General features: G+C 62.5%; 7 protein-coding genes, 1 non-coding gene and 1 pseudogene across 15 annotated transcripts; 6 read left to right on the top strand and 3 right to left on the bottom strand.

Annotated features, from left to right (window-relative positions):
• Window positions 1-19893: 19893 nt before the first annotated feature.
• Window positions 19894-37287, top strand: STK11 (serine/threonine kinase 11). Of its 2 annotated transcripts, XM_057541415.1 has the most exons (10): window positions 19894-20198; window positions 28448-28531; window positions 29352-29441; window positions 30168-30300; window positions 30401-30537; window positions 31292-31419; window positions 33656-33713; window positions 33936-34129; window positions 36109-36327; window positions 37149-37287. In XM_057541415.1, exons 1-9 carry the CDS (start codon window positions 19909-19911, stop codon window positions 36309-36311), a joined length of 1317 nt encoding a protein of 438 aa, XP_057397398.1. In that variant the 5' UTR covers window positions 19894-19908; the 3' UTR covers window positions 36312-36327; window positions 37149-37287. The 2 variants fall into 2 exon arrangements, with proteins under 2 accessions (XP_057397398.1, XP_057397399.1); XM_057541416.1 differs by lacking the exons at window positions 36109-36327; window positions 37149-37287 and adding an exon at window positions 34240-36057.
• A 774-nt stretch (window positions 37288-38061) lies between these two features.
• Window positions 38062-48550, bottom strand: CBARP (CACN subunit beta associated regulatory protein). Of its 3 annotated transcripts, none has more exons than XM_057541409.1 (10): window positions 46771-48550; window positions 44915-45028; window positions 44684-44823; window positions 44389-44453; window positions 43906-44050; window positions 43530-43625; window positions 43175-43271; window positions 42544-42754; window positions 41070-41253; window positions 38062-40080 (listed from the first exon to the last, which is right to left on the bottom strand). In XM_057541409.1, exons 2-10 carry the CDS (start codon window positions 45005-45007, stop codon window positions 39030-39032), a joined length of 2082 nt encoding a protein of 693 aa, XP_057397392.1. In that variant the 5' UTR covers window positions 45008-45028; window positions 46771-48550; the 3' UTR covers window positions 38062-39029. The 3 variants fall into 3 exon arrangements, with proteins under 3 accessions (XP_057397392.1, XP_057397390.1, XP_057397393.1); XM_057541407.1 differs by having other exon boundaries at window positions 43175-43312; window positions 43530-43701; window positions 46771-48548; XM_057541410.1 differs by lacking the exons at window positions 44684-44823; window positions 44915-45028; window positions 46771-48550 and adding an exon at window positions 44580-44678 and having other exon boundaries at window positions 43175-43312; window positions 43530-43701.
• Window positions 48551-49515: 965 nt separating this feature from the next.
• Window positions 49516-51711, top strand: ATP5F1D (ATP synthase F1 subunit delta). Its single transcript, XM_007176678.3, has 4 exons — window positions 49516-49778; window positions 50274-50427; window positions 50921-51009; window positions 51129-51711. The coding sequence occupies exons 1-4, from the start codon at window positions 49638-49640 to the stop codon at window positions 51249-51251; spliced, it is 507 nt and encodes a 168-aa protein (XP_007176740.3). The 5' UTR covers window positions 49516-49637; the 3' UTR covers window positions 51252-51711.
• A 3140-nt stretch (window positions 51712-54851) lies between these two features.
• Window positions 54852-64341, top strand: MIDN (midnolin). Of its 4 annotated transcripts, none has more exons than XM_057541412.1 (9): window positions 54852-54973; window positions 56177-56819; window positions 57879-57966; window positions 58153-58215; window positions 60231-60359; window positions 60443-60748; window positions 60905-61049; window positions 61285-61530; window positions 62267-64341. In XM_057541412.1, the coding sequence occupies exons 2-9, from the start codon at window positions 56587-56589 to the stop codon at window positions 62542-62544; spliced, it is 1488 nt and encodes a 495-aa protein (XP_057397395.1). In that variant the 5' UTR covers window positions 54852-54973; window positions 56177-56586; the 3' UTR covers window positions 62545-64341. The 4 variants fall into 4 exon arrangements, with proteins under 4 accessions (XP_057397395.1, XP_057397394.1, XP_057397397.1 ...); XM_057541411.1 differs by having other exon boundaries at window positions 54853-54973; window positions 60902-61049; XM_057541414.1 differs by lacking the exon at window positions 60231-60359 and having other exon boundaries at window positions 54854-54973.
• A 9158-nt stretch (window positions 64342-73499) lies between these two features.
• CIRBP (cold inducible RNA binding protein) lies at window positions 73500-78274 on the top strand. 2 transcript variants are annotated; one of them, XM_057541227.1, is made up of 7 exons: window positions 73500-73593; window positions 74645-74753; window positions 74838-74944; window positions 75038-75176; window positions 75254-75335; window positions 75452-75522; window positions 77846-78274. In XM_057541227.1, exons 2-7 carry the CDS (start codon window positions 74651-74653, stop codon window positions 77848-77850), a joined length of 507 nt encoding a protein of 168 aa, XP_057397210.1. In that variant the 5' UTR covers window positions 73500-73593; window positions 74645-74650; the 3' UTR covers window positions 77851-78274. The 2 variants fall into 2 exon arrangements, with proteins under 2 accessions (XP_057397210.1, XP_057397209.1); XM_057541226.1 differs by lacking the exon at window positions 77846-78274 and adding an exon at window positions 75899-76672.
• A 790-nt stretch (window positions 78275-79064) lies between these two features.
• Window positions 79065-81882, top strand: FAM174C (family with sequence similarity 174 member C). The gene is made up of 3 exons (XM_007176628.2): window positions 79065-79491; window positions 80581-80697; window positions 81502-81882. Coding segments are annotated over exons 1-3 (402 nt in total). The 5' UTR covers window positions 79065-79207; the 3' UTR covers window positions 81503-81882.
• A 6735-nt stretch (window positions 81883-88617) lies between these two features.
• Window positions 88618-103691, top strand: EFNA2 (ephrin A2). The gene is made up of 4 exons (XM_057541074.1): window positions 88618-88951; window positions 99261-99574; window positions 101630-101695; window positions 102368-103691. Exons 1-4 carry the CDS (start codon window positions 88809-88811, stop codon window positions 102487-102489), a joined length of 645 nt encoding a protein of 214 aa, XP_057397057.1. The 5' UTR covers window positions 88618-88808; the 3' UTR covers window positions 102490-103691.
• Window positions 98465-98598, bottom strand: LOC114236994 (small nucleolar RNA U3; annotated as a pseudogene).
• A 2509-nt stretch (window positions 103692-106200) lies between the features above and the next one.
• LOC114236996 (U6atac minor spliceosomal RNA) lies at window positions 106201-106326 on the bottom strand. Its single transcript, XR_003622819.2, has one exon. It is a non-coding gene; the product is annotated as a U6atac minor spliceosomal RNA (small nuclear RNA).
• Between the last annotated feature and the right edge of the window lie 12531 nt (window positions 106327-118857).

Below are 118857 nucleotides of genomic sequence, written 5' to 3'. Positions count from 1 at the left end.
CATGGCTGTGCCCTCCCCTGGTGCACTCCGACCCTGACCTGTCAGCCACTGGGGCTCTTGGACAACCCAGATCTTGGCCTCGAAACCATCTGCAAGGGCCCTGGGTCCCCCAGTCATGCTCCCTCCCTCTATTGCCTCCCCACCGAAAGTAGTCTGCTCACGAATCTGTCTCCACCCCAGAATAGGAGTCCTGGGACCACCCCCCACCCCAACGGGGAGCCTGACACAAGGGTTCTGATAAGCCCCAGGGGCCACCAGGAGAAAAAGCAGGATCCTCTCAGGCAGGACCACGGGGTCTGGGTGGCTCCCCTCCCTCCCCGTTAGGGCTTCTAGGGGCCTGATGCAGATGATGCTGGCATTTGCCTTACTGCCAGGAACAGGGTGGGACTCAGCCCTGGCACAGACAAGCTGTGTTCCTGCGACTAGAGCCCACTGGGCCCACCACAGGGTGGGCCTGGCGGTTCAGGCAGAGCCAGGGCAGGAGGCACCACTCCCTCCCCAACAGGGTGTGCAGGAATGAAGATGCCACCATATCCCTGGACCCACCTCACCACCAGCCAGAGGCCTCCTGTACCCCTTGAATTTAGAGATCACCTCTCCACTTGCTTGTCTATTCAGTGAATTCTTATGGATGCTGCTACGTGCCTGGAGACAAATCCGGGGCTCCAAAGAGGACTCAGTTCTCATCCCTGCCCTCAGGAAGCCCCCAGTCTAGGGGAAATAGGGCCAGGACCAGACACTTCCATCTGCAAGGTCAGGCCTAGAGCCCAGGGAGGAGTACAGTGTCTGCCTAGGGCATCATGGAAGGAGGGGTTGAGGGGGTGTTGAAGCTGGGGCTTTGAAGTTCAAGTAGGAGTTTGCCAGGCAGCTAAACTTAGGAAATTATTATTATTATTATTATTATTTTGGCCGCACCGTGCAGCATGTGGGATCTTAGTTCCCCAACCAGGGATCAAACCCGCACCCGCCATATTGGAAGGACGAGTCTTAACCACTGGACCACCAGGGAAGTCCCAAGAAGGGCAAATTATAAGCTGTTCAAAGGCCTGGTCTGTTTAAAATCTGTTTGCCCTAAAAAATTCAGGCCAAGGACCCCCTATACCCAAACCCACAAGCACAAGGGAGGAGATGGGGAAACTGAGACCCAGAGAGAAGTGATTTATCCAGAGCGAGCTTCACTTTGACATGCGTAGTTTTTGGCAATTGGGTTATAACCTTGACTTTGGAACTATTTTTTACAGCTAATGAGAAGAAATCAAATTGAGCAACAGACACTTAAGCTTCGAAAGGGTGAATAAACTAATTTACAGAGTATCTGGTGGCATTTTCCCGTTTCCGCTCACACAGCACCAGCCACACCATTTGCGGGTCCCAGTGAAACGTGAAACGCAGGACCCCTTGTTCAAAAAGCATTAAGAACTTCAAGTCGGAGACCACAGGGCATTCAACTGAGCACAGCGCCACCCCCACCGCCCCAGCGCCAGGCCTGGGCGAGGTCCTGAGTCACACGCCCCCGAAGCTGGCCCTGTTCCCACTGCGGCCCTCTGGGGTCAGGACCGGTGTTACCTACGTTTTGCTGGTGGGGAAACCGAGGCACAGAACTGTTTCGCAGCTGGCCCAGGTCAGGGAGCGAGCTGCGGGGAGGCGTGGACTTGACCTCCGCCACGTCCACCTCAGGTAAACACAGGGTCTCTATGGGTAACTCTGCCTGAAATGGGGGCAGTTTGCTCAGGCCGTGGTGGGTCCAGCTGTCTCAGCATGAAGGAAACTGCCAAGTCTGGGGATGTCTAGGGAATTAGTCAGATTTGGGGATTTCCAGGGAATCGCAAGAGGAGGCCTGGGAGAGCAGAAGGGATGCAGCTCTGGAGCTCGAGGCATGGCTTTGGGCTGGGTGCTGTGTGACCCCTGAAAAGTGAGTTAACCTCTCTGTGTCTCCGTTTCCCACAGATAATAGTATCTATCTCCAAGGCTGTTCAGACAGCTAAATGAACAGTGCCTAGTGTTAAGCCATTATGAATATTTCCAGGTGAGCATCTGGATCATAGGGTCACCTAAGTGAACATTCAATAGTCAGAAATGCCCAAGGCTCCTCGTCCGGTGAGGACAGGGCTCACAGAAGGCCACAGGTCTGTCTGGTGAAGCTCTGTTTGAGGTCAAAGAGCCTCCTCTTCAAGCCCTTCTTCTGCCCCCGCCCCACGCAGGGGCCCCCTAACTGTCCCCCAGGCACCTTGACCAGGCTCGAGGAAGTAGGGTCGCCACATAAAATGCAGGACACCCACTTAAATGTGAATTTCAGGTACACGGAGAATAATTTTTTAGTGCAAGTATATCCCAGGCGATATTTGGGATATACTTATACTAAAGAAGTAGCCTCCGTGTATCTGAAATTCACATCTAACTGGTTTGGGAGTCCTGTGTTTTCATTGGTGAAATTAAGGGACCCGACATGGGGAGACCACAGAGAGAAATGGGGCCCAAGAGCCAAGCCAGGAGGGGTCCGGGCGAGCAGCTCCCTCTCTCCGAGCCTTGGTGTTCCCACCTGCTACATGGGCGAGATGCTAGCATCAACATACAGACAAGCTCACTGTGCGGGTCATTATTTTAAAGAGCAGAAAACTTCAGATTGACAGAGGTCAGATCCCTGGGGGCTTCCTTGTGAGTCAGGAGATTCTTGGACTAACCCTCAGTTAGGAGAAATCCCCCCACCCACCCGCCAGCCTCTGTTTCCCCCCTGGGAAAGACTCCTGGGCTAGGCCCATCCAGGGAGGAGGAGCCCGGGTGATCGGGCAGGTGAGGCGGGGCAGGTGGGCCCAGCCTGGCCCGTCCAGCCAGCGGGGGCAGAGACTAGCCACTTCCTGTTTCTCCACGCTCTGGAAAGCCCCGGCGTTCCCGGGCCACGGAGCACCTCCTCCCTCCCTGCTCCTCAGGGCCTGGGTCCCTCACCACTTCTCCTTTCCACACCCACTTCCCCCCTGCCCAGCGGGTTGGGTTCCCACCTACCCCACCCCTCCCCTCTCCCCCTCCTCCCCCTCTTTTCCCATCTCTTCTCCCACTCCCCTCTTTTCTCTCCTTCTCAAGTCCCAATCAGGCCCCCCCAGGGTGCGGAAGAGGAAACTGAGGCAGAGGCAGCAAGGTCCCACAAGCCACGTCTGTGCCCCCCACCCCCCGGCCTCTGTCTCTGGTCACTTTCCTTCTTTTCTGCCCCCTCTCTCTCTTTCCGTCTGTCTCCGTTGCTGTCCCCACCTCTGTCTCCGGCTCTCACTAGCCCTCCCGCCTGGAGCCTACTCCGTCCAGCCCAGCCGCCTCCCTGTACCCGGCCCACCTGCCACTTGCCCCGAGGTGTCCTCAGGTGCCGCTGGCTGGCGGGTTCCAGGGCCCTACGGCTCTCTCCTGCCTGGCCTGAGCCCAGAGCGGGATCCTCAGGCCCAGGCAGGGCTGCCTCTGAGCCAGAGCCACTTCAGGGAACAGCAAACCTGTCTAACGGGTTTGAGATCCGCCCCAGACAGGCCTTCCCGCCTCTGCACGGAGCCTGGGACACAAGGGCGGCAGGGGTTAAATGTGACACCTGACTAGGAACGCCACCCCCAGGCTGGGTCAGGGCTGGGCCCTGAGGTTGGGGAGCAGGTGGGAGGGGAAGGAAGATCAGCAGTCCACCCACCAAGCCCAGAGGGGTAGAGGGAGGGCCCGGCACGTGCAAAGGCCCAGAGGAACATGTGTGTGTGGGGGGGAGGGACACACACACAGGCAGTGAGGCTGGGAAGGGAGAGGTGGCATGGTGGGGGGCGTGGAAAGCTAGGGCGAGGCCTTTATCCTGGGGACACTAGGGAGCTATTGAAGGTTATGGAGCAATGGCGTGGTATGGTCAGGGCGGGGCTGGAGGTCACTCCATCTGCCACATATGTTGGAGAGGGGGGCACAGAGGGGCCACCTCTCCAAAGCTCATCTGGTGGAAACATGGAGGCTGGAGGAGGTGGAGCTGCTGTCCCAAAGCCGGAGGAGCCAAACTTTGAATTTCTTTTTATCAAAGGCCAGCAGTGAGCCAGGCCTGAGCTGGAGAGGGGTTTGGGGGGAGGGGGGAGGACCCTCAGGTTGTGCCCTCACCCCCAACCCCACTTCAGAGGGGAACTCGGCTTGGCTTTATCCCCAGGGCCGTAGGAAGATAGGGAGGATTTAGAGCACCAGCAGAGAGGCAGCTAGGGCAAGGGTGGGCCTAGGAGGGGGAGAGGGCCCCGGGAGGGAGGTGGGTGGGCTGCCTCAGGGGACAGAGACGAGGCTGACCGCAAGTTTGTGGCCACACGTTCATCCATTAAACATTTATCATCCTGGGCCAGGCACAAGGGATAGAACAGAGAGCAGGGCACACCCGTTATGCTCCTGGGTCACAAGGGAACAGGACACCCCTGCAGCACAGGGCACGGCCATGCTGGCCTTTCCCGGCAAGTCCCTGCAACACAAGGGCCAGAGGAGGGTCTGAGCAGGTGGACCAAGCCTCTCCTTGCCCCGGCCCGTCCTCTCGGGTGTAGACTACAGCCAGCCCTGCACACTGATGTCACCTGCGCTGGAACTTCCTGAACCTTCACCTTGGATCTGCCCAGACCCACGGGAAATTCCAAACCAGCTGGGGCCAAGCTGACTCACGTCCAGGCCCCAGTGGCACGTGAGCGGCCAGGCTCCTGAGGGGCATTGGGGGCACTTGTAAAACCTTGTGGAATCCCACCCCCCTGCATACCCCAAGTTGAGGGAGAGGCCAGACTCCCCAGCCCTGGGTCAGGTGTCCCCATCAGAATCTGCAGGGTGAGGCCAGGAATCTAGTTCCAGTGGGTGAGAATTTGGGGGTGGCTATTGGAGCTGGTCTGGGGTGTTTGTCCTCCCCTGATGGTTGTCTCATGTCCCCAGGGCTGCAAAAATGACCAGCAGAATGGAGTGGAGGTCCAGCAGCAGACCATGAGGTTAACACTTCCTGGGTTCAAATCCAGCTCTGCCAGTGGCTGGGTCACCCCAGGCAGGTTACTTAATCTCTACGTGCTTCGGTTTCCCCATCTATAAAATGGGAAAAATCATGGTACCTCCCTTGGAGGGTTTTTGTGAGAATTTGTCATGAACCAGTATGAGCTTGGAGACTTTATGGTAAAAATTGTTTAAAAAAACAAATTCAGGGCTTCCCTGGTGGCGCAGTGGTTGAGAATCTGCCTGCCGATGCAGAGGACACGGGTTCGAGCCCTGGTCTGGGAAGATCCCACATGCCGCGGAGCAACTAGGCCCGTGAGCCACAATTGCTGAGCCTGCGCGTCTGGAGCCTGTGCTCCGCAACAAGAGAGGCCCGCGCACCGCGATGAAGAGTGGCCCCCGCTTGCCGCAACTAGAGAAAGCCCTCGCACAGAAACGAAGACCTAACACAGCCATAAATTAATTAATTAATTAAAAAAAAAAAAACAAATTCACAGCAACACGATTCATAACAGCCAACAAGTGGAAACAAACCCAATGTACTTCAGCTGATGAATGGATACACATGATGTGTCCCTCCACACACGGGAACATCACTCAGCCCTGAAAAGGGGTGAAGCACTGACACTCACTACGGTGCGGATGGATCTTGAGAACACGATGCTCAGTGAGAGAAGCCAGACACAGAAGGACACACAGTGTGTGATTCCATTGATGGGAAACGTCCAGAACAGGCAAATCCACAGACACAGAGAGTGGGTTTATGGTTTTCGGGGCTGGGAAGGGGGGTGAGGGTGAGTGCTATTGGGCACTTGATGTTTTTAGGGGGTGATGACAATGTTTTGAAACTAGAGAGAGATGATGGTTGTACAAGGTGAATGTGCTAAAAGCCACTGTCCTGTACACTTTATTTTTTATTTATTTATTTTAAAAATTTTATTTATTTATTTTTGGCTGTGTTGGGTTTTCATCGCTGCGTGCGGGCTTTCCTCTAGTTGGGGCGAGCAGGGGCTACTCTTCGTTGCAGTGCGCAGGTTTCTCATTGCGGTGGCTTCTCTTGTTTCGGAGCACGGGCTCTAGGTATGCGGGCTTCAGTAGTTGTGGCACAAGGGCTCAGTAGTTGTGATTCGTGGGCTGTAGAGTGCAGGCTCAGTAGTTGCGGTGCACGGGCTTAGTTGCTCCGTGGCATGTGGGATCTTCCCAGACCAGGGCTCGAACCCATGTCCATGGGGCTTTCCTGGTGGCGCAGTGGTTAAGAATCCGCCTGCCAATGCAGGGGACACGGGTTTGAGCCCTGGTCCGGGAAGATCCCACATGCTACAGAGCAACTAAACCCATGTGCTGCAACTACTGAGCCTGTACCCTAGAGCCTACGAGCCACAACTACTGAGCCCGCGTGCCACAACTACTGAAGGCCAGGCGCCTAGAGCCTGTGCTCCGCAGCAAGAGAAGCCACTGCAATGAGAAGCCCGCGCACTGCAAAGAAGAGTAGCCCCTGCTCACCGCAACTAGAGAAAGCCCGTGCCCATCAATGAGGACTCAATGCAACTAAAAATAAATAAATAAAATAAATAAATAAAAAACATTTTTAAAAAATCGTTCATTGTATGTCATGCGAATTTCACCAAAATAAAAAAAAAGAAGAAGCAAAAGGCAATCAACCCTGGCAATCAAAGGGGTGATAGATGTCACAGCCAGGTCATCATCAAATCCTAAACTAAAGTTGCATTCAAATCCCAGTAAGCCTCCAAAAAAAAAAAAAAACCAGTTGCAAACACACTCAAGAAGTTCCGTGGCCCCTGACTGTGATCATCGGTGTGGACAGCATGGACCCTTGAAGTGATGGGATCAGAAGCCCCCTCCCCTCTATGGTCTTCCTCCCCAAGCCCATCACCCCGGTCGAACCCTGAGAACAATACCAGACAAACCCCTTCCAAAGCTGTCCAGTCATCAAAAACAAGGAGAGTCTGAGAAACTGTCACAGCCCAGAGGGACCTAAGGAGATGTGACAACTAAATGTCATGTGGGATCCTGATGGAGTCTTGGGGGCAGAAAAGGGACATTAGGGAAAAACTAAAGAAATCTGAAAAAAAAAAAATGAGGACTTTAGTTGATAACAATGTATCAATGACAAATGTCATTGTCACTCATGGAAGATGTTAACGGCAGGACAAAGTGGGTGCCAGGATACAGGAACTCCCTGTACCATCTTTGCAACTTTTCTATAAATCTAAAATAAGCCTATTAAAAATAATGAAAGTGTAAGGACTGACCTGTCCTCCCACCCCACCCTGTGGAACGAAGCCCACCCAGGCTGGCCACCCGTAGCTTCCATATCCAAAACCCCCTACATGAGTCTTAACTCCAGTTTGATTAGAATCTTTTGGTTGCAAGTGACAGAAACTGCAACTGAAACTGGCACTTTTTTCTTTTAAATGGGAAATTTTGCTCATGGAACTGAAAGGTCCAGGGATAGATTTAACTCAGAGTTCCCCCCCTCAGTACTGCTGACATTTGGGATCAGATGGTTCTTTGTGTTTCGCAGTTATCCTGGGCACTGTGGGGTGTGGAGCAGCCTCCTTCTCCCCCACCCACTTGATGCCAGGAGCCCCACAGTCTTGACAACCACAGACGCCCCAGGTGTTGCTCAGTGTCCCCTGGGGGCAGGACCGTCCCTGGTCCAGCTAGTTTCAGGCTCAGCTGGATCCAGGACCCTCAAACAGTGTCACAAAGATTTGTCCACCTCTTCATCTCTCAGTTCTGCCATCCTGTTTCTTGGCTTTTTTCCTCAACAGTCTCCCCATTTGAGGGGACAAAGATGGTGCTGGCAGCCCCAGACCAAATCCCCCCATCAGCCTAACAGCCCCAGCAGAAGGTCAGCACTTCTTCCTCAAGAAAAGCAGCAAAAAAAAAAAAAAAAGAAAGAAAAGCAGCAAAAGTCACAGGGAAGGCTTTGATTGGCCCAACTTTAGTCACATGTCCTTGTTGAACCAATCTCTGTGGCCAGGTAAGGGAAAGCCCTGATTGGCCGAGCTGGGATCACATGGTTGTATGGAGTCAGCCAATGGGGTAAGAACCCCATGATGTCAGCTAATGGGGTGTATAAAGTCAGCCAGTGGGGTAAGGACCCTCTGGACTGGATTGGAAGCAGGAGGAGTAGCCCTGGGCAGTAGAGACCCCTGCTGGGTGAGGTTGGCCAGTCATCCCACTCTGGGCTTTTGGGGGGCAGCATCAATAAATGAATGAGTGGTATACAGTAGTGCTCAATAAATACATGCTGGATGTAAAGTAGTGAATGGACCAACAAGTGGTGGAAGCTGGGATGGTCCCCACATATAGCTTGTATTAGTTAGCTGCTGCTGCATAACAGATTTCTCCAAACACAGAGGCTTAGCACAACACACGCATTGATTATCTCACAGTTTCCAAGGCTGGTGGAGCTGGGTCCTCTGCTCAGGGTGCATCACTGGTGTTGGCCAGGGCTGGGGGCTGATCGGGAGACTCCACCATGGAGGGGGCTGCTTTCCAACCCCCTCACGTTGTTGCAGGATTTATTTCCTTGCTGTTGGAAGACTGAGGGTCCTGTTTCTTGCTAGCTGTTGGCTGGAGGCCGACCTCGGATGCACGTGGGCTTCTCCAACTCAGCTTCTCACTTTGTCAAACCCACAGGGAGGGGATGTAGGTCTGGTCGTGTATGATGTCACCTCGGCCACAGCCTGTTTGTCCCGCCCGTCTCAAGGGGAGTGGACGACACCAAGGCATGACCAGCAGGAGGTGGAATCACAGGTCACTTAAGAGTCTGTCCTACACACAGCCTCCAGCCTCAGCAAAGAAGGACCACCGTCTTGCAGCTCAGTGCTTGAATGCAATAGAGTGAGGTTGCCTGAAGGAGTCTGCAGACTCTGGTCCGCAGGCCCGGTCCAGCCACCATCCGTCTGTATGAGGACTCTATCACCCTAAGAGTGATGTTTACATTTTGAAACGGGTGAAAAAAATCAGAAGAAGACTTCTCTTGTGACACATGAAAATGACATGAAATGCACATTTTACTGTCCGTGAACAAAGTTTCACTGGCATGGACACATACCTTCCATTAAGCATCATCTGTGGCCACTTTGATGACACAACGGACCGAGCTGAGCAGTTACGAGAGTCCATCCAGCCGCAAAGCTGAAAATGTTTGTTTTCTGGCCCTTGACACAAAGGATTGGCTGAGCCCTGCTCTACATAGATGTACGTCCCTGGGCAAGGATGCAGGGACCTCTCTGAGCCCAGGAGTCCCCTCTGTCAAAAGGGGTTGGTGAGAGGGAGGAAGGACCTTGGCCTCCAAGCCAGCAAGAGGTGAACTCCGGGTCAGCACTATGATGAGAACCGTCACTCTTTAGGTGGCCTGGGGCATGGGGCCTCCAGCTTTCCCAGGCAGCAGGTGGGAGAAGAAGCCACACCTGAATCCTGTGCACCTACACATGCTTGTGCCTTAGAACCACAGCACAACCTTGTGAGATCAAGGGCAACGAATAGGGCAACAGGATCCTGCAGCCTGGGTTGATGGGGGCAGCGTGTGTGTGTGTGTGTGTGTGTGTGTGTGTGTGTGTGTGTGTGTGTGTGTCAGGGTGGGGGCTTAGCCAGGAGGGTCAAGGGACCTGAAGCCACAACCTGAATGAGTGAAGGAGGGAGTTCTGTGGACACTTTGGGGAAAAGCAATTGCAAAGGCCCTGGGGTAAGACAGAAGCTGCTCTGGTGACTGGAGATGACAGGACAACGTGACTGGAACAAAATGACCCTTAGCCAAAGCCACACACCCCAGACCACCAGGCACACTGGGCTGGCGGGTCCCTCATCCACCCCCAATCCAGCCTTCCCCTCCCGAGCCTCATTTTCCCCAACTGTAGAACGGGGACTAGTACCCAGTGATGTCCCGGAATTTCAGGTCTGTGCTGGCCTGGCTGTGTGTCAAGCTGGCCACCACATCTCTGGCTCCCAAAGCCCAACAATGGGCTAATGGGCTAATGGTCCCGGGGGTGAGGATAATACTGACAGGTGTCTCCCCTACCCCACAGGTTTCCGATTCTAGTAAGTGCTTCCCCAAAGCCCCAACCCTGCCATTAAGGCCAAGAAGGATCAATGTGAGGGTGCGGGTGTCAGGGAGAGCAGAGCCCTGGGCACAGTGGGGACAGATACCCCAGGGACCCTCATCTGCCAGGACCCTGCTCCCACAGGGCTGGCCGTCGGCCTTGCCCCTTCCTTGGCGTTTCCCTGGCCACCCAGGGACCCTGGATCCGAATGAGTAGCTCATCTCAGAGGTGGGCCCACAGAGGCTCAAGGAAGTAGGTCTGGAACCCCAGAGCTGGGGCTGGGAACCCGGGGTCCTAAGCAAGCTGGAGTGGTCATGGGCAGCACTGGGCAGGCTTTCTCCTCCTTCATCACCCCACTTGCTCACTCATTCATTCATTCACTCACTCACTCAATTATTCGCTCACTCCTCATTCATTCATTCACTCACTCCTTCCTTCCTTCCTTCAGTCATTCACTCACTCATTCACTCACTCACTCATTTATTCACTCACTCATTCACTCATTCATTCATTCACTCACTCATTCTTTCACTCAAGGTTTTTGGTGCCCACAGCATCCCAGCAGATGCTGGCCCTGGTGACCCAGTCCAACCTGGTCACTTCATGCCCATCGATGGATAAACGAATAAACAAAATGTAGCTGATGCTGCTCACGTCTTAATTTATAGCTTCACCTCCTCCCTCATTATTTTTTTTTTCTGTGGTTTGGTGGGTTTTTTTGTTCTTTGTGTTTCTATGCATGAAACCCGGTTGTTTTTCCTGTTAAGTTTCCCACAGTCTAGAACTTGCTGATTTGTTTCCCTGTGATGATTTAAGTTTTCGAATAGGTAGTTCATTCCCTTGTTTCGAAACTCAAGAGTCAAAAGGACATCCAGAGGGCAGCTGCTGTGGGAGAGTCTGTGGCTCCTCAAAAAGGTGAACAGAATTGCCACCTGACCCACCAGCTCTTCTACCAGGTGCGAACTAGAAGACCTGCAGGCAGAGACCCAGACAGGCACCTGCCTGTGTGTGAGTGTTCACAGCAGCGGATTCACAACGGCCAAAAGTGCAAGCGACCCAAGTGTCTGTCGACGGATGAGGGATAAACAAACATGGTCCATCCACACAGTGGAATATTGCTCAGCCTTAAAAAGGAAGATTTCCTGCTTGACCGTGGATGAACCTTGAGGACATGATGCTCAGTGAAATATGTCAGACACAGAAGGACAAATACTGTTTAATTCCACTCACAGAAGGTCCTAGAGGAGTCACAGCCACAGGGACAGGAAGTAGATGGTGGGGGCCAGGGGTTGGGGGAGGGACTGGGGAGTCAGGGTTTCATGGGGACAGAGTTTCAGTTTGGGGAGATGAGAAAGTTCTGGAGACGGATGGTGGGGATGGTGGCCCAACAATGTGAAGGTGCTCAATGCCACTGAGCTGTCAGCTTAAAAATGGGGAAGATGGTTAACTTTATGTTGTGTGTATTTTACCGCAAAAAGGTGTGCCCAGATGAACATCCCCCTCCCACGGTGCCCTGGGTGTCCTTCCAGAGGAATCTCAGCCAGACAATACCCTGGCCTAGCCCCCTGGGGTTGCCAGGGGCAGCCACGTGGTCCCAGCTCCTCCACGTGGGCAAGTGAACCAGGGAGCAAGCCCTGGCAGCTGTCTGTCATTTCAGAAGATGTGGCCTCACTGCCCTTGGGGGGACCATTTGGTCCCACCAGCGAAGACCAGAGACTGTTTCCTGGACCTCCTAATTTTTAGAGAACGTAACGTAACGTACGTTTTAGGGGTAACGTAACATAAAATAGCATAACACATAACACAAATTTCAGCATCTTAACCATAAGGACCTCCTATGAGTGGAATCACACACTGTGTGTCCTTCTATGCCTTGCTTCTCTTACTCAGCATTTGTGTTCTCAAGGTCCATCCACGTGGTAACGAGTGTCAGTGCTTCTCTCCTTTTCATGGCTGAGGATGACCATGGATGGACCACGTGGTGTGGATGGACCACACTGTGTTTATCCATCATATGTTGATGGACACCAGGATTGCTTTCACCTTTCGGCTGTTGTGAATCATGCCGCTGTGAACACGGGTGTGCAAATATCTCTTCGAGCCCCTGCTTTAAATTCTTTTGGGTATGTACGCTGGAGTGGGATTGCTGGGTCATATGGTGATTCTATGTTTAATTTTTTGAGCAACCTCCAGGCTGTTTTCCATGGCAGCTGCACCCTCTTACATTCCCTCCAGCTGTCCACAAGGCTTCCAAAAATTTCTCTACATCCTCACCAAAGCCTGTCATTTCTGTTTTTTTTCCTTCATAGCCATCCTAAGGGGCATGAGGTATGAGCCCCCGATCTCTTTGTTATGGAGTATTTCAAACACACAGGAGAGGAGAAAGTAGATGGACCCCCCCCTGCCCCCCACATCCAGCCTCAACCAGTATCCACCCCTGGCCGGTCTTGTTTTTTCTCCAGTCTACCTTTGGATGATTATTATTTCTTTTATAAATTTATTTATTTATTTATTTATTTATGGCTGCGTTGGGTCTTCATCGCTGCGCGTGGGCTTTTCTCTAGTTGTGGCGAGCGGGGGCTACTCTTCGTTACGGTGCGCGGGCTTCTCACTGAGGTGGCTTCTCTTGCTGCAGAGCACAGGCTCTAGGCGCGCGGGCTTCAGTAGTTGTGGCACGCGGGCTCAGTAGTTGTGGCACGTGGGCTCTAGAGCGCAGGCTCAGTAGTTGTGGCACACGGGCTTAGTTGCTCCGCGGCATGTGGGATCTTCCGGGACCAGGGCTCGAACCCGTGTCCCCTGCATTGGCAGGCAGACTCTCAACCACTGCGCCACCAGGGAAGTCCCTTGGATTATTTCTTCCAACTTTTTATTATGAATATTTTCAAGTGTGGAGAAGAGTTGAAAGGATTTTGTGGTTAAAAACTCAAAACCTAGCCCCTACGATTAACATTCTACTATATTTATTTAGCACATAACTGAACATCCATCCTTTCCTCTATGTGGCCTCATTTTTGTGCATGCCTGTGTGTTAACGTGCCACCTATTTGAATGGCAAAACCAAAACCAAAAAAATTTGGACAAAACGAAGTGCTGGCAAGGATGCAGAACCACCGGAACCCTCAGATGTTGCCAGCGGGGATGCAGCCACTTTGGAAGACAGCTCAGTGGTTCCTCAAAATGTGAAATGCAGAATTGCCAGATGATCTAGCTGTTCCACTCCTGGGTGTTAACCCAAGAGAAATGAAGTCTTCTGTCCACAGAAAAAGCTGCACACACGTGTTCATAGTAGCATGACTTGTAATCACCAAAAACTGAAGACAACCCGAATGGTTCTCAACTGGTCAAAGGATGAAAAATACCCTACAGAATGTCCGTGTGAAGCAACATCATCCAGACCGAACAAGGAGTCAGTACTCTCAAGAACGCTGATGAATCGCAGATGAATTATGCGAGGTGAAGGAGACCAGGCTCCTACTGTCTGATTCCACTGCATGACATCCCAGAGAAGATCAAACTAAGAGGTCAAAATTTGATCCGCGCTTGGGAAGGGCTGGGGGACGGAGGTAACTACAAGGGGGAACCGGGGGCCTTTTTTTTTCTTTTTTTGATAAACTTATTTATTTAATTTTGGCTGCGTTGGGTCTTCATTGCTGCACAGGGGCTTTCTCTAGTTGCAGTGATCGGGGGCTACTCTTCGTTGCGGTGTGCAGGCTTCTCACTGAGGTGGCTTCTCTTGTTGGCAACACACACACACACACACACACACACACTCACGCACACATGCACATGCTCACGCCCGTACCCGGCTAACCTCGGCCACGATCCCCACCCGCCCCCTGGCGGCCACGCTGGCCCACACAGACCCAGCCCCTAACCTAACCACGGTTGGATTCCTGGCAGAGGCTGACCCCGTTTTTGAAAGGACACCTCTGGCTCCTGGGGGCCCCACTCCGCAGGTGGGGGGCTTAGCTGGGCCCCTGGAGAGGGGTGATCCTGGGGCCAAGAGCCCAACATTTAAGAGACCCGCCAAGTGGAAGGAGACCCAGGGTGGGGCAGCTGGCCAGGAGAGGGTCCAGGAGGACCTTTGCCTCTTCGGTCCTCCCGGAAGGGGTGAAGGGGGTCTTGCTATCAGAGCTGAGGGAAGCAAGGGGGTCAGCGAGGGGGCTGCGAGGGAGCGAGCAAGTCTGGGGCCCGGCTGAGCATGCATGTCTGTGTGTGACAGTTGTGCGGGATTGGGAGAAGTGAGAGGTGAGAGGGATGGGGTACACAGGAGGAGACGGGGGCAGAGGAAAGCCCTGGGCCCTAGAGGGCTCCATGTATAACCTGGGGCCCCCTGCTGTGACCTGGGGCCCCACCATGTAACCAGGAGTCCCCTACCTGTCATCTGGGGCTCCCACCTGTAACCTGGGCCCCTGCTATTACCTGGTGCTCCTACTTATAACCTGGGGTCCCCATCTCAAACCTGAGGCCCCTCACTTGTAACATGAGCCCCCCTACCTATACCCTTGGGTCCCCCACTACAACCTGGGGCCCCCGTCTATAACCTGAGGCCTCCCAGTGTCACCTGGGGCCCCTTACCTGTCATCTGGGGCTCCCATCTGTAATGTAACCTGGGCCCCCCACCTAAACCTAGAGCCTCCACGTAGAACCTGGGGACCCCCACCTAGAAACTGGAGCCCCTCAATGGTAACCTGAGACCCCATCCTGGGGCCCCCCCCCACCTATATAACCTGGGCCCCACCTGTAACCCAGGGTCCTTAACAGAACCCGCAGGATGGTGACAGTGAGAGCATGCTGGCTAAGCATTTTTCCCAGGGCTCCCGTAAATATTTGTAACTATGGCTTAGGCCTATTACTAATCCCATTTGTCACAGTTTACTGTCCCAGAGGTCACGCTGCCTCTCTAGGTCCAAAGTGTCATCCCTGGCTGCTAAGTCTTTTCTTTTTATGGTGATTCATAAAGTAATAGTACATCTCACTTCCCATGGCCTCTTATATTTGATGACATACGGTATTGTTACTCCCCCACTCAGAGAAATAGTACAGGAGAAGCCACGAACACCCCCCCCCCCGCCGCCCCCCCCCCCCAGCTCTGCAGCTGAGGCTCTCTGCTGGGCAAAGGGCTGGGGCCTGTGAGAGGGTCCCTGGAGAGCCTTAGAGCAGCCCTCACAGGGGTCTCAACCTCATCGTGCTTGGGAAGCCCCCAAACCGGCTTTGTGCTGGCCCGGCTTGGGTTTGATGCTTGCTATGAACCTTACATAAGCACAACAGCTGGGCAGCCCCAAGGCCTGCATCACCCGGAGAGGATGATGCTAGAATTCTTACTGGGCTCCTGGGGGCTCCCAGGCTGGGCACTGAGATGTGAGTGCCCACTCCACCAGGCACCTGGTCAGGGGGCTTCGCCTCTGCAAACCTCAGTCACCTGTAAGGAGGGTGGAAGGAGGATTGTAGAACATTCCATCACCTGGAAAGGAAACCCCGTCCTCATCAGCAGTCACACCCCCCCAGCCCCTGACAACCATGAATCCACTCTCTGTCTCTGCGGATTTGCCTGTTTTGGATGTTTCCCATCAACAGAATCACACTGGGTGGCCTTCTGTGTCTGGCTTCTCTCACTGAGCATCGTGTTTTCAAGTTCATCCATGTGTGTCAATGACTCATTCCTTTTCATGGCTGAATATTATTCCAGTGTGTGGATATGTCATATTCTGTCCATCCGTCATCTGTTGATGGACATTTGAGTTGTTTCCACTTTTTGACTACTGTGAATCATGCTCCTGCAAATATCCGTGTACAAGTTTTTGTGTGGACGCATGCTTCCATTTCTCTTGGGCAGACACCTAGGAGTGCAATTACTGGGCCATGTGGTAACTCAATGTTAAACTTTCAACTTTTTTTCCAAAGTGGCTGCACCAACTATATGAAAGTTCCAGTTTGTCCACAGCCTTGCCAATACTTGTTATCATCCTTTTTTTTTTTGATCATAGTCATCCTAGTGGGTATGAAGTGGTTAATCTAATTGAATTTAATTAATTTATTTTTTTGCTGTGCCGCACAGCTTGTGGGATCTTAGTTCCCTGACCAGGGATCGAACCTGGGCTCCCAGCAGTGGAAGTGTGGAGTCCTAACCACTGTACTGCCAGGGAATTCCCTGAAGTGGTTAATTTTAATAACATTTATTTTAACCTAACATATCCAAAATTTATCATTTCAACATGTGATCAGTGTAAGTTATTGGGTGTTTTCACAATTATTAAGATATACATATATACACATATATATATGTATATACGCATATATTATGTTAACATGTTTTCACGTTAAGGCTTCAAAATCCAGTGTGCGGTTACACCCACAGCACATCTCAATTCCAGCAGCCACATTACAGGAGCTTATCAGACACATGTGGCCAGTGGCTGCCGTACTGGACAGCACAGCTCAAACTGCCGAGGATGCAGCAGTGGCCAAGACATACCCAGCCTCTGCCTCAGAGAGCTCCCAGTGTAGTTCCAGACACCGAAGAAAAACAGGTAACGGAACGTATAAATGAGACAATTTCTGCTGGTGATAAGTGTTAAGAAGAAAATCAAGCTGGAAAGGGGTTACATTCAAGGGAATGATCAGGAGGACTTCTCAGAAAAGGTGGCATCTGAGCTGAGATTCACTTTCATGGACTCTTTCTGCAATGGTCACCAAACATTTCCCGAGTCCCTTCCATGTGTCCTGCACATCAGGAGAGGGGTGGAGTGAAGGAGAGTGAGGCCTACAGATGCCAAAATTATCAAATACCCCCAGATTCCAAGAAATTTGGGCATAAGCCAGCAGTCAAAAACATAGAAAATACCAAAAGGAACTTGAGTTGGGCAATGTTCCTTCTTCTTCGGTTTTCTGGAAGAGATTGTTTGAAACCAATGTTATTTCCTCCCAAAATGTTTGATGGACATTCACGAATGAAACCATCTGGGCCTTAATTGCCTTTGTTGAAAGGTTTTTCCCAGGAATTCCCTGGCAGTCCAGTGGTTAGGACTCTGTGCTTTCACTGCTATGGGCCTGGGTTCAATCCCTGATGGGGGAACTAAGATCCTGCAAGCCATGCAGCCAAAAAAAGAAAGGTTTTTCCCTACAGATTTAATTTCTCTAATAGATATAAAACGATGTAAATTATCTATTTCTTCTTGAGTAAGCTCTCATTTTAGTGCCTTTTCAGGTGTCGGTCCATTTCATGTTGACTTTATGGGCATAGAGTTGTTCCGATATCTAATCCTTGTAATATCTGTAGGGTCTGTAGTGATATCCCTTCTTTAATTCCTGATACTGGTCATTCTTTTTTCTTGGTCAGTCTGGCTAGAGTTTTATCAAATTTTTTTTTAATTTATTTATTATTTTTGGCTGTGTTGGGTCTTTGTTGCTGTGTGTGGGCTTTCTCTAGTTGTGGCGAGCGGGGGCTACTATTTGTTGCGGTGCACGGGCTTCTCATTGCGGTGGCTTCTCTTGTTGCAGAGCACAGGCTCTAGGTGTGCAGGCTTCAGTAGCTGCGTCTTGAGAGCTCTAGAGCACAGGCTCAGTAGTTGTGGTGCACAGGCTTAGTTGCTCCACGGCATGTGGGATCTTCCCAGACCAGGGCTCGAACCGGTGTCCCCTGCATTGGCAGGCGGATTCTTAACCACTGAGCCACCAGGGAAGCTCTTATCAATTGTTTTGATCTTTTCAAAGGCCAATCTTTTGGTTTCATCAATTTTCGCTATTCTTTTTCTATTCTGTTTCAGTGGTTTCTGCTCTGATCTTTATGATCTAGAAATCTCGGGCTAATCCACATGTTCTGATTAGGACTTGCTGGTATGTTGGTGTGACTTGTGGCCCCCATCCCCAAAGCCACAGCAATCCCTCTTCTGTGGGTCATTTGAGAATCTGATGAAACTCACGAATGTCCCCAAGAACAAGCACATGGGCACACTCAATTTTGCACATAGGTTTAGGTAGTTCACAGGTGTCAGGCTCAGAACCCCCAACCTGGAGCTCAAATCCGATGGTGTCAGCTCCCAACTTTTCCACTCAAGACAAGCAGTTTGTTCCGGCAAAGTAAGAATCTAGTGATAAAAAACAGAAAGGTTAAAAAAAAACCCAACAACACAGGCCTGGAGGTATTTTCAGCTTCATTAAGCCGTAGTGTTTTGCCAACTCTGTTTTTCATCCAAAGCACTTTGCTGGCACAATCCCAGCTGGGTTCTGAGTTTTAGCCCGTGAGTTTCTTTGGGCCGACTCCGCCCTGCGCACTTCTCTCCCCATCTGGGCCGAGAGATCCTTAATAAAGGCTTTTTGCCTCGAATTGGCCACTTTCGGCTACTTTTTGACCCTTGACCTCGCCTCAAACGGGGTTTCGGGGGAGAGGCCCTGACAGGCACCCACCAGGGTCCCCGAGCCACGTCCCGGCCGCGAGGGCTGCGCTCTGACCACCCCGCGGGTTCCGAGGACGCCGTTGGCACTCGCGACCTCCGACCCCCGCCCCTCCCAGGTCAGCGCCGAGGCCTCGCCTCCCCGCGCCTGTTTCCCGCCCCCTCCCCTTGACGGGCGCCCCCGCAGACCAATGAGCAAGGAGTATCCACCCCTGGGGCGGGGCCGGGCTCGAGCCAATCCCCGCTCGGGCGCCCGCCTGGGTCCAAACGGCCCAATGGGCGGCGGCGGTGGGGCTCGCTGCGGGGGCGCGGCCGGATGGCTCGGCCAACGGGCGTGCACGTCGGTGCCGCGAGGGGCGGGCCCGCGGCGGGCGTGCGGCGGCGCGGCGGCGCAGGGCGGGGGAGGAGGTAAACAAGATGGCGGCGGCGTGTCGGGCGCGGAAGGGGGAGGCGGCCCGAGGCCCCCGCGACTGAGGCGGGGCGCGGCGGCAGCGGCGGCGGGCGCCGGCCGGCAGTGCGGCCGCCTTGCATGGGCTGGGTCCCCGCGCCGCCCCGCCTGCTCCACGCGCGCGGCGGCCGCGGCGGGGGACGCGCTGCCCGGGTTCCGGCGGCCTCCGGAACCCCGGCCCGGGGCCTGCGGCCTGCGCCGCCTCGGCCGCCCGGAGCCCCGCGCGCCCCGCGGCCCGCGGCCGACGGCGTTCGGGCGGAGAGCGAGCGCGGGCTGCCGTTTGGGGAGGGGCGCCCGCCGGGCCCGCGCGGCCGCTCGGGGTCTCGGGCCGGTGTGCGGGCGCCCGGGCAGTGGGCGGCTCGGACGGGGCTTGTTCCTTGCGGCCGGCGGGCCCCGAGCAGCCCCGGCGCTGGCGGGAGCCGGCCGGGCCGGACGGAGGTGCCCCGCGCGCTCAGGACACGCACCTGCCGACGTCTCGGGCTCCCCGGACGGCGAGGCCGGCGGGAGACGCCCCCGAGCGGCGCGCCCGGCCCCCGGCTAAGCTCGCCTGCCCAGCTCTGGGGGCCCCGGGGCCGGCCTGTGCGGGGCTCCCGGCGCGCGCCATGGGCCGCTAGTAATGGACGGCGCGGAGAAGACTCGACCCTGCCGCGTCCGTGTCCGTTCGAGGGTCTAAAGTCCCTGGAGGATGACCTAGCACTTCTCGGCCCCACCGGCCTCTCGAGGGCCCCCGTGGACGCGCCGGCCCGCCTCGAAGCTGCGAGGCCGGGCGGCCCCCAAACTTGGGACGCTGCGCACGCCCGGTTGCCCGGGCTCTGGACCAGGCGCGCCTCTTGAACTCACGTTCAGTACAATCGTTTCTTTTCCAAGAAGGGTTTTTCTTTTTTTTCTCTCTCTTTTTTTCCTTTTTTTGAGATTTTGTTGACTTTTATTTTTGGAGAAGGGAATTTTTTTGGGGGGGGGGGAACAAACGGAAGAACCGCACACCGCGAAGCTCAGAAAAGGGAATAAGGGACCGCCGGCAGGAGTCGGAGGCCTGGGGTCTAGGATGGAGGTGGCGGACCCGCAGCAGCTGGGCATGTTTACAGAGGGCGAGCTGATGTCGGTGGGGATGGACACGTTCATCCACCGCATCGACTCCACCGAGGTCATCTACCAGCCCCGCCGCAAGCGGGCCAAGCTCATCGGCAAGTACCTGATGGGGGACCTGCTGGGGGAGGGGTCGTACGGCAAGGTGAAGGAGGTGCTGGACTCGGAGACGCTGTGCCGGAGAGCCGTCAAAATTCTCAAGAAGAAGAAGTTGCGGAGGATCCCCAACGGGGAGGCCAACGTAAAGAAGTAAGTGCGGGCTTCCTGGGTGGGGGCGCGGCCCGCTGGGCGGCCCCCTCCTTCCTCCTTCCCTCCCTTTCTTCTCCCTCCATTTCTCGCTTTCTTCCTTCCGTCCTCTCTTTCCTTAAGCACCCGAGCCGACCAGCGGGGGAAGGTCGTGGACAATTCGCTAGGGTACTTTGGTGAAGTCCGGCTAGCTTGTTGCGGTTGGGCGTCCTGTGCTTTCGGCCGATGCGGAACCCTCCTCGGAAGGGGGCGCCCCTCACCCCCTCTGCCCTCCCAGCTGTCCGGAGGGTTGAGGTGCCCGGCGGGAGGGGCCGGCGTTGGTTTGGCTGCGAGCAGCTGGGCTCCGAAAGGGGCCTGCCCGCCGCCGGCAGGTTTCCGCGCAGCGTGCGGCTCTTACTAGGGCCGGGGACACGCGGTTTGTTTATCCTGTTGGAGGGGGACCGTACGGTTGCCAAAAATAATTGTTTGCACCGGCTTATCAGTCAGCAGGGGGGAACTTCGCCCTTTCTCACTTTCCTGGGATGTGACACAGGACACTTTGGCGACTCGCAGTCCCGCTGACTCCTGAGAAGGGGATCAACTTGTGTCCCCGCAAACTTTTTACGCGGATATTTTCAGGTGCCCGTCTGCCTCCTGACATCCCAGAGATGGTGGGGTCTGTGTGCAGACCCCCCCACCCCACCTCCCCACCGCCAGGACGGTGGGAGCCCTGCCTCCGTCCCTCTTGCTGGTTTCAGGAGGGGCCACCCCTCCTTATCGCTGCTGCCTGGGGGGACCCTGCCCTGCCCGAGCCGAGGGGTTTATCTCACGGGCCAGGCGGCAGCAGGACTGGCTGGTGACCTTGGCCAGTACTGGGAGTGCTGCTCCCAGATCCATTTTCATTCCCTCCTCCTGGCCCCCCTGCTCTCACGCAGTGTGACAGCGCGCTGCCCAGCTGTTTTCGCCTGCTCTGGGATGCCTAGGGTGGTCAAGTCGGGGAGCAGGGTGCTGAGACCTGATTGGCTGTGGTCAGTGCCCCAGCTGTGGACCCCTGGCGAAGGTGGGGCCGGGCGCCCCAGGGCCAGTTGTTCAGTTCTCTGTGCCCGTCTCTTACCTGCAGGGTGGGGGGTGGGGCAGGGGCCACCGGTGTCCTGGGGAGACAGGCCAGGGGACAGCGGGTGCCCTCCTGTGGGCCAAGCGAGGCCACGCCTCTGATCAGATCCCTACTCCCTGCTTCTAAGTCACATTTTCTCTTTAAGGCAGAAGCACGTGGGGGAGACGTGGCCCTCGGGATGCCAGTTGGCCGCTGCTCCGGATTGAGCCCCCCCCCCCCCCGCCCCACACCTCCGCTCTCCAGGGCTGGTCCTCGTCCTCCTGGCTCCTCTTAGGCCTCATCCCTGGATCTGTCCGGGGAACGGGCTGCTGTGCTCTTGCAGCCTGGATGCACCCTCCCTCCGCCTGAGGTCAGCCTGGGTCCATGGAGGTGTTCTGGTGCCGGTGCTTTATGCTGGGCTGCCATGGCACCCCAGGCCCCAGCCTCTTGGGAGTAGCACCCCGAGGTAGGAGGGGTTCCCAGAGTCCGTCCCCAAGGGGCCAGGCTGGCTTCCAGCCCCAACTGATCTGTCTGGCTAGAGTCGCCCAAGCCCACCCTGCTGGCCATCCCTGGGGCTTCAGGTAGTGCATGTGTCCAGGGGCGTGGACTGGGGGCAGCTGAGCTGAGTGGGTCCCAGAACATTCGCAGACGCGATGGAGGTGTCGAGCGCCCACTTCTGCCAAAGCATGATGTACACGTGATAAAGGCCTTCCCCACATGCAAATGCACATGCTCAAGGTCAAGTTAGGGGACGTTTGTTCACCACCCAAAGAGTACCCTCGCGCTCTGCCGCCCCACTGGAGGGTCGCAGCGTACTGGCTCCCAGTCCTCGTTTCCAGAGCGGTCAGCCACGGTCCCAGGAGTTGTGGAGACAGTGTCCGTCGGAAGAACCGGAGGGGAAACTGAGGCCCGGGAGGCAGAGTGGTTGGCGGTCCACAGCCGGCCTGGCAGTCAACACGAGGTGTCACAGCTGCAGGGCCTGGGCCGGTTCCTCCAGCTTAGCCCTAGACGTGTAGGTCTTCACCTCTCTGAGGCCCCTTGGAGCGCAGCGCTGGCCCCGTGCAGCCGCCTGCCGTCTGCAGCGTGTGGCGTGAGGACCTGCTGGGTATGCGGCTGCGGGTTAGAACCCACCGCGCCTCCTTCCTTGGGTGCTGTGAGGGGGCGTGCCCTGCTCGGAGGCACCCTGTTCCCTTGTCCTGAGTCCTGACAGAGCGCCCCGGGTTGGAGGCCGGAGGAGGTGAGGCCCTGGGCTCAAGCAAGGGCTGGGTGTCCACTCCCCGGCCCAGAGATCCAGGCTTCTGGGTCAGCCTTGCTGCCAGGCGGCTGCAGGAAAAAAGGCTCCTTTGTCTTGGAGAGACTTAATGAACTCAACTCTAGACTCTTCTCTTGGAGTGAAGCGTCCAGAATTTTCCAGACAAGCCTCAGGAGTCCTCTAGCTCCAGTTGGGATGGGAAGCTTTTCCTTAAAGGATACACTTTGTGTTAAAGGAGGTCCTCCCCTCTTGTGGCTCCTCCCGGGAGGGCTGCTGTGGGTCTGTGCTTGTCCCCGTCTTGCTCACAAAGACTAATTTGCTCTTATTGTAAAACACGAAAGTTCCGAAAACCACCAAGAAGTAAAACAGAAATTACTCATCGTTTTAATACTAATGCTTCTGCCACACTCTCTCTGAGCCTTTCTTTAGCATGTTTTCGTTACCTGTCCAAGCACTTTTTTTTTTTTTTTTTTTGCTACTTTATTTATTTATTTATTTATTTATTTATTTATTTATTTATTTGGCTGTGTTGGGTCTTCAGTTCGTGCGAGGGCTTTCTCCGGTTACGGCAAGTGGGGGCCACCCTTCATCGCGGTGCGGGGACCGCTCTTCATCGTGGTGCGCGGGCCTTTCACTATCGCGGCCCCTCCCGTTGCGGGGCACAGGCTCCAGACGCGCAGGCTCAGCAGCTGTGGCTCACGGGCCCAGCTGCTCCGTGGCATGTGGGATCTTCCCAGACCAGGGCTCGAACCCGTGTCCCCTGCATTAGCAGGCAGATTCTCAACCACTGCGCCACCAGGGAAGCCCCCAAGCACTTTTTAATGAAAAATTAAACTCTCCTAAGGATCATTTTCAACAATAAGCTGTACCTGCTTGCTTTCCCGGTTGGCAGCAGAAGCCGCGCTGGTGCCTGCCTGGCCGGGGGCAGCCGTGGGGTTTCGTGCCCATACAGACGGTGGGCACACGCCCCTCTGACGCAACCCCCCGGGGAGGGCGGGTGGCAGATGGGCCCCGCTCACGGGATTCTCACCTGTCCCAAGATACTGTTCTTTGTGGGTTTTCATCAGCTGTTTACAAGTGTACAGCGGCCGGGGCAGTCTGTGTGCCCCACAGCCCGTCTGTGTGAGGGCAGGTCAGGGTCTGTACCCAGTGTATGCGGGGTGCGGGTGCTTGGTGAGCCGTGCGGGGCCGGCACTGGGCGGGTCAGGGCCCTGCCAGCCGCCTCCTTCATCGGCGTCCCTGCCCGTGTGGCTGGGGCCCAGCAGGTCGGCGCCAGTCTCTAGGCTGGGCCTCCCTCGGCCAGGCCAGCGGTGACTGGCAGGTACTTGAACCTGGGGGGTGAGTGGTTGGGATTTTAGCGCGTGCAGCAGAGCCTGGACTTTGCTGGCCTTCGTTCCCGTCCTGAGTGGCTTCTGCCAGGTCCTGGCATCTGCTGGGGCACCTGCCCCCCGCCCCCCAGTGGGAAGGATTCTTCCGTGAGGCCAGGCTGGCAGCGATAGGGCACGGCTGGTCCACTGAGGCGCCCCACACTGAACGTCCTCGTGGCCTCCCTGTCTGGTCCTTCCCTGGCCAAGGGGGTGACTGTGAGATGCAGTGGGAGCTCGGGGGCCGTCAGGATACACCCCAGGCCGGGGCGCAGGGGGTTGGGGGGGACACTGGCTCCTCACTCAGGAGTGTTTTGGGAATCACAGCAAAGCTGCCCTTTATCCCATGTTGACCTCGCGCTGCACGGCAATTTGTTCTTTTAACGGCTTTGATGAGACGTAATTTAACGTGACATAAAATTCAACTATTAGCGGGTAACTCAGTGTCATTTAGTATTTTCACAGAGTGTGCAACCATAACCTCTAATTCCAGGACATCCCATCCCCTCAACAGGAACCCCGCCCCCATCAGCATTCACTCCCCCAGCCCCTGACAACCAGGAACCCACTCCCTGTCTCTATGGATCTGCCTGTTTTGGACGTTTCCCATCAGTGGAATCACACCCCGTGTGTCCTTCTGTGTCTGGCTTCTCTCACTGAGCATCCTGTTTTCAAGGTCCATCCACGTGGTAGCGAGTGTCAGTGCTTCACCCCTTTTCAGGTGATGTTCCTGGGTGTGGAGGGACGTGGTGTATCCATTAACCCGTCAGTGGACATTCCGGTTGTCCCCACTTGGTGCCTGTTAGGAATTGTGTTCCTGGGAAGCTGTGTGAGCGAGTGTTTGTGTTGCACTTCACTTTTAGTGAATTTCTGCTCATTTTAGTCTCTCTCCCGGATCCCCGATGGCCTCTTGCCATATGATTAGAAGCATCAGCAGAGAGGCCAAGGGGTGAGGGGGGTCTTGCTCAGTGTCCCTCGTCCAGAGCTGCCATCGTCCCCTCCCCTGCTCTCTGTGGACCCGTCCCCTCCCCTGCTCTCTGTGGACCCGTCCCTGTCCCCATCACCGTCTGGAGGGAGTGAGGTGGGTGCATCCCCGGCGGCTCTGGGATGGGCGACTGTGGTGGCAGCTCCTTTCCATTCCTCTGTGAGCTCCAGGGGCTCTTCCGTTTCCCTCGTGGGTAGTCAGCGAGTCCGTCCCCAGCAGTCTGCTCTGCTCGGGTGGCACTGCGGGCAGGTCCCTGTGACACCCGCCCTGAGCAGCTGTGGCCGGGCCGGAAGGCTCGGCTTCCTGTCACTTTACTTCCTGCATCCTGGCTGAGCGCCTGGCTTTTCCTCTTTCTTTAAATACTGTTTTTCTTTTTTTCCGGTCAGTAGTGTGCCTTGTAGGAGACGGAGAACTCAGAGAAGGTGTAGCGGCCCCTCCCCGGCCCGGTCTCTGCAGTGAATGTCTCGGGGGTCCTCCTGCACGCCCCTTTTACCCACTCGGAGCGCGCATCTCCATGCCGCCTGTGGGCGAGGTTCTCCTCTCTCAGAGGAGCTGGACACTGTAGCCACTTACCTGGTATCCATAATGGGACTTACCCGTTTTTCTCCAGGAGGTTTCCATCACATTTAACTGACCACATGAGCGCTCGACGCACCCACAGCGCAGGCACCTCCCTTCAGGGCTGGCTTTGTCGGCGTTGGAGTAGGGGGTGAGCTGTTTAATTGTGGAGGGAAGGGTGCTGCCGTCAGCCTCCTCCCGCACAGAAGTTTGCCCCAAAGGCAGTGGGCGGATGGAGAGGCGCGGCCCGGAAGATGGTTCCAGGCCCAGGTATCTCACGGCACAGAAGGCAGAGCTGTGGGGTTTGTCCTCGCCTTGGAAGGCCTGGGGTGAGCTCCCCGGGGCCCCTGGACTAGCCGCGGGCCCCCCTCCCGGAGCTGCCACACGTGTTGTTGGCAGCCTGTGTCTGCGTTCAGGCGGGTTCTCACACTCGGATCGGCAGACGCTGCTTGAAGCCTGGCTGTAAGCGCTCCAGGTGGTGGCCACGCGTTGGCTCCAGGTACGAAGGGCCTCCTGGTGTCCACACGTGCGGTTTAGTTAGCCCCTGTAGCGCCTCTGGATGGAGAGGAGAGGGAGAGTGCCTGGAGCCAGCTTCCAGGGGAGGTTGGCACGGGGTCAGAGTCTGCGCTGGGCCCTCCCTCAGCCCCCCCAGCTTGCAGCTCGCGACAGCTTGCCCCCCACGTGACACCCTTCCCCTCTGGGCTGCAGACCCCATGGCGGCTCTGGCTAGGTAGCTCAGCGGGTACTTGGCTGGCTGGGTGGACGGCAGGTGCTAAACGCTGGTCTCTGAGGGGAGCCGGCTCTGCACCTGCCCCTGGGACCCCTGCCCCTGGGACCCCTGTGAGGAGGAGTGCTATACTCAGTCCTGGCAGGGACCCCAAAGGCCTGGTCACCACTGTCATGACAAAGGCTGCTGTGCGGTGCGGCCCGGGGCGGCCACCAGCCCTCGACTGTCAGATAGAAAGGGAGGGGACTTGCCTGCAGGGGAGGGTCCTTGAGTCACCAGAGCTGAGCTCTGGTCCCGGAGAGCTGGCAGCAAGCAAGGCCGGGAGTCAGAGCTGTGGGGTGATCTGGGCGAGAGGGGGAGGGATGCCTGGGGGCACAGGGCCGCTCCCTGACAAGTGGTGGTGGACCTGGAGCGTCAGAGGGGCACCCAAGCCCCCACGGACAGGGCACCCACCTGCCCGGGGCCTGACCCACAGGGGCCTGATAAGGCCCGTCCGTTGCAGGACTGAGTGAGTGAGTGGGATCTGGGGGACCAGCACTGGGGCCCGAGCTGGGAAGGTTCAGGGTCTGCTCCCCACACCCCAGGACGTTCCTGATCCTTTACAGCAGGACTCTCACCTGGGCCGTCTTGCCCCCAGGGACGCCTGGCGATACCTGGGGACATCTGTGGATGTCACGATGAGGGAGGGGGGCTCCTGGCATCAAAGGTGTGGAGGTCAGGGATGCTGCTCCACACCCCACAGAGCCCAGGACGCCCTGATGTCACAGAGCTGAGGCGGAGCTACTGTGTATCATTTATTGGGGGGAAAATTGAGTGTGATCCCTGTTCACACTGGACACCAGGATAAATCCCAAAGGTCAGGCGGTGTAAACCAGGGTGACCCCAACGTCTGTGAGTCTCCTCCCCTCCCTCCCACTCAGGTGTGGATTGAAATGTGTGCAGCGTCCCAGACCTCAGAGGTCAGGTGGTTAGGGATAAGCGTGGAATGATGGGGGGAATGAGGGCAGAGTTACTGCTGTGCCCCGCAACCCTCTGGTGAGGGTGGGAGTGGGGTGGGGGGCAGGCAGGCAGTGAGCTCACAGGAAGCAGCTGTAAAGCTGTGTTTCCTCCAGCAAGTCGGTGGCCTCCTGTGCTATGGGTCTGGGGAGTGGGCGCTACACACAATTGCTGTTTCCGGGGCACCCTCCCTGCATGAGTGCCGGGCTGGGGAATCTGCATGGGAGGAGGACCTACGCTGGGGAGGGCGGGTGGTGTCGAGGGCACAGGATCCGCGCTGGTGTGCGAGGGTGGGGTGTGGTCAGGAACGGCTTCCTGGAATAGGCGACCTCTTCATGGACAGTGAGAGGCGTGCGACTAGGGTCTCGTGAGGTTGGGGACCCCTCACCTGCCTGGCTGGTCTTGTGTTTCATGCTTGGGCTTCCCAGTGAGAACTTTAAAAAATCTTTATTGACGTATTATTCACATACCATGCAATTCGGTGACGTTTAGTATCTTCATGGCAACTCTCATCTTTGTCTAGTTTCAGAACATCCCATTACTCCAAAAGGAAGTCCCGTCCCCATCAGCAGTCGCCCCATTCCATCCCCAGTCCCTGACAACCAGGAACGCACTCTCTGTCTGTGGACTGGCCTGTTCTGGACGTTTCCCATCAACGGAATCACACACCGTGTGTCTTTCTGTGTCTGTTTCTCTCACTGAGCATCGTGTTCTCAGGGTTCGTCCACGTTGTAGCGAGTGTCAGGGCTTCTGCCTTCGCTCGGCTGAGTGGTGTTCCCATGTGTGGAGGGACACTGGAGTTGTATCTGCCCTTGGGCTCCCGTGGACGGTGCTGCCGTGAGCACGTGTGACCGGGTCGCCGCGCTCTCGGTCCTCCCGGGCACGTGCCCTGATTGGAGGTGCTGGGTCAGTTGGTGACTGTTCAACCTTCTGCGGAGCTGCCCGCCCCCCCACCCCGCCCCGGCTCCTGCAGGGAGTCCTCATGGAGCCGCCCTGACAGCGGAGGGGAGCCTGGGCTTCAGTCCCAGAGGGAGGAGGGGGTGGGGGGATGCGGGGACCTGGCTGGAGCCCCAACTCCCGCGTGCTCTCCTGCTGTCCCCGCGCGGTCTTCGCTGTGGTCTCTGTGAATCTTCAGTTAAAATGCGGGGGGTTGTGTTGCTGGGCTTGGGCACGTGCCCAGGACTAGCTGCCCCTGTGCGGAGCTGCTCACTCTGGTGCTGCCCTCTGCACGGTTCCTGGGGGCCGGCGGCACTGCCAGGCCGTGGGGCTTGGCTGACACCTCCGTCCTCTGTCTTCAGGGAAATCCAGCTGCTGAGGAGGTTACGGCACAAAAACGTCATCCAGCTGGTGGACGTGCTGTACAACGAGGAGAAGCAGAAGATATATCCTTTTGGGGCTCGGGGTGCTAGGTGTTCCCTGAGCGCCGCCGACCTCGGGGCCGGGGCCCCTCTCCACCGAGTGCCCACGGGGGGCGCCGCAGGATGCGGGCTGGTTCTCCGCTTAGACCTCCTGTTCTCGTGTGGAGCTGGGGCCCTGCTGTCAGCCTGGTCCCTGGAGCGGGGACGCTTTCCTGGCTTCTGTTTGGGGGCTGTGCGCCCTGGCCTGTGGCGGATGCATGGTGGACGGGATGGGGAGTGTGTCACTGCGGTAACGGTGTACTGGGAGTGTCCTCAGCCTTCGCCCTTTACTCCTGGGCTGCAGCTCCGAGAAGCAGGGTATAGGGGCCCGGGGGGCCTGCTGAGGGGCCTGTGTCGCAGAGGGGCCTGTCACTGACTCGCTGGATGTAGCGTGATGGGGGTCCTCTCCATCTTAGTCGCAGGGCTGCCCCTCCACGGTGGAGATGCGGCTGGGGGGCTTCAGCCTGGCCCTGGGCCCCCCATCCCTGCTCTGCAGCCTCACCCCTGTGCTGCCCTTGTCTCTCCCTGGCCTCCCACCACTGCTCAGGCCTTCTCTCCCCAGGGCCCACACGCCCCTCCCTCGCTCCTTTGGGGGCCAGGGCTGGGGCTTGAGCTCCTCCTTGGGGTGTGGAACGACCGGGGGGCTTCCTGCAGCACCTGTGATCCCTCTGGGGGGATCTGGGGTCTCCAGCTCACTGTACTAGTGCAGCCTTCGCCCCCTAGCATCTGTCTGTTCCCTGGGGATGGCCTGTCCGGGGCGGGGTCTTGGCTGAGCGTGCTTTCCTTAGCACTGCCGCTGCTGCACGTATATGGTGATGGAGTACTGCGTGTGTGGCATGCAGGAGATGCTGGACAGCGTGCCCGAGAAGCGCTTCCCCGTGTGCCAGGCCCACGGGTGAGCTTGCAGGCCCCACTGCTGCCCCCTCCGCCCCCGCCCGGTCACTCACGGGCCCAAGCGTTCGAACAACTTAATTCTGATCATCAGTGAAACGAAAGCTCGAGTGTGTTTCAAAACTCAGGGCTTTGGGGCTCAGTTTGCAGTCCCGCAGCCCACCTGCTGTGGACGCCCTGGCAACCCAACAAGCTCCTCTCTGCGCACCTCCCTGCCCCACTGTGGCCGCCACCGAGGCTTTGGGGCCTCCTGTGCTTGGGAAGCTGCTGACAGCGGCTTGTACTGCCCCGGCTGGCTAGTTCTCCTGGGCAGTCAACCCCTAACACCCAGTTGCTGTAGGACCAGCTGGCCTGTGGCGTGAGGGGAACGGGGTCAGTGGGTTGGCCTGGGTCCCTGGCCCCAGGGGGGACGGGGGCGGGGCAGCAGGGCTGTGTCCAGGCCACAGAGGTTGGGATGATAGCAGGGCCCCTGGGCTGCCCGGGCTGGGGGGGCAGCTGGGGCAGGTGCCCCTGGTGGGAGCTACTGCAGCGGTGGCCCAGGAGTGGCTCGGCCCGGCCACTGGCCCTCTGGTTCCCTGATGGGCCGCCCGGCGCCGACGGCCCCTGAGCCTCGGCCTCCCATCCTTGGTCCCGCTGGGTCGCTGCAGGCAGCCGTTCTAGGCAGCTGAGGTTCCCGACAGGTGGGGCTGCGCCCCTTGGTGCGGTGGCTCACAGAGGCTGTGCCCTGCAGGTACTTCTGCCAGCTGGTGGACGGCCTGGAGTACCTGCACAGCCAGGGCATCGTGCACAAGGACATCAAGCCCGGCAACCTGCTGCTCACCACGGGTGGCACGCTCAAGATCTCCGACCTCGGTGTGGCCGAGGCAGGTGCCCCGCCCCCAAGCCGGACCCAGGGTGGGGACGCAGGGTGGGGTCCCCGCCCACCGAGGGCCGCTCCCTGAGGGCTGTCTGGTGCTGCTACAGGCCCTGCACCCATTTGCCGAGGACGACACGTGCCGGACGAGCCAGGGTTCCCCCGCATTCCAGCCGCCCGAGATCGCCAACGGCCTGGACACCTTCTCTGGCTTCAAGGTGGACATCTGGTCAGCTGGGGTCACGCTGTAAGTGCCCCTGGGCCTGGGTCCGTCCACCCCAGGGGTCTTCCCTCACCCACCCCGGCCCCAGGTACCCCATCTGGGCTCCAGGCTTCCATGACCTGCCCCTCCTGGCAGGTCTCCCAGCTGCTGCCGCCCCCCAGAGTCTGTGGAGGCCACGGAGCCGGGATCAGGAGCCCCCATGGGTGGGGGGACAGGCACTGGGACCGGCCGTCCTCCTGGCCCCCGCCCACCTTGGGCTTGTGCTGGTCTCCACCTGCGCTGCTTCCCACACCGGCCACAGTCGCTGTTGGGCGGGTGTTTCTGTCCTGACCCCTGGGGCTGAGAATTCTCAGACACCACGAGTCGCCGGCGATGCTCGGCCCACCGCTGCGTACCCCCCACCCAGACGCCGCCACGTGGTCGTCTGTTCCTCCGTGAGCTCAGGCGGCACCGAGTGGGCCTGTGTTCTCTGGAAGCCTCTCCTGCCCGAGGCGAGTTCACGCTGCAGCCCCCTGTGCGCGCAGCCGCCGGCGTGGGTGTCCTGTTTCGTGTTACTGAGAGCTGACTTGTGTACCCTTGACCCACCGTGTCAGAGTGTACCATCCGGTGGCTTTCCGTATCTTCCTAGTGAGCCGCCAACACCATGTGTTCCAGAACATACTCCTCACCAAGTCCAAGTCCCCGCAGGTGGGGGTGGTTAAGGCTCGGGACCAGGCTGGCTCCAGGCTGGGGCGCGAGGCAGGCCCTCCTGACTGGTCTGTCCTTCCCGGGGCCGCAGCTACAACATCACGACAGGCCTGTACCCGTTCGAGGGAGACAACATCTACAAGCTGTTTGAGAACATCGGGAAGGGAGACTACACCATCCCGGGGGATTGCGGCCCCCCACTCTCAGACCTGCTCAAAGGTGAGGCCCTCGAGGCAGGAGGCTGGGTTGTGGGGTGGGTGGGCTGGCGGGTGGGCTGGCGGCGGGTACTGGGGCCCCCGTGGGATTCCCGTGGCCCGCTGGCCCCATGGGAGCCGGCTCTTCTCTGTGCAGTTCCCTGACACGGGGCGGGGCAGGGTGGTGCAGAGCCTAGTCGGGTGTGGAGAGCAGTGGGCGCAGGGGCGCCTGCAAGGGGCCGCTGGCTCCTCTGGGCTCCACTGCCTGCCCTGGACCTTCGTTCCACCCTGTTCTGATCCCCCATCCCTACAGTGAAGTAGCAGCGGGGACCCCAGTCCGCCTGCTGAGTGGGGGTCTCCTGCGGCGGGGGGGGGGGGGGGGGGGGGTGCTCTTCCTGCTGCAGTTCCCAGGCTGTACAGCAGGTGGCGCTGTCTGTGCACCGCAGGGGCCTGTCTAGGTGTGGATGGGCGGGAGCCACACCAGCATCCTGGGGCTTGGCCGAAGTTAGTTTTGATGACGCAGCACATCCAGGGTATCGCCCTGTTTGACCGGCACCGTCCTAGGTTCCCTGCCCACAGTCCCTGGGCTCTGTGTAACTGACCTGACCCTCGGCTTGTGCTGGACGCTGGGTCAGTGCCCGGCCTTCGTGTGATGCACAGCCAAGAGGATCTTCACAGTCCTGCGTGGCTCCTGAGCTTTCTGATGACTGAGTCTCGCCGGTTCTTTGGTTTGTTAGTGAAGGTGACATGAAGCTGGGCAGCTGCGTTCCCAGTGCTCTACGGCCCCGGCCCCCACCTCCCCCCCGCCAGTCCAGGCCTGCATTGCCAGCTGCCCCAGGACCCTCAGAGGGCTGGGCACACCGCCTGCCTGGGGTCTTCTTGGAACGTGGGAGGAGCCAGCAAGCAGGAGGCAGCGGCCCAGCTGGCTCAGTCCCGGCCCTCCCCACCTGAGCTTTCCTTAGCAGTTTGTGGGCCCCGTCCTTAGGGGTGCCTGGACCGTGCCCCCTGGCCTCCACCAGCTCCACTGAGGGCCGAGGGCCGAGGGCCGTTGCAGGCGGTGAGCTGGTGTTCCAGACTCTCCTTCCCTCGCCAGGGGCTGGTGGGTCAGAGTTTCCTCTGTACGGAGTTTTCTTTGTTCCAGTGACACAGATGATGATCTGTTGCCACCCTCACTCTCATAAGCGCTCAAAACAGTCCCAAGTGGGGCCGATGAGATGGCAGAGAGCACCCGTGTCCCTGTCCCCAGATCCAGGCAGGGTGTCCCATCCTCGCTTCCTCTGCCCAGGCCTGCCTCGGGGCCTTTGCACTGCACTCTGCATGGAGGCTCCTCCCGGCCGCTGGGCTGTTGGGCCGCCTCCCCCGTGAGTCTCTGGAACACCGCCCTGGCCCTGCCCTTCTGCAGCGAGGCCGCGACCGTGACCTTTCCTCCTCTCCCACACCACTCAGATATTCAGCTCTCTGAGCCCCAGCTTCTGAAATGGCCTCTCATTTCCTGAGAACAAAGGCACCTCCAAGAGGTGGTGTGCAGAGCCCTGCCGCCCCCATCCCCCTCTCTGCGTCACGCTCGGTCCTCCCGTGGGGAAGGGGGTGGGCACTTGAGCATGGTGGGGGCTGGGGACCTCGGGCCCTGGGCCCCCTGCAGCCCTGGGGGTGGTGGTGCCGCCCTTTGCTGCCTCGGGCCAGCCCAGCACAGCCTGCAGGTCAGCCTTGACCCTTCTGAGTGTCCGGATGCCAGGCAAAAGGCCCTCACACCAGTGTCTACGTACAGTGTGTCACTCTTGAGGCCTCCGGTTCTCCTGCCGCCGCCTCAGGGGGCTTTGGTGTCCTGGCTAGAATGGCCAGTCACAGGCTTTGCTGGCCAGAGCCGGGCGGGCACCAGCAGGGGCGAGCCGTGTGCTTTGTCTTCTTGGGGCGTGTGGACAGGTTCAGGGTCACTGGGGTGGGCTGTCCGTCCTGCATCCCAGCCTTCTCTGGTCTTGGTCCTCCCGACCTTGCTTTGCAGTGTCTGCCAGGCAGCCCCTCGTGTCGAGACAGGGAGACGGCCCCGACTGCGTCCGCCTCCGTTCAGCTACAGGCTTAGCATCTTTGCCCCCGTGCTGGGCGCCCGGCTGTAGAGGCCAGGCCTGCGGGGGAGGGGGCTCCACTCACTCACGCCACCCCCTCCCCTGTACGGGCACCCACGGGCGTCCCCACCTCTCCCAGGCAGGGGAGGGCCCTCTGCCCGTGCTGGCCCCTGCACCCACCGCTGGTCTCCCTGGCAGGAATGCTGGAATACGAGCCGGCCAAGCGGTTTTCCATACAGCAGATCCGGCAGCACAGGTGAGTCCCCGTAGGGCTCCCCGACTTGGGGGCCTGTGTGGCGAGAGCGAGTGGGGGCAGGGGAGGGGGAGGTTGGGGCCACGGGGGTCTTGCTGGCTCAGTCTCTCCCGTTGGGCCCTTTCTCCCTCCCCCACCCCGCGTGGTTCTCAGTAGGAATTGGGGGTGGGCCCACGTGGGGAGCCAGGCAAGCCCCTGGCTGCCCTGACCCGCCGGCTTCCGCAGCTGGTTCCGGAAGAAGCACCCACCGGCCGAGGAGCCAGTGCCTATCCCGCCGAGCGCGGACTGCAAGGACCGGTGGCGCGGCATGACGGTGGTGCCCTACCTGGAGGACCTGCACGGCTGCGCCGACGCCACAGATGACGAGCTCTTCGACATCGAGGACGACATCATCTACACTCAGGACTTCACGGTGCCCGGTGAGTCCCCGGGGGTTGCGGGGGAAGTGGGGAGGCCCTGCCCCCGGCCCGAGGGTCCGGTGGCCCTCTCCGCACCGGCCGCACTGCTGACGAGTGGCCTTCTTCCCCAGGTGGCGAGGAGGCGTCTGAGGCAGGGCTTAGAGAGAGAGGCCCGCAGGAGAGCCAGTGCTCAGACCTTTCTGGAGAGGAAGCTGAGGCCAGGGCCGCCGAGGAGCTCTGGGCAGAGCCCGGGCCCTAGTGTAGCGCTGCTCCACCCACCGCCCCGCGGTGCTGTGCTGTCCCGGGGCTGGTTCTGCAGGCTCCCGCATAAAGGTCTGCCCCGCTGAGCGTGTGCGGGTCATGCTTGCTTCCTTCCGGCTCGCCGGCCAGGGCTTAGGCATTTACCGTAGAAAGAGCCCGTGTGCAGGGTGGCCAGCGGGGCCTCCAGGGAGCAGCCCCAGGGTGGGTCTGTGTGTCCCACTCTCCTGGGGGCACACTCAGGCCTCTGGTGCAGATGGCTGCAGCCGTTCCCCATGGGGTCCTGGGGTCAGGTGGGATGCCCCCGCCCTGGGAACCCTGGCCACGGTCCAGTCCTGAGTCAGGCCTCCTGGAGCCTCCGTCCCCTCCACAGGATAGAAGCAAGGTGTCCTGCCTCTCAGAGGCACTGGGGCCCTGGGACAGGTGCCTGGGTGTGAGCCTTGCTGGCTGGCCGGCTGTAGAGGCACTGACCACACACTGTCTCTTCAGGCCTGTTCCAGAGGCCTGGGACTGCTTTGCCTGGGTAGGGGAGGGCTTGTTCAAGAGCGGCTCTCTGGGCCCGAGCCAGATCCCTGGCCTGGGAACGTCCGCCACACGAGATGTGGGGACGGACGGTCCTGTGCTGAGGTCAGGCAGCTGCTTCTCGCTGACCTGCCCGTGGGCCGGCAGTGGGCCGTATTGGGGCTCCTCTCGTTCCGGTCCTGTCGTGTGGTCACGGTCAGAGGCTCTCAGCTGCTCCCCTGGGCCCCTGGTCTGTCCCTGGTCCTGCCATCCACCCTGAGGGCTGGTGCTGGGCCTTGGGCCGGGTGTTGGTTGGTCGGGGCCAGTGGCCCCAGTGCCTTGAGGGCATGTGGGGCAGATCCCGTGCCCTCCAGCCGCCCTCTGACCGTGGTCACTGTGCCGGAGGCTGGGCCCCAGGTGATCTGAGCAGAGTTTCGGTGCTCAGCATCCCTGCAGCCCCCCTCCCCCATCAGAGCAGACACCTGACACTGCCCCCACCCCACGCTCTGGGTTCTGACCTGAGACACTTCCCAGTCATGGGCCGGTGCCTCCCGGCTACGTCCGGAGGCCGAGTCAGGCACGTGACGCCATTGGCAGACACAGGGCTCCGTGTGTGGAGGAGATGGGTTTGAGGCAGCTGAGGGGTTTCCTGCTGACGTCCATGGGAGGGGGGTGCGCCGCGGGCAGCACGGGCTCCCCGCACCCTTCCCTCCCCCAACGCCTCAGCGGGCACACAGTGGGGTGGGCGGCCCCGGGCCAGTGGCCCCGGGACCCGGTGAGGGCTGACAGCCCACACGGTTGGGGCCGGGGCATGGCAGGCACCTGTGACGGCCTCTCCGTTTGTGCCCGGCGTGGAGAGCCGGGGCGGGCTCTTGTGGGAGAGACGGCGAGTCCGGACACCTGGCCCGAGCCCAGCCCCTCCGAGTCCCACGGGGCCCAGCGAGGTCTGGCCATCGCACAGGTGAGAGAGCCGAGGCTCGGGCCCCAGGTCCCTGGTGTCCACCGTGTTCCCACCCACCTGAGTGCAGGGCTCCGCTCACACCTGAACAGGCAGGTGAGCATAGGCCGGGCCCTGCCCCGGCCGACTCGAAGGCCAGCCCCGCCGCTCCCTGGATTAGGGCCCCATTGGCAGGACCGGGTGGGACAGGTGGTGGAGGTGCCCTGGGCCCGGGCAGGCGGGGCGCTGGGGGCGTGTTGGTCGGGGACCCCCAGTCAGCACACGTTTGCTTTCTCCCTCCTAGGACAGGTCCCGGAGGAGGAGGCCGGGCGGAGCACACAGAGCCGGGGCCCGCACAAAGCCGTGTGTGTGAACGGCACCGAGTCAGCCCAGCTGAGCGCCAGGTCGAGGGCGGAGCGCCGGGCCAGCGCCGCCTCCAACCCCGCCCGCAAGGCCTGCTCGGCCAGCAGCAAGATCCGCCGGCTGTCGGCCTGCAAGCAGCAGTGAGGGTGGCCGCCTGCAGGTGGGATGTGGTGGGGACCGGAGGAATGGGTTGGGGGCGTGCCATGGGCACTGCCCTGCTTGGCTGGTGTCACCGTCATGGCCTGTGCCTGTCACCCCCGGGGTCTGGGTTGGAGGTGCAGGAGGTCACTTTTATCAGGGCATTGGCCATGCACTGGGGTCGGGGGGCGGCGTGTGCAGGAGCAGGGCCCCTAAGCCGGCAGCCTGTCTGGCAGACCTGCGGGGCTCACTCCCACCCCACCCAGGCTGCTTCTGCGACAGGGCGATGCTGGCGTCAGACGAGGCTGGGGGGTGGGGGGTTGGGAGGGTGAGCAGGCTAGGAGGGGCTGGGCTCTGACGGAGGCCGTCATCTCCCCTCCCTGCTTCCTCCTCCCAGCCCTGACCACCCAGTCCACAAAGGGCGACTGGGCCCCAGAGGCACTGGAGACCCCATCGCCTGCTCAGGATGTGAGCAGTGGGGTAGGGGCCTGAGGCTACAGCCCCTGTCCAGCCATGTCCCCTCTCCCAGGGAGCTGCCCCTGAAACGCCCCCCAAAGAATTTGCCAGCATCAGAACCAGCCAGGTGGGGTAGGAACTCTTTGGAGGGAGGCCCGGTTCCGTGGCGGAAGAGCCGTGCTTAATCCCACCAGGTGGCCAGCGATTCCCGGGGTGGCCCCTTGAGGCAGCACAGCCCTCTCTGGCCTCCTGAGGCATCTGACATCACTGAGGCGTGACCAGGCCTCAGTTTCCCCACCCTCTGGGCGGCCCCAGGGCAGGCCTGCTTCCTGGGATGCAGGGCCTTGCGTTGACCCAGAAGTGATCCACCTTCTGTTCTGGTCTCAGCCTGTCTCCAGGAGCCCCGGCCAGGTCCTGCTCAGTCTTCCCGCCGACTGCTGGCCTGCCGCCCACTGCCCAGGAAGGCCGCCGCTGCACCCTTCGTGCTGACCGCCCCTCCGGAAGCCGGAGGGGCCTGGAGGGCTGTGGTTGGGGGACAGCAGGGACTGGGGTCCGCCCTCCCCTGGTGGCTGGTGGACACGACCTCCTGCTGACTGCAATCCTGTGCTGAGCCCCTTCCCCCGGCCGGGGGAGGAGGGAGAGGGCCCGGCGCGGCCCCACGCCAGCCCTCGCCATGCACTTTACGTTGAGACTACTGGTTCTCGCCCGCCCCAACCCCTCTTTTTACTCTGCCGCTCATTAGCGCCTCCCACACCTGGTGATGTGTTCCCACCAACCACAGCCGCAGCGGGATGGGCAGGACAAGCGGACCTGTCGACCGCGATGCATGCCCAGTGCCCAGGGGAGCCCGGCGGCTGCCTTGTTTTCATTGTTTGGTTGGGTTTTTTTTCTTCTTTTTTAAGAAAAAATAAAACAGGTGGATTTGAGCTGTGGTTGTGAGGGATGTTTGGGAACTGTGGGTGGCAGGACGTGCTGTCAGGTGGCGGGGGTGGGGGTCTGAGTCTGAGGCTGAGCCTGAGCCTGGGGCCCTTTCTGGACCCCACAGTGGAGGGGCTGGCCCGGGTCTGCAGGTCTTGCTGGTGGTGCCGGGTGGAGACGTGGGCCTCCCACGTGTGTCTGCCTCTGGCCATGCTGGATCTCTGTGCTCTCTGGTGAACCGGCCTCCCCAGACCTCCACAGGCTCCTCTGCTCAGCCCGGGGGCCACAGCTCCACAGTGCAGTGGTCAGGGGGGCCTGATCCCCTTCCCCCTAAGGCCTCTGTACTCCTGGGTCCCCAGAGAAAACCCAGAGCAAGCAAGAGTATGCAGTAAATATTTATAATCAATCAGAAAACAGAACACAAACTCCATCACTGGATGGTACACAGACAGCACGAAGCTTCGAGGGGCGGGGCAGGGCGACTCGGCCGCTGGCGAGGGCTGCCCCATCTTTTGGCAATAAATAAAGCTTGGGAAACTTGAAACCTTGACCGTTTGGGTTTGGTGTCTCAAACACTGGTGAGTCCTGGCGGCTCTTTGGACGGTGCGGTTACGGGAAGTGCGGCCCGCTCAACATGCGGAGAGCGGGTTCAGGGTGCAGACACCGGGAAGGAGGGGACTGGGGGGCGTGTACAGGGCTGGGGGCGGCGGGGGCGGCGGCGGGTACGGTTATTGCTCGGAGGGGGCGCGGACTGCCGCGAGCACTCGCCGCGGTGAGGTAAACGGCTTCCGGGGCTTGGAGGCCACGGCCTCGAGCTAACCTCACAGCCCGGGCCGCGCGCCCTCTCTTCGCGGAGCCTCGGCGCCCCTTGGTCCCTGCGCGTGCGCCTTAGCGCGAACTCCGGCGCGTGCTAACCGGACGCGTCTCGAGGCTCGATTGGTGTTGGGAGGGGCGCTCTGCGCATGCGTCTCGCGCAGTCGGCTCTCATCGCCCCTCCACGATGCAAGCCCTACGCATGCGCTTCCCGTTGCGTCGTGCCGGCGGCGCGGCGCGCACGGCGGCCCCGGTCACTAGCCCGAGGCCGCTGTCTGGGGCCAAGGGAAGTTGAATGTGGTCCTCGGGACCCCGAAGATGAGAATCCGCCACACTCTTTGTCGACCCGGTGAAGTGCCCGCAGGGGACTGTGTGCGTGCGCACTTCGGGCTGGCGCAGGGTGCCTGGGGCACTGCGCGCGTGCTCGAGGCCCGCGGTCCCAGGGCAGGCGCGCCAGGGCGTCGTGCCCCAGGTGTGTCCGGCGCCGAGGCCCCGCCGGTGCCGAATAAGCTGACGAGGTGGGCGCAGGGCGTAGGCTTAGACCGGGCTGTGGTCGGGGGACGTGGGCGCGGCCGCGGCCAGCACAGGGGCCGCGGCGACGGGCTGGGCCAGGCGTGGCGGGAAGAGCCTGTTGTCGAGGCTGGCCGCCAGCTTGTCCAGCAGCGCGCCCGGGGGCCCGGCGCACAGGCCGGAGCCAGGGCAGCCGCCGCCGGGCTCCTCCTCGATGACGGGGATGGGAGGCGCGGCCGGGTCATCGCCCGCGCGGCCGTCGGGCGGGCAGTCGACGCTGTCTCCACGGCGCAGGGGCGCGCGCGCGGGGCGGGGGGCGCCGGGCTGGGCTGCGGGTGGGGCGGAGGGTGCGGCACGCGCGCCTGGGTCGCTGTGCTGCCGGCCGCGCTGCTGCCACTGCTTGCGCGTGTGGGGGTGCGGGTGCGCGCGCGCGCGGTGGCGCGCTGCGGCGGGAGGGGCGTCGTCGAAGTGCGGGTCGTGGCGCAGGAACTCGTGGAACAGCGCGTCTGTCTTCTCGTCGATGCTGTAGTCGCGGCGAGGGGCGCGGCGAGGCCAGGCGCGCGGGCTGCCGGGCCGGGCGGGTGCCTCGGGCGCGGGACCCTCGAAGCTGCAGCCCACGGTGGCCTCGCGGCCCGCGCTCGTGAAGGAGGAGCGCTTCTCGGGCGCGCTGGGGGGCCCGTCGTCGCCCGCGCCGCGGCCCTCGATGCTGGCATAGCCGCTGTCCATCTGCAGCAGCTTGCGCGGCCCGCCCGCCTCGCCATCCGCTGTCCGTGGTGTGGGTGGCGGCGAGGGCGGCGGGAAGGCGGGTGCGGCGCCCCCGGAGCCCGAGCTGTCGCCGCTGCGCACCGAGTCGCGGTCGTTGCCGCTGCTGCTGTGGTCTGAGGCGGTGGCCGCGTGCAGCTCGAGCGAGGCGCGCAGGCTCCAGATGTCGCGGTAGATGGTCTGGGCTTGCTCTGGCCCCGCATCTCGCTCACTATCTGAGTCTTGCTGCTGCTCAGGCCCCGCGCTGACGCCGCACTCCGGGGGGAACTCGGGGCTCGCTCCTCCCGCGGCGCCCACCTCCTCGGCTGCCTCTAGCCTGCAAACCAGGCCACAGCCGTCAGGAGGCAGCCCAGGCCCCCCGCACCCCCTCCCCGGCCACCCTGCCTCTGGGTCCGGGAGGGTGGGCACGGGTGAGAACCCTCTAGGGTTGGCCAGGCCCTGTGGAAGATGATGTATTTGCATGCTGCCTGTTCACTCTGCACTGGATGCTTTTCGGGTAAACCCGGAGCCGTCCTGGCGCCTGCTGTTCAACCAGGGCCTCTTACAAAATGTGACCAGAGCATCTGCTGCCACTGCAGGAGGTTGGCCCCTCGCCCAGAAAGAGTGAAGGCTCTTCTCGGGAGATGGCCTTCTTCGACTAAGAGCTTCGTGTACCAAGGGGTGGCTGGGGATGGACTGGACCAAGCAGGGTCCAGCTCAGCCCCTACGCCTGGGTGTGTCGCCTCAGCTCCCCACAATAGACTGACAAGTAGCCAGGAGTAAGATACACACAAAGAAAGTGTTAACTACCCAGACCAGGGAATGCCCAAGAGTTGGGAGCCCTGCTCCCGGGATCCAGTTCCCCATCCCACTGACGTGAGCCCAGAGCTTCAGCAGAGTTGTCCTTGGGCTGGGGGAGGGGGTACCACTGGCAGAAGTGGTCACAACAGTTTCTGAGTAGCGGCCATCCAGCCCTCAGGAGCATGGACAGGCGAGAGGGGCCCTGGGGCCACAGCGGAGCCCTTCAGACTCCACCAGGAAGCAGCGATACCCACGCGGGCACATACCCACAGCGGCCCTGCTTGAGCAGGCATTCTGTCTTGGAGGCCCCGCCCGCCCCTCTACCCTTACCCAGTCTCCCCCTGCTTCCCTCCTCCGGTGCGTGCTGGAGAGGTGGCCCCAGCGAGGCAGCCTCCGGGAAGGATGGTGGAGCCAGAGGGACACGACCGCCTGTCCGAAGGGCGGGGAGAGCGCTCCCTGGGCCACCTATGGGGGATGGGGTGGGGCGGGGGCCCACCCCTAGCACTTCTATCTACTGAAAAATACCTGCCGAGAGTGGGGGGCGGGCTGGCGGGGCTGGCCAGAAAGGGGCGGGGGCTCGGGAAGGCCACAGTGTCGCCAGCGCTGGCGATGTACTGGATGAAATCCACGTGGGGGGCGTCCCCCTCCTCCTGCTCCATGCTCTCGCTGGCTGCCCGCTGCCGCTGGAAGTGGTGTCGCTTGGGGGAGCCTGTGCAGAGGAAGGTACAGCAGCCTGCCTGGGCCCCTCCCACCCCAGGCCCCGCCCCCTGACCCCTGAGCCAACAGAGCCAGCCTGGACCAGGTGAGCATGTAACCGGCCGTGCAGGTGGGGAAACCAAGGCGCCCAGGGCAGAAAGGCCAGGACCGAAAGCCCGGCAGCCAGGGCCGAAAGCCCGGCAGCCAGGGCAGGCGGGACTGGAGGTGCCAAGGCGGCAGCATTGGCCCGAGTGGCCCTGGCAGGCAGGTGTGGCCAGAGCACAGCCTTGTCCTGGACACCAGGTAACAGACACGGCCCAGCTAGAGTGCCGAAGAAGGCCAACGGTGGGGGAGAGTGAGGGAGAGGTGACGCCCTCTCCTGCCAGCTCCAGCCCTGCCGGCCCAGGGCCAGGACCCTCCCACAAGGGAGGCCTCAGTGGGAAAGCCTCAGGGGTGGGGATGACAATCACCCAGCAAACAGGTTCTGGGCGCTTCTGTGCCTGCATTTGCCTATAATCACCTCCCGAAGCACAGGCTCTGTCTGGGCTCCCAATGGGGCAGTGGGACAAGCCATCCCCTCCGCTCCCCTCCCCGGCCAGAAGCACTTCAGCCAGAACTCACCCCTCCCCCCACCCCACAGCAGCTGGAACCGGGCCCCAACAAGGGGACTGTCACTGGCCACGCACCTTCCCTGGCCTCCAACACTGCTCGTCCCCTCGCCCCTCCTTTCCTGGCAGTGGGACCCGCCACCTCCGCCACAGGGCAGCAGGCACCCCAGCAGCCTGGCCCCACTGAGCTTCCATGAGCAGGGATGGTTGTAGCTGTTGGTGCCACCTCCCCCCCAAGACACACATGCATGGTCCTTGGGTTGAGGTTTGGAAGCCCTGTATCCAGGGCCCCATGACCAAGGGTCTGCAGGATCGAAGGCCCACTACCTGTAGTTGTAAATAAAGTTTTATTGGCCAAAGCTGTACTCTTTTACACGCCATCTAGGGCTGCTTTCACGCCACTGCAGCAGACACACTGACCACAGAGCCAGAAACACCATGCAGTGCCTCGTAGGTGACGCTCACTGATACCCGCTCTAGCCTGACAACCCCTGGTTTTACCGGGGCTCAGCGTGCAGCCCTGGCTCTTCCTCCTGACCAGCTCTGACCTTGGGCGAGATGCCCGCTGGTAAGCGGGCGATGCCGGCCAGCATGGGGTGGGCGCTGGGGACCCCTCCCAGGGTGCAGAGCCGCCTGCTCCACATTCTCCTGGGGCCTCCCCTGGGCCTCGCTCCCCACCAGGGACCACAGCTCACCTCTCGTGTCCAGACTGGACGCCCGCTGGCTGGGCTCCAGCTTCCATTTCTTGACCTTGAAGTAGGGGCTGGCCCCGTCCAGGCTGGCGTGGCGCCTCAGGCGGGTGAAGAACTGCAGGACGGGGCCTGCCCCAGAGACTGGGCCCGCCTCCCCAGGCCCTGCTGCGGCCCCCGGCCCACCAGGCTTGGCACTCCTGGCCCCTGCGTCCAACTGTGAGGGAAGAGGGATGCTCTCAGACCCCCCAGCCCCTCCCTGCTGCCCTAGTGCCAGCCCAGCCCGGGCCACCCAGCACTCACATAGAAGACAGAGGAAGAATAGGGGGCTGGGGGTGGGCTGGGGCCTCCTCCCCCCAAGACCCTGCCTGAGAGGCTCCCCAGGGCTCGGCCAGGCGCTGGCCACCTCTGTTCCCCCAGCCCTGGACAGAGGGGGTCCCGTCCCCTGGGCTGGGATGGGTCCCTGACCACACCCTCTGCAGCTGTTGGACTGCCCTGTGTGTGGGTGAGCCAGCCGTGCATGTGCCCTGTGTGCCACCTGCCCCTCTTCCTCCCAAGCTCGGGGACCAGGCAGGGGGCCGGCCACAGGCTGCCCCGTCCTGGAGTGGGACAGGGGATGCATGCGCGGGGGCCTCACCGAGGTGCCTTCCCCAGAGTCACTGGAAGCCGAGGGGCTGATCTCGAAGTCGGCAGGGCCCACAGCCGAGTTGTAGGGGTCACCTGGCAGGGCGGAGCTGGGGCCCACAGAGCGGCCGGTGAGGGCCTTCCCCGGGGGCTGTGGGACAGAGCCGGGGTGGGGAGGAAGCAGTGACAGGTCAAAGAGCACGGGTGGGGGGGGGGGGTGCGTGCTGGACCCGCCACCCGCTGGACCCGGCCAGTCCCCACTCCCCACCCGGAGGTGAAGGGCACAGCCAGAGGGTGGGAAAAGTGGTGCCTGCTGGGGGATGGTGGGCCGCCCCCGAGCTCCAGGCCAGCTGCCACTTCCAACTCACCTGGAATATGGCGAGGCTGGCCTTGGGGGCAGCCGTGGGGTGGGTTGTGGTGGTTGCACTGGCCTCGCCTGAGTCACACTCGTGGATGGTGACGATCTTGAGGGGCGGCAGGTGCAGGTGGGTGAGGCGGGCGTTCTTCAGGTGGTGGAAGTCCCCCTCGGTCAGGGTGTACCTGCGCCCAGCGCGCCTGCCCGTCACCTTGGGCGAGCTGGGTCCCTCTGCCCACGCCCCAGCGTCCTCCCTGGCCCCACCGTCACCCTGCCCGCCGGGAGTTGGGGACAGCCAGGCACTGGCGGGGGCCAGCTCCGCCCCGCAAGCCCAGCGCAGGGCGGCAAGGTGACCTCCCGGCTGAGCCCCGGCACCGGGCCCTCCTTACCGGCGGCCCTTGTCCTGCGCCTTCCGGCTCTGCTCAAACAGGGCCGCCTCGTTGAAGGACACCCGGCGGCCGGTGGAGCTGGTGGACAGGAAGCGCTCGGTCTCGGCGTCCTGGCCCTCGGGCTCCTCCCCCCTGAACTCGGGGTCTGCGAGGAGAGCCAAGAGAGGGTGGGCCCCGGGTGGGCCGCGCCGGGCGCCGGCGGGCGGCCGGGCTGGGGGGCCGGGTCGGGAAGGGAGCGCCGAGGGCCCGACTGACCACCGGGGGCGGGGTGGGGGCGTGGAGGGCACTCGCTCATCCGCTCACACACTCACTCACGCAGCACGCGCCTGTGAGCACCTACGCGTGGGCTTAAGGAAACAGAGATGAGTCGGACTCGAGCTGCGCCCAGTCTGGTGGGGGAGACAGACAGACACAGATGGTCAGGCGGCCGGGGGTGGGGGAGGGGGGCAGACGGGCGGCGACGGGCCTGGCAGGGCGCCTCACCTTGGGCAGGGCGGGCGCCGTTGTCCAGGTAGCTGGTGGTGGTCTTCTCTGCTTCCTCTGTGGCTCTGGGGAGGGGCAGCAGGAGAGCAAAGTGGGCCAGAGGACCCAGGGCGCTGCCCACGGGGTCCCCCGCAGGGCTCATGGCCACCGGGGCATCCTGAGCTCACGGGAGCCCACTCCCTTGGACCCACCCCATTCTCCTAGGCTCCTGCGCAGACACGTGGGCACCGTCACTCAGAAGCAGGCCCAGCTCCCCTGCGGGGCGGGGCGGGGCGTGGGGCTGGGGGCCGCACACCTGTGGACGCGCCTGTGGACTTCCCAGCAGCGCCTGCAGAGCAGCAGCGCGCCCGACAGCACCACGAGGGTGCCCCCAACGAAGAGCGCCATCACCACCACCAGCAGCACGTAGTTGTCCAGGACGGGGTCGGGCTCCCCCTGCGGGGCCAGCGTCAAGGGTCAGGGCCGGTGGGCGTGGACTCTGGCGGCCCCGCCCCCCATCCTCCCAGCCCGCCCCCCCCTCACTCACGGTGGGGCGGCCCGTGGCGTTGTCCCACGTCGTGGTCAGGGCGACTGTGGCGGAGGTGGTGGCGGCCGTGGCCATGGTGGCCGTGGGCTGCATTCTGAGGCTAGGAGGAGGGGCCTGGGGGGGCAGGGCCTGCTCAGCTCCAGCTCCTCTGTCCCTCCTCCCGCTTTCCCGGGAGCTTGAGCAGGGGACTACACAGGGCGGTGACTCACGAAGAGGTGGGGGGGAGCCCCGAGGCAGCCCCCACCCGGGTCAGATCAGACCACCATATCCCCATCTTTGAAAAGGGGGAGGCGCGTGCGTATCAACAGCTTCCCCAGCCGGTGGGGCCGACCCGGCAAGGTGGCATGGGGCGGGAGCCCTGCCCAGGAAAGAAGCGCTTCTGCGAGGAATAGGCAAACTGAGGCCTTCAACTCACTCCCGCCAGACCCCAGGGGCCCTGCCTGCACCATCAGGGGAGCGGGAGGGGCCGCCTCGGCCCCAGGAGACTGGTTCCAGAATAGCGGGGACTCGGGCCATCCCTGGGGCTGGCCAGCCCGGGGAGGGGGCGGAGGGGCTGAGCGCCGGGACTCCAGGTTACGACTCCTGGAGGTACAGGTTCCCCCTCCGCCCAGTGCCGGTGGGAGTGAAAAGGCCAAAGGAGGCGCATCTGTTCCCAACCCTCAAGAATCTGGTTCCCATGGCGACTGAGCGAGCAGGCCGAGCTGGGGGGGGGCGGGTTGCCAGGGAGCACTGGGGAGGGGCGGGGGCGCGGGGGAGGGAGGCCTCCTGCAGGGGCGGCTGGAGCCAGCCCCGGGCGGCAAGATGGCTGCTGCCGCCGCCGCCCGCCGGTGCCCGGTCGGCCGCGCGCCCCCGCCGCACCCGTCCCGCCCGAGCCGGCCGGGCTCCACGTCTGCCTGGAGCCGGGGGCACTGAGGCAAAGAGGGTCTCAGCTCTCGGGAAGGGACTGCCTGGACCTTGCACCTGACCGCTCTCCCCAACACGCGGCTCCTCCCGGCGGGAAGGACCGGTGGCCGCACTCGGGAATCTCAGGAAACCGAGTCCGGGGCCAGGACGACCAGCAGCCCTGAGTGGGCACGGCGCGCGGCCCTTCCCCACAGGAAAGGGAAAGCCTGTGCACAGGTTCCAGCGCCCCCAACCCTTTGGGACTTTCACCCTACTCGACAGCGGGGGAAACTGAGGCCCATAGCAGGGGAGGGCCCTGGAAAAGCCAGGTGTCCTCGGCACTTCGAGTCAGAGGCTGGCCGCGGCTCCCCTGCATTCTCGGGGGAGGGGGCGCCTCTATGTAGGTCGGGAAATGAGTTCAGGTTAGAGGGGGAGGGGACAGAGGCACAGGGACGATGACAGGAGACCAGGGAAGACGGCAGGAGGCCGAAGGGGAAGGGAGATGGACTCCTAGGGAGCAGGTGGGGACGGGAGACCAGGGCGGAGGTTGCCCACGGGCCACCCTAAAGTCCCGCCGGGCCTCGGCTCCCGATCGGGCTCGCCACCGCGCCCACCCCCGCGTCCCCAACCGGCCCCGGGGACCGGGATGGCGAGCAATGAGATGCAGAGAGCTGACCTCGGGCACATCTCAACCCCGGGCTAAGCCCGGGGGCGGAAACGCCACGGCCCTCGCCGAATCTCTCAGGGGGAAACTGAGGCTGAGGGAGGGCGTGGGCGAGGGTCCTTCTCCGGGCCGCCGAAGAGGGGTGGAGAGCCCGGCAGGTTGGCCCCCACGCCGGTCCTGGCCCCTCCGCTCCCTGCCTCCGGCCTCGCCGCCTCGCGGGATAGGGCCGGTGGTCTCTAGCCAGGGCGGGCCGTGCGGCCTCGGCCTGTCCCCCGCCCGCCCCGGTGCAGCCCCAGGCCCGCGCGCCTACCTCAGCGCCGGGGCGCGCGGCCCATGGGCGGCGGGCGGGCTGCTGCACGGCGCTCCCGGCGGGCTCCGGCGCCCGGTAGCCGCGGAGCAGGCGGAGAATTTATGAATGGAGAGCTCGGCGCGCGGGGGAGGCAGGCGCGAGAGGAGGGGCCACACACGTGACCGCGCTGGCGGCCAGCCCGCTCCGACCCGCTCGGTGCCGCCCGGTGCTGCCGGTCCCCGGCCGGCCGCCCCCACCGCGCTCGCCGCCGCTTCTCGCTTGCTCCGCGCCGGCCACCGCCTCCCTGTCCCTTCCGGCGGGGGCGGGGGGCGGAGCCTGTGCTCCTGGGCGCCCCCTCCCCACGCGGAGCCGCCCTCTCCCGAGGCAGCTGAATCTCCGCCCCCGGCCCCTGCGGCTCGATTCCCCGACCTTCCCTGGATCCCCGGGGACGGGGGACCAAAGGGGTGTTGGTCCCAGGGCGCACGACTCCCCGCAGCCTGGAGTCCGGGGGTGCCCAGACTCCCTATCCATCGCTTCCCCGGTTTGGGAGTCTCCGGGGTGCACAGCCTAGGGGCTTCGGGGCACATGTCCCACTTTTCTTCCCCTACGTGGGCAGCACTGTCAGGGTTGTCTTGTTAGGATGAGCAGCAAAGATAATGGAACACAACGCATTCTGAGTGCCACCAGGGCTTGCCCGGGTGGGGTGACAACAGGACTACCCCTGCAGAAACCCCATGCCTGGTCAACCCCAAAGCTGCTCTTTCTCAGATAGTTGTGCCTTATCCTTCTAGATGCTCAGGCCACCAATCTGCCACCAGCCTGGTCAGGGTCCCATCCCAGACTACCTGGCCTTGTGTTCAGCACAGCACAATGGCACCCCTTTCTCCTCCAGTGAAAGAGGAAGGCCTAGTCCAACCCCAGGGCCTTTGCACGTGCAGGTGCCAGGCCTGGACAGCTTGTTCCCTCCGGAGCTTCCTTCACCTCTTTCCCAATGACAAAGGCTTCATCTCCTCTTGACTCCCTTTGCTAACAAAGCAACTCCCACCCCACATTCCGGACCTCTGCTGCGCTTTGCTTCACTCCGAGGCCATGCACGTCGCACGTCGTTGCCTGTTACTTGTTCCTCTGCGTTGTGCCCCTCCTCACCCCTGCCCCCACTGCGGTGACCTCCAAAAGCAGTTCATTTACAGCTGGGTCCCCGAGCAGAGCATAGCACAGGGGCGGCACCCTGGAGGGAAGGTGTGTTTCCAGTGGATGAAAGGGTGACACTGCCCAAGGAGGGCAAGGGGCAGTCAAGTGGACAATTACCCGGGAAGCCTGGCTCCAGGCGTGTGGGAACTGCATGGGCAAAGTCCCTGAGGTCCCCAAGTGTGTGGGCTGAAGATGAATGTGTTGGAGGACCAGGGGGAGGCAGCTTGTGTTCCCAGCAGGGGAATGATGTGGTCCCTCTGGCTGTTTGTGGAGAAGGCGCCGTGGTGAAGCCAGGGCAGGAGCCTGGGGCCATCCAAGCCAGTAAAGGTAGCTGCAGGGGCCGAACTGGGTGGCTTGTCGATGGGTACACCAGAGAATTCCAGGATAAACCCGGGTTGGGGACCTGAGTAACAGGTGATGCCCCGACCCCTTGGCTACCCTGGAGTGGGGATTAGACACAAGTCCAATAGATGGGTCTGAGAAGCATATGAGAACAGGCCTCCATTCCAGTAGGATCCAGGGTTCCGGGACGAGCAAGCCGTGCACAGGACGCACCCCTAAGAAATGGGAGCAGAGCTTCCCTCTGCACACACCCGACTAGGGCCAGGATGCCCAGCGCATAAGGACTGATTCCACGAGTACCCCTCACAGCACTGGCCTAGAGAGGGGGCGGGGGCCTGGGCGCCAGGCCCCGGGCCTCCCTGGTGTGGGAGCCTCTTTGGGCCACAGCACCTGCCCAGACACGAGCCCAGGTGTGACACCCCCCCCCAGCCCCCGCGCCCTGCACCCGTCCACTCCTCACCCAAGGCCCTTCCGGATGTGGACCCCAGCCCAGTCTAGCCGGACTCCACGTTTTCCCGGAGCCCAAGGTGGGGGCTGGGGCCCAACCGGGGTGCCGACCTGCCCGCGCGCGGGGGCGGAGCGGTGACGTCAGCGCCGCGAGCGAGGCTGCGCGGGCCGCGGTGACGTCCGCGGAGCCCGGGGCCGCCCGCGCACGCGCCCCTGCGTCAGCAGCGCGCGGAGGCGGTGGCCGGGAGGGGCTGCGGGGGGGCGCATCTCCGGGCGCGGCGCGCCCTCTGCCGGCGCCCTTGGGGTTGCAGCCAGGAGATTCCTACACCGCTGGACGCTTACGGGAGCTGGACACTCCGCCTGGGATGCCATTCCCGGGACGCCTGCACCTCCTACAGTCACAGCCTGCCCCATCCGGCCCCCATACTCTGCTTTTTCATTTTTAAGTATTTGTCACCTCCTAACATACTGTACAATTTATTACGTTGAGTGTCTGTTAAACGCCCCCACCACCCCAAACTAGAGCAGGAATTTTAATATTTCCCTGATGTCTCCCCAGCGCCTGACATCCAATGAGCGTCCCCAAAATCTTGAATTAAGTGTCTCTTTCTCCGCGCGGGCTTCTGGTCCTCCCCTTGCAGAGCCGTGTAACCGACCCCCGCACCTGAACACCGGGCTGGGAGCTCTTGCCGGAAGGAAACTACAACCCCCAGCATGCCGCGCGTCCAGGCGGTGCGTCGTCTTCAACATCGCGCACAGCGCGCCGGGAGTCGTAGTTCGCGCCTGCGCCCTCGTCGGGATTCTTCTCCCAGAAGTCCTCGAGCGTCGTCCTCCTCGCCCTCCAGGCCGCTGGCGTCCAGCCGAAGTCTGCCCGCCCCTGCTCCGCTGTCCGCCGTCCGCCCGCCGTCATGCTGCCCGCCGCGCTCCTCCGCCGCCCGGGCCTGGGCCGCCTCATGCGCCAGGCCCGCGCCTACGCCGAGGCCGCCGCCGCCCCGGCCCCCGCCGCGGGCCCGGGACAGATGTCTTTCACCTTCGCCTCACCCACGCAGGTTCGGACGTCCGCCGGGCTCAGACCCCATTCTGGACCCCGCACCCTCGCCCCTCCCCCGTGTGGCCCAGGAACCGAGCCCCCAACCCGCAGGTCGGCGACCCCCATTCCGGATCCGCGCCCCTCCCCCGTGTGGTCCGGGATCAGACCGCCCAATTTTCAGGTCGCTCCTCAGCCCCCCATTTCGATGTGCGGCCTTCCTCACGTGGTTCAGAACCTGAGTCCCTAGGCACCTCTCTTGTACGCTCCTCCCCAGGCGGCTCGCTGGTTTTGCCTTGACCGCGTCTCCTTACCCGAGGGCTAGAGTGCCTGGATTCCATTGTCAAGTAGACGAAGGCGCTGCAGTCCTGCACGAGGATCCCACCGAAGCATCGGCTGCCTCTGTGTCTCCTGTCAGCTTTCAGTCCTACCTTGGTTGTTTAACTGCGGGAGAGACTGACCGCTGTTCCCCGAGGGACTAGCCTGAAGTGACCCTTTTTTCATGTGTTTTGTCTAGGTGTTCTTCAACGGCGCCAACGTTCGACAGGTGGACGTGCCCACGCAGACTGGAGCGTTTGGCATCTTGGCAGCCCACGTACCCACACTGCAGGTCCTGCGACCGGGGCTGGTTGTGGTCCACGCTGAGGACGGCACCATTTCCAAATACTTTGGTGAGTCGATTGGGAGGGCAGAGGGAAGGGGCTGGGTGAGAGATGCTTGTCTCAACGGGCTAGTTCTCGTTTCAGTTGGCAGTGTCAGAAAGCTCACCAAGGATATAGAACTCCCCGGCACTGGGCTGGGTGTGGTTAGGGATGTAAGTGGTCAGCAGTGGGCCTGGCGGGGGCCCATCAGAGGAGAAAGGATCCTCAGTTCGGAGGAGGTTTTTCACAGCCTGGCCCCAGCGGTACAACCCAGACTGGAACCCAGCTCCGGCTCACCCCTAACCCTAGCTCCGCTCCTGGGCCGCTGGGCAAAAGGAGGGGGCTCTGTCCCCATGTCCAGTCTGCAGTGGATGCACTTGGTGGCCCCCGTTCACTTGTGTGCTGGGGCCTTTGGAATTTGGAGCCACGCTGTGTGGTCACTTTCCTGGCCCTGCAGGGGCTCTGGGGCTGACTTGTGTCCCCACGCCCGTACATGGACCTCTCACTCCCCCTCTTCCCGCAGTGAGCAGTGGCTCGGTCACAGTGAACGCTGACTCTTCGGTGCAGTTACTGGCTGAGGAAGCCGTCACGCTGGACATGCTGGATCTGGGGGTGAGTGTCCCAGGGGAAGCTGGTGTTCCTAGTGGCCAAGAACTCCCCAGCTGCAGGGAGGGAACAGGTACCGGGCTGGGCTCCTTGCTTCGCCCTCACTTGCCACCCACCCTCTGCAGGTGGCCAAGGCGAACCTGGAGAAGGCGCAGTCGGAGCTGTTGGGGGCCACGGACGAGGCTATGAGGGCCGAGATCCAAATCCGCATCGAGGCCAACGAGGCCTTGGTGAAGGCCCTGGAGTAGGCGGTGCGTGTCCCACGCTCGCTCCGGCAGGGAGACTGGGCCAGAGCTGGGCAGGGGATGTCCTGGAGTGAGGACCCAGCTCCTGTGGGTGCAGGCTGGCTGGGAGGCTGGGGGAGTGAGCCTGGGGGAGCCATCCTCGCTAGGAAGCCACCAGGGAGCAGCGCAGTGCCAGCGTCTACCTAGAGCGCCTTTCAGGGCTCTGTTTCTCTGTGGTGAATAAACCAGGGAAACAAGCCAGCTCTGGCAGGCCTGGGGGCTGGCGTCAAGGTCGGGCACTTGCCCTGCCTGTGGGGATTACTCTCACCCCAGAGGGCTCTTCTCCCACCTCCTAAGATCTCCCCAACCTGACGTGCTGGTTACCACTCTTCTGCCGCATCTGCCGCAGAGACCTCTGCTCCCAGCCACCGGCAACGGACAGCGTGCTCCCTGCCCGAACCCCCCATTAAACACCTGGAATCCAGTTTGCGTACGCTGACTCTGTCCTGCTTGGCGGTGGGCTCGGGACCCAGCACGGCCTCTCCCCCAGTTTCCTGTGTCTGCGTAGCGAGGTGGGGCAGCCAGCCTCAGCCTTCCCAGCTCAGCAGGCTGTAGTCTGAACCACCTGGGGTGTGCGGTGCGGGCTCAGCTCGCAAAACCCGGCTGGGTTGTGGGAAGGCTGTTGGCTGTCACGCCGGGAGGGTGGGCACAGGCGAAGGTCACCAGCCAGGGCTGGGGACAGCAGGCAGCAGCGTGGCTGCCGCTTCAGGGCTGGGCCTGGGCTGCTGGACAGACATGAGGCTCTGCCAGGTTCCAGACTGTGACGTCTGTCCCGTGGGCTCCCCGGCCCCACCCCAGCTGCACTGGGAAGGGGTGGGTCCTGTCTGCTCCCACGGAGGCCCTGCCCTGTGCCTGCCTGGCCTGTGGGTGGCCCCAGCTGGCCAGGTGCCCGATCCCTGGTGGTGTTGGCACCTCCGTGGCACCCGGGCCCCTGGACTGGCCCCAGATGGGTGGGGTGGCTGGGCGGGGGCGGTCCTGGCACCTTGAAGCTTCAGCGCTGTCCCATTTCTTTCAGCCAGTAACTGACTTTTGCAACCATGGGGGTGGCCCAGGCACTGGTCACCTCCTTGCCCCCCTCCCCGGCCCTGGGTCAGAGCAGAGCGGGTGGGGCATTTCAGGGGGGTGAGTGTATGGGAAAGCTTGGGCCTCTCTGTGTGTCACCAGCAGCCAGAAGGTGACGGAGAGGCCACTCCCGGGCTTGTCATTGGCACGGGTGGGCTGTGTGGTCTTGTGTCACGGTCCTATGCGAATGACTGTCCCGTAGCTGCTTCTGAGGCTCGATGTACGGGGAGCCTCCAGGCAAGCTTGCAGCTCTGGGCAGTGTCCGTTTGGGGCTTGCTCCTTCTGTGCAGGTGAGGTCCAAGCAGCCAGCCCCCACTCCCTCAGGAAACCCCAGCTCAGCTAAGGCTGGGACAGCCGTGGGGTCACAGGTGCAGCCCCACTCCTCCCCTCCTTGTCTCCTGGCTTAGAGCCCAGGTCTTCGAGTTCCTAGACTGGCTTCTCATCTGGTCTATAAATAAGAGCAAGGACACAGCTGGGGGCTGGTGGGGGCTTGTGGGAGGAGACCCTGGACCAGTGGTCCCCACACCAGGGAACCTGCCTGCACCGTCACCTCCTGAGGCCACAGCCCGGGGCTATGGGACACAGCCACACAGCTAGGACCCCCAGCACAATGCAGGCCCCCTGGGAGACGTGCAAGCCTCAGAGCCCGGCCTGGGGACACCTGCGCCCGAACAGCTGCAGGATCAGCCTGTGCTGGCCGGGCTGCGTCCTGGGGTGGGAGGCACCCAGGGTGGGATGGGTCACAGGGCCAGGAACCTGGGGTCACGACCCCTTCTGAGAGTGCAGGCCTTGGGCCTTGTGGGGGCAGGCGGTGCCCAAGGGCTCATCTCTCTCCCAGGAAGAGTGTGCTCCTCGTGCCTTGAGTGTGCTCACGGCCTGGGACTGCCCCCCATAGCACAGGGATGCTGTGAGTGGGAGAGAACAGGCCTCAGGCTGATCTGGCATGTTTATCAACTTGGACTTGCAAAGCCAGGCAGGGGCCACTGGTCCCCTCCCCTGTGTGTGTGACCCTCAGGGGCCCCATGCCAGGAGATAGCCCACTTCCCTGCAGGCAGATGAACCAGGCCCAGTGAGATCACAGACCCGCTGGAGGTCTCAGCCGCACCCCACCCAGCGCCACCTGCCCACCTGAGGGTCCCACCTGGCCTGTCCCTCTGTGAGCCCTCCAGTGTTCAGATGCTCCGGCTTCAGAGCGCACGGTCCCCTGTGCTGCCTTCCTGCTCTCTCTGCAGGCAGAGCCAGCCAGGCCCGCAGCCCCTCAGCCCGGCCCCATCACCGGGTCTCGTGAGAGCCTCAGGTGCTTTGCGCTGACTTGCTTCTCACCCGAGCACTGTTCTGTTTGTCTGGCAAACTCCTATCCATGCCTCAATCCCAGCCTCCTGATCCCCTCAGGCCCAGCCCTGACCCTGTGGGGCTGGGAGTGTCTGGGTGTGCCTGTGAGAGGGTGGGGGGCCAGAGGCTGCAGGAGCCTTGGGTGGGAGTAGGAGGCAGACCTGGAAAGGAGCACAGCCCTGGGAGGGGCCCCCAGGGCAAGGCTGGGGGCGGAGGTGGTCAGGTCAGATAAAGGAAGACACCAGATAAGTGGACAAGTGGCCTGGGGTCCCCCTCCTCCTCTGGACAGAGAGGGAGGGACGACCGAGAGGGCCCTACCCTCAGCCAGGGTCATCCTTAGAAAGCCCCCTTACACAGGGCGACCTGCAGGGACACACCTGAGGACATGTCAGGCTTTCTGCCTGTTAATGGCTGTGTGGCCTCAGTTTCCTCACCTGTAAAATGGGTAGGGTGATTACGCCCACCACAAAGGCAGGACACCAGTAGGTGAGCATGCCTGATGGGATCATGGCAATATTGCCAGGCCTAGGTGAGGGTCCCACATCCCCAGGCTCCAGAGTGAGGTCGGCTGTGTTCTCTCACTTCATTCTACTGCCACCCTGCGGAAACTGAGGCTCACAAAGGTCAGTGCCCTACGGGGTCACAAAGCCCAGCGGGTGGTGACTGGATGCACAAGGCAGGCCTGGCGCTGGTGAATCGCTCCATAAATGCCCTCTGAGGTCACCGTTAAGGGATGCAGGAGGCCGGGCCGCCGGGGCAGCTGGCTGGGGCCCCCCCACTGCAGGCAGGTGACCCCAGCCTGTTTTCCTGGACCGAGGCCGCTGACTCAGGCCCCCCTTCCCGCTCCCCCATGCGGGCGCCCCCAGGCGGAAGCACTCGGCCAGAAAGGGGGCGGGGCAGGGAATCCAACTGTGCACCCCGAAACCCCGTAGCACGGGCCGGAGTGCGGGTGCGCCCGAGTCGTCAACGCGGCCGACCGTGACCCCGGGTTCGTAGCATTCAAGGAGCGCCACCCCCTCCCCGTTTAAAATGCGAGATTTAGGGGGCGGGTGGCCCAGGCCCGACGGCGCCCCAGGGCCCTGGCCGGCCGGCAGGCAGGGGCGGGGGCCGGCCTGCGTCACCGCCTGCCCGGCCCCCCGCCTCCTGGCTGCCCAAACTCCACCCCGAGGGAAGGCGGCGCGGATAAAGGCTCGGGGGCCGCCCGCTCGGCCCCAGACCGGCTCCGCCACCGCGCACTCGGCCCGGACGTGGGTACACTCAGGACAGTTGAGACTTCGGACTTGCCTCTCCCGGTGAGTGGGGGGCGGGACCTCGCGGGCCGAGGAAGGAGGTTCCCACTCTAGACTCTTGAGGGTGCCCCACTTTTCTTTGTTCTTTGAGCAGGCAGGGTTGAAAGGTGTCTCCAGCCCTGGGAAGCCCCCCGGGACGTGGAGTGGGAGGCACTCGGCGCAGCCAGCACAGCCCGGGAGGGACCTCTGCCCCCGCCCCGCCCCGCCCCTCGGGCACTCCCCCTCCCCCAGAGTGACCTTGAGCTAGTTGCCTTTCCGGCCTCAGTTTTCCCGACTGTGAGGCCCCATTCTCCTGACTTGGAGGCTTCATGCTCCTAGCGAGGCTCCCACAACGCCCGCAGTCCCGTCGGACTGCCCCCTGTCCCTGGCGGCCTCGGCGACCCCTCCCCGGGTCTCTGGGCAGCGCTCCCGGGTGGAGCCGGCAGAGGGCGCGCCGGCGCTGCTGACTCACCGCAGCCCGGAGCGGCGCGCGCGGGCGCAGCCGGGGACGCCGCGTCACGTCACGGCTCGGGCGGGCGCGAGTCGGGAAGCGGGCCCGGCCCGCGGGACGGGGGTGGGACGCGAGGTGGCACCGGCGCGGGAGGGCCTCTCCGGCACCGGCCACGTCACCGGGGTGCAGGCCCCGCCCGCAGCTCCACCCCTTGCCGGGGCTTCACGCCTCACGGGTGGGGGGCGCCCCGGACCGACCCTCCCGCGAGCCCCCCAGCCTGGGCTCGGCCACGAGGCGCGGGGACTACGTCCAGCTTCCGCTCGCGGCGGCTTCCCGGACCGGCGCTGGGGGAAGGCCCCGGCTTCCTGCTCCCTCGGCGCGGAGCTACTGCCCTCCCCCACGGCGCGCCGCCCTAAGCCTGCGTCCCGCGCCCCCCGGGCCGGGCCGCCCGCCCTTTGTTACGGGCCCGGGCCTTATGAATGGCCGCGGCGGGGCGGGGGCGCGGAGGCGGGCCAGAGCGGCGCCGGCTCCGCCCCCGCCGCGCTCCGCTTGGCCGCCGGGACAGGGGCGGAACGAGGGGCGGGTCCTCGCGGCCACGTGGGGCGGTGCCGCGGGGGCTCCCATTGGCCGGCCCGTGTGGCCGACTGGGCGTTCGGCGCGCGCTGATTGGTCGGCGCGAGCCGGCGGAGTAAGTAGTGAATGGGAGGGGGCGGAGGCCCCGCCCCTTGGAACGTTGATACATTATAACTTTTTTTTCTTGTTACTTTCACCCCCAGATCCTCCGGCGGCGGCGGCGGCGGCGGCGGCGGCGGCGGCGGCTGTTGCTAAGGGAGGGGACGCGCGGGGAAGCTCGGCCCGAGCGGCAGACGGCCCTGAGTGCGGCCGGCTGAGCGGCGCCCCCTCCTCCGGGACCCTTCCCCGCGCCTGCCGCCCTTGAAAGGAGCTGAGAGTGTAGTCCCCACCCAGGAAGGTGCCCCGACGAGCCGACGCGACCCCGGAGCGCCACTCGGATTTTTGATTCCTGATTCGCCTTCCGCTCCTGGGACCTTCTCGAAGGGGAAGCGCGCTGCCCCCCGCCCTCAGGGGCCCCGAGGACCCCTGTTTGGGGAGCCCCCCCGCCCTGCCCGGAGGCGCGGCAAGAATTGGCGGCGCCCCGCGGACTCCAGCCCCCCAGCGTGGGCCGGGGATGGAGCCGCAGCCCGGCGGCGCCCGGAGCTGCCGGCGCGGTGCCCCCGGCGGTGCCTGCGACCTGGGCCCGGCGGCCGAGACGGCGCCCATGAGCCTGGCCATCCACAGCACGACGGGCACCCGCTACGAGCTGTCGGTGCCCCCCGACGAGACGGTGGAGGGGCTGCGCAAGCGGCTGTCCCAACGCCTCAAAGTGCCCAAGGAGCGCCTGGCGCTGCTCCACAAAGACACGTAGGTACCGCGCGCCCCCAGCCCCCGCGCCCCCCGGGCCCGCCGCCCCCTCGGGCCCCGGCCCCGGGGCGGGAACAAAGAGCGCGCCGCTTGGGGAAGGAAGGGGGCGGCCAGACGGGGGGCGGGGGCGCGCCGCGCGCTCTCGGGCGCCCTCTGCTCGGCCCTGCCAGTCTTGGCCCCCTCCTCCACCCGGGGTCGCTGCACAAAGGCGGCTGCGAGGGCGCCTCGGGTCGGGCTTAGGTGGCGTCCCCCACCGGAAGGCAGGAGTCCCGGGCGGCGCGGGGGTCCCAGCTACGGGGGTGGGGGGCGCGGCGGCTGCCTCCTCTGCCTGCGACCCGCCGGCTTCCGCATCTGCTCGGCGGCCTTCTCTGCGTCTGGCTGCCTCTCCCCCCATTTGCGTTTCTCTGCCCCCCTTTGTTCTCGCCACCAAGCGCTTCCCGCAGTCTCCCCCTCCCCCCCCCCCCGCCATTTAAATCGCCTCCAGGCCGGGGAGCCCTCCCTCCGCGGGCCTCCGGGGACACGCAGTGTCCATCCTCAGCGGAGGGGCCCCGGTGGGGGAGGGGCGGGAGGGGGAGGGTCTCCTTTGTCTGAGCGGCGGCCGCGGCGGCGGCCTGCGCCAGGGAGGGAGGAGGGAGGAGGGAGGAGGGAGGAGGGGAGGCCCGCCCGGCAAAGCCCGGAAAGGCTAAGCGCTTGGCCCGCAGGGACAGCCCAGGTCCCGGTGGTTGAATTACAGGGGGGCGGCCCCAGGGTGGGGGGAGGGTGCCAAGGGGCTCGCTGGGCCTAGATGGTGAAAACGTGCCTCGCTGAGGCGCAGAGGGAGTGCCCCCAGTCCAGAGTTGGGGTTCCTTGGAAGAAGGGGTCTGCACCGTCAGCAGAGGCTCCCAGGGTCTGACCTCAACCCCGCACACACTCAGGGCTCTGTATCTGGAGACCAGGAAGGGGTGGGGGTGAGGGACTCCTGTCTCTACCCCACGAGCCCAGCCCTCCCCCGCGGACTCCGCTTCCGAGCCCCTGCCTTGTCTCCGTGTAGCCTCACCCTCTTCCTTCCTCCCCACTCAGCCGGCTCATTTCGGGGAAGCTGCAGGAGTTCGGCGTGGGGGATGGCAGCAAGCTGACGCTCGTGCCCACCGTGGAGGCGGGCCTCATGGTAAATTGCTGGGGCAGTGCGCCCCGAGGCCCCACACTGACAGGCAGTCCCCTCCCCTGCGAGCACAGTCCCCATCACACACTGGACCCCTTCCCCTCAGGACCACCCACCCCACCCATCAAGCGGGGCCCTCCCAACCCCGGTGCTCGGGTGCGCGCTCAGGGTCTCTTCTTCCTCTCTCTGTAGTCTCAGGCCTCCAGGCCAGAACAGTCTGTGATGCAGGCCCTCGAGAGCTTGACTGAGACCCAGGTAAGACCCGCGCCGGCCCCCTCCTGGCCCTTGGGGGCAGCAGGCCCAGTGCCCGGCCACTCTGGAGAGCCTGGGGGTTGTTTGTGCTCCCAGCAGGCCTGTGAGGAGGGGAGGGGACGCGCCGCTCCGCCTTCGTGCCAGCTTGGCCTGGTCACCCAGCTTCCTATTCCTTCTCCCCGCCCCCCCAGCACTCACCACCTGACCTTGAGAGCCTTCTCTCCCACGGTGGCCGCTATGGGGGAGGGGGCCTAGCTTTCACAAGCCTGCCTGCCGGGTGACCTTGGCCCATGCTCCCACACCACCGGGCCTGCATCCCCAGCCCCACCAGCTTTGCCGAGGCGCTCTCCCCCCGCCCCACTGCGGTTTCCCCAGAGCAACCTTTTTAACATTTCTGATGGGGGGGGGGAGGGATGGGACTGGGTGATGCTTTTTCCGCCTTCTGTGACCCCATTGCGAGGGGTGGGGAGTCACCCCTCCCCCTCCTCCCTCTGCTCTTTGTTCTCTGCCCCAAAAGGGCGAGGGGGAGGGGGCGCCCAGCCCCCGGGACCAGCACAGCCCAGACAGGATGTTAGGAAAATATTTAGTAAGCGCCCAGGAGGGCGATGAGGAGGAAGGCTGGGCGATGAGGAGGAAGGCTGGGCCTGGCCCACACTGGGTTCCCGGTTTTGTTGCAGCTTTTTTCTTTTTTCTTTCCCCCTCCTTTCCTCATTTTTCTGGCAGCAGGGCCCTCCTCCCAGGAGGGTGACACAGGCCTCAGCTATCCGCCCGCTGCCAGGGTGGGGGTGGCAGGTCCCCGGCCTCCCCGGCTGGGCTGGGCTGGGCTGGCCCCCGGCCTCAGGAACCTGCTCAGCGGCTTCCCTTCCTCCTGCCCTGAGGCCCTCGCCCCCTCCCGGCGTGTAGCATCCTGCCCTCACCAGCCGCCTGGCTCGGAGGAGGAGGAGGGGACCCAGGAGCTGGGTGGTCTGCCGTCAGGAGGAGCAGTGGGGTGGCGGGAGAGCCAGGGTCCCTGGAGCCGGGTGGGGCTGGCGTGTGCTTTCCTGGGGCAAATGTGAACTGAGCTCCCTGCTCCTAGGGGTGCTGTGGTTGGCAGGGGGCCCCTGGGCGTGTTTGGTTCACATCCGCCGCAGGGTGTCTACGTCAGGAGGGAGATGGGAGGCGCTGGGCGGAGTGACTGGGCTCCCAGAGCTGCTTCTCCGCCTGGCACCGAGTCATGCCTGCCCATTCACCCTCCTCTGGGAGGAAGTTGCAGGGTGGAGTGGGGGGGACACCCCAGCTGCTCTTGGGAAGCCACCCCAGGCCCTTCCTGCAAAGGGCATCTCTGGGGCTGCGGAGGGCGTGTGCACAGGGACTGTGGGGTAGGGGCTGCGCTCGGCCTGCCTCCTTTGCCTTCTCCCCACGGCCCCCAAGCAGGGAAGGTTACGCCAGCCGCTGCCAGCAGGGAGGGGGTGGTTCTGAGTCATCGCGGCCTGTGTCACTTCTCAGAAACCTCCGCCCCCCCCCCCCCCCCCCCGCCCCATCCCGGCCCCGGGGAGAGCGCAGCACTGGCCAGGGTTCAGTGCAGATGGGGGTAGTATGCACCCCTCGCCCACTGCGAAGGGGCTGCCAGATTGGAGGTTCACGTTTGAATGGGCTGTGTGGAGGCCCTGGGAGACTCGGGCCCCAGGGAACCGGTCAGGGCCCCCCCAGTGCCCGCAGAGGCAACGCCTCCTCCTCAGCCTCCGCCCCGCCCAGCACAGATAAATATTTATCTTGAGAAAGCAAAGGTTAGGACAAGAATTTGTTCAGGAATTCCACCCACTCACTGCTCCAGTGGCTTAGCTGGGAGGGGGCCTGAGCTAGGCCCCTGCAGTGTTCACAGGCAAGAGAGGGTGGGGAAGAGGTGTGAGGTGAGGGTTCTTTGAGAGCAGTGATTGCTGGCTGGGCCCCGCCCCCTCTGGCCTCGGTTTCCCCTTGAAAGAACCAAGCTGGCCAGGGCGGGCCAGGCCCCCGTCTCACCCGCCTCTGTCCCCCCACAGCCCCCAGCGGCGCCCAGCCCGGGCCGGGCTGGCGGAGGCAGCTTCCGGAAATACCGATTCATTTTATTTAAGCATCCGTGGCACCGACAGGGACCCCAGAGCCCAGAGAGGGGCGGCGAGAGGCCCCAGGTCACGCAGCGCGGGGGGCCGGGCCGGGCCGGGCTGGGGGCACCGCAGGCTGGAGCCCTGGGCTGACGGGCCGCTCTCTGCAGGTCAGTGACTTCTTGTCGGGCCGCTCGCCGCTGACCCTGGCGCTGCGCGTTGGTGACCATATGATGTTCGTCCAGCTGCAGCTCGCAGCCCAGCACGCCCCGCTGCAGCACCGCCACGTGCTGGCTGCCGCCGCCGCTGCCACCCGTGGAGACCCCAGCGTGACCACCACCCCTGTGTCCTCTCCCTGCCGGCCAGTGTCCAGTGCCGCCCGCGTCCCCCCAGTGCCCACCAGCCCTGCGCCCGCATCCTCCCCTGTCACAGCCGGCTCTTTCCGCTCCCACTCGGCCTCTACCACCTGTCCCGAGGTGAGTCTGGGGAAGGACGTGGTGGGAGAACGTCAGAGCCCCGGATACACCTTTTGTATCAAGGGCCGTCCCTAGACCCTGGGCTGGTGCTGGTCTGGTGAGTGATCCCCTGACCCTGAACCCCAAAGCTCATGTGCTGCCCTCCCTCATTAGCAGATGGACTGTTCTGCCCCTGCCAGCGCCGGTGCCAGCCCCACTTCCCCCACCGGGGGCAGCCCCACGTCCCGCTCCCGCAAACCTGGCGCAGTCATCGAGAGCTTCGTGAACCACGCCCCGGGGGTCTTCTCAGGGACCTTCTCTGGTAGGTATCGTGGCATGTCCCGCGAGCAGTCACATGAACCCACACCAGGGATGGGACACGCTCCCCGGGATCTCCACGCATGTGCCTGGCCATACAGCAGGCCACGCATCCTCATGGGTGGGTGCGAGTGCCCGTGCCCGTGTCACCCAGGGGTTCCGCCTGCACATATGGGACCCAGGCACTGCTGAGGCTTCATGTCTACCACTGGGGTCCTCATCCACACCCCTTCCCACAGGTACGCTGCACCCCAACTGCCAGGACAGCAGCGGGCGGCCGAGGCGGGACATCGGCACCATCCTGCAGATCCTCAACGACCTCCTGAGTGCCACGCGGCACTACCAGGGCATGCCCCCATCGCTGACCCAGCTGCGGTGCCACGCCCAGTGTGCCCCGGACCTCGCCCCCAAAACTACCTCCTGCGAGAAGCTGGCGGCCGCCGCCCCGGCCTCCCTGAGCCAGGCCCGCCTGTGCAAGCCCCCGGGTGAGTGTCCGCGCCCCCCCAACCCCGTCCTGGGTCTCTCAAGGCCCCTCTGTGCGCCTCTCAGAGCAGCTGAGCCAATGGTGGCGGGGAGGGGGCCGCCAGCTGCCACTCGCCCTGCTCCGCAGGCGCGTGTAGAGAAGGGAGTGTGTGTGTTGGGGGCACACAGCATCTTTGTGCCCTCCGGGGTGGGGGGTTCCATCCTCACTTCCTCCTCGCCCCCCTCCGGCACCTTCTCCAGATGGTGCGTGGGGCCTCTGTGAATGGGCCAGTCAGGCCGAGGAGGGGGTTAGCTTCCCCTCCCGCTCAAGGGCGGCCTGCACCGCCCCGCCACTGCAGCGATCTGGTTATTCCGGACGCCTCCGGACTCCTGTAGAACCATGATGTGGGCCCCCAGGCCCCGTCTCAAAGGGGAAACCAAGGCACAGCCTGAGTCCTACCCTGGGTCGCAGAAACAGCCTAAAGTGTTCAAGCTCCAGCTCATTTTTATGCTAGCTGTGTCCCCAGCGCCTGGCTCAGGCCAGCCCTTGCCCTCATGGAGCTCACAGCCTGCTGGTCAGCAGACGTGGAATTAACGACTTAAAGGTTCAGCAGACCCTCTTGACCCACTCACTCACTGGAGAGAGTGTCCACGAGGGCTGGACTGGGCCTGATGCCCATCTGCTGGGGGTCCTCGCGTTTGGTTGGGGGTCTGGCCTCCAAGGGGCCCTCAGGGTCATGGTCACTGCCGCCTCTGCAGGGGACCGGCTGCGGCAGACGGAAAACCGAGCCACCCGCTGTAAGGTGGAGCGCCTGCAGCTGCTGCTTCAGCAGAAACGGCTCCGCAGAAAGGCCCGGCGCGACGCCCGGGGCCCCTACCACTGGCCGCCCAGCCGCAAGGCCGGCCGCAGCGACAGCACCGGCGGCGGGGGAGGCGGCGGCCCCAGTGAGGCGGCCGGCTTGGGCCTCGACTTCGAGGACGCCGTCTGGAAGCCAGAAGTGAACCCCGACATCAAGTCAGAGTTCGTGGTGGCCTAGGAACCCTGTCCCTCGCCCCAGCCCAGGGTACCCCGTGAGCGTGGCCCCACGCGGGAGGGCCAGCAGCCGGCCGGTGCAGTGGGGTGCTTCCCCCTCCCGGTTACGCGGCCTTTTTTTTTTTTTTTTTTTTTTTGAAATTTCACTTCCTACCGTGGTTTTCCGAACTCTCCATGGACTTGGGTTCCTGCCTCCTCGGTTTGGCTCACACTCCCCGCCCCTCCCTCCATCTCCCATCCTCATCCCCGACCTGGCCGGGTCCCTCCCGCCCACCTTCCCAAGCTCCAAATATGTAGCAGTCTTTCCAGATGGTTGAGAGCGGAGACAAGGAAGCCGCCCCCCCCTTCCGTTCTGCCGCCCTCCCCACCCTTTTCAGGTTGAAGTCAAAAATGTAGATGCCTCATTATGCACTTTACAGACAGGGGAGGGGGCCGCGGAGGGGAGAGGCCCCCACCACAAACCCTGGCCCTAAAACAACTCGGCAGGTGCAACCTTGACCGCCAGGGACTGTTTCTCTTCCACATCCGTACTCTTCTCTTCTTGGTCTCCTTTTCCATTTTTCTTTTTCCTGGAAAAGAAAAGAAAAGCCGTTTCAGGGGAGAGGCTGGCCAGAGCCTGCCTTGCGGTGTGGGCTGGGGTGCGGGGCGGGGGGGGGGGGGGGACCCTTTCCTGCCAGGAAAGGAGAGGGAGGGAGGGGAGGTGCCCGCCACCAGCCTGCACCACGTCCACGCACTGTGCGACTTCCTTCAGCGCTACCCCACCGCCCCACCCCGTTTTTCTGAGCTTGGGGTATTTATAGACTATTAATTTTCTGACTGAGCCAATAGTGGTTGGGAATCTCTTGAAAAATACGGAGAGCAATGGCTGGGGGGGCGGGCTTGACGCCCCCAGCCCTCCTTCCCCACCCAACCTGAGGAATCTGGGCCTGTGGACTGTGTCTGGGGGCCCTCCGGCAGCTGGGAGGGGAGGGGGTGCTGAGCTGTGAAACCCCAGGAGGGGCAACGCTGTGTAGCATTAACCCCCTTGGGGGGGGTTCGCTGCTGGTCTAATTTGGACCCTCCCCACTCATGCCCATGCCCCAGGGGCATTCCCCAGGGCAGAGGGACAGACCTCCCCCCCCCCTTACTGGGGCCATTTCAATGGGGGTGGAGGGTGTTTTTCATTCACTTTTACTTTTTACTGATAATGGAGATGTTTGGGCCCTGCCCCCCCCCCACCTGTCAGTCTCGTCCTGGCCCCGCCCCTCTGTGCTGCGCAACACCCCTCTCCCTCTGCCTGCCCCTCCCTCCTAGATGAACCCCAGGTCCTCACCCTGCCCCCGGTTATGTGTTTAAAGTTAATGGTTTCAGATGTGAACATCTTGTGTTAACTGTAGCTCTGTAAATTTTTTGTGGGGGGGTGGGCAGGGAGGGGTCAGAGGGTAGGGGTCAAGGATCTTTGTTTTTGTTTTCGTTTTTCCAAAAAAAAGAAAAAAAGAAAAAAAAGGGGCGGGTTTGTTTTTGAAGCGCTGTCTTGGATATCTATTTAATGTGTGTTCTGATGGGGTTTTTTTTAACGATTTTTAAATAACGTCTGTGCCTCCGCTGGTCTGAGGGTGGAGGCCCCAGGCAGGAACCGCCCACCCCTCTCTGCCCTCGCCAGGGCCCACCCCCAAGAAAGCATTACCCACCCTCGGGGGGTCGGGCTGTGGGGTGTCCCAGCACCTTGCGGGAGTTTCCTGTATGAAAACATGAAATTGGAAAAGAAAAAAGCCTACACAAACACCGTGATTGCAAGGAATAAACAGAAAATGAAACACGAGTGAACGTCCGGCCTGCTCGTCTCGGGGGGTGGGGTGGTCTTGGTTGTCACAGAGTGGGCTGAGTACGGTAGGGGGTGATCTGTCTCAGGAGGGTCGGGTTGGATGCTGGGGTAGCCCGCCACCCCAGGGAATGGGAGGGGGAACGTCCTCCCAGGGCGCCCAGCGGGGGGAGGGGCGCGTCCCGGAACAGTTCCCACGCCCCCTCCCCGCCTTGGGGTGAGGGTGGGCAGGAAGCCGCCTGGCGGGGGAGGGAGGGGCCGGCCACTTCCCGGTACCCAAGGCCGGAAGTCCTGCAGGGTGTGGGCACGGGGCTGCCCGCTTGTGTGCCCTGGGTGGGGCCTCTCGGTTCTAGGCTCTAAAGTGGGCTGCAGGCGAGCCCAGGGACTCAGTCTCCAGGGAGACCTGGCCGCAGGCTCTGCGCCACGGTTTCCCCAGCCCCAGAAGGGGGAAGCAGCTCCATCCGCCCGCCCACGCGTGGGGGGCCCAGCCTGAGGACCCCTGACCCGATCCCCACCCCTGGGGTATGGCGCCAGGCCTCCAGAGCACCCCCTCTCCCTCCCAGAGTCAAGCCAGGGCCTGGGCCTGGCGCTCGAGGCCTCCCGGTTTGGCTCCACCCAAGCCCTGCGTGGACTCCCTTCGGCCTGCCCGGCCTTGCATTCCAGCGCTCCCCATCCCTGACCATCGGGATTAAGCCTCCGGGCCGTGCCCTACCCAGGAACACCCCTAGCCAGCGCCCCTGCTTTGCCTGGGAACTTCCCCTGTCTGCATCTCCCACCCCTGCCCACCTGGAACTCCCGGAGGGCCGGGCCAGGTGGCGAGTCCCACCTTCATCCACTTTGGGGCTGGGCAAAGACACACAATCATAACAACACTGAAGGTCATTTCACATGTATTTCCTCACTTAACGCAGCCACCTAAGAGAACTAATTACCCTCCCATTTGGTAGATGAGAAAACCGAGGCCCGAAGAGAAATACCACTTGCTCTAGAGCACTGGGGTGATTGTTACATTAACGACCACCATCCCCGGGCTGAATTCTTATAGCCCAAGACCTTGCCCTCCCAAGCCTCAGTTCTAGGAGTCCCGCCCATGGGGAAGGGAAACAGGTGCAGTCCCAGGTGTGTCCTGGGAGCAGCTTGCTAAGGCCTTTCTGTCCCTCCTGCCACCCAGTCACCCCCAAATCATCGCACGCCCACGCCAGGAAGGTAGAATGCCCAGGTAAGGCTGATCCCTTCAGACCTTCAGGTCAAAGGCGCAAACGTCCCCGCGAGCCCGGAGGAACGCAGGGTGGAAGTGTGGGTGGGACAGCTCAGGTCGAACCCCCTGCCCACGCAGCCGGGTCCCCGGAGGTCAGGGCTGTGACCCAGTTGGCCGCTACAGGGCTGGGTGGGAGATGCGGAAGGAGGGAGTAGATGGTGGCACCCGCTGAATCACGGGGGCTGTGTCTGCACGCTGCAGGGCAGGGGGCACTTGGTCTACTGCCGGGGAACTCACTCCTCAGGGCGCTGCCTGGCGCCCAGCCCTGGGGTCCGAGGGTCACAGCCCTGCCCGGGAGTCCTAGAAGAACCCCACCCCGGTTGGGTGCTGCGGCCATTGGCCCCGTCCCACTGCGCGGGCCTGAAACGCACACACCTGAGGCGGGGGCTGAGAGGGGAGAGGTGCCCAGCCAAGGGGATGCAGCGACCGGAGAGGCAGCAGGCCAGGCCACGTGGGCGTGGGCAGAACGGAAAGGTAAACCGAGGCCCAGAGTAGGCAGGGGCCGCGGAATCACAGGGGGCGGGGACGGCCCTCCACCGCCCCCTGCCCCCATTGAGGAAAAAGTTGAATGGGAGGGGGCGGCCCCCGGAAGCCCGCAGGGATGGAAACGCGGCTTCCATAGCAACGCGCCGCGAACCGGGCCTGACGTCACCGTGGGGAGGGCGCCCCGCCCGCCCCCGTCCTTGCGTAAGGCGGCCCAGGCCCCGCCCACCCCCGGGACGCCTCATTGGTGGCCACGTCGTTCGCTCTTCCGCACGCACCAATAGCCGCGCGGGGTTGCTGCCCGGAGGTGGGACTGCGGCGTGGCCCTGCTGAGTGCGCAGGCGCGGCGCGGCGCGGCGCGGAGGCGTGCGGCCCCCCTCCGGCCGCACGTCCGCAGTTTGTAGGCGGGATGCGCGCCAAGGGGTCTGATGCCTGCGGCAGCTCCGGGACGGAAGAGGGGGCGTACCCGGGGCGCCGCACGTGCACCCCCCCTTATAAGCCGGGCCATTGCCTGTTGCCCCCTCCCCACGACACCGTGTGCGCGAGCCCCGGGCTGGGGGGAGCGCAGGGCGAGGAGCAGGAGGAGGGCACTTGGGTTGAGGCCCTGCCAAAGGAATAGGACTTTGCCAAGGATAGGAAGAGGGAACTGGTGCCCCAGGTGTGGGGCATGGCATGTGCAAATGTCTGAAGACGTGAAATCGGGTGCATTTGGGGAACAATTGGGAAGTCAATTTGGGGGGCCTAAGCCAAAAGGCGAAGGCAAGGACTCGAAAGGGGTGATTCCTCAAGTCTGGCTTAGGGGGGGATGAGATGGGAACCCCAGGGAGGAGGGGCGGGTGGAGAGAGCAAAGGCCAGAACATCCCAGGAGCTGTCTGGACGCTCTGCTTGGGCTTCGGAGAGGCCTGGGAAGGGACCGATGGGGCATTGTCTGAAGGTGGCCTCTGGTTCACAGTGAGGTGGTTGGCAAGGGGGCTGCAGGGAGCTCGGAGATTGGGGGAAGGGGAGCAGTTGGAGACGCCCCTGTGCACCTGGAAGCCTACAAGCCAGGAGCCGGGACAGTTGGGGCCCCGGGGGGGCTTATGGCGGCAGGAAGTCCTCGTTGCTGCCTGGCTGAGGGGCAGTTTTGCTGTGGCCAGGAGTCCACTCTGAAAAGGCAGCAGGCCGCGGTCGGCGTAAACAGGGTCGCCTTTGCCGGGTGGCGATGATGTGAGCAAACCTTTGGTCCGAGGTTAGCCCCTGGGGCTAGCCGGGCGGGCAGAGAGCCCTGAGACTGATGGGGGTTGGGGCTGGCGGTGTGGACAGGTGTGGCTACCAAGGTGTGGAGTCCGGACGGAGGCCTGGTTCCAGGTGCTGGCTTCTGGGGGTGATGAGGCAGCTGTGGGCGGGCAATAGAAGGTCACTGGGGTCACGTCTTTCTGCTGGAGGCCAGAGTCCCCTGGAGGCGGCCAAATGGGTAATTGGGGCAAGCTGCACGGTTTTGAAATGCCAAAGGACGCGGTGAGGGGTGGCTTGGGAGGAAGGCAGGGAGGAGCCAGGCCCCTAGGGAGATGAGAGGGAGTGGTGCCCCGCTGGGGCCAGGTCCGGCACCCCCAGGACCCGGCGGCTGCCCCAGCACAGCCACCCCTACCTCGCCTGGCGGGAACGCCCTCCTCTCCAGGCACCTTGGGAACGGGAGTCGCCGAGCTACGGCCGAGGGTGCTGGGGCCCCACCCAGAAGTCTCCACTCCAGCCCCACCCACGGCCGCCCAGACCTGGGAGGGCAGAGGACAGGCAGCCGCCGGTGTCACTCGGGATGGGAGAGCGTCCAGCCCGCAGATGCGGGCGGGGCCGCTGTCACCTGGGGCCCTTCCACGACTGGAGACTGCCCTTCGGAGGGGCCTCTGTCCTTGGCCTGCTGCCTCTGTTCCCCCCACCCACGTGTGCCCCTCCCCCTGCTCCCTCTGAGTTCTCTTTTCCTGTGTCTTTCTGTTTTCCCCTTTCCGCCTTCCTCGATCTCTGGGCCTGTCTGTATTTCTGTCCGGGTCTCCATCTCTCCCTGAAGGTCTCTTCTCTATTTTCCTCCTCCCCTCTCGGTCTCACCGGCTCCTCCTCCCAGCCCCTCCCCCGCTTCCGCCCCCTCTCGGGGGCACCCTCCCTCACCCCCGGCACACATTCCAGCCTCCACCCCCGCCTCGCCGCCCCTCCCTGGGGCCAGCTGCTGCGGCGTTCGGTGCCCGGGATGCTGGGAGTGGGCTTGAGCCGGGGTCAGAGGTCGGGAGCGGGCGGGGGCTGGGGAGGGCACCCCCTAACTCTTCTGGAATGTGGGCGGGGCCGGCCCCACGGGGTCGGGGGGAGGAGGTCGCCCGCCGGCAGGCGGAGCCGGTGGCCCGAGACAGCTGGCTACATCTGCCCTGCACACGGCCCACACCCCAGACGCTATCCATAGGCCTCGCAGAAAATCAACACAAGCCCAGACGCCCACGCAGGGCCCCTTACCGCCACCAGACCCAGACCAACCCGTCTCCCCGTCCCACACACGCGCTGCACACCCTCCGCAGTCAACGGGTATATGCCGATCCCACCTGAGTGACAGGCTCCGGCTCTGCAGCACAGGGACCCCAATGCACACCGCCCCCACACCCCCAAACCCGCCCCAAGCTACACTTTGGGGGCCACAACCTCAATCAACTGTGACCCTCAAAACCCACTCTCACCCTGGGCCAAGACCTCCCTGACAAAACCCGCAAAATTGAAGGTCACACCAGGCAGCCCAAACTCAGACCCTCAGAGACGCAGCTCAGCTGAGACGGCACCCAAATCCGCGGACACTCCAGCCACAAACACTACCCACGCACCGAGCAGAGCCGGCCACTGGGCTGGGGCAGGTGCAGGGGCCTGTGTGCGCCCTCAGAAGAAGCGGGGCTTCCTCCGGCATGGCCGGCGATTCCCTGAGTGTCCTGAGACACGGAGAAAGAAGAGAACAGCAGAGAACTGGGAGCCCCTCCGTGGTGTGTTTTTGTCACCGGCTGCCCTTCCATCACCCCCGCTGACCCCAGGAGATGCTGCTGCTGTGCCCACTTCTCAGATGATGCACCCTAGGCTCAGACAGGAGCCCGGACACCGCCTACCTGCACAGCTGGGCACCGGGCCGTCGCTGACCCTCCAGGGTGGGATAGTGATCGAAGGCTGGACGAGGTCCATGGGCACTTGTGTCCGCCTGCTTGGGTGTGGGGGCCAGGATGTGGGACTGCTGTGTGCGGCCGCGTGGACACACACAGGTGTCTTCCCTGAGCCCCTGGCAGCTGCCCCAGGGGGGTGTGCTCTCCATGGCTGCCACTCCAGTGTTGCCACGGAGATGCCACAGCCCCAGTCAGGGGTGTTTCGGCCCCTCTGTGTGCCTGCAGGGAGCCTGTACGTGGGGCCAAGGTCAAGGGAGTGGACAGGGCATCAGTGGGGGTCAGCTCCTCCCGCCCCTGGGGCGGGGCTGTGAACCTCAGCCCTCCCCCCGTCTCGGAAACCCAGGGGGTTGCATCCCCAGCCCCCACCGAGGCAAGCCTTGGGGTTTCCACGAGCACACAGGGGTCTCTGCGCATGCACAGGCCTTGGCGTTTCACACACACCTGATGTATGTCCTCTGCATGAATGCATGTTATTGGTGTGGGCCTCCGGGTGTCCCCGGGGTCCCATTCCACAGCCCGTGTGCCTGCCGTTGGTGGGGACTGCGGTCACCAGCACGGCCCATGCGCTGCCTGGCCTTTGCACTTCTGGGATGGGGGCTGGGGCAGGAGCAGAAGAGTGGCAGCTTCCACATTGCTGGGCCATGAGTCACAGGGAGCTCCACGCAGGTGCCCCCTCACACGTCCCCCTCCGCCAGGAAGACCCCTCCTAGGAACAGGAGGTAAACTGAGGCCAGGGCGCAGGCAGCTGAATCTCCTGCCAATTCACAGTTGGCAGCCACCTGGGGCCTCCTAGGGATCTCAGATGTCCCCACCTACTCATGCAGGTGGGAAACGGGGTGGGGGGGGTGGGGGGGGATGGGGGGGCAGTTAAAGTTAAACCCTTCCTCCTGGCTTCTGGCCTCCTGTAGCTCTCCTCTGCCCTAGAGACCCCGGCGGCCGCTGACAGCGCGTGGCATGTTCCCACCCCAGGGGCATGAGTCACGCCACCAGCCATGGGCGCATATGATCTGTGAGTCCCGGTTCCCCCGCATCATGCACACGCAGCAGCGCTGTCCCCGGCTGATCCCACATTCTGGTTATGCACATGCTTTGGGGCCCACGAACAACCCCTTGTGTTCTTGCACATAAGACATGACCATGCAAACATGTTTCCATGTGTGCACACGCACACACACACCTCCATACCAGTTTGCACACACACACACACGTGTGAGTTCTATGCACACACTTCCACAGCCATGTGCACAGGCACACGGCCCCATTTTCATGTTCACACAGGCATGGTCCCCAGAAACCTTGTTTCTCCATCTTTGTACCCACGAGTCCCCTGCCCACGGGCACACATGTGCACCACACCTGGCAACGTACACACACATCCAGTCCCCGCTTCCCCCTCCCTGGCTCTGAGCCCCGGGGATCTGGGCCAGGCGGGCGGGCTGGAGTCTCTGCCAGGACGGTCCCCTTCCGCGCCCGCGCCGGGCGGCCTCCAGGTGCACCGTCCCGGCCCCCGCCTGGCCGGCCGGGAGGGACCAGTAATTACGCGGCCCCGGGGTCCCCCCCCACCAAGCGCCTTTCATCCCGTCCACGCCCAACCCGAGCCCAGACGCTCATTACTGCCTCCCACCCGGTCATTAGCCGGGGTCAGGGGAAGACCCGACGTCCGGCGGGCCCGACCCCGCGGGGAGGACAGAGGGGGCAGTGCGGGAGCAAGGAGGCCCCGCCCCCGTCTCCGTGGCAACGCCGGCGCAGCCCTGGGGGTGGTCTTCGGCGGGCGGCCGGGGAGGGGCGTCTTGTGAGTGTGCAGACAGGGACCTCCGGCCTAAGCCCCGTCCCGCCAGGGAGGCGGTGAGCACCGCGCGTCCCGGCCGTGAATAGCAGCCGCGCCCCCGCCCGCGGCTATTTTAAGTCCCCTCCTCGTCGACCACCCCCAGCGCTCGGGCCTGAGGGCGGGACGGGAACCCCCTCCCACGCTGGTGCTCGCGGCCTTCGGCCGGACGGCGGGGCGGGACCGGGAGCCCCCGGCCAGGCTGACAGCGAGGCCGTAGCTCCCCCTTGTGTCCGCGGGGAGAGCGTGGAGTCGCGGCCGAGGCAGGGAGGAAGGTGGCGCCAGCCCCCTGAGACCACCCCCCCATCTCGCCCCTCACGGGTTCACAAGGTCCTAGGTACACACCGAGTCACAGGGACACGCCGACGTCGGTAGCCACAGAAACACAGGTGCGCAGACAGGTAACACACCTGAGACGCAAGCACACAGTTCCCACACAATGTCCGGTACAGGCGCACCTGGGAACAGGTATCCATAGGTAAAGGTCCACACCGTGATGGGAACCCAGGACAGTCGTGGGTACGCATGGAGCCCCGTACCCAGCAACAGGCTCGTAGTAAGTACACGCTTGATAACTGCTGGTGGAATGAATGAATGAACCAGGGAACTTCACAAAACCAGGAGAAGGCAGACTAGGAACCACAGAACAGTGAGGGCGGGGGCGGGGGGGCGGCAAAGAGTGATGAGGGGCCCCGGTGACTGCAAGGACCCCTTCGCCTGGTCTGGGGTCAGGAGCCGCCGACCTGACTTTGCTGGGGGAGCAGATCAGAAGGGGGTGGACTACTCCTGGGCTGGGCATGCCTGGCCCCAGGTCCCCTCCATGGGCCCCGGCGGGAGGGTGAGAGCTGAGTGCTGATTCTCTCTGCTCCTTTTAGTAACCGCCCTGCGTGAGTGGCTGACGCAGCAGCGGGCTGCGGCTGACAGGGAGTTGTATGGGGGGGCTGTGGCGTGGGGGGACGAGGTGCGGACACGGCTGCCATGAGTCTGGGGCCTGGAGTGGGGCTGGAACTTTCCTGGGGTAGGCAGCAAAGCAGGGGTCTCTGTTGTCAAATCGCCCTAACTTTTTTGGCCGCGCCGTGCGGCATGCGGAGTCCTAGTTCCCCAACCAGGGATCGAACCCACGCCCCCTGTATTGGAAGCGCGGAGTCTTAACCACTGCACAGCCAGGGAAGTCCCTCAAATTCCCCCTAACTTTTATGCAAAAGGTATGCCCTTTGAAGACTTTCTGGGGCAGGGGCATAGCTTGGGCCTCTGGTCTGGGCAGGCAGGGGTCTGCACTAGCTTCTTCCACCCATGGAAGGGTCCAGGGCCACAGAAGGTAACGTGAGCCAAGGCCTGGGCAGGGGGAAAGGGGTGACCACAAGAGGGGCTCCCAGGAACAGCCTTGCGGGTGAAGATCTCTGCAAATCTGGTTCTTCTGATAGCAGAGGTCTCGGGACCCCCAGACAGAAAAAAGATGCAGGGGGAGGAGCCAAGAGGGTTCTGGGTGTGCAGAACAGTGTGCTGGTGGGCGGCTGGAGCACAGCGGTGAAAGGGAGACGGGGGGCTGAGCTGAATTTTGGGGTGCAGTGGAGACTCGAGAGTTGGGCACAATGGTGGGTTTGAGAGCCCAAGTCGAGGTCAGCCTGAGGTCTAAAGCTGGGATGTAAAAAGTGTCTGGCCAGGTGACTGTGGGGTGTGGATGCTGCACCACACTGGGTGAAGTCCGGATTGGGGTGGGAGTTAGGTGTGGTTGCAGGTTGGGATTCATAGGCAAAGTGGGTTGGGTGAAGTTGGGGTGACCCAAAGTTGGGAAGCAGGAAGAATTGGGATCGTGGAGAATATTGGGGTCCACATAAATGGAGTTGCCTCAGTTTTAGGGTTTGGGCGGGCCTTGGGGCGGATCACACGAAGTGGAGCGTTGGGGTTCTGAGACTTCTGGGGTGTCGGTTATGTTGGCAAGTACATAAGGACTGATATCGGGGTTCACATGAAGTTGGAGTGTCCGAGAACTGAATCTCGGGTGGGTGTGGGGACCTGGGTGAGGTCAGTAAGTCGCCGACTGCGGGAGCACCGCAAAGGTCTGGGTTCCAGCGACCCCCAGAAGGTTCCCAGGAGGCTTGGGCCACTGGCAGAAGCCGCCCGAACCCCTTTGTTCTCCGCCACAGGCCGGGGGGGGGGGGGGGCCGGGCGCGCGGAAGTGGGTCAGCTCCGCCCCGCCGCGCACTGGCCCCGCCTCCCGCGCGCGGGCGGGGGACTGCGGACCATGCGCGTCCCCGCTGTTCACTGTGTCCCGCGCCCGCTCGCGGGAGGGGGCGGGGCCGGTACAGGCCCGGCCCCCAGCTCATGAATATGAGGCAGAGCCACGGCCTCCAGGGCTTCGGATTGGCCGGCGCGGGGCGGAGGGGCGGGCTCGGGGGCGGGGCCTGGCGACGAAGTACATAAGGCGGGTGCAGGGCGCCCCCCCAGTCACTTCGCGCGTTAGGAGGCTCGGGTCGTTTTGCTGTGCCGTCTTCCCGCCTGCGCCAGGGACCTGCCCGACTCAGTGGTGAGGGCCCTGGCGGCACCGGCTCCACGGGCCCGGGGCGGCGGGCGGCCTGTGGCCGGCCGGAGGAGGCGGGGCGGCGGCGGCACGCCCCTGGGCGGGGGCGGTGCCGGGGCGGGCCCGGGGTGTAGTCCGCCCCGCCGGCGGCGAGGGGCAGCGGAGACCGGGCCGAACCGCGGTCGGAGGGCATCCCCCGTGGGCCAGGGTATTCGCGAGCGGGACACCGCCGCAAAATGGCGGCCGCGAGCGCGAAGCTGCGCCCAGCGAAATGGCGGGAGCGCCGAGTGCCCGGATGGAGTGGCGCGGGGCGCATGCGCGCGTGGGTGGGGCCGGGCTGGGGCTCCTCCCCGATTTCCCGTTGGAGTAGTGCGAGGGCGACACAGCCCCGGTGCCACCCCCAACGCCCCAAGTTTGGGTCCTAGTTGCGTGGCTGCAGGGCGCCTTCTGGCCAGTGTTTCGGAGCCATTCAGCGGAGGCTACCAGCCTGTAAAGGGTCGGTATAAGCACCGCCCCGCTTTGATATCCCGGCGCAGAGTCCCCGCCCCGCCTCCACAGTGCCCTGCAGTGGACCAAGCACGTTGCCACTCTGCCCGCCCCGCGACGGTCGGGTTAGGAGTTAGTCCCCCGCTGTTTGCAACGGGCAGAAACCAAGGTGCACTCAGCCCGTGACGATGGTGGCTGATGCCTGCCTTCAGGGTACAGGCCTAAACGTCCCGTGAGGGCGTCCCCTGGCTGGAGTTTTGGACCCCCACAGCCAGGCAGCACTGAGGAGTACTGCAGAACCGCGGTGTGGCCCCAGCTTTCAGGGAGCCCCCAGTCTGGGGAGCGGAGTTGGCCCAAACATAGAAAAGCGGCCAGGGACCCAAAGTGATAAAGAAATTAAGGGTTTGTTTAAGTCCTGGGTGTGGGCTTGGGATGGTTAAAGGGCAGAAAAATAGTTTCCCAGCGCTTCCCCCCGAAACATACGTTATTTGTATAAAGTAAAGTGGGGGGTGGGCGTTGAGTCTCGAAGCCCCTGCAGGACCTCTGAGGCTTTTGATGATGTTTGTCACAGGCCGCCATGGCATCAGATGAGGGCAAGCTTTTCGTCGGAGGGCTGAGTTTTGACACCAACGAGCAGTCACTGGAGCAGGTTTTCTCAAAATATGGACAGATCTCAGAAGGTGAGGCTGGTGCCAGACTGGTGGCTGAGTGGGGTTGCTCACGGGGAGGGCTGGGTGCTGACCACGGACCTCTCCCCTGCACAGTGGTGGTCGTGAAGGACAGGGAGACCCAGCGATCGAGGGGCTTTGGGTTTGTCACCTTTGAGAACATCGATGATGCCAAGGACGCCATGATGGCCATGAACGGGAAGGTGAGGGCCGGCTGCTCTAGGGTCCAGTGGGTCCGAGCTGCAGACCGAGGGCGGGAGGTGCAGAGGCTAACCGTGTCCACTTCTGGTCTCCAGTCTGTGGATGGGCGGCAGATCCGGGTCGACCAGGCTGGCAAGTCGTCTGATAACCGATCCCGCGGGTACCGAGGTGGCTCTGCCGGGGGCCGGGGCTTCTTCCGCGGGGGCCGAGGCCGGGGCCGTGGGTTCTCCAGAGGTGAGTGCCACTTGCAGGGACAAGGTGGGGGCATTGCTGCAGGAGCTGACACTCACTTCTTCCCGTCCCGTCTGTAGGAGGAGGGGACCGCGGCTACGGGGGGAGCCGGTTCGAGTCCAGGAGTGGGGGCTATGGAGGCTCCAGAGACTACTACAGCAGGTACAGGCGGTGGTCCTGCGCAGGGGGGCCTGGGAGGCTCTGTGGGGACGTTGGCACGGGGACCGGTGAGAGTCCCCTGAGGTGGCCCCCGGCGCTCACCTGTGTCCTTCCTGCAGCCGGAGTCAGGGTGGCAGCTGCGGTGACCGAAGCTCGGGCGGGTCCTACAGAGACAGCTACGACAGTTACGGTAAGCGGCGCTCCAAGGGCCTGTGGTGGGAGCTCAGTGAGCCTCGGTGCCCTCTGGGCTGTGCTCAGACCCGGTCACTATGTTTGCCCCGTAAGGGACGAGACTGCCCTCTTGGGTCTCGGTGCCAGCAGCCACTTCTGCCACAGAACGTAAAGGCAAAACCAGGCTGACCAAGGAGAAAAGGGAGAGCGAGGGCCCACCGAGCAGAGCAGGCCGCATCCGTGCATGTCGGCCGTGCCCGCCACCCTCGGCCATGGGGGGGGTTGGTCGCTCCCGAGCCCCCAGGGCTGAGCCCCCAGGTTTGGGCCGGGAGTGGAATGCTGCCTCTCGTCGCGTGCTTCAGCGCCTTTACACTGTGCCTGCTTCTTGTTCTCAGCTACACACAACGAGTAAAAATCCTTCCTGCTCGAGATCGTCCTTCCAATGGCCGTATATTTAAAGATTTTGGGAGCTCCGCTGAATCGTTAATGTGTAGTGATCACACCTCCTTGTACCCACTTTTGTAGTCTTATTGGTTCTGATCTTGTCAAACACAGCCTGACTGCTTCTGGCCCCCAGATGGCCTCGTTACTACACTTTGCTTTTTAAGGAAGCGCTGTCCGTTTTTAAGAGTCTTAAAAACGTTTTGAAGAGCACTTCCAGTTTTACTTTTACCTTTTTACTGTGAGCCAAGAGTTTTTTTTTTTTAGAAAATCACCAGGGGTTGTGAGAGTTTTGTTTTTTGTTTTCGGTTGTGTTGCTTTTTTTCTTTTTCTTTTCAGTGGGGTCAGCCCCGTGAAGTTGGGTGCCCCGAGTCACTTCTCTTTGAGATTGAACAGACTCTGAATCTGCTCTTTGTCGGAAGCTGAGCAAGTTGTAGCTTTTTTCCAACTCGGTGTCACGTTTCTGAGTGTAGCGTGGTAGAACCGTGCAGGTGGCAGCAGAGCACCCGGGCTGCCCTGGCCCGGCCCGGGCGCCCACCTGTCCTGTGGGACCCACAGTAGACTTGCAGACATCCCCGAGAGGTTCTTGAAAATGTGTATTTATATTGTCCTTTTTTGCCGGAAGACGTACGCATATCCCGTCAATGTTGTATCTGAAGTGGTGAAGGAATTCTTGTACGCAGTTTTCTTTGGCTTCACGAAGCCGATTAAAAGACCATCTGAATGAACCTCGCTCTGACCATCTCCCTTTGATTGCACCACACGCGCCCTGCAGGGGCTCGAGGCAGGCAGACCTGAGCAGAGAGGGCAGCTAGAGGACTAGGTCCGCAGTCCCGCCCGAGGCTGCCACAGCTAGAGGAGAAAGGCAGGGTCAGTGACGCTGGCTGGGCCCCTGTGACAGCCGACGGCCATCGGCCCTAGTTAGGTGAGCAGGTGGGTGACGGGAGCGGGCTCTCGGACCGCAGGGCAGCCCCGGGGCGCTTCTGGCCATGGCAGCCGGAAGGCTCGATGGGCGGGCAGCCTAGCAGGGACGGTGGACACGCGGGCGCCCGACGCTGACCCTGAACCCCTTAGTCTAGAAGCAGGCCAGAGAGCAGACACAGGCAGGGTCCCCGGGTGACCACAGACTGACCGGCTCATTAGCTAGCTCTGCTGTTGCTTTACAAGTTCTGAGCGTTCTCTGCTAGCCTATGGAAGCTGCAGCCCCTCGGAGGACAGAAGTGTTGTGCGCCCAACAGAAACCTCTGAGACGCAAGCTGCTCCCTGGGCTAGCTCATATGTGGAGATAGTCCTGTAATTCGAGGTAACTCCTTTTGCTCGTCCGCATCCCTTCTCTTGTTGAGAGCTCATTTGAAAGTAAAGTCGTGTACCCGGGGAATGTTCCTTTGACTTTTTTGCTTTTCGATTTTTCTTTTTTTAAAAAAAAAAAAAAAATCAAGCTAGAACTAAAGGCAGACCCCGGCCGTTTGCCCTTCCCCGCCTGCAGCCAGGCGAGCGGCCCGGGCAGTTGAGCAGGATTGGAGACCACCAAACGCCCCGCCTTTTGGAATTTTTTGTTCATCAATTGACTGTCTTTTCCAGACCTCTTTGAGTCACACTCCTAACTAGCTCTCTCTGATGTCTGTTGCTGCCATGAGTTTTTTCTCAGAGCCCGCGCCGATTTCTAAGCAGCTCCATCCCAAGTGGGTAGCTGGCTCTGCTTAAGAGTACAAAGTGGCCTGGCCCATCTGAAAGGCGCAGGCCTGCCCTGGGCACGCTGGCCCGTGGAGGGGCCTCTTGGGTTGGCCCCGATGACTAGCTTGACACCCTCCTAGGAGCTGTGGATGGTTTCCGGGGAGTCGGGGAGGGGCGGCTGTGAGCTCAGCCAGGGTGTCAGGGTTAACACTCCTTTGCTTTGGCAGGTTGAATGGAAGCCAGTGCGACCCGGAAGGGTGACCCGAGAGCAACAGTGACCTGGGGTCACTGCCCCAGGAGGAACTTCACCTGGGAGCAAGAGCCAGCGGCACAGCTGCCTGCCCTTGCAGCCCGTCACCTGTAAGTGCTTCTCGGGGTGGGAGACACGTGGCCCTGTGGCCCTGGCCCTTGCGGTGGGTTCTCCCCCGTCCTGGCTGTGTGACCCCTGTCGGGGGCAGCATCTTCATCTCCTGCTGGAGCAGCCCTCGTGTCCCCCTCTCACCTCTCCCGTCTTTCCAGCAGGTGCTTCACTGGCGAGGTTGGGGTGCGGGGCTTCAAGGTGCTCCAGGAGGATGGGCGTGTGGCGCTGGCACGGCGGCCAGTCCTCACTCACGATGTGACAAGACAAATGTGGAAGGTGCATTTGAATAAAGGGATGGTGTGTCCACCCACAAATCTGAGTCTGGTGTGGGGTGCGTCGTGGAGGGCGGACACTGAGCTTCAGGCTGAGGCCCGGCCGGAGGGGCTGTGGCGGGGAGTCCACTAGAGATAGCCTCCTCTTGGGGCCTTCGTTCTGGCCACGAGCTGGATCCAGACCCGTAGGCCACGCAGCAGTTCATTGCCCCCCGGGGCAGTTCTCTCGGGGCCGCCGAGGGAGCCGTGGAGGAGGTGGTCCCTTGGCGGCGCGTCCCCCAGGGCTAGGCGGTTGGCCGCCCCCGGAGCCGGCCTGCCTTGCCAGGCTGCTTGCCTCCAGCCTTGGTCTTGGGGTACAGAACGTTGGGGCTGAGCCCCAGTTCCAGCTGCCTTGGGCTCTGGGCGGATTACCTCAACTCCCAGTAGGGTGCGGCCGGGTGAGGTCCGGGTTACTGGTACCCCCCGTTCTCCCACGGGGTGTGTCTGGTCCCTCCTGGCCCCTGCCAAAGGCGGGATGCCCAGGCTCACAGCCGGGACAGGTCTCCCCTCCGGGAGGGCCAGGGACAGCGGGCCACTGTGCTGGTGTCACCGAAGCCCAGGGCGACTGGGGGCGGGGACGCGAGAGTTCCAGGGCCCAGGTGGGAGGGAGGCCCGCAGAGCACGGTCGCGCCTGTCCCTATAGCCCCCCTGCGGGGCGGCCGCGGTGCTCACGCTCTGGGCCGGGGACACAGAACTGCGGCTCCGAGCCTTCGGGGGCGGGGTGCGCGTGGAGCCGGTGGGGCGCGGGGTACCTCCCCGGTTCGGGTGAAGCGAGGTGAGCGGCCGGGGGCGGGGGCGGGCCGGGCGTTTCCGGGAGCCAGGCCCCGCCCCCGCGGGCCATTGGCTGGCCCCGCCTCCGCGCCAGTGAGTGACTGCTCCTCGCGGGGGCGGGGCGCGGCTACCGCTTCCGCCGGGCTATGGGGCCGCGTGTGCTCCCGCCGCTGCTCCTGCTGCTGCCGGCGCTGCTGCTGCCGGCGCAGCTGTGCGGAGCCGAGGGTGCCACGTCCCTGTCGCTGCGCCGCACGCAGGCCACGCTCTTGCCGCAGCCCGCCGTGACGAACGGGAGCCAGCCGGGGGCGCCGCACAACAGCACACACCCTTGGCCGCTGGGCTCGCCGGACTCGCCGCTTCTGCGTTCCCTCTACGTGGTCACGGGCCTCATCTTCTTGGCCGTGCTCTACTTCCTCATCCGGGCATTCAGGTGCGTCAGGCGCACGCCGCCGCCGCCGCCCTGGCGCGGCCAATCCGCGCGCGCCTCGCGCCCCAAGTGTTGCGGCGCGAGAGCCCCGCCTCTCCAGCGCGGTGCGCCATCGTCACGTGAGTGGGTGAGTGGGTGGGGTCAGGCAATCACGTGACGCACCGCTCCTTAGGGATGTTGGGGTCGGTTTTCTAGACGCAGCCACCGAGACTAGAGGTTGCGGGATGATGAGGGCACCGGGAATTCCCGGGACCCTCTGCGGCTCCCCCAGCCCGGCGACGACGAGCGCAGCGCCCACTAACCCAACTTGCATCTGCCACGCGGGCCTGGCTGCAACCTTCCTTGTAGTTAACGCCCACAGCCTGACCAGGGCCGGGCGGGAGCCTGCCCCCGCACCTTGCTCCTCCTGCTTCTTCAGCCCAGAGCTGGCCGTGATCGTCAGTGTTTAGGTTCTGCCCACGCTCTCCCCAAGAGTTGAGGACCCCCTTGCCTTCCCCGCGGCGTACGCCCTGCCTCCTGCAGGCCCGTGACCCCCTCCTCAGGCCCCTGTCCTCCCCGTTTGGCTTCCTCTCTGGGGCTGATCTCCAGAGGGCCTTTGTCACGCAGAGCTGATCATATCCAGATCCTCTGAAGGGGCCTTTTCAGTCTTGCATTGACACTGCTGTGGGTACACAATGTTCGTCTCCCATCTGAATACGTGCCACATCCACCACAGAGGGTCCCATGCTTTCCCTGGTGGTGGTCAGGAGCCGGGGCTTTTGCCCGTGACAGCCTTCCACTTGATGTCTTTAGCAAACTCTCTCTAAGGCTCAGTCGTCTCATTAGTAAAATGGAATTATGGCGCCCCCCTCCCAGGGGTCCTCGCCCAAGGGCCTACGCCCTGGGGGCCTGCCAAGGGAGATATCCACAGCAACTGATAATGATTGTGACCATTATGAGAAGAAACACAGTTGGAGCTGGAAAGTTAACAGCAAGACTCTAGGAGTCGAGCAGATGAGCATTATCGGAGAAGGTGGGAAGCAGGGCAGAGTGTCAGCAGCTCCACCGAAGGGCCATGAGAGGGCCGCTGAGCGAGCCTGGGTCTGCTTCCAGATTGAAAAAGCCGCAGCGGAGGAGGTACGGGCTCCTGGCCAACACCGAGGACCTGACTGAGATGGCATCGCTGGACAGCGACGAGGAGACGGTCTTTGAAACAAGGAACCTGAGATGGTAGAGCAGCCCTCCACACATCTTCAGGGGCTCCTTGGGTTGGGGGGTGGGGTCAGCAGGCCAGAGAGTTAGGAAGACTGTCGGTCGGTGAGGTCCTCAGTGCAGTCAGCACACAACAGTGGCCGGGCCTGGCTTTGCCGTCACAGGCTGTGTGGTCTCGTCCCAGGCACGTCCATCTCCCAGCCTCAGTTTCTCATTTCTTTAAGATGGGAACGGGCTGCAGCGCTTGAGTCAGTGGGCACTTGCTCTGGGCCTGACCCCGAAGGCCAAGATCAGTGTCAGAGATGGAGAATGAACTGCGAGGTGCTACCAAAGCTGGGGGGGGTGGATCAGAGACGGCCTCTCCATGGCCCCAGCCCGGGGTAGAGCATCCCAGGCAGAGGCAATGGCAGAGACAAAGAAAGAGGGCTGACGACGGAGGTGACCCAGTGGCCACTGGGCGCAGGGCCAGCGACAGGGCCAGCGACAGGACCTGAGCGGGGAGGGATGGCCTGTTTAACCCCAGCTTGTTGGGGGCTCAGGCACAGAAGCTGAGAGACCACAGGACGATCCTGACTTTACAAGCCCCCCGAGGGAGGTGTGGGTATGGCCTGAGAATCCCTCTGGTCTCGGCGTCTCCTGGCTGGGACACCCCTTTCCCCCAGGTAGGGAGTCGGCAGGGCCTGCAGGCTGGGGGTGGGGGCTGGGCAGGTTAGAGGCACAGGCACAGCGGGGTGGGGGCGGGGGCGGGGCGGGGGCGGGGCGGGGCGGGGGCGGGACGGGCTCCCCACCCGACACTTCTCATCTCCTACCCCTCGTTTCTAGATGTACAGGTCGGGAAGGCAGCATTTCCAGCGGCCCTGTGGGAAGGACAAGAGACAGGGCCCCTCCCAGTGCTTGGAACGCCCTGCTGATTCTCCTGCCACCAAAGAGCTTGTGTGGGGCCTGCCCGGCCTTCCAGAAGCCGCCTCAGCCCTGCCCCCGGACAAGACCGCCCAGGATACCGGCTGGAAGCCAGAGGGGCCCCGGCAGCAGCACGCAGAACTCTGAGGTCCCCTGGCCACGTTGTGACTTGTGCTGATCACCCTTCCTGGTGGGGATGCGTCAGCCCCAAGCTGAGGCCTGGTAGGCGGGTGGGCTGGGGGGCCTGTCTGGGAGCACCATATGCCTGGGCTGAGGACAATAAAGGCAGCCAGTGGTTCTGTAGCTGGTACCCAGCTCCACAGTGGGCCAGACCCAGCGCTCTGGCTCACAGGTGGGTGGTGGGCAGCAGACCTGGGCTCCATGTGGGCCTTAGTTCTCCCACCTGTGACCATTTGGTCCCATCCTCAGGTGTCCAGAGGGTCCCGTGAGGAATCCCACAAAGGAGACAAAGAGATGGGGGAGAACTACTCTTACCTGCCTGGAAAAAGACCCTGCCAGTCATTGTTTTTGAGCCTAGGGAGAACTCCTATTCATCCAGCAAAGCTCCTGCTCAGGGCTCCCCTGTCCATAATGCCTTCAGCCTGGGGCCCCTAAGGGCCATGCTCTCTGCCTCACCACACTCACACCACTATTTTGGGGGTGTTTCTTAAGGAACCCCAGGCTGTAGTGTACGGGTCTGGAGCTTTCTGCAGCCTGAGGCTCCCTGTGCCCACCCTGCCTCTCCCCCATCAACCTCTTGTGGAATCACTGATGAACCTGATCCCCCATTCCAGGAAACCTATTCTGGCACTCAGGCCTCCGTTCTGGTCACTTGAGATCCATCATGGGTACCTAGCTGAGTCCCACTGGGGCATCTGACCCTCATCCCAGGCACCCCAGTCCCATGGGGGGTACCTCAGCCCCCATCCTGGTCACCTCAGCCCCATCCCCGGAACTTGAACCCCTTTCAGGCACCATAATCCCCTTGGGGCAATCGACCCCCACCCTGGGCACCTAACCCCTTTCCCACCTGAGCCCCATTTTGGGTACCCGACCCCCACTGGGTTACCTGACTGCCCATCCTGGCCACCTGTGATCCATCCTGTGTACCTGAGTCCCACTGGGGCAACTGACCCCCATCCTGGGCACCTGACCTCCTTTCCCACCTGAGCCCCATCCCGGGCACATGCACCCCATTGGGGTGCCTCAATCCCCATCCTGGCCATCTGAGATCCATACTGGGCACCTGAGTCCCATCCGGGTACCTCAGTCCCCATCCCTGGTGAGGGGCTTGATGAGTTCCTCTGTGGGCCTTGTTTCTAGGCGGAGTCCAGCTCTGGCCTGTTCCCCCCCAGCCCCCCCGCCCGCACCCTGTCATTGTGGTCCTGGAGAGTGGGAGAGGTGGGGCTGGCCTGTGGCTGCCCACAGCCTGAGTTCTCCCCGGGCCACTGGCTGGAGGCACCGAGGCTGTGTCGTTAGGAGGAGCTGTCATTAGGAGGAGCTGCCACCAGGTGGCAGCCTTGTGCTGCCCGGCCTCTACCATGCTGGCCTGTGGGTCTGGGCTGGCCTGAGGCAAACCGTTGTACAGGTGGGGAAGTACTTCGAAGTCGGGGGCCTGTTTCGCACACCTTCTCAACCCCACCTTGTTGCCATGTCCACCATGGGATGGTCCCAGCCTGCTGCCCACTCAAGACCCATCAGCCTCTGGGGCCCGTCTACCTTGCAGTCCTGTTGATCCTCCTGGCCCAGCCTGAGCCTGGCTTCCTGCAGAAGAGCTGTCATGGTCAGCTGGCCACCCCTCTCTCCAGCCGGGGTCCTCTGCATTGGCCCCCAGTTGGCTTCCTTGGGCATCTCTGTTGGCAGCCCCCGACCCTGCCCCAAGTCTGCTCACACTTCCTCTAGCCCCTCTGGTGCCCAGCTGCTGCCTCCAGGAAGTCCTAACTGCCCCCGCCACCCCCATTCTTTGGGAGGGTCCTGTACGGAGTGGCGAGCCGGTCCCCAGCAGCCAGGGAGGGTTGAGGAAGTGAGGCCAGAGTCCCTGGGAGGCCCTGAGATGTCACGCCCCCTGACCCCCGGGCTCTGGCCGCTCTTTCTCCCCCATCTGTTCCCCCTGTGGGTCTCTCTCCACGCATCTCTGTCTTTTTGTTTCTGTGTCTCTGTCTTTGAACCTCTGCTTGTCTCCCTGTTGGTGTCTCCATCTGCACTGTCTCTCACTCAGCCTCCCTGGGTTTCTGTCTGTCCCTCTCTGTCACTCCGTCTCTCTCCGTGTCTGATCCGCTGGGACACGCTTTTAACAGGCGCTCAGACACCGTCCACGGCCCGCCCCCAGCCCCCACCCCGTGATCTCCGCCCCTTTCCCACAGCTCTGAGCGATTTCTCGAGCTTCAAAAGGCACATTAATTACTCTAATGAGGTCAGGAGAGACCCCGCGCTCTGCCATCCGGAGCCGGGAACACACCGCGTGCCCCCGTAGCCCCGCGCCTCCTGCCCGCCCCCCTCGGGTGGGGGGGGAGCCCCGCCCGCTTCCCGGGCCCCTGCGCCTGTCAGCGCCGTCCGCGCGCGCACCGCGCCCCCGGCGTTAGTGCCGAGTAATTGGCAGCCCCCGCCAAGGTTAATGCACTATTAGCGGGAAGTTCTCTGCGGCTAAGAGCCGGGAGAGGGGCCTGTCAGCGCGAGATGAAAGGCCCCTGGGCCCGGGTGGCTGGAGGGCCGCGTGTGCGTGTGCATGCCGGCTCGGGAGGCGTTCCAGCACCTTCCCCGCACTCACACACGGGCACAGGCATGACACGGCTGCGAGGACAGGCGACACGGCCGCCAGGCGTGCGGGACGGACACAGGGCACAAGTCCACACGCGCGCACACACGGGTGTCGCCCGCAGCGGGTCCCAAGCCCGCGCCGGGTGAGGGTGCGCAGACCCACAGCCCGGCGCCCTCGAGGCCCCTCCCGCCACCTCCGTCCCCAAGCCCCCACCCTGGGAGTGCCCACTTGGACACGCAGCAAAGCAGCCCCCTCGGCCCGGGGGCCACGTTGGGGTCTCTGGCTCCCGGGAGGCTCGCTGTGAGGCTAGACGGCCCCGCCCCCAACCTCGGTTCTCCGTCTGGGGACTGGGGCCGGGAGGGGGCGGAGAAGCTGGTCAAGGCCAGGCATCTTCCCTGTAGGTGGGAGCCCTTCTGCTGGTTCTGACGTGGTCTCCCTCGGACGTGGCCCCCGCTCCCCTGGGGTCAGCAGGCGAGGGAGCTGTGCCCTCCCTGGGTTTCCCAGGACCCCTCCCCTGATCCCCCATCCTACCCGGGGGCTCAGCCCCGCCTCCCCCATCTCCTCTCTGCGCTGAGCCGCCACCTCCCTTCTCTACGCAGGCCTTGAGGTCCTGGTCCCGGACAAGAGTGGCGGTCCAGGTGGCCACCCAGGCACGGCTCCACCCAGAGCCGTGCCACCCAGTATGGTGACCGTGACTAGCTATTTATATCCACGTTAATTAAACGTAGGTGAAGTCTAAAGTCCTGTTCCTCATCGTACTGACCACATTTCATGTGCCCAGTAGCCATGTGGAGCTGCTGGTGGTGCCTGTGTTGGACTTGTCCATCCTTGTGGGTAGTTCTTTTGGACAGTGGTGGTCTAGCCCCCAGACTGTCAGGTGGCCACTGGGAGGAGGGGGTCTGTGTCCAGGGCCCTGGGGCTGGGAGGGGGAGGAGGGAGGAGGGTGCGGAGGAGGGAGGGGAGGGGGGGAGGAGGAGGAGGAGGAGGAGGGGGAGGGGTTAATAGCTGGGATGACGCCTGCTTGGTCCGGCGCTGGCCTGGCTGTGGAGCTTGCAGGAATCTGAGGTCCGGGCTGAGGTTTCAAGGGCCTGACTGGTCACTGGACATGAGGGTGGGAATTTTAATTTACCAGCAAGAGAAAGGGACCCGTTGGTTTGTTTATGCTCAGTCACAGCCTGGAGAACTCTTCTTGAGGCCCGCTCTGACCTGGTTCAGTGAAGCCCCAGACCCACCAAGACCCCCTGCCCTCCCCGGCGACCCCTTCCCGCCTCTTGAAAAGCGCTCGAGCTGGAGCGGGCGGCGGACTGGGTCCAATATTTTCTGTAATGAGAAATTTTTGCCCGCATATTTTTAGCTTTCTTCAAGGCGCTGTGGCCTTTGAAGGTTGAGGGGGCGCTGGTTGCTGATGCCAAGCCCTGGGAATTCACCCTGTGGTCTGGGGTGACAGGTAATGGGTGGTGGGCCCTGGGCCGGGGGTCAGTGGGCAGAGGGTGATGGGTGGTGTGTGATGTGTTGGGGCTCGTGGGCGGCGGGTGACCAGTGGTGGGTCAGGAGCCAGTGGGGGTGGGCAGGGGACAGTGGGTAGGGGGTGATCGGTCAGGGTTGGTGGGCGGTGGGCAGTGGGTGCTGGAGCAGGGGTGCTGGGCACAGACTAGGGGCAGGTCTGGGCCTGGCTCGGACAAGACCCTCCCTGAGTCTGAGGTGGACCTTCGAGCCCAGGAGTGCAGACTGCAGTGGACGGGGACAGACCCCATCAAAAACCCTGCCCTGGGTCTGGGCCTGGGGCTGACAGTCAACCCTGAGTGACCCCTGACCCTGATTGAGCCTTGAACCTAAGACTGACCACGGTCCCCAAAGTGAGCCTGACCACTGACCCTTGATTCCAGCAGAAGCTTACTCCAGAATGACCCCTGAACTTAGCTGACCCCCCCTGCCGGTAGAGCCTGGAGGCTGGGATGGCCACCCACTCTGGGAGGCCGACAGAGCCTCTTGGGGGCCCACAGCGGGACCCACCGGGCAGGGGTCCGCAAGGGCAGGTGGGCAGCTGTTCCCGCGCCCCCGTCCCCGCCTTACCCGGGGCCGGACCGTGGAGCAGCCCTGCCCTCCCCTCCCCTCCCCGGGGGCCCCTCCTCCGGGAGCGCGGCGGGCGCAGGGAGGTTGAATGGGGGACGTGCGCCTTTGTTCCTGTCCCTGCTCGGGCTCTGACCTTGAGAGAGAGACAAGAACAGAAGGAAAATGGAGCTTCTGCTCAAATCCGCTCAGCGGCAGCGGCTCTCGCCTCGGTGGCCCCTGCATGCAAATGAGCCGACCCATCCGGGCCTTTGCTGGATGTCCCCTCACCTGCTGTGCCCTTCTGTCTCCCACACCCCTGCAACCCTGCGGGTCCAAGTCCTGCTGGGTGTGACAGAAGAGACCCTCGCCCATCCATGAAGTCCCATGCCATGGAGGGTGCTCTCATCCCAGGGCAGAGAGAGCTTCTGGGTGGACCCCTTTGCCGGCCAGGCCTGGCACCCCTGGGCTCGCAGCCCCTCTTCCTGGGCTCAGGCCCCACGCCTTCCAGAGTGGTGGCCCCATCACTTCCCAAAGAGCCAGACCAGCCAGCCCGGGCCGAGCCTGGCCTGTGTGGCTGGAGCCCCAGGCCCTCACTCCAGTGGTGTCCAGATGGTCTGTTTGGGGCCTTGCCAGGTGACCCTGGGCCAGTTCTGGTCCTCTCTCGGCCTCCCGGGCCTGCCCCACCCACCACCTGGGGGCAGGTTCCCACCCTCCTCTGTGGGGCCACCTCAGCCAGCCCTGGGACTTCAAACTTGGGCACCTGCAGTCAATGGACAAAACCCAGAAGCCAGAACACCCCAAACAGATGGGCAGAGTTCCCTGGAGGGCAGAGAACAGAGAACCTTGTGGGCGGGGTGTGGGGGGTAGCTGAAGTACAGGGAGGACGACAGGCCTTGAAGGAGGAACCAGAATTTTACAGGAAGAGAGGGGAAGGCCTCCCAGGCACGGTGCAGCCCAAGCAAAGAGGGGTAAGTGCCGGGAGGAGAGCAGGAAGCTCAGGGCACATGTGGAACATGGCCACAGCATATCGGAAATGTGTAGCTGGGGCGGGTGCATTTACCATCCCCGCCTGGCTGGGGCAAAGCTTAGTTTGCCGGTCTCTGGCCTCTCAAGGTTCTTGCGAGGAGTTTCGATAATCCCTCACATGGGGACCTTCCAGCTCTTGGCTCCCAGACCCTGCACCAGGCCTGGGAGAGTGAAACAAAGCCAGAGAGGTGGAATCTGGCTGGGCACCTCTGGCACTTTCCTGCCAGCACTTGGTGACAGCGTACCTCCACAAACTCAGAGCCTGGTGAGGGAGACTATGACATGAATAAGGACAGAAATGAAGGACAGTCTCCCAGTTCCACAGTCAGCAATTTGCCCCCTTCCTCCGGGAGTGGTCACTGAGTGCCCCGAACCCATCAGGCACTCTAGCCCCTTGCTGAAGCTGCACCCTCCGCCTGACGCCCTTCCTATCTTCCGCCCCGGTCAGACTCCCCGTGCTCCCACCCGCTGTTGGCCTGGACCCAACTCCGGGTTGCTGGGAGTATTGGGCACCTACTGTGCTTAGCACCCTTAGGGGCTGAGGTCAGGATTCCTATTTTGTTTCCTAGATGAACAAACAGACTCAGAGAGGAGAAGTGACTGCCCTGGGGTCCCCCTGGGTGGCAGCAGTGGACACTGGCTTTGGACTTTGGTCAGCCTGACTGTAAAATTCTTCACCAGGCTGGACAGGGTGGTACGGCATTGGCTGGGCCTGGTTTAGGATTTCGGGGTCTGGGTTTGAATGAGGGAGGGGAGATGGGGGTGAGCAATCTCTGTGTCTTCTGCTTCTGGCGCCGGGCCAGGCTCTGGAGACCCGCTTGGTGGCTTGAATGGAGGTGACTGAGAGCAACTCAGCGACCCCGGCCTGTCCCCGTGATGACAGGGGTGGATGCAGGGCCCCTCAGAGTTGGGGTGGCCAGGGAGCTGGGGGGGCAGGAAACCGGGGGTGCAGGCAGCCCGAAGGGAGGGACGCGTCCCAGAAAGTCGGGGCGGGGCGGGGCGGGGGGTGGAGAGGTAGGGGCGCGGCGGGGGCTGGAGCCCCCCGCCCAGCCCCCGCGCGGCTGGGGCACGGCAGGAGGGGGCGCCCGCGGCCCTCCCGGCGCTCGGGCGGGACAAAGGCCGGAGTCCCGGCCCCTCCCCGGCGGTGCGGCGGCGACGGCCCGTGCTCTCAGAGTCCGAGCGGCCGGGCCGGCGCCCCGGCGCCCCGCCCGCCGCCGCCTGACTTCTCCGGCGCCCGAGGTCGCGCGCGCTCAGGCGGGGGCGGCCGGGGATCTCCAAGCGCCGGGCGCTCCCTCCTCCCGCCCGCCCCGCGCCCGCCCGCTCGGCGGCGGCGGAGGAGGCGGAGACGGCTGGCAGGCGGCGGCCAGGCGAGCGCGGCGGCCGGACCGGGGCCATGGCGCCCGCGCAGCGCCCGCTGCTGCCGCTGCTGCTGCTGCTGCTGCCGCTGCCGCCGCCGCCGCCCTTCGCGCGCGCCGAGGACGTCGCCCGCGCCAACTCGGACCGCTACGCCGTCTACTGGAACCGCAGCAACCCCAGGTGAGCGTGGCCGCGGGCGGGGACCGGGCGCCGGGAGACTCCGGACGCCCCCATCCCAGCCTGGTCTCCCGCCCCGGGCTCGGGGCGGCCCTGCGCGCTGCCCCCGGAGTGGGGGCGCCCGCTTCCCACGGGCGCCCCCAGGGAGTTCCGGCCCCCAGAGTTTGGGGGACTCACGCTCCGTGTGCATCTACCCCCAGGGCGCCCCGCCGCCTGTAGATTTGGGCGCCCTGCATGCCCCGGCGCGCCGCCGGCCCTGGAGTTTGGGGATCCCCTCTGGCACCCTCAGATGCAGTGCGGCCCTGAGTTCTCTCCCCGGACTTGGGGCACCCCATCTTCTGGCTTCTCCAGGGACCCCCGCTGGCTTTAGAGTTGGTGGGGATTCCCGGGAACCTTGTCACTGAGCCGCAACCGGAGGTGGGGGACCGTGGCCCCTCGGGGGAGGAGTCCAGGGGTGCGTTCTGCCGGCGGGTCCCCAGATGAACTTGGGGAAGTTAGAATGTCCCTCCCTACGGGCCGGCGTCCACATTCGCTGCAGGGGGTCCCTGGCCCCTGCTTTGCAGGGACAGAGAGACTGAGGCACCAAGGGGGCTGGTGGTCTGTCCCGGGAGTCCTGACCAGGTGGTGTCCTCTCCTGTTCTGGCGCTGGTGGGGAAACTGAGGCACAGAGGGGCCGAGCGGCTGGCTCAAGGTCACGGCCAGGGGAGCAGAGCTGGGGCAGGGACCCAGGTGGCCTTGTGCCCAGCCTGCCACGCCCGGCCGAGTTGCCCCGCCCGCCTGCCTGCAGTCCTCCTCGGTGTCAGGCGCTGAGTGCCATCTGGGGGGCAGCAGAAGCCCTTGTTTGTCGAGTGAGAAAAGTTTGCTGGTGACTGACCACATCCTGGACAGCAGCAGACACTTCGGGCCATCCAGGGTCTGGGAGGCTGGAGCGGGCTGGGGATCCGTGGGAGATGGGGCTTCGGGGTCCTGCTGCTCCCGGTCAGCCCCACGGTCACGGTCACCGTTGTATCGAGGCCAGCCAGGCTGCACGTGGGGGTAGAGGCGCTGGCCTCCCCGCCCCCTGACCCTCTGCTACCAGTCACTTTCTCTCGGTTTTCAAGCACCAGCCGCACCGCCTTCCACAGCCAGCCGTCCCCTCACTGTCCCCCACCGTTCTCCATCCTCCGCTGGAAAGTTGCATAAAGGGCCATCTTTGAGGCAGGCCTGGGACCAGGGCAGTCAGGGTCCTGGGTGGAGGCAGGGAGCACGCCCAGACACCCCCCTCCATTGCCTGGCTGTGGGGTTGGGCCCCGGGGCCGAGGGCAGAGACCCCGGGCCTAGGAGGGTTGGCCGGGCCACCATGGAGCTGGTCCCCCGCGCGGCCCGCCCCGCTGGTCACATGTGGGTTTGATTAAGGCTCTTCCTTGCGGCCGAGCAGGGAGCCCAGCGGGCAGCACTTCCCCGGCCCAAGTTTTTGGTTTCAGCTCCGGAATCTCCGTCCCGGCATGGCCTGTCCTTTGTTCTAGCAAACGCCAGACACGCGAGGAGCCTCGAACGGGGACAGAAGGGGGTCGTTGGGGCCGCCTGCTGCCCCACCTGCCACCGGGCCGCAGGCAGGATCTCGGCCGGGAAGGAGGCAGCCCCTGGGGCCGGGCTCTGGCCGGCCGCTCGGCCGCCTCCTGTTGCTGACCTGATAGCCCCGCTCCGACCAGCCGCCCGAGGGGACGGCCTTGCTGTCCAGCGCAGACCCTGGCAGTCAGGGCCTTCCTCTCCTACCTCTCCTCCCCCTTCTCTGCCTGGGGCATCCTGGGTGGGAGGTGACCTCCCCGACCTCTTGCGATGGGGTCTGGGGCCCTGGGGAGCCCCTTGCCCAAGAAGCCCGGTTGGGTCCAGAATTGGGGCTCCATCCATCGCTGAGGTTCAGGGGCTCTTCCAAAGGGGGCCTTGGAGGCCCGGGGGCCCCTCAGGAGGTTTCGTGTCCAGGGGTGTCTGGACTGGAATCTGCGTCCGGTGACAGGGTGTGTGCCAGTCACGGGAGGAGGGGTGCTGTCCGGCCTCGGGGTCCGAGGGCACCCGGAATGGAGATTTCCTGAGGGCACCCAGTCCCGGGGGCAGCTGCCAGGATCCGGGGGTGCGGGGAGAGGTGTGGAGTCATTGAGCGGGCCCCACGCAGGAGGCAGTCCTGTGGGCAGAGACGGGCCTCTGCGGGGAGAGACAAGGATGGGGTCGAAACAGAGAGATTGGTGGCGGCGGCGGGAGGAGGAGATGGGGAACGCAGGGACGGGGGGGCCGTGCCGGAGACAGGGGCCGTGCCGGGGACAGGGGCCGTGCCGGAGACAGGGGTGCACACAAAAGGCACCGTGGGGACGGGGACGGAGCCAGGGCTGGGCAGGCTCGGGTGGGGGGCGGTCGGGCAGCCAGCGGAGGAGCAGGGGTGGGAGGGGATGAGTGCGCTCAGGTGGGCTCAGTGAGGCCGGCCACCCTCGCCCGGCCGGGCCTGGTACCTGCGCCGAGGTAATGCGTATGTGGCTATGTCTCCCCAGTTGCATTCTCCTGCTGTGCCGTGTATTTCCTGCGCACGTGAGGCTGGCGGACGTTGCCAGGGAGCCCTGCACCCACCTCCGCCGCAGCCAAAGGGTGGGGCCCAGTCCAGCCACCTGGCCCCGGCACCCCGACCAGCCGGCTGTCCAGCCGTCTCTCCAGCCGGCCCCTGCCTGGGCCGGGCACTCCCGGGCTGGCTGCCGGGCGTCTCTGGACCTGTCCGCGGCCCTGGTGGGACTGGGCCGGGGGTCCTGGTCGACTGCTCACGGGCCGAGCGTGGGGCTGTGGGTGCATCTGTGTACATGGGGGACCCGGGGGCACCCAGGAGTCTCTTTGAGCTGCAGGGTGTGTCTGCACGTGTCACTGCGTGTAGCTGCGTGTTCTCGCCCATGATGTTTGGGGGTCCTGGGGCCCTGGGAGGTGCGGAACTGTGCGTGTGGAGCACATGCGTCACCCCGCCACACAGACGCTCGTGTGCCTGCGTGTGCACGGCGACCCTGGCCCTGGACGTTTGCATGCGCCCACGTGAGTGTGCCTGGAGTACACACGTGTGCGGGGTGCATGCATGTTTGCAGCAGTGTGTCTGGGTGTGGAATGTACGTGGTGTCTGAGGTGCGTGTGTATATCTGTGTGTGCAGATTGGCACCTGGGGAGCAGGTGCATCTGTATGTGGGATGCATGCATGTCTTTAGAGTATCTGCGTGTGCGGCCCGGCTCTGGCCGTCCCGGGGGCTCCGGTGAGGGGGCAGACACTCCACACCAGTGGGGGCACAGCTTGCCCTCCCTACCCGCCCGGCTGCTCCTCCTCCGCCCCCTCCTCCAGCCCAGTGGGTTCCTGCTGGGGGGACATGGCCAGGTCCCATGGGCACCGTGCCACCCTCGGTGCGGAGGGGCCATCGAGGTTCAGAGCTGGCACCGGCAGGACACCCGCCGTCCCCGGGGCCCCCCACCTGGTTGGGGGCCTGTAGCCCGGGTGGACCCAGCGGTGCGGACCCGGGTGGAGGCTCTGATCACCCTTGGGTGTGGGCAGCAGCCACGTTCCCCTCTCAAACGACCGGGTGGGAAGATGGCGACTGGGGCAGCATCTTCCCCATGGGGGGGGGATGTCGGGCACCCCGGTCCCTGCCAGCCTCGTCCAGGCCTCCGGGGAACCAGCTTTGAAGGGGGCGATGCCATATTTTGCCGCATGAGGCTTTTTTGTTTCCTTTGGAAGAGGCTCGACCACCCGGCTTGCAGGGTGGGGTGGGGGGTGGCGTGGAGAGTGAGGATCCATGGGTCTGGGGGGCCGTGAGGGGCCGGGGCTCGGACTTGGGGATCTGGGAAGCCCGGCTGTGCCCTCGGGTGGGCAGCTTGCCTGCTCGGAGCCCCCGCGCCTCCTCCAGGAAGTGGGCCGGTGGGTTTTGTCACTCTGCAGATGGCAGCAGGGCGCAGCGTGGACGGGCGAGGCATGGGCGTGACCCCAGGGAATCAGAGGCCCCCGAGGGGGAGAGGAAACCGATGCAGCTCCTGTGGGCAAGCGGGGGAGCCTTGGGGACCAGGCCCTCACATCTGCAGCAGTCGTGACGTTAGAGGGGGAACCGCAGTGCCGGGGCTGCGTGGTGTTTCTCAGATACCCCCACCCTGCCGGGGGCCTGGGCGCTGAAGCTGGGGTCCACAGGCTTCCTGTCCCCAGCCTTGATCCCTCCCCGCAGTGGACCTCTCCCCTGCCCAGGCTGCTCAGTTTGCAGAGGAAGGAACCGAGGCTAGGGACCAGCTCAGGACACAGGGCGGTGCGGGGGGCGCCTCCAGCCTGCCTGGGAGCTGGGCCGGGGAAGGGGCGGCCGTCTCTGACCTCGGGACCCCCCAGCAGACGTCCCGTGAGGTTCACGGGTCCCTCGAGGTCATGGGTGCAAAGGTGGTTTTCCTCGGGACGGCAGGTGCGTGAACGGGGGTCTGGAAGACAGGCTTCTTTCAGGGCCTATGGCTGGTTCTGCAGCTTCCGAGCCGGGCCTGCTGGCGGGGGGGTCCCACCTCGCAGCAGGTTTTCTCTGGGACACCCCCCTTCCCCTTTCCTCCTCCTCAGGACCCGGCACTCGGCCAGCCTTGCCCCGCTCCGCCAGGTGCTGCTTTGGGGAAATTGTCTCTTTGGAAACGGGTCCAGAGGGGGCTTGGCTGCATCCCCCACCTGGTGGGCCATGCGGGGAGAGGGCAGAGCCGCCTTTGCGGCTGTCCCATGGCGGACGCGCAGCGGAAGGCTGGGAGCACAGAAGCCAGAGTCCGAGCTCTGCACCGGCCGGCCCTGGGGTGGGGGGGCCTGTCCCCACACCCCCTCCCACGCAGGGACCCTGGCTTCGAGGGGCTCGTTCCACCACCCGGACCACGTTGCCCCTCGCCCGCCCCAACCCAGCCATGCACCCCCTAATCTGCCCACCCCATGGGTCGGGCTCCCCCTTAAGGCCCCGTTTCATGGACCCAGAGAAAGTGACTCCTCGGTGGCCATGAAGAAGTCGAGTCCAGTGGGGTGACCCCCTCCAAGAGGCAGCCACGTCTGCGGCTGGCCGAGGAGCATCAGGGACGCCATGCACACCGGGGGGCAGAAGAGGGCGTGGTGACCGAGGCAGGTGTGCCCCGTGGACCGTGCACCTGGGCCTCCTCCTGCCTCAGACCAAGGCCTGAGGGGTGGGGTGGCCCTGAGGCCCTCCCCCTACCTTTGCTGCCCACCCAGCCCCATTTGTTTACCTCTTGCTTCAGCTCTGGGGCCCATGCCTCAGTTTACCCATCCACACACAAGGCCATAATCGTCCTTTCTCAGCTGATCCTGCACCACCTTGGGGCCCTAATTTTCTGGGAGGTCCTCCCCACTTCCCACCAGCAGGAGGAAGGTGGCCAAGCCTTGGATGGGGGACATGTCTTCTTGGCCCCTAGAAAAGCTGGGGGAGGACACAGGTCTCAGGGGTCTTGCTGGGGGTGGCAGGCGGGGATGGGCGAGCTCGGCCCACCCTGGGCCTCGGGGCTGTTTTGCCCACTCAGGCCGGCCTGGGCGTACTGTTTGCTGGGATCTTTGTTGGCATGTCTGAGTGCCTTTAATAGGAGCTGTGCATGGACTCAGACCAGGGAGATAGAGGCAGAGCCACAGGGAGTGAGGGGGACACAGACTCCACTGCCCGCCTTGCCCGTGCCTCAGTTTCCAGTCTGGGAAGGTGGCACAGCACCCCACCCCCATTTTGGGTGAGACTCCTAATTAGTGGCTTTGCTATTAGCATCTAATGACTTGACAGTCGCCCAATTGGAGCTGATTAGCTGCGGGCTGGGTGTTGCTGGGGAAGGGGTGGTGGGTGGGTTGGTGGCGGGTAAGGGTCACCTGGGCTTTGGGGGGGCTGCCTGCAGGGTGGACGTTGGCAGGAGGCCAGCAGGGTGAGCAGCTGGGGGTGAAGATGTGGTGGGGCGGGGGCGGGGAGGTCTGAAAGCCTTGGGAGCCCTCTGTCTGGGAACCATCCCAAGTCAGTCATTAACCCCTTAGTGAGAATTTCGATCTCTATCCGCCGCTCCCGCGGAGCATTTGCATATCAGGCTTCGGCACTAACGGAGGAAATGAAGGCTTTGTCTTGCTCTCACCAGGCTCCGTTTGGGGTGGGGGCCTGCTCCCCTGCATAAGCGTCACCCTGAGCAGGGGTGAGGTGCCAACTTGGAACAGGAATGCCAACGCAGCAAGGCCGTCACTATTTTAGAGCAGGGAAGGGAGAAAAATGGTCCATTTAGGCGGCCAGAGCTCAGGTGTGTGTGTGGGTGTAGGTGTCTCCTAGGGATCCGCCTGTCTGGGGTCCTCACTCCCCCACCTGGGGGGCAGCTTTCTGCTCCCCATGACTCTAGCACCTCAGAGACCTCGAGTCTTTGGCCTTTGTTTGATTAGCAAACATATATCGAGCACCACTGTATGCAGGGCCTGTGCGGACTACAGGGAAAAGGGCAGAGAAGGAGGCCAACCCCCAGGATCCAAGGAAGGCAGACAATGGGCTGCTTAAAGGTATAAATACGATGATGTCCAAACGAGATGAGTTGGGAAAAGTAGGGAAAAACGTGCCAGGCAGAGGGAACAGCATGTGCAAAGGCCCTGGGGTGGGGGCTTCCCTGGTGGCACAGTGATTAGGAATCCGCCTGCCAATGCAGGGGACCCGGGTTCGAGCCCTGGTCCGGGAAGATCCCACATGCTGTGGAGCAGCTAAGCCCGTGCTCTGCAACTACTGAGCCTACGCTCTAGAGCCCACGAGCCATAACTACTGAGCCCAGGCACCACAACTACTGAAGCCCGCGCGCGACTAGAGCCCATGCTCTGCAACTGCAACAAGAGAAGAGAAGCCCGTGCACAGCAACAAAGAGTAGCCCCCCCTCGCCGCAACTAGAGAAAGCCCACGTGCAGCAACGAAGACCCAACGCAGCCAAAAAAAAAAGGCCCTGAGGTGGGACCAGGAGCAGCCCGGAGGCTGGTGTGCCTGGAGGGGAGTGAGCTGGGGGAGCCAGAGGGCGATGAGGTTGGGGATGGACGGGGGCCGCATGTGGCCTCGTGGGCCTGGGAGGACTGTGGATTTTGTTCTGTGTTGGGGGAGCCAATGGAGGGCTTTGAGACAGTGGGTCATGGGGTCTGATATACACTCAGAAAAGTGAGCCCTGGATTTTGGGAGGCCAGGAGTCTGGCCGCCCTAGTGGGGCCCAGGTGTCCAGCCTCTGAGACAGCAAAGCAGCTTCGGTCTCTGATGTTCTTCAGAACGTGAGCTGGGGGGACCTGACGGTGCAGGTGTCACGGGGGGAGGGAGGCAAGCCTGATGGGACAGGCAGGAGGAAAGGGGAGCCCACCTTCTGGAGTCCGTTCTCTCCAGAAAGACCGTGCGTGGAGTCACGTTCTCTTTCAGGTTGAGTATACATCCCTCGGCATCGTGCCAGGGCAAGAGGGAACACTGAGGGCCGGAGGCCAGGACCAGGACTCCCCCCACTGCCTGTGGTCCCCCGTCACAGCCTCCCCTGCAGGGCCCACCTGGGTGAGGCTGGGTCCCTGGGCGGCTGCTGGGCCACAGCTGCCATCGATCGGCTGATCAATGGGGCTTTCAGTGGGGCTGGGAAGGAGCGAAAATGACTTTTCAAAAAGCCTGGAGCAGCTTCTGCATCGATCGTGCCCAAGGGGCCGGAGGACGCGGCCGGTCAATGAGACGCCCGTGCCTGGCCAGCCGTGGAGTTGCCTGAGGGACGGGCAGGGTCCCAGCCCGACCCAGGGCCGCCCCGCATGCATCTATGCAGTGCCTGCTGTGTACAGAGCTGGAGTTCTCCCATCAGCCTTGAGGACCATCCCCACGGCACAGAGTTGGAAACTGAGGCTTTGAGAAGAGGAGCTGAGACCCAGCTGGGTTCCAACCTGTGACTGACCCACATTTGAGGTTCCTTGGCCCCCAACTGACCTCCGAGGTCAGACACATTTATTCTGCAAAGGTCTTCCCACCTCTGCGAGAGGGGGTGGCCTCCCCGTCCCTGGACGAACCCAGTGGAGCAGGGAAGGGGCTGGAGGTGAATCCACTCCCCCGCTCCCCAACCTGAAATTCTGCGAGCCTTGACCTCAGCCCCAGACGTGAATCATCATGCTGGGTCCCTGCTGACGGAGGGGGAGACTGAGGCACCGTGAGCTGGTCCCCTGTCTCCGTCATTCCAGCTCTGGGTTCCCAGGAGCCCTCGCCCCCACCTGGCTCAGTCTCACGGGCGGGGGGGGGGGCCAGCCGATGCCATCTGATAATCCAGCTGCCCCCTCAGGTGCCAGCTGTGGGGATTAGCGCACCCGGCACGGGGGCCACCTTGCTCCCTCCCATGGGCCGGGGCGGCTGGCACGGCGGGCACGGAGGCAGCGGCGCGGCTGGGATCCTAGCAGCCCTCCCTGCCTCTGACCCGCACTGGGCCTCAGTTTCCCAGCCGATACAGAGAGTGGAGGAGGCTGGGGGAGCCCGCCCCCCAACCCTCTGATGCTCAGGCCTTTTATGTGCTAATAAGCCCCTCTCGGGAGGCCCCCTTGTCCCCCCTCGGTCCAGGCCACGTTTACATGACGGGCCCGGGGCACTGCATCCAGGAGGTCTAGGGGCTCCTGGCGCTGTAGCCCGAGGCGGTGATGGAAGGGGAGCTGCTGGTCCCTCGCTCAGCTGACCTCCATCCTTGACAGATGAGCCTGGGTCAGGAGCCCCCCCCCCCCCAGAGAAAGGGGTGCAGGCTGCATGACAGTGTGGGGAGACCTCCAGAGCAAAGCCTGGGAGGCAGGGCTTGGGGGTGGTGTCAGGGGTGGGGAAGCTGGTGGGGTGACCAGGAAGTTGAGGGGTAGCTGCCAGATTTTGGAGGCTCTGGAGGAAGAAGGAAGGATGTCACACAGGATGGAAGGGGTGGGGCTGGGGGGCTTGAACCCAGGGCACCCCTGAGTTGGACTGAGCGAGGGAGGGCCTGAGCATCCTTTATGCCAAACCCCGCCCCCTCTGGGGAAACTGAGGCTAGGGGAGGGGCAGAGCTTGCCCCAGAGAGGCTGGGAACACTTGGCCTGTGTCCCACACTGCCCTCGGCCTTCTTTTTTTTTTTTTTTTACATCTTTATTGGAGTATAATTGCTTTACAATGGTGTGTTAGTTTCTGCTTTATAACAAAGTGAATCAGCTATACGTATACATATATCCCCATATCCCCTCTCTCTTGCGTCTCCCTCCCACCCTCCCTATCCCACCCCTCTAGGTGGTCACAAAGCACCAAGCTGATCTCCCTGTGCTATGTGGCTGCTTCCCACTAGCTATCTATTTTACATTCGGTAGTGTATATATGTCCATGCCACTCTCTCACTTTGTCCCAGCTTACCCTTCCCCCTCCCCGTGTCCTCAAGTCCATTCTCTATGTCCGCGTTTTTATTCCTGTCCTGGCCCTAGGTTCTTCAGAACCATTTTATTTTTTTTTAGATTCCATATGTATGTGTTAGCATACGGTATTTATTTTTCTCTTTCTGACTTATTTCACTCTGTATGACAGACTCTCGGTCCATCCACCTCACTACAAATAACTCAATTTCATTTTTTTTTATGGCTGAGTAATATTGAAACCTCTCTAGTAACGAACTATAGAAATGATCCCTGAAAGTATAGTCTTGCCCTTGGCCTTCTTGGCAGGCAAATCTGCAAAAGGAAAGCTGAGGAGGCTGCATCTGGGGATGGCGTGGGGGGCTGCCTGGAGGAGGGGGCATCGAAGTCAAGCAGTAAGGTTTTTGGAGAGGGACTTCCTGGTGGGGTGGGGGACATCTTGTGTCAGGCCTGTTGCGGCTGAGGGGCCCAGATGTGGATTCTGCAGGGGGTGGAGAGACTGGGGGGCTCCGAGTCACGTGGTGCCTGCTCGTTTGCACGTGGTTATCTAGAATGCCTGGCGGCAGCCCCTCTTCCCCAGCGCCCACCTCGTGGGCTCAGCGCTAGTCCCAGTGTCAAGGAGCCTGCTGTGGCCTTGGTGGGGCAGGGTTGTGCCAGGCAGGGGGCCGTGGGCTCGGACCCTGGCACCTGTCTGTGGGTAGGGTGCCCGCCCATCGGTCCCCTAACCCCTCCCCCTTCCCCATCTCTGACCTACCCCTTTCTACCTGCACTGACCCGTCTCCACCCGCCTTCGTGCTTCCTGTCCCCTACCCCGTCCCCTCCCACGCGCTGACCGCTGACCCCTCTCCATTTACCCCATCCCTGACCCTCCCCTTCTCCCTTGCACTGATCCGTCATCCCCATCTCGGGCCCCGCCCCTCCCCCCGCGCTGACCGCCGGCCCCGCCCCCAGGTTCCACGCGGGCGCGGCGGACGACGGCGGCGGCTACACGGTGGAGGTGAGCATCAACGACTACCTGGACATCTACTGCCCGCACTACGGGGCGCCACTGCCGCCGGCCGAGCGCATGGAGCACTACGTGCTGTACATGGTCAACGGCGAGGGCCACGCCTCCTGCGACCACCGGCAGCGCGGCTTCAAGCGCTGGGAGTGTAACCGGCCCGCGGCGCCCGGGGGGCCGCTCAAGTTCTCCGAGAAGTTCCAGCTCTTCACGCCCTTCTCGCTGGGCTTCGAGTTCCGCCCGGGCCATGAGTACTACTACATCTGTGAGTGGGGGCGGGCCAGGGGCGCGGGGGGGGGGCCCCCTCCTCCGCGCTGGCCTCCGTCTCCGGGCGGGTGCTCCGGTGGTCTCGCCATCCTCCCCGCAAGCCCCCCTGTGACCTTGGCCTCTGGATAAGCCTCTGGGCCTCTGGACTGGGACCATGTGGTCAGCCTGTCCCACACTGAGACCGGGGGTGCCGTCCCCCCATTGCACTGAGGCGGGAAACTGAGGCCTGCGAAATCTTGAGGGAGGGGGTGAGGGCGACCAACCCTGGACCCGGCAGGGGTCTCCCGGGCCCACCCCCCCATCTCCCAGCGGCCCACCCGCGCCCAGATTCCCCGAGGAGCGTGGGGCTTTTCACTGTCAGCTGGTGGCAGCCTTGGGACACTGGGCATGCGTGCCCCGCTGTGAGCCTTGCGGGGGGGCCGGGTAGGCTGCCCCCACCTGTCCTGGGCATCAGGGGTTCCCAAGGGGCCCCTTTTTCCTTCCCATCAAGTGCCAAGGGCAGGGTCTGGGGAGGCGGCAGAGTCGGGCCTGGGTTCAAGTTCCCGTTCAGTGGGGCCTTGGCAGACTGTAGTCTGAGAACCTAAACCAGGAATACTGCGGTCCAGGCATTGCCCCTGCCGAGAGGGGGTATCAGGGAGCCCACCTTGGCATCTGACTCATGCCTCTCCCGAGGCGGTGAGACTTCAACGGATTGTGGAGTCCCATTTCTCAGCGTCCTGGGGGCTGATGGGGAGCAGGTGGGAGGGGATGTCTGCCCCCGGGGCTTCGGAGAGGGAACCAGTGCCTCGCCACCCCGGTTCCTGCTGAGTCAAGTTAAACTCTACAAGGCTCCCATTTCCTCCTTTCTCTGCTCTATTTGGAATTTTTCTTTTTAATTCAGGGAAGAAGGGAGTGGGGGAGGGGAAGAAGGTGCTTAAATTAAGTCTCCATAATATAAGAAAAATTACATTTTTCTTTCCGAGACGGGAGTTTCATAAAGATAATTATTGTAATTATTCGTCCTATCTCTGTGATGAATGTTACTTTTATTACGTGCTTTTTATCTTCATCTCCCAGCACTAGGGGCTTCTGGGGGGCGGGCAGAGGTGATGGCCACAGAGAGGACCGACCGAGAGCACAGGCGGGGGAAGGCCCAGCCACAGCCGTGTGGGTGCCCGTGCCTGTTCACGTGTGTGAGCCCCACCCCCCGCAGGGCCTCAGGCCTCCCTCCCTGCCGCTGTCCTGGTCCCCGAGCTCCTCCCTCCTGACTCATGGCTGATGCTCTTGTACCTCCCCCGCCCGCCAAGTGGGCCAAGAAGCTGGGAGCCCTATGGTGGAATTTTAGGTGTGAGGACCCAATGCACTTTGGCCTGCACATGACTCGGCAGTGTGGGTCGCTCTCCAGGTGAGGCCGGAAGCTGCCTCCTTCCCAGGGGTAACTGGGTTCCCGGTGTCACCCAGATGGAAAGAATGATTTCCAAAGCACCTCCCATGGGCCAGATGAGGTCCAGATAGGGGGTGACTTGCCGACAGGCACCCTGAGAGCAGGGATTTGATCCCTGGTCAATCATTTGGTTACACTGTTTTTTTTTTTTGCTGTTTGATTTTTGTTTTGTTTTGTTTTTGGCCGTGCTGCACGGCATGCGGGATCTTAGTTCCCCGACCAAGGATGGAAGCCGTGCCCCTGGCAGTGAAAGCTAACCACTGGACCGCCAGGGAATTCCCTTTTTTTGCTGATTGGAAACACACCTATTTTTATTCATCACCTTTGAACTTTGCCCTGTGATGCCCTGGGGTGAGATGGAGCCCTGGGGTGACATAGACACCTCACCTGACCCCCGTCTCTGGGGTTAGGATTCAGCAAACTGAGAGGTAGGGGGAGAATGCAAGAAGACTTCTGGGAAATCATGGGCATTGTGTCTGGGGCTTTGATGTATGATGAGGAGTTTTATGGATGGATTCCCCAACCGGGGGTCAGGTTTGGGTTACCGGCATAGGGAAGGGGATGCAGCCCCAAGAGGTCTCAGGCACCAAGAGCCTCCTGCCCTACTAACCCCCAACCCCTTTCTTCCAGCTGCCACGCCCCCCAATGCTGTGGACCGACCCTGCCTGCGGCTGAAGGTTTACGTGCGACCGACCAGTAAGTTATCGGTGGGGGTTCATGTAGGCTCCTCAACTCACAGAACCCAGTGAGTCGTCAGCGGAGTTAGGAGGCGGTCATGGCATAGCCTGGGGAGTCCCACAACCTCAGCGATGGCTGGGACAGGCCCTGCCTGAGCCTCTGTTTTTCCATCTGCAAATGGGGCCATTTCAGACCTTCAAGAATGAGGGTTGAAGTCCATGGCTGGGCTTCATTGAGGCCGAAGCCCCCTTCACCCAGTGAGCGGGTATCACGGAAGTTCTCTGAGATGGACCAACGGGTCTGTGTTCTGAGCTCCTGAAACATGGGGAAGGGGGATCCTGCAGCCTCGCCACTTCACCCAGCGCCTGCTGATTGCCGTGCTCTGCATTGGAGGCACAGCCTCAGCCGAGGTGGACAGAAATCTCTGTGCCCTCGGAGGTGCAGCGAAATGGAGATTTTTTTTTTTTTTTTTTTTTTTTTTTGGCTGCGCAGTGCATATGGGATCTTAGCTCTCTGACCAAGGGTGGAACCCGTGCCCCCTACATTGGGAGCGCGGAGTCTTAACCACTGGACCGCCAGGGAAGTCCCGTAATGGAGATGTTTAACAATGTCAGGTCGTGGTGAGGTCTAGGAAGCAGGGTGGGGGGTGGGAGGCCTGCCACTGACCCCCCTGTCTCCCTGTCTACCCAGACGAGACCCTGTATGAGGCCCCCGAGCCCATCTTCACCAGCAATAACTCATGCAGCGGCCTGCGCAGCTGCCAGCTCTTTCTCAGCACCGTCCCCGTGCTGTGGACCCTCCTGGGCTCCTAGTCCCCAGTGGGACGTTGGCCCCGCCCTGATGGCCCGCCTCCGAGACCAAATAGAGACTCCGCTTCTCCCACGACTGGTGCTGCTTCGCCAGGCAGGGGTCCGTCCACCCGCCCCAAGGCTGAAGGGGGGTGAGGGCAGCCGAGGTCCCCCAACCCCGTGCCAGAGGGGCCGGGTGTCTGCTCAGCTCCTGGCCATGCTGTCTTGTCCGGGGGACCTGCTGAACCCTGGGATCTCTTGGTGATGTTGGTTTTTGTTTTTGTTTTTTAAGTGTATTTTTCATGGTTGCATCAGAAAGACTTGAGTTTTTAATTTAATTTATTCCTTGCTGTCGCCTGTGACTTTGGGAAGGAAACAGAATGGACAGATGGGGCAGGGGTCCCAGGCCCCCTTGAGGGGAGGGGGATTGGGGCACCCCTGGCCTGGTCACTCCATTTGTTGGGTCCTGGGTGGAGGCAACCATGGAGTGGAACCCCAGGTGCCACGGGACAGGCTGGCCTGAGGCAGAAGGGGCAGGTGGTGAGTCCCCCCGATTCCGGTCCGGGGCCCTCAGACCCCTGTCCTGCCAGCTCTACCCTCCTCCCTCCTGGTGATTGTCTCCTAGAGCAGAAAACCACGGGGTTTCACCAGCGGCCACCATGGAGCCCCGGCCCCCTCGAAATCATAGCATCGCAACGTCTTAGAGATGATGTAGGCCCCACCTGTCTGCCCAGCCTCACACAGTTGCCCCCGAGGCCGAGAAGACGTTATATTTCTGTAAATAGAGCCAGCAAGTATATACTGTGATTTATTTTTACTGTATTCCTGAGGATGGACTGGAATGTTTCTTTTTCTCTCACCCCTTCATGGGGGGGGGCTTTTATTTTGATGGGGGGGTTGGGGTAGACTTTTTAGCGTAGAAGCCGCACTTCACAATAAGCTCCTTTGTCTGTCAGACCCCCTTCCCTCTACTGTATGACTAATAATGTTTGTAAGAAAAGGGAAAACAGGACAAAACAAAATGGGGGGGAGGGGAACATCACCACCAAAAAAGAGAAACCCCCTCCCCAAAACACTCTAATGAAGTAAACAGTGCATTTATACAGATTTCATATTTCTACCCGCCTTTCCTGATCTGTGTTTTATATATATTATATATAAATATATATGGTGCGCGGCCGCCGGGAGATGGCTCGGGCACGCCAGTGGGGGGCTTTTGTAGAGGTCGTGGGCGGGCGGCATTGCCACGCCTGGAGCTGGCGACGGGCCCCCCCCCGCAACCCCGTCACAATCAACTTTGGATTCTGTATTTTTTTATAATAAAATGAGCGTAAGCATCCAGGCTGTGTGTCTGTGTTGGGGCCGCAGGTCGGGTCTGGAACCTGCTGGGGAGGGGTGTCTTTAAGGAATGTCTGGAGACCCCGGGGCCGGTTGTGATCCTTTGGTTTTGTGTATCGTTTGGGTGCCTGGCCCCGAACTGAGCATCTTATGGGGTGCTGTGCCCTTCATACCACCCCTAGGAGAGGGGAACAAGCCCCTCTCCCCTGGGGCAGCTGGAAGGATGGAGGGAAGAGACGGAGCTGGCTTTGAATACACAGCAGGGGCTTGTTAAGTGTCTGTCACTCGATGCACCTGAGCAGGTGGGAATCCCTGGACCCCAGGGCCAGTCAAGGCCTCCTGTACCCTTGTCCTCACTTGGGGGCGGTCCTTGGGTTCTATGACAGGTCTTTTAGGATCCAACCAAATTCGGTGCCATCTTGGTCGCCAAGCTCTGCGGAGGGGTGACTCAGTTTCTCCAACTGCTCCAGGCAAGGGTGGGGGTTTGCCATCTCGAATTCCCTCCTGGCTTTCCGAAAGACATGTGTCAGACAGAGGCTTCTGGGGTCCCGGGGGCCTTCACCCCAGCCTGGCCCCGGAGAGGCACAGAACAGGGCGGAGAGACTGGGGACTCGGGGCTGCTCCTTGCCTCAGTGTCACCCGCAGGGACTGCGGCGTCCTGGGCACAATTAGCCAAGAGGGAAGGCTCTCAGCTAATTAATTCGGCCGTGCTGGGTCCAGCGACGGGGGCTGCCTCTTAATGAGGCCAGGAAGCGGCACAAAGACCCCTGTGTGCGCCCCGCCTGCCCTGCCCAGCAGCAGTGGGACGGAGGGTGGCCACTGCCGAGCACCACGGAGGGAGAGCCGAGGGATCCCCCCCACTCTCTGGAGAGGACCCCGAGGCTCAGAGAGGGAGGAGGCGCCCCTATGTCCACCCCCCTGAGACCCCTCGCTCGAACACCCCAACTCGGCCACGGGGACAGAGGAAACTGGAGGGCAAGGATTAAATGCAGGGGTCGTGGGGCAGAATCGTAGCAGCTAACTTTGACTTTGCTATTTAAAAAAAAGTTATTGAGATATAGTTCACATACCACACAATCCATCCGTTTAAAGTACGATTCCACAATTTTTATCCATTCACAGGGTTGTGCAACCATCACCACTATCTAATTCCAGGACATTCTATCACCCCAAAAAGAAGCCCCATCCCCCTCCCCACCCCCTGACAACCAGGAACCCACTCTCTGTCCCTGTGGATCTGCCTGTTCTGGACGTCTCTCATCAATGGAATCACACACTGTGTGTCCTGTGTCTGGCTTCTCTCACTGAGCATCGTGTTCTCACGGTCTCTCCACATTGTAGCGAGTGTCAGGGCTTCTGTCCTTTTCATGGCTGAGTGATGTTCCAGTGTGTGGAGGATGACTTTCTGTCCACTCACTAGTTTATGGACATTTGGGTTGTTTCCTTTTAGCTATTCTGAGGACTTTTGAGACAAAATTTTAACACAAAAAGGTGACCTTGGATGGGTAAGTATAAAAATAGCTCTATTCCCACCTTGGGGCCTTTGCATGTGCTGTTCCCCCTGTCTGGTGTGTCCTTTCTGCAGACCACTGCTTGACTCTCTCCCCCAGCCCCTTCATAAGGGGTACATGTCCCCTCTAGACCTCCCTGGCCAAGTGGCTCTCACCCCATCCCCCTGCTGTCAAATCTCTGATTCTTTTCTTCTTTTTTCTTAACAATAATGTGTATTTATTTACCAGGCATTATTTACATCTAATTTACCACATGTATCTTTTTATTTTTATTAGATCTTTACTGGAGTATAATTGCTTCACAATACTATGTTAGTTTCTGTTGTACAACAAAGCGAATCAGCCATATGCATACACATGTCCCCACATCCCCTCCCTCTTGAGCCTCCCTCCCACCCTCCCTATCCCACCCCTCTAGGTGGTCACAAAGCACCGAGCTGATCTCCCTGTGCTATGCGGCTGCTTCCCACCAGCCAAGTATTTTACATTCGGTAGTGTATATACATCGATGCTTCTCTCACTTCGCCCCAGCTTCCCCCTCCCACCCCATGTCCTCAAGTCCATTCTCTATGTCTACCTCTTTACTCCTGCCCTGCAACTAGGTTCATCAGTACCATTTTTTTTTTTTTTTTTAGATTCCATATATATGTGTTAGCATACGGTATTTGTTTTTCTCTTTCTGACTTACTTCACTCTGTATGACAGACTCTAGGTCCATCCACCTCACTACAAATAACTCAATTTCGTTTCTTTTTATGGCTGAGTAATATTCCATTGTATATATGTGCCACATCTTCTTCATCCATTCATCTGTCGATGGACATTTAGGTTGGTTCCACGTCCTGGCTATTGTAAGTAGTGCTGCAATGAACATTATGGTACACATCAAAAACAGTGGTTAGATGCCACGAAGTAGGTGGCAATGCCTTAACCGTATGCGTGTTGTCAGGCCCGAGGGCCTCTTCCATCCTGGTCGAGGGGAGTGCTAACCTTCTCTCCTTTCATACAACACAAATCTCTGATTCTTTACTCGTCCGTCTTCCCCATCGGCTGGGAGTCCCCAGAGGGCGGGGGGGGAACGGGCCCACAGTCAGGAGTCTCCCCTGGGACTTGTCATCTGCCACATGCACAGACACGCGTGCACACACGTGTGTGGAGGAACCCCATGGCCGTGCCCACCTGTGCGCACCCTTGTACCGACGGATGCTTGCGTTTGGGGCCTGGGTCTCTCAGGAACCACGCTGTCCATCACTGGTCACCAGCCACGGCCTCGGGGGCCACCACCAAGGTGCAGAGTGGCCCCTCACTCCTGGGGCTGCATTGGGCACAGCGGGGTACCCCCAGGGTGGCCATCGGTAAAGGGGTCCTGCGCGTACCCAGAGGATCCCCAAGGGCGGGGGGTCAGGGAGGTGGGGAGGGCGAGTCCCGAGGTTTCCCCCACATCCTGACGGTAGCTCTCGGGTGGAGCCAGGCCTCCCGGTCGGGGCCCCCTCAGATTCATGGCCGCCTTGGCTTGGGGGTATCAATGCCCACAGTCACAGGAGGGCACCCCACAGCCCTTCCCCTCTGGGCCCCTGAGTCCCCCTCTAATCTGTGGTGCTGTCTCAGGAGAAGCACCAGGCCACACCCTGGGTCCCCGACCACCTCCCCCCGCCGTGACCGTGACGCGGGGGCTCACGCCTCGCCCTCTGGACTGATGGGGACCACCCTGGCTTTCAGGGGTCCGATCAAGTCCCTTGACCACAGTCACGCAGTGGGTCATGTCACGCGGAGGGAAGGCCACTATCCCAGGGGCCCGGGGCTCACGTCCCCAGTCTAGGTGCCTCCACCTGCTCCTCCCTCCTGCCACCGGCTCCCTCGGGGACCTTCTGCCTCCCTGGGGTGCTGCCGCCCCACCCCCCCCACGTTTCCATTGTCAATGCCAGCGCCCCCCAGCAAACAGTGAGCATCTACTGTGTGCAGTCAGTGCAGGGCCCTCCCTCTGTCTGTGGCATCAGGGCGAGGACAGTGGGGCCTGCCCCAGTGGGCCCCGGGCCCCATATTTGGCGGGCTTATGGGTCATGGGAGGAGGCCACGGTGATGGGGACTGTGGACCAGGTTGCAGGTGGCCAGGCGGCCACTGACAGACAAATAAAAAGCGAGTTCACAGCCCGGGAGCCCCTGAGGAGCCATAAATCACATGAGATGACACACAAGTCGGAAATTAAGTGGCTGCAGCTGGGCTGGTGTGGCTGGTGGGGCTGAGACAGGTGGGGCGGGGAGAGCCAGGAGCCCCTCCCACCTTCAGTTTCCCCCCCACCCCTCCCGGAGCTGCTGGCGGTGGTCCTTACTGGAACAATACTTGTGAGGATGATTAGGGCTGGGGCTGGGTGTGGACCTGGGACAGGGAGGGGCCTCAAATGCTGGGCACGGGGCAGGTGCAGGACAGAGACAGACTGCTGGGCGATTGAGGCCTTTCTTCGCCTGATCTTGATGGAGGCTGGGTGGGGAGGGGGGCAGGAGCAAAGGAGATGGGCAGGGAGGGCCGCGGGAGGCTTGTGGGGCAGGACTGGAGGCCAGGGAGGAGGAGAGGACTCTGGGTGGGGAACTGCTGAGCCCGAGAACCCCGGCTTCCCTTCAGGGAGGCGTCCAGGAGGCCACTGACCCTTCTGTGCCTTCTCTAATGGAGAAGAGAGCCCACCCCATCCATCCTCTCCACGCTTACCGGCTCACTTATGGGAGCCAGGAAACTTGGGGTGGAGGCAGGGGTGTCGGGGGCGGGACCCCTTCCTCTGGGGCCGCCCACCTGACAGCCCCTCACCCACCCCATTGGTCCGGAAACGGAGGTTGAGGCCCGGAGGTGATCGATGGGCCCTAATGGACAATGCAGTCCCTGGGGAAGGGGGGGCAGCGAGTGGTGGAGGAGACCCCCCTCTCCTGCACAGAGGGGGAAACTGAGGCCTCACCAGGCCCCACATGTCAATGGGGTGAATCCAGGGTGAGCCCCAGGCCTCCGTGGGATCAGGAGTTGGATCTGAGTTGGGCCTAGGGCAGCCGGCGATGGAGGAGGCCTGGGTTCCCCGACAGCAGCCAGGGTGGGGGAGGCCCTGCAAGCCCCTCCTCCAGGAAGCACCAGGCTGTGCGGCCTCCCAGTGCAGGGAGGCGAGGGCGGGTATTGTCTATGGCGCCCCCGGATCCCCGCACCCGCCGGGCCACCCTCCTCCGCGGCTTCCAGGATTTGTTTGCACCATCCACTGATCCCTCCCCGGGAATCTGAGGCAGGCCTCAGGGGCGTTGCCCCAGCCCCGGCGGGGTTCCCGGGGGGAGGAAGGGGCGGCGAGAGGTGGTGCTGGGCCCCTGGGGGCCCTCGGGCCGGGCTGGGATGGGCCAGAGGACCAGCTGCTTCTCTCACACCGGTTTCCGGCTCTAAGTGCTTAAAAGCTTCCTGCGGCCGCTGGGACCCGCAGGCTGGCGGGCGGGCGGGCGGGGGAAGGGTAGCGGGGGCCGAGGCTGGGGGTGCCCCCACCCGAAAAGCCCTAGCCCCTGAGACAGGCGGTGCATCCCAGCACGTCTGCCCCCTCCACCACCCCCCCCAACGCCGCCGAGCCCGAGGTCCTGGATCCCGCACTCCTTCCCCTGCTCAAATCCCTGCTTGGCCCCCAGGTACCCAGGACAAGGCCCCACCCCTCCCGTGAGGCCCTGCCCACTGCGCTCCCCCCTCCCTCCTTTCCTTCCCCCGCCGCCCAGATGGGCCCCCCAGCCAGCGGCGCGGTTCCCTGCGCTCATCTCACCCTGGAGGGCCTGCTCTGGGCCTCAGTTTCCCCGTTTACAAAGTGGGGGTGTGAGCTCCGGTCTGGGGTGGGGAGGACAGGCCCAGTTTGAGAGCTTTGGCTAAGTTGCCCCCTCCCCCGGGACTCAGTCTCCCCAGCTGTGTGGTGTGGTGCAAGGTCTGGGTCCCAGCCTCCACTCAGCCTCTCTCTCCGCTGGGACCCCCCGAGGGAGGGGGCATTTTCCCTTCTGGGCCTCAGTCGACCTCTCTGCAAGCAGATGAGACCCAGCTGAGACCCATTCTACAGATGAGGTGCTGAGGCCAGAGGAGGGGCGGGCCAGCCCCAGGCCCTACAGCTGGGACCCTGCCGTCAGCACGAGGTGGGTGGGGAGGGAGGCGGCCCACCACCCACCACGGATGAACCACCGCTGTTCTCAGAGCCTCAGTTTGCTAGTCTGGAAAATGGAGCTATAATGGCACACAGAGGGGACTCTGCCTGGGGGTTCCTGATGACCCTTAAGGGCAGGACCTTTGGTTCTCCCCTCCCCCCACGGCCCCAGCATCTGGCACAATGTCAGCCAGCCCTCAGCGAACATTTGTTGAATGACTTACTGAGTGTGTTCTGTACATGGACTCCAAATCAAGTGCTCTTGCTCACCAACAGCGCTGGAGGTGCTGGCCTCCTTCTCCAGCGTTTGTTCCTTGGGGGAGGCCCGGGTATGGGGAGGTGGTGGGGAACAGCCTCTCTCGGATGAGGGGGGCAGTGGGGGCACCGCAGGAGTCAGCCGTACTGGCTGGCAGATCTTTACATTACAATGCATATATACACCAGATAAATAACCCGGCCCACAGCCTCGTGACAGGCGGCATTAAGTCGCCCAGCTGGGGACCGGGCCGCGATGGCTGGGGTTGGGGGGTGGGGATGCGTCACTGGCTCTTGCCCCTCGACCGTCCCTCATTCTATCGGCGAACATTCTGGCGCCCCTGGAGCCTGCTGGGGGACCTGGCGGGGGGGTGGGCATCCTGGGAACCTCAGGGAGTGAGATCTGGGTCCAAGACCTGAATTCTGAGCCCCAGGGTGGGCGCCCACAACCTGGTCCTACAGGCCCAGGTTTGAGTGAGACCCCCCCCATCCGCACTGGGGAGACCACCCCCCGCTAGCCATGGTAGCAATGGACGTGGGGCTGGGACAGAACAGGTTTGAATCCAGGCTCAGCCCCTCCTGGGCGGGGGTGGCAGCAGTACTGGCAGCCCCCGTCAAGGTGGATACCAGGGAGACCCCATTTGAGCACAGGGGGAGGCCCCCGTGGGGCCCACACAGCCGTGGGTGCTCCCTGGCCCCATCCCTCTGCCTGAGCTCGGCCCAAAGGGGCAGAGGGAGTGGGAAGGGAGTTTTCAATTAAGGAGAAGCTAATCACCCAGCGAGGGCCGTTCTGGGGCCCAGTAAATCTATTATGAAAAGCCTCTAAATGTATGTAAAACCGGCCTCCGACAATCCTGGGATTAGGCAGCCGGGAGGGGAAACCGAGGCGCAGGCTGGCTGGTGGATTAGCGGAGCAAGGCCCCTGGAGGGTTGCAAAGGAGCCATCCCCGGGGGGCGGGGGTGGGGGCAGGCAGAGGGAGAGAGGTCTTCCTCTGCAGAAGCCAGGACCCATTTTCAGCGAGGGAAACTGAGGCCCAGATAGACTCAGAGACCCCGAGTGAAGGGGGCCTCCCAGGGCATGCGCCCCAGGGCACCCCCAGTGGACCCGGTCCAAGCACGGCCCACTGCTGTTCCCCCCTGCACACCGGGGTGGGTTTTCCCACAGAGGGCGAGGTGGCCTAGATGGCTGTCAAACAGCAGGGACAAGAGGCGGGGTCTTTGTCCTGATCAAGCTGCCTGGAGCCCAGGCCCCGGCCAGCACGGGGAGACCCTCAGGGGAGGAGCCGGATTCCAGGGCTGTGAGTCCAGGGTCCCTGAAACCCAGGCCTTTTTAAGCGGCTCCTATTCCTTTGTGGTTTCAGAATGGCTTTATTGAGCACCTACTGTTTGCCAAGCCCAGTGCTGAGGCCAAAGAGTGAACAAGAGGGAGGGAGACTGGGGCCCGTGCAGCCAGGGGTCTGGTGGGAGAGAAATGCCCACTGGGGAGCAGCTCTGGGGACCAAAGGGGGAGGAGGTCAATGCGGAGGGCACTCCGGGTGGAAGCAGTAAAAGCCGGAGCCCAGGAAGGCCTGAGGGTGGTGTGGCAGGAGGTTGGCAGAAAGGGAGTTCGTCTTTCCTTCTGAGGGTGACAAGGGAGCCCCGTGAGGGTTTTTAGCCCAACTGATCCCCGTACCCCTCCCAGCATTCTTTGCGGAACATTGACCCCCATGGACACCTCCCCCTGGGGCTCAGTTTCCCCAGCCTGCTCCCCACTCTCCCGCAGACCCCATCTGATCCTCACGCTCCACGAGTCTGCTAATTATCCTGCCCCTGGGCCTTCCTCCTCCCAGGATCTGTCCCCTCCTGCAGAAACCCTTCCAGGCCTGAGCCAGAGAGACGGAGGCACGTGGCAGGTAGCCTTGTCTACCGGCCTCGGCAGCAGCCAGGGGGGCCTCCCCTGGGACCCTGGCCTGGCTCCAGTCCAGCCACCTGTGTGTACCTGCCGCCCAGGTGCTGGGGAATGAACAGGAGGTGAGCGGTTCCCATGACTCAGCGGGGCCCAGGCCCCCAAATTCCTCCAGGTCACAGGTGAGGCTGTGTTGCTGGTGGGGGCGGAGAGGTCCTGGTGAGGCTGTGTGATGTGAGAGGTCGTGTGCGCCTCCCGTGACTCAGTTTCCCCACGTCGTCATCAGTGGTGGTTTGGTGCTGTTCCCAGCACTGGGGGCTGTTGGCGGGCTCCCGGCGCCCCCCCGCACCGGCCTGGCCGTCAGTCAGGCCCGCGGGGCCCCTTCAAGTCGTCACGGCCCAGCAGCGGTCGCGGGAGGGATTATTCTGGCCTGTCCAGGATGGACTCAAGTGGAACCGACGCTGACGAGCGGAACGCACCCCCGCGGGCCCGGCCTGCCGGCCTTTGTCCACCACCGGCCCCGCCCGCGCGCTGTCCCGGACGCCGTCTCCAGTGCCGCACATTCAGCTGTGGCCCCTGCCGGGTGAGGCCGGCACAAAATCCCACCGGACCCTCCGCAGAGCGGCTTGCGGCCCAGTGGCCCAGCTGAGTCCCTTCCCAGCCTCAGTTTCCTCATCTGTAGCATGGGTGCGCCCACCGGGGCTGCCCGCGGGTCATTTGGGGATTGACGGGGGCTGTGTGGGCAGTGGCGGCTGGCGGGCAGACACCCTCCCTGAGCTGCCGCAGTTTTCCCAGGGGTGCTCGGCCCGGCCCTCTGGCCAGTCCCTCCACCGAGCCTTTGTCCAGGAAATTCGAGGTGGCAGGGAGAACGGATCTGCTCGAGGCCTGAAAGGGACTGAGGCAAATGCTGTTGACCCCTGACCCCGGCCCCCTAATCCCGGGGTTGAGGCCCTCACTGGGAGGGCCCTAAGAGATGGGCCAGGGTGTGACCCCCGCCCCAGGCACCAAGGGGGGCTTCCGGGTCAGGGTCACAGGGGCTTCAGGGAACACGGCTGCCCCATTGGCCACGTGTCTGGTCACCATCCCGCAGAGGCCCGTGGGAGAAACTGAGGGCAGGCAGAGCCGTTGGAAGCCCCCAGGCCCTGCCACCTCCAGGCTGGTGACCAGAGGCCAGCAGCTGCCCTCTCTGAGCCTGAAAATAGGAAGGTCACATGCAGCCCGGGCGTCTTGGAAGGCATCCCACAGCCATGCTGGGTGTTGGGCTCCTAACTGGCTCTGTGCCTCAGTGTACCCCTCTGGGCTGGGGGATGGCTAAGGATGGCTCCCGTGTCCCCTCTGGGAAAGCCCCAGGAGACCCTGGCCTGGAGTGTGGGAGAGGCTTTCTGACCAGACTGCCCTCCCCTGCTCTAGACTCCTCCATAACTCCCACTGTCTTCAAGACAGTTTCCCCACCTGGACAAGGGCCACAGAAACAGTGGCAAACGCTTTGGCCATTGAGCTCTGTGACTTGGGTTCAAATCTCAGTTCCCCTCACCCAGGGTGAGTCCCACTCCGTGGGCGTGGGTGTGGGTGAGCCGTCTTCCTTTCTGGGCCTCCCCCGGTGGTTACAGGGGATAGTAACACCAGGGTTGTTGTGAAGATAAAATGAGGAACTGCACTAATCAGGCTGAGCCCAGGGCTAGGCATACAGCAGGCACTCAATAGATGCAGCTCAGGACGGTGCTGACTTCAGCCCTGGCTCCAGTCCTGACCTTGGGCCACCGTGCAGGAGCATTTTGCCTCTTTTTGCTTCTACCGATCCGGCAGGGCTGGCTGAGGAGAAACTAAGACACTGAATAACCAGATGCTTGTTAAATGCTTGAGGAAGAACGGGGTGAAGGCATGAGGAGAGGGGGGTGTCCCCGCTTCTGGCAGCTGTGGCAACTTAGCCTTCCGGCTCCTTGGAGGCCGCCGCTAGGAGCCTTCAGTGAAGATTAAACGATTCTCCACTGCTGGCTGGGATGCATTCGCACGCCCGGGCGCCCCTGGGCTCCCCAGTGGCCGCGTGTCTGTTCCACCCTGCCGAGCTGTTCCCCACGATCAATTTCAATTTGGCCTGGTCTCTGCCTCTCCAGCCTGGCCCTCCTCGGGGGCTGGGGTTGGGGAGGGGGACGTGGTGGCTTCCTCAGCCTGCCCCACCAGGTCCCGAGCACCTGCGCCTGGTGCCAAGAGGGCTCTGCAGTTGCTGCCTCTTTCTGGGCCTCGGTTTCCCGGGAATAATGAAATGGGGGGAGGGAGCCTGGGGCCAGGCCTGTTTCATCGGACCTCCTGCATTTCTTGAGTGCCAACTGTGTGTCTGATCCCAGGCGGAATGCTGGGGACAAAGTGGGAACCAAAGTAGACAAAACTGAGCTGGAGTTAATCAGGGTAAGGGGACTCTCAGGCATTGGGCGGGGGGAGCACGTACAAAGGCCCTGAGGCAGCAGGAGCATAGGGCCCTGGAGGAGCACGAGGAGACCCGTGTGGCAGGAGCAGGTAAGGAGCGGGGAGCAGAGGGAGTGTGGATGAGCCTGGTGACAATATGACTCAATGCAAATCAACAGCCAACATTTATTTAGTGCCTACTGTATGCCTCATCTCCCTCACAACTACCCTATGATCAACTACCCTATGATCTGGAAACTGAGGCCATGCGGGGGGCGGGGGGGCTGCTGGCCAAGTTTACTGACGGCGCAGAGCTGGGGTTTGGTCCCAGCTCAGATCTGTCCTAGAGTCCCAGGCAGGACGGGGTTGGGGATCGTCCGTCCCTCTGCAGTGGACTCTCAGCCAGCACCTCCCCACCCCCATCCATGTACCCCTCTCCTCACCCCACTATTCGTGGACTCCAGGCCCCCCACAACTTCTGAGGTGAGGAAGGACATAAATGGGGTCCGGAGTCGGTGGACTTTGGTTTGAACTCTCCTTCCCTTCTGGGTGACCTTGGGGTATGCCTGTCCCTTTCGTGCCTCGGTTTCCCCACCTTGTAACAAGAGACTGTGGGAGACTCTTCCCTCTCAGAGTAAGGGCGGGGGTATGAAGCTCCACCTCTCCTGGCTGTGAACCCTGCCCCCCACCCTCGCAGCCCTGCTGCGGCCTGTGCACCTGGCAGGGGGCGACCCCCACTGTGCGCCCCGGGACCCCCCCCCCTGGGCCCCGACCCTGCTGTGCATCTGGAGGCCCCACGCCCTCCCTGGGCCCAGACCCCGGCTGTGTGCCTGGTGGCCCCGCGCTCTGCCCGGCTGTGCGCCCGGGGCCCCGCGCGCCCCCTGGGCTCCGACCCCGGCTGTGCGCCTGGCGGCCCGCGCCCTCCCTGGGCCCCGCGTGGCTCCGGCTCCGGCCGCCGCTAGGTGGAGCAAGGAGGCCGGTGGAGACGCGGCGCGGGCGGACACGCGGTCCGGAGCTGCGGAGGCCCTGAGCGGACGCTGCTGGGTGGACGCCCGCGACCCCTCCGCGCTCGAGCCCCCTGCCCTGCAAACAGCGGCCCTGAGAGGGAAGCGCCGCCCGCGGGCCGGACAGCCTGCGAGGGGTAAGCGCGGGAGCAGAAGGGGCGGGGTCCAGAGCGCGCGCGGTGAGGACCCGTCCGACCTTGACCCCCGACCCCGTGACCCGGCCGCCGAGCGGATGCCGGTGTGGGAGCCGGACGCACAGTTCAGACTCGGCAGCTCCCAGCGAACGCCCGCAGCCTGGCAGCGGCGCGAGTAGGCGGCTGGGGAGGCTGAGGCTGGGTGCCCGCCGGCGTGCAGGGGCTGCGAGGGTCCTTTTGAGTTAGGGCGCTGCTGAGGCTGGGTGGGTCTTTTCGGGTCCTCAGGACCCCCTCCTCACCCCCAGGCAAGGACCCAGGCGGGCTTCCCTGAGGAGGTGGCGTTGCAGCTGAAACGTGGGGCACGAGGGATACTGGGCAGAGTGAGTGTCCTGCACAGAGCGGGCGGCTTCTCCCCGCCCCAAGGTGGACCGCAGGCTGGGCGGCAGAGGCAGAGCAGGGCCGCCTCCACCCCAGGCCTTTGTAGGCCACGAAGGGTAGGGAGGACTTGAGTTTTGTGCAGAGAGCACTGGGGAGCCATGGTGGGTGAGGGCAGGGGAGTGATATGGTCTAAGTTACTTTGTTTCCCAGCTCCCTCCGGCTGCCTGGGCCCAGGCAGGAGTGGGGGCCCAGTGGGGCCAGGGGGGAAGCTGGGTGGGGTCCAGGTGGGGCCTGGGCAGGGACGGAGCCGCAGGGCTCAAGCTGTGGACAACCAGAGTGGGCTCAGGTGTCAGCCACCGGCCCCAGGCTGTCCCCTGCTTGCCAGAGCCTCAGGGTCGGATCTGACCCTCGACTGGAACCCCAAGCCTGCCCTGTGTCCCCCTCCTGGCTCTGCCAGCTCCACCTGCCGCCTGAGGAGTGGCTTCTGGCTTCATCCTCTTTTTTTTTTTTTGGAGTATAGTTGCTTTACAATGTTGTGTTAGTTTCTGCTGTACAGCTTCATCCTCTTGGAAGACCCATCTCTCAGAAAAGGAAACTGAGGCACAGAGGGTTTGGTCATTCACAGCACATGTGGGGCTCCCTCTGTGTGATTAGCTCATCTGGGACCCCCTTTTGTGTAATTAGTACTTTTGCGCCCCCTTCTGTGTAATTAGCACATGTGGGTCCCCTTTTGTGTAATTAGCACATGTGGAGCTCCCTCTGTGTAATTAGCACATTTGGGATTCCTCTTCTGTACAGTTGCCACATCTGCGGTGCTTCCTCTGTGCAGTTAGCACATTGTGGTCCCCTTCTGTGTAATGAGCATACCTGGGTCCCTCTTTCGGTATGATTAGCCCATCTGGTGGCCATTTCCCATGTCCTGGGCCCCAGGAAGGCCACATTGCCCTGGAAGCCATTCTTGTTTTCATTGTGGGGAGGTGTCCCCCCCAAAGCACCAGCTTCTATCCTTCCCCAGCATGCCATCTGCTGTGGGGTGGCACTGGGGTTCCAGCATCTTTCAGCCGCCCTGCTCCGCCCCTGAACCTTCTCCCCAGCCGCTTCTCTATACAGGTTCACGGCACTGAGAGTAAGGAATCTGGCCCCATAGGCCGCCCCTCCTCCTTGCTCACTACAACCCAGCCATCCTGTTCTTCTTTGGAACAAATGAATCTTGTCCCTGCCTCAGGGCCTTTGCACAGGCCCATTCCCTTCCCGTGTGTGATGACCCTTGGCCAATCAGGCGAAGGGCAGCCCCACTGGGCACACCCTCCCCCATGTGCCAATCCCGTTCTCACGTTCAGTTCAACAATATTTATTACAAAGAGGCTGGGGGATTGTGCCCCACTGCCTCCAGAAAGTCATGGTCGAGTACAGGAGGCAAATGTGTTTGAAAAAGGACGGCTTCATACACTGATGGAGTGAGCGGTACATTCTTACCCAGAAGACCCAGTGATTCTCTTGTTTCTAATTGAGGTGTAATTCACATACCACATACTTCATCCATTCAAAGTGTGCAGTTCAGTGTTTTCAAGTCCATTCACAGTGTGGTGCAACCATGACTTCTGTCTAATTCCAGAAAATTCCATCACCCCAAAAGAAACCCTGTCCCCATAAGCAGTCACCCCCCCACCCTCTCCCAGCCCCTGACAACCAGGAACCCATGCTCTGTGTCTGCGGATTGGCCTGTTCTGGACGTTTCCCGTCAATGGAATCACACACTGTGTGTCCTTCTGTGTCCGGCTTCTCTCACTGAGCATCGTGGTCTCAGGGTCCGTCCACGTTGTAGCGAGTGTCAGGGCTTCACCCCTTTTCGTGGCTGAGTGATGCTCCTGTGTGTGGATATTCCCATTTTGTCCTGTCCTTTTCTCCGTGTTGGTCAGGGTGCTGATGAGATTCGTGTCTGAATATCGTACGTAGGCAGCCCAATTCGTTCCTTCCTCCCTGTGGACCAGCACACCCAGGCCGGGTCCCACAGGGATCCGCCTCCTCCCTGACCCCCCCATCTGTCCCCATCTTGTACAACATACATGGCATCTGCCCCTTTCCTCATCCGCGACTCTGCTCTGGGTCAGGCCAGTTAACTACCCCACACTGCCTGCTTCCTGGGGCAACCAGGGCACTTTTCAAAACCCCAAGTCAAACAGTGACTCTCCCCTGCCTAAATCCGAGGCTCCCCACTGCCCTCAGGGTTAATCCGAATTCCAGGGCGTGGCCGGACATTCCCGCGGCCACACGGCGAGGCCGGTTGATCCTCAGGAGGGTCCCGGCTCGGATAGGAAGGGTAGGGTGGACGACAGCTGGGGCATGTGGGATTGGCCCCATTTTCCTGGTAAGGAGACGGAGGTTCAGGGGATGCGGCATAAGTCGGGGTCCAGAGACACTTCTCAGCTGCACAAAATGATGTCAGCTGAACCCCTAGATGCCCAGAACCCACTGCCCCCCGCCCGGCATTCCTGCCCGGAAGGAGTGGCCCTTGTGGGTGGCTCAGCATCCTACCGCTGCTTCCGGAGGTGCTGAGGTGGGGAGGGGGGTTGTCAGAGACCCTCAGACCTGCGGAAACACCACACCGCCGGCCTAATGAGGGTCCCCAGGGCCCCCGGCCGGCCTGCTGTCCCTCTGCCCCCACCCTAATGGGATTGAGACTTTTGAAGTTAATAGGAAACGAGGAGGCTCCCACGTAGAGAATAGAGGAGAGGGCTTAGAGGGGCCTTTGTGAGCCAGGCCGGCGATGATGAAAGCACCGTGAAATCCACGGTGTCACCGTTGCCCCGTGACCATGACAGGCTCCTTTACTTGAAGAAAAGAAGGGAAAAATCCCCGAACGTTTATATGTGTGCATGTGAACGTACATGTGTGTATGTGCAATGGCAGCGGCCCCACCAGGCCCTGAGGCTGCATCCATGTCAGCAGAGGGCTCACCCCTGGGGCCCCTACACCAGGCACAGTGTCTGAGATACCAGGTAGTTTTAGCAGCCAGGAGTTCCAGGATTTTCAGTGCTGGGCCTGAGTCAGAGGCCATTCATCACCAAGGGCAGGGAGACCTGCCCGCAGCTCGCTGCTCCCTGCTTGCATGCCTCTGGAGACGGGAAGCTCACTACCTTGCAAGGCTTCTAGACAAGGCCTCCTTGCATGTGGCCCTGGGTGAGGGCGAAGTTGTGCCTTACCTGGGGTGGACTTCCAAAGTCAGGGAGGAATAGGACACAGGGCAGGAGGGTATGTCATGGTTTTAACAACATTATTGAGATACATACCTTACAGTTCATTCATTTAAAGTGTATGATTCACTTGTTTGACTATATTCACAAGGTT

Source organism: Balaenoptera acutorostrata, chromosome 2, assembly GCF_949987535.1.
Source record: "Balaenoptera acutorostrata chromosome 2, mBalAcu1.1, whole genome shotgun sequence".
In the NCBI taxonomy this organism is placed as follows: domain Eukaryota; kingdom Metazoa; phylum Chordata; class Mammalia; order Artiodactyla; family Balaenopteridae; genus Balaenoptera; species Balaenoptera acutorostrata.
Note: the sequence above shows the minus strand (reverse complement) of the source record. Positions and strands in the feature narration are given on the sequence as shown.

What these genes read in the sequence shown, in the direction of transcription:
- STK11 (XM_057541415.1), top strand. Translation starts at nt 19,909, where the DNA reads ATGGAGGTGGCGGACCCGCAGCAGCTGGGCATGTTTACAGAGGGCGAG. An exon ending in AACGAGGAGAAGCAGAAGAT is followed by an intron (nt 28,532 to 29,351) that starts ATATCCTTTTGG and finishes CCGCTGCTGCAC; the next exon opens with GTATATGGTGATGGAGTACT. An exon ending in CCGACCTCGGTGTGGCCGAG is followed by an intron (nt 30,301 to 30,400) that starts GCAGGTGCCCCG and finishes GTGCTGCTACAG; the next exon opens with GCCCTGCACCCATTTGCCGA.
- CBARP (XM_057541407.1), bottom strand. Translation starts at nt 45,007, where the DNA reads ATGCAGCCCACGGCCACCATGGCCACGGCCGCCACCACCTCCGCCACA. An exon ending in ACGCCACGGGCCGCCCCACC is followed by an intron (nt 44,824 to 44,914) that starts GTGAGTGAGGGG and finishes CTGGCCCCGCAG; the next exon opens with GGGGAGCCCGACCCCGTCCT. An exon ending in ACTCTGGGGAAGGCACCTCG is followed by an intron (nt 42,755 to 43,174) that starts GTGAGGCCCCCG and finishes CTTCCCTCACAG; the next exon opens with TTGGACGCAGGGGCCAGGAG.
- ATP5F1D (XM_007176678.3), top strand. Translation starts at nt 49,638, where the DNA reads ATGCTGCCCGCCGCGCTCCTCCGCCGCCCGGGCCTGGGCCGCCTCATG. An exon ending in CCTTCGCCTCACCCACGCAG is followed by an intron (nt 49,779 to 50,273) that starts GTTCGGACGTCC and finishes TGTTTTGTCTAG; the next exon opens with GTGTTCTTCAACGGCGCCAA. An exon ending in CACCATTTCCAAATACTTTG is followed by an intron (nt 50,428 to 50,920) that starts GTGAGTCGATTG and finishes CTCTTCCCGCAG; the next exon opens with TGAGCAGTGGCTCGGTCACA.
- MIDN (XM_057541411.1), top strand. Translation starts at nt 56,587, where the DNA reads ATGGAGCCGCAGCCCGGCGGCGCCCGGAGCTGCCGGCGCGGTGCCCCC. An exon ending in GCGCTGCTCCACAAAGACAC is followed by an intron (nt 56,820 to 57,878) that starts GTAGGTACCGCG and finishes CTCCCCACTCAG; the next exon opens with CCGGCTCATTTCGGGGAAGC. An exon ending in CCGCCTGTGCAAGCCCCCGG is followed by an intron (nt 61,531 to 62,266) that starts GTGAGTGTCCGC and finishes CCGCCTCTGCAG; the next exon opens with GGGACCGGCTGCGGCAGACG.
- CIRBP (XM_057541226.1), top strand. Translation starts at nt 74,651, where the DNA reads ATGGCATCAGATGAGGGCAAGCTTTTCGTCGGAGGGCTGAGTTTTGAC. An exon ending in ATATGGACAGATCTCAGAAG is followed by an intron (nt 74,754 to 74,837) that starts GTGAGGCTGGTG and finishes TCCCCTGCACAG; the next exon opens with TGGTGGTCGTGAAGGACAGG. An exon ending in TCCAGAGACTACTACAGCAG is followed by an intron (nt 75,336 to 75,451) that starts GTACAGGCGGTG and finishes TCCTTCCTGCAG; the next exon opens with CCGGAGTCAGGGTGGCAGCT.
- FAM174C (XM_007176628.2), top strand. Translation starts at nt 79,208, where the DNA reads ATGGGGCCGCGTGTGCTCCCGCCGCTGCTCCTGCTGCTGCCGGCGCTG. An exon ending in TTCCTCATCCGGGCATTCAG is followed by an intron (nt 79,492 to 80,580) that starts GTGCGTCAGGCG and finishes GTCTGCTTCCAG; the next exon opens with ATTGAAAAAGCCGCAGCGGA.
- EFNA2 (XM_057541074.1), top strand. Translation starts at nt 88,809, where the DNA reads ATGGCGCCCGCGCAGCGCCCGCTGCTGCCGCTGCTGCTGCTGCTGCTG. An exon ending in TGGAACCGCAGCAACCCCAG is followed by an intron (nt 88,952 to 99,260) that starts GTGAGCGTGGCC and finishes CCCCGCCCCCAG; the next exon opens with GTTCCACGCGGGCGCGGCGG. An exon ending in CCATGAGTACTACTACATCT is followed by an intron (nt 99,575 to 101,629) that starts GTGAGTGGGGGC and finishes CCTTTCTTCCAG; the next exon opens with CTGCCACGCCCCCCAATGCT.